Source organism: Apodemus sylvaticus, chromosome 5 (genome assembly GCF_947179515.1).
Source record: "Apodemus sylvaticus chromosome 5, mApoSyl1.1, whole genome shotgun sequence".
Lineage (NCBI taxonomy): Eukaryota > Metazoa > Chordata > Mammalia > Rodentia > Muridae > Apodemus > Apodemus sylvaticus.
Genome location: NC_067476.1, coordinates 83,368,162 through 83,505,276, shown reverse-complemented (window position 1 = coordinate 83,505,276; position 137,115 = coordinate 83,368,162). Strand labels below are relative to the sequence as shown.

The 137,115-nt window shown below is 40.8% G+C and overlaps 3 protein-coding genes across 3 annotated transcripts; 2 read left to right on the top strand and 1 right to left on the bottom strand.

Moving 5' to 3' along the window:
* The first annotated feature begins 15,785 nt into the window (after nucleotides 1-15,785).
* On the top strand, nucleotides 15,786-26,011 carry Rag1 (recombination activating 1). Its single transcript, XM_052183073.1, has 2 exons — nucleotides 15,786-15,880; nucleotides 20,466-26,011. Exon 2 carries the CDS (start codon nucleotides 20,480-20,482, stop codon nucleotides 23,600-23,602), a length of 3,123 nt encoding a protein of 1,040 aa, XP_052039033.1. The 5' UTR covers nucleotides 15,786-15,880; nucleotides 20,466-20,479; the 3' UTR covers nucleotides 23,603-26,011.
* Nucleotides 26,012-32,774: 6,763 nt separating this feature from the next.
* On the bottom strand, nucleotides 32,775-35,609 carry Rag2 (recombination activating 2). The gene is made up of 2 exons (XM_052183071.1): nucleotides 35,551-35,609; nucleotides 32,775-34,401 (listed from the first exon to the last, which is right to left on the bottom strand). The coding sequence occupies exon 2, from the start codon at nucleotides 34,375-34,377 to the stop codon at nucleotides 32,794-32,796; it is 1,584 nt and encodes a 527-aa protein (XP_052039031.1). The 5' UTR covers nucleotides 34,378-34,401; nucleotides 35,551-35,609; the 3' UTR covers nucleotides 32,775-32,793.
* Nucleotides 34,726-113,458, top strand: Iftap (intraflagellar transport associated protein). The gene is made up of 7 exons (XM_052183072.1): nucleotides 34,726-34,844; nucleotides 53,039-53,190; nucleotides 84,968-85,125; nucleotides 86,097-86,168; nucleotides 87,833-87,899; nucleotides 98,842-98,981; nucleotides 113,200-113,458. Exons 2-7 carry the CDS (start codon nucleotides 53,058-53,060, stop codon nucleotides 113,362-113,364), a joined length of 735 nt encoding a protein of 244 aa, XP_052039032.1. The 5' UTR covers nucleotides 34,726-34,844; nucleotides 53,039-53,057; the 3' UTR covers nucleotides 113,365-113,458.
* The last annotated feature ends 23,657 nt before the right edge of the window (nucleotides 113,459-137,115 follow it).

Below are 137,115 nucleotides of genomic sequence, written 5' to 3'. Positions count from 1 at the left end.
ATTAACGCGGCTTCTATTTATATCACTTAACTTGTGCACAAAGGGTTGGTTTCCTTTTGTAGTTAGAATGTCGCCAATGAGGTGGAGGAGGATGCATTTGCCTCCATGTTCAACAACCTAGGGTAGAGTCATTATTTCTCTAAGGCCAAAGTCAGGTCATTACTACTATATTTGCTTTTATAGTGGACTTTTGTGTATGGATCATTGTTCTACTGTACTTAAATGCCAACTCCTTCAAGGGAAATCAGTAGTTCAAGGGTTATTAATATTCCAGACATCTATTACCAGTAACTTCTCAGACCAGTCCTACCATTCTGGGCTCCATGTGGATTTTGTCGTGCAGGGTCCTTCCCAGGATTCGAAGATTAAGTTTTGCCTTCGAAACCAATAGACAGCGTTGTCCCAGCAGCCAGGAAGGATACTGCTTTATCCATCTTGCCCTCCCCACCATAACAGACTAAAACTTGGGAAACCCACCTAAATGATGAAGGCTCCAGATTCAAGTTAAACAATGTGTTCTAAAGAGGGAAGAACAGAAGTCATAGTGGTAAAAATATCTACACTGGCAGACTTGGCTTCACAGAGAAATTTTATTTTAAACTCAACTGAAGCAAAGGACTTCTGTTTGGACATTGGTTGTTAAAGATCAAGACTCCAGGAGCTTGAGAGATAGCTCAGTGCTTAGTAACCCTTGCTGTTCTTTCAAAGGATCAAAGTTTGGCAACTAAAACATCTGTAATGAGAGGAGGGGTCTGACCCCCTCTCCTGGTATCTGGACACTGCATACTCAGACATACACAGACACATGAAATAAATAAAGAAATCTTTTAAATTTTTACTAAGGCATAGAAATATAGGAACTTTTAAAGAATGAAAGTGACCCACAAATAGATATTTATTGTAAAAAAAAAAAAACCCAAATAGTATGTACTTCTCTAAGAAAACTTAATTGGTATTTTCAAAACGAAAAGGTCCTAAAGTGTTTCTACAAAAACAAATGATAGAAAGAGAAAATATAGGAAGACACAATAATAAAAATAGCACACTACAACCAAGTATTGTGTAGCCCAGTAATCTTAAAGTTTTAAAAGGATTGCTGCATTGGAGGATGGCTTGGTAAAGGGCTTGCTGTGTAAGCATGAGCACCTGGGTTCAGTCCCCAGCACTCACACGGACAGCCAGGCATGGTGGCACTGACCCATAATTCCCACACCGAGAAGGCAGAGACAAGAGAATATCTGCTGCTCTCTAGCTCCGCAGTCTAGCTGAGTGACTGACATTTAGTCTCAGTGAGAGAGCCTGCCTCAAAAAAATAAGGTGGTGGGTAATTGAGGAAGATACCTGATGTTGACCTCTGGACTACACTCTGCCCCCCCCCCCCCCACATAAATAGCATACTTCAATTCGAGGTTACAGAAGGAGAGATTGATGGTAGCTATTCAGCAACATAAAGCCATACAGATTTTATAGTGCAGCGAGAATAAGAAGTCAACTAAAAAACTAGAAGTAAATTTCTTTAAAATCTTTTTTAAATAATAGATATTATTCTCAAGCTTGATATGTAGTTCTGCTAAGGGCAATGCTTTGTGTGTGTATTCTTGTACGTGTGTGTGTGTGTGTGTGACAACTTGACAGTGATGGGAGCCAGTTCTTCCTTTCACTACCTGAATTCTGGGGATATAAGCTTGGTGGAAAGTCCCTTTCACCACTAAGCATTTAAGCAGCCCTCAGTTGGTTTTAATTTACCCTTCTCTGATGGCCAATGAGGTTGAACTTTTTTAAAACCACGTGTTTATTGGCCATTTGTAGTTCATCTTTTGATAATTGTGTATTTGTTAGTCCATTTCCGGATTGTATTGTTAGAGTAAGTTTTGTTTAGTATTTTTGAATTCTTTGTGCATTCTAGATATCAGTCCTCTGCCAGATACACAGTTAACAAAGATTTCCTCCTATCCTGTAGGCTGTTTCTTTCACTGATGCCCGTTTGTTTGTTCTGGCAGTATGTGATGATGCTCCACTAGCCAGTTGTTGATGTTACTTCGTGTGTAATTTGGGTCCTGCGCAGAAAGTCCTTGTCTAAAGCCTAGGGCCTGTACTCCTCCCTTCCATTTTCCTCTAGCAGTTTTAGAGCTTCGTGGCTTAGATGAGAGTCTTTCCTTGACTTGGAGTAAATTTTTGTACAAGGTAAGAGGTAGGGATCTAGTTTGTCTTTTATGTATGGCTATTCTGTTTTCTCAACAGAACTGTTTGAGGAAGCTGTCTTTTCCACAGTGTGTTTTGACTGCTGAGGTCTGGGCTTTACCTGGAATCTCTATCATATTCAGTTGGCCTGTGTGTGTGTGTTCCCACGCCAGCATCATGCTGTCCTGTTACCATGGTTCTGTAGTATGACCTGAATTACCTCAACACCTCCAGGTACCTCAACACCTCCAGGTACCTCAACACCTCCAGGTGCCTCAACACCTCCAGGTGCCTCAACACCTCCAGGTACCTCAACACCTCCAGGTACCTCAACACCTCCAGGTACCTCAACACCTCCAGGTACCTCAACACCTCCAGGTACCTCAACACCTCCAGGATTATTCTTTCTTTGTTTAGGATTGCTTTGGCTAGCCAGGGTGTCTTGTGATTTCATTTCAATTTAAGATTTTTGTCTCCTATTTATAGGATGGTATTTTGACATTAATGTAGATTGTATTTAACCTATAGATTACTTTCAGCAGTTCAGCTACTTTTTACTACATTAATTCTTCTAATCCATGAGTACAGGGAATCTTTACATCTTCTAATGTGCTTTTTTGCTTATTTCTTTTAATGTTTTAATGTTCTCGTTGAGATATTTTACTTAATTGGTTATATCTATTCCAAAGAATATTTATAGAATGTTGTGGGTGGGGTTGCTTTCCTGATTTTTTCCTCAGAATGCTTGTTGCATGAATATAGGGAGAGTACTCATTTTTGTGTGTTGATTTTGCATCTTGATATTTTCCTGAAGCTGTTTATCAGATATAAATATACCTGATATTTTTGGAATCTCTAGTATTTTTCATTTTATGAAATCATATCTATTGCAAATAAAGATGGTTATTTCTTTATTTCCTGTATGTCCCTTTTATTTCCTTCTCTTGTCCAATTGCTCTAGTGACAATTACAAGCACAAGAGTGAAGAAAGTCACAGACCACATGAAGCTCAAGAAGAATGAAGACCAAAGTGTGGATGCTTCGGTCCTATTTAGAAGGGGAACAAAATAATCATGGGAGGTAGAGGGTGGGAGGGGCTCAAAAGGAAGAGAGGAGGGGGAGAGGGGAAAGGGGGAGAGGAGATGAGGTTGGGGGGAGAAGTACAGAGGCTCAGGAAATTGAACAGAGGTGTGTAACAATGGGGGATGGGGAACTGAGGGTAACCATCAGAAAGTCCCAAAAGCCAGGAAAGCAAGAGCCTCCCAGGCCCCCCAGGGGTGACATTAGCTGAAATGCCTAACAAAAGGGAGAGAGAACCTGTAGAGACCATATCCTGAGGTTAGGCATGGCCCTTGATTGAGGGATGAGGCCATCCACCCATCTCCAAAGTTTTAACCCAAAATTGCTCCTGTCTAAAGGAAATACAGGGACAAAGAATGGAGCAGAGGCTGAAGGAAAGGCCATCCAGAGACTACCCCACCTGGGACCCATCCCATATGTAGCCACCAAACCCAGATGGTATTGCTAATGTCAACAAATGCTTGATGACAGGAGCCTGGTATAACTGTCCCCTGAGAGGCTCTGCCAGAGCCTGACATACACAGAGGCGGGTGCTCACAGCCAACCATTGGACTGAGCACAGGGTCCCTAATGGAGGAGTTAGAGAAAGGACTGAAGGAGCTGAAGAACATCAATATGAACCAACCAGTACCCCCAGAGCTCCCAGGGACTAAACCACCAACCAAAGAGTACACATGGACGGACCCATGGTTCCAGCTGCCTATGTAGTAGAGTATTGCCTTGTCTAGCATCGATGGGAGGAGAGGCCTTTGGCCCGGTGGAAACTCGATGCCCCAACGTAGGTGAATGCTAAGGTGGTGAGGCAGAAATGGGTGTGTGGGTGGGGGAGCTCCCTCATAGAAGCAAGGGGAGGAGGGATGGGATAGGGGGGGGTGTGGAGAGGAAACCGGGAAGGGGGATAACATTTGAAATGTAATAAAACAACAGCAACAAAAGAAGAGTGGAGAACGTGAGAGCACCCGCGCCTTGTTGTTGACGTGTCATAGTAGAAACTGAGTGCACTTTGAGTATACTTGGTGTAAGGTTGGTTATAGGTTTGTCATAAGTAGGCTGTGTTGTTTTGAAGGATGTGCCTCCTATTACTAATCTCTTCAGAAGTTTACATCACAAAAGATTTTGTCAACGCCTCTGCACCTCCACTCCCTGAGATGGCCACGGGAGTCCGTGTCCTTGACTGCACTCGCTCGGCTCCGTTCTGCTTTTACTTCTCATCAGGGTCACCTCTGTCTCCACCTTCAAGGTGACCGCTGTTCTCGGGACCGCACTACGGCTTAGAGCTGGCCTTAGGTCTGTCATCAGGACCCTTTGATCTTTCTCTTTTTACTTTCCGTTCATTCTTTTCCTTTCCTGCTTTCCTTCTTAGCTGTCTTCTCTGAAAAAGCAAACAATCAAAACAAAACAAAATAAAACAAACGAAAGAAAGCCAAATGAACAAACAAAAAACAAAAAACAACAAAAAAACCAAAATACTGCAGAGCAGATGTGAGCTGCGTTGCGGATGAACTAAGCTGTGTGCTCCAGGGTGACTGTCTCAGAGATGGGGCCTTGGGTAAGAAACTGAGGAGACTGAGAAGGTGAAGCCCTCATCAAAGTGGCCTGCATCTTTATGAGATGCAAGATGGAGAGAAGCCAGAGGTGAAAACGGACGCGACAATGAGACTAGATACGTGACAATACCTTTGGAGCCAAGAAGAGGTGCTGTGGAGTTGGAGAGATGGCTCAGCGGTTAAGAGCACTGACTGTTCTTCCGAAGGTCCTGAGTTCAAATCCCAGCTACCACAGGGTGGCTCACAACCATCTATAATGAGATCTGATGCCTTCTTCTGGCACATCCGAAGACAGCTACAGTGTACTTATATATAACAATAAAAAAAATCTTAAACAAACAAACAAACACACCAGGTGCCCCATAAGGCAGACCTGCCAACTCCGTCCTCTGGGACTTTGGCTTTCTATTTTGTCAGCAAGAAATGCTTAATATTTAGTCCACAGCCATGACTTAGCGACCTAGGAGGGCAAAAGGATACTGTGTCCACCCGTCATCATTTTGCTAACATATAGCACTCCTGGAGGTCCTACCATATGCCTGGTCCTTGTTCCTAACTTCTGATAAAATAAAAAGTCTCTCTACTGTTGGATGGTTTTGTAGGCTCTGTAATGGGATATTTGGAAAGAGGATCCTTGTGCTCATTTACAAATCTTCCCTGGAAGTTTGCATTTCTTAAGGCTCCTCTCACGCCTTTAGCATGTGTCTCTTTAATGATAACAACAGGTTTCACGCCATCTGTTCAGTTACGCTGTAGTTCATTATCATGTTCTGTAATGTCTGTCTAACATAGTGCTGAAGCTTTACAATTCTAGGTGGTTGGTTGTCTGAATTCTTGGATTGAGTCCCACACAGGGACCTTGATTCTTTTAGTTGCCTAGTTTTAGATGTAAGTTCACACTTCATGAGGAGTGGCTGGAGAGGACCTTTTCCCAACAAACACAAATAGGCTTCCTTAGTTCTGGCGCCCACGTGACATGGTGTACTGTTCTCTTGTTCTCCTTGGGGACATAGAGGCAGATGCAGACAAATAGCAGGTGAGGAGGAAACAGCGGCCAGGCCAAGCGTGCTGCAGAGTTCTAAACAGCAGCTGCCGAGCGGTAAACAACGGGGCTATTCATAGACCAGGAAAAGGCTGCATCTGCCCGCACACGCGCTTCAATCCTGCCACCTACTGGTCGCTCTCCTGAACTGTCAGCGGGACAGCCACAGACTCAAAGTGATTGGTAGTGTGAGTCAGACTGAAAGGAGTCTAGATGTTCTTCTGTGCTGGTGTAGAACATAGAATGGCTTTTAAGTGCTCGCAGGGTGACAGCAGCGTGTGCTCATTACTATTGAGCAAATGCTAACAGTGATTTGCGTTGACAATGTTCATTCAATCCTTTTGATTGGGATGGGAGAGGGTATGTGTAATGCCTGCAGACTTTGGGACCTTTTTGTCTGTACTCACTCCCTTTCTAACAGAGAGCCTCTTCTCTTCTCCTGGTTTGGTCTGTTGTTTTCTATCCTATTCTGTGTTTCTGCTACTACCGTTTGCTATCGCTAATAATCAAGCAAGTAAATTCTACTTAAAAGCACAAATCGCTTTAAGCACAGATATTAAATAACACTGAAGGTGGTATTTGAAGAAGAAGAACTGGGAAATGATTGATGTGGATGATCTGGTTCACAGCTCCCCGTTGTTTCTGTGCTGTAAAGTGGCTGTCTAGAGACTTGGGATAGTTGACTCCATGACATCTGTTCAGGTCAGGATGCCCAGGAGGAGGGAGGAGGCTGCCCAGAAAAGTTTCCTTTACCAGGAGACGCTTCTTCCTGCCTCTGGGAGCTTGATGACAGCTGGCACACTGACTTCGATGCGTCCACCCACTGATGGTCCCCAGGAGTTCATGGGAAAAGGAGTGTGAGGGGAATTGGGCGTGTGGCCTCTGTGACCTTGGAAGGTTCAGGGAACCTAGAACTCTTGTCACATCAAAGGGCGTATGAGCTGGCGAGGCCGTGGGAGGAAAGGGATGCTTGATTGCATCATCACTGAGCTTGGCCATCTTGCCTGCTGTATTTTGATTTTTTCCTTTAATCAATTATTGTGACATATGTTTATACTTCTATCGTAGAAAAATAGAGAAATTTCATGCTTTAATATTATGGCTTGTACCAATACCATTGTCGGAACACTCAAATCTCTTACATAAAATAGTGCATTACTTGAATACAACCCATGCATGTCCTCTCTATATGGTAAATAATCTCATTTATGTATAATACGGAATACAATGTGTTCATCTGAATCGCTGTTATATGGTATGACTTAGGGAATCACGACAAGAAACAACTATCTGTGCACATCACCCAGACATAATCTTTTGTTCCGTGGTTGCTTGACCACTCCGGTGGAGAACCCACCAGACTGAAGCTGACTGTATGTAAAAGCAAAGCAGTTATAGGACTCAGTTTTGTGGACAGAAGAGCGTGTTCACTTTGTAAGCCAATAGACTGCGTATTAGACATTCCCTCTGAGGCTGGCCAGACGACCCAGTGAGTAAAGGTACCAGCTACACAAGCTTGGTGACTTTAGTTTGGTGCCCCAAACCTTCATGAAACTGAAGGAGATCATCAGCTCTGTAAAGTTGTCTTCTGAACTTCACACGTGTGTACTATGGCATGGGTTTACTCTACCAAACACTTTACATCTCTCTCTCTCTCTCTCTCTCTCTCTCTCTCTCTCTCTCTCTCTCTCTCATACACACACACACACACACACACTCACTCACACACACGCACACATACACACACGAACTTTTTTTTTTAACATGAAGGTAAAAAATGTCTCTAATGTGTAATGCTCAGTTTTAGCTGTAATTTCTGATGAATTCTTTCTTTCTAACTTCTCCATCTTGTCCCTTATCCTTGGTAGCTCCTGCCCTTCTATGTCATGGCTCTGGGATGGCAGGTAGGAGTCTAGCATATATGCTTTCAGAGTCCTGAGCATTGTTCCAGTCACACCTGAGCCTCTGGAGCCTTTGTGTCACTGTCACCAGTATGGACTTTTGCCTCCTCTTCCTTGTGTGTGTGAGGTCCTTTCTCCCCCATGCCTGTGATAGTTTTATATTCCAGCTCCAGAAAGCCCATGGTGGGAATGTCTCAGACCTCTGATGGCCTGATTCACTAAGTGTGTGACATTAGTGACTCTCCTGTCACCAGGCCTCATGAGCAATGCTCCAGAGGACTGGGAGGGTTTTTCCTTCCAGGAGCTGTGGAGGAAGTCAGATTCTTTCTGCTCTTGAATCCCAAAACTTAATAGGAAGTTCTGTTGTGACTTCTCGAGTTGGACTATTATAGATTTCTTAGTCCAGTTTATGCTGTGATTGGAGAATAATATAGATTGTAAAGAACAGAAAACTATTTATTACAAGTGTGGAGCCTGAGAAATCCTAGGTTAAGGTGTCTTCTTCCTGTAACATAAAGCATGGTGGAAGGTGTTGCTTTGTCCTTCTGGGGAGAGAATACAGAGAGGACTAAATCTGCTTTGTGATAACAAAGCCACTTCCAAGATAACATTCGATGACTTATTTACAAGGCAGAGTCCTTGCGATCTCACGACTTCTTAAAGGTCTCATGTCCCAACGATGTTGTGTTGGACATTTGGTTCCCAGCACACTAACTTGGAGATGCACACAGAAACTCAGAACTGGAACTTGGGCAAATGGTCTTTTCTTCCCAGCATTTGTCTTGCTCGGTCTCTTCATTTCTTCCAACCTTTTCCTCAATATCCGTCTCCATACACTGGAGTATTTAATTCCCACACTTGGGAATGGATGGCCTGATCTCATCCAAGTTAATTGTTTGTGGGATATGAACTTCTGAAACCCCAGGCTAAGGCAAACCGAAACATTTCTTTTGGATTTATTTTCTGAGTAATAAATTTCAACAAATGACTTAGAAGTTCCTGTAATCATTACTGGAAAAGATTTTGCAGGAACACAATTTTACAGTTCTAGGATCAATGCCCAGGTGGCCAATTCTTGGGTCTTATGGGAGCTGCATGTTAATATTATCAAATTTAATAGACTTTTAAAGATAAGAGCTCAGGTTTACAAAGAAATTGAGAATATTGTATGGGGAATTCTCATATATCCTACTATTATTTTTCTCTATTAATAATATCTTATATTTGTGTAAGACATTCACTGCAGTTCATAAATAGTAAAGATCTTTTAGCTATTCTCTTAGGATAGCTACAGTAAGCTGAATAATGGCTCACAGAGATGGCTGGTAATAATCCCTGGGACCTGAAAGTGTTACCAACACGGCAGAAAGGTCGTAGATGGTGAATAAACTACGGATTCTGAGATGGGAGAATTGTTCTGAATTGTAATCGTGGATTTTCTTATAAGAAAGGAGAAGAATTAACATGGCTAGAAAAGACAATATGAGCACTGAGGTCCAGACTGAGACTTGTGCTCTCTCTGATGGAATGAAGAGTGACCTAATTATAATCTAAGACTGCAAATTTAAAAGACACCAGGCACTGCCCGTAAGCCTTCCTCCTTCCACTTCTCCTTCAAGAAGGTAACCATAGTGACAGTTCCCACCCATCTTTCCTGGGATGTTTTCTGTATGCACAAGAAACCCACAGTCATCTATTTCTCTCTTTTCATCTGATTGATGTGTACATTTTGAACACATTGTATTAAGTTTGTCTTTTGACAAGTCCAAACATGTATCCAATGCATCCTCACGACTCTCAGCTCTACTCTCTCTGCCCCCATAAGCAGTCACGAACCTACATTACTCACCTTTTCTGCAGAGATGCTTCTGTGACTAAGGCTGAGAGTAACCTTTGTCTATTGGTTTAAGCACAAATGTGTAAGGCATTTGGGTCCTTTGTCCACTTTGCTAACCAGCAGCAGTAAGTTTCCCACTATGGCCTAAGACCTTCTCAGCCATGGGTTTGGATTGGGTTTGTAGTCACAGATATAAGCTTCTCCCTATAGAGCAGACCTCAGATCCAACCAGGGAGTGGTTGATTACTCCTGTGACACTGGTAGCACTGTTTCACCAGTGGGGCACACCTTCCCTGGCAGATATTGTAGTTCACAGGATTCACAGCTGGGTAGACTACCAACACCTCTTCTTTCCTAGAATCCTGCACAGCAGTTTCTAACACGATAAACGTTAGCCAATAGGAAGGAAGCTTCTAGCCCAGTTCTCATTTGATTTCTCTGTATCTCGTAATTAAAGTATACGCTGTCTTCAGCCGCAGTCTCATTATCTCCTTCCTGTGGGTAAACAATAACAATGGCAAGAGCCTGTAAGTTTTGGGGGGGGGGGGCATTGTGGTGTCCTTGATAAGGAGGTGCCATACCTGGCACTGGAGATTTTTAAAATAGTCTATCAGTTTGCAAACCAGTTAAAAATATAAATTAAAAAAAAAGATCTGGATATTCTTGCATAGCTGGATAATGGTGCTTCTAAAAGTCACAGGTTTACAAATAACCTCTGCGCCATGGCTTTCCCCAGCAACAGGAAACCCTTAGAGATTGTTTCCTTAGATAGCTTCTTTTGGCTGTTTTGTGGTTGCTGTATAGATGGTTTAAAATATGGAGTAGAGTTGATTTAACAAATAACAACCTAGGTTGTTCTCGGTATTTTGTTCTCAATATTTTGTTATTGCAAATGTGATTCAATGAATGACATATATATATATATATATATATATATATACAGACACACACACACATATATAAATTTCGTTTACATTTTGGGCGAACACACATTCTTGAAACAGGATTTTGCTTGGTACATAGGACTGACATTGCACTACCTATGGAGCCCAGTTTGCCTTAAATTCAGTTTCTTCTTTTGTCAGCCTAGGTGCTGGGATTGCAGGTGTGTGTTTCTGCATCTAGATAGTTTTTATATAGATGAGTAGGCATGGGATAGGTCTTCTCAGAAGTTCCTTGTTAAAGTTCTAGCCTGTGTCTGTCTGTACTTAAACATAGAGTCTTTACAAACACCACAGCTTTCTTCATATATGGAATGTATATGTAAAATCAATAGATAGAGAGGACATGGTTATAAAAAGTAGAACTGTGAGGAAAGAGGAAGGAAAGGGAGGAGGAACAGGAGAGGCCCATAGGGAGGAACAAAATATCACAAGCTTTCGCTCATACGCAGAATCCAGAATTCACTACCTGCAAAGGTACATCTTTCTATCTTTCTGTCTATCTATCTATCTATCTATCTATCTATCTATCTATCTTCTATCTATCTATTATCTCATATCATATGAAAGCAGAGTGGAGGCTATTTGTAAGGAAGAGCAGTGAGGTGGGGAGGAAGGATGGAGCAGGGCAGTGGGTAGGTTACTATAAGCACAATGCGATGATGTATAAATATGAAAATATTATAATTTTGAAATAGGTGATATAGATAGAGACAGGAAGATGATAGATATAGATATAGATAGAAATAGGTAGATAGGTAGGTAGATAGATAGATACATCGATAGTGAGCAAAATCCACACTAGCCAAGTTATTGGGGCAGCATAGAAACGAATGGGTAAGAAAGTGCGATACAAACACACAATGGATTTCCTTTCAGCCTCACAGGGAGACAAAACTATGTTATTTCTTGCAAAATAGATACAACTGGAGGTTACTATATTAAGTGAAATAAGCCAGACTCATTGTTGCACATTTTCTCTCATTTTGATGGAATCTTGGATTGTATGCACATAGATACACAAAGTCAAATATGTGTGCACACAGAAAGAGACAGACTGTACACATATGTACCCACACAGGCATGGAATACTTGAACAAGTCATTTTTAGGGAATACAGTACTATGTGAAATAAATTCATGTCAATTAAAAAAGGGGGACAAGTGAGAAACCCAAATTTGATCTTCTTTAAAAGGAAAGAACAAAAGCAGGAGCTCGTCAAGCTTCCAAACACAGCGGGGCCTGAGGGAAAGCCCTTCTTCTGTTGTTACTGAAATTTCCAGGAAGTTAGAGCTTCTTAGGAAAACTCACAAGGATAGAAGGAAAGATCTTTGTTCCTTAAGATTTAGGATGGGTTTGAGGGGCAGGGGTGGTGGGGTGGTGGGTGGAAGGCGGTCACCAGTACTCAGACAACGATGCTAGATTTCTATGTTGAACCTTTGACTTCAGTGGAACACTGACATTAACTAGGGTGTGAACTTTTGGGCAGATACTTTTGACCTTGTAAGATTTTATTGCTATTTCCCATTCCTGGAGTGGCAAGCCATGGTGGAGACAAAGGAAGGGAAGAGAATAGAACACACAATTTCTTCATGGAAGTGAAGTTCAGTTATTGTTTTGTTTCCGCCCCCCCCCCCCCCCCCGAATGTTTGTTCTGATTCTTCCAGGATCGGCCCGTTTTTTTTATTCGATATAATTTATTTACATTTCAAATGATTTCCCCTTTTCTAGCCCCCCCCCCCACTCCCCGAAAGTCCCGTAAGCCCCCTTCTCTTCCCCTGTCCTCCCTCCCGCCCCTTCCCAGTTCCCCGTTCTGGTTTTGCCAAATACTGTTTTTGCCACATGGTGGCGCTAGTTGTTTAGAAAACAGGCTGGCCGCTCTCAGGAGAACCTGCTGCGGCATTCCTGAATGTACCGAAAATGAGCTGTAGTTGACGTTTAGAGTAATTAATAACGCATTAGAAAATTTACTAACAGGGATAATCCACACTGAGTTAATTAGAAAGCAATTTTAAGGCCGGGGAAGTGGGGGGAGAAATGAATGAGTGGAGACACTGTCTCTCCATGGCTCGCGAAGCATGCAAATTAGCACAATCACCCAAGGCTCTAATCTAGCAATAACCTGTTTAGGTTCCGACCCATCACCCGATTCAACTCTTGGCCCAATCTAGTCAAGATGGTGTCGGGTTGGGAGGGGTAGGACCGCTTCTCACTGTTGCAGAAAGAATCTTGTCCCGGGACCCTGGAGACCATATTTGAAGTGCTCTCTCTGTAGCTCTTTCTGTCCTGTGACATTGCACGGAGATGCCTTGTCCTTCAGGAACCGTTTCGTACGTTCAGCATGCACCCTCAGGACCTGATAACCTCTAAGTCTCCCTTCAGTTTTGGCTTTCGATGATGTTAGAAGACAAGACTTTCTTGAGTTGGAGATGTATAGATACATGCTTATGTATGTAATCACAATGCCCAGCAAACAGCATCTGCTGGGTTATGATAAGAGCGGAAAATGTGCCATTTACCTGCTCAGACCCTGGCTGCAGGAGGAGATTCTGATTGGTATCTGCAACAAGAGCTCATTGCTGTCTGGGAAGAAATTGAATTTGAAAAGGTCTTTTTAAAGGGCCTTTGGGAAGTCACAGGAAATAAGCACAGACAAGCTGTTAGGGAGGTTTGGGGACTTGGATGGACAGGTAGGAGGAAGGACAGCAGAAGGGGAGGCTTGGGGAAGCCCAGAGAGCACCGGACCTTTCCAGCTTCTCCATGGTTAATCACTCAGCTAAACGGCTGTGATGTGCACTGGGCTCGGGCATTATGTTGTCCAGACTCTACCTGGACCTTTCTCTCTCTCTCTCTCTCTCTCTCTCTCTCTCTCTCTCTCTCTCTCTCCTCCTGAAAAAGTTGGCCAACACCTGTCAGCATGTTCCATTTTTAATTTGCTTGGAACAACACAGAATCTTAGGTAGCTCTGACCTTGCAATTTTTATGATGAAAGTCAGGGATTGCTGCAGGTGGGGCTTGCTTCATTGAAAATATTTGAAAGGATCATGACTAGAAGTTTTGTCTCTAGGCGAAAGGACCAGGGTCCTTCGCTTAGCTTGTTTTATTATGTGACACTAAAGTGGTCTCAGCTCACAGTGGGAGACAAAGAACAGCAAAATGATTGCAGTGTGGGTAGCAAGAAGAGATTGCTGGGTAAAATTGGGGAGAATATAAAAATATTAGTACTCTTGGCTTGGAAGAATTTGGTATAAGCACATCCAAACTTTTTTGAATTAAACAATTTTAAGCCTTATTTTTGTATGTACCCAATACTTTCATTAATTCATTAGGATTAACTTTTGAAGTACTTGTGAATTTACTTGTTTATAAGAGGACTGATAAAAGTGACACAGAAATTGTGTGTGTGTGTGTCTGTCTGTGTGTGTGTGTGTTAGAGAGAGAGAGAGAGACAGACAGACAGACAGGGACAGAGAACACTGTTTGGGTTTCTTCCTTATGACCTCATCCTTAACTGTTTGATACATCTATTCTTGTTGAATCTAAGTTTTCCAAAATGGAAAGGATTGTACTTATGAATATTTGAGTCCAGAAACAAATATTCCAACTCTGGTTTGAAGCCAAATGGTAACTCATAAGCTTTACTTGCCTTGAACTTAGGATACAAACCCCAGGGGAACCTAGGGCAAGCGATGGTGGCTCAGTCACCTTGCTGTCATTTGGTTTCTAATGTGTGTATAGAACTGGAGTCAGGTTTTGGGATACCTGGGCTTGCTGCTTTGCTCCAGCAATGGGACAGAATGTATTTTTTTCTCTTTTCTTTAAGGTGAAGCATGAGCAGCAGACTTCCCCTTTCCTTTCTGTGACCTTGCAGGATGAGTAGGAAGGGTGTCTGCTTCCACGTGTGGTATTCCGTGGTTCTTCTTTCTTGTTCCACGTGCATGGGTTGAGGATCTGAGTTCAGGTCCCAGAACGCACGTATAAACGCTAGGTTCAGTGGCACACTGTCCGGAATTCCTGGGACTTGCAGGGCAGCCTGTCTATTGGGATTGTCGGGCATCATGTTCAACAAGAAACTGTGTCTCAAACAATAAGGCGGGGAGCAGCAGAGCAAGACGCCCACTGTGTGTTGTGACATCTGGCCTCTCCGTGCACACTGTATACAGGTGCACATGCACCTGCATGCGTGGTCATAAACAAGAATGTGCACAAATCTCTCTCTGTCTGTCTCTGTCTTTCTCTGTCTCTCTCTCTCAAACACACACACAAACAGAGAGATAGAGACAGAGACACACAGACATAGGGAGAGAAACAGACAGAGACAGACACAGAGAGATAAAAAAAACATACACAGAAAGACAGGTAGATAGACAAACAGACACAGGTAGAGTCAGAGAGAGAGAGAGACAGAGACACAGAGCGAAGACTTCACAGTTCCAACCTATCTTCAACATCTACCAGCTGGGTAACCATGGGCTAATCTTTCTATAACATGAAGCCTTTCTCTAGAGATAATACTATGGAGCACATACGCTTTTTGTAAGAATTAAGTATGCAGAAAGCATCCTAAAAACTAGCCCATTGCTCTAATAATGCCAACCCTAAGTTGTAGGTGACCAGACTTAAACTTACAATGGTTAAGGATCTAAAGTCTGAGTCATTGACATACAGGTCTCTCATTTTCAAGACTGTAGTCATGTTTAAACTTAGTTTTCTTTCAAAGATGTATTACCTGATAAAGACTTGCCCAGGTGGAGGTGTTCTGGGGATGTTTATAATATACAATAAATAAGGATGTATACTATTATTATTTACAAGTCATTTACTAAGAACGGGGACCATTCCAAGAATGTGTTTCTCTAAGCATTCTCACTGCTAGCTCCCATGGCTAGTCTCCATCGCTAGCCCCCATCGCTAGCCTCCATCGCTAGCTCTTTCATGCAGAAATTGAGACATGGAGCTTCTGAGTCCAGGTAGAATCCAGAGATTAGCGTGGCGATATCATTTCCATCCTAGGCATTCTCAGGCGATGGAATGGCAGCTAGCTTTTCAGAATAAACACCCTCAATGTTTCTACACTCAGGTCCTCAGCTAAGCTTCCTGAAGAGCCAGGTGCCAGCTGGAGCTGGGGGGCTGCTGTCCTGTGATTGGCTACCATCATTTGTGGTTAGCCCTCTGTGGTGGGGGAGGGAGGGAAGGGCAGTGAGGACTGATAAATAATGCAGCATCACGAACTATGGGGCAGGAGAGCAAGGAGAGAGTAGACAGCAGATGTTGCTATCTCTGTGGCATCGAATATTAGCAACCAAACTGCAGACATTCTAACACTCTGGCCGGGAGGCCTGTGGAGCAAGGTAACGCTTGTGCTTTTCGTGCCTTGAGTCAAACTATTCATTATGTTTTTGTGTTTCTAAATCAGAACGATGAGAGGTGGTTTCCTTGCAGGCATCGAAGGGAGGCATGAGGAAAGCTGGAACTGATTTTGCGTTTGTTTGGAATGAAGGAAAACTAGGAAAGGAATAAAAGGCCAAGTTCAGAGGCATGGCCGGCTTCTAGCACAGATGGAACACATCGAAGTTGATATAAATGAATGCTATTGGCAGAGGAGGGCTTAAGAAAAGCCGCAGAAGGAGAGATGAACTGACACACTGTTAGCTCAGGCAAGTAAAAACAATCAGGAACAAAGAATTCCAGGCTGGGAAGAAATGAGCAGTTTTCCAGGTTTTGACATTTCCTGAGCTGAGAGGTTCAGTGTTTCTGAAAATGTGACCTGTATAGCACTTCCTCAGGACCACTGCAATATTTAAAAATGAGATTTCTGGACTCCATCCTAAGCAAATAGGCAGATTCTCTGGGAGCTAATGATCAGCATGTTTCGGAAAATAATCTCCGTAGTGATTCTGACTCATTAACTTTGAGACCTGCCGTGGAGGGGCACCCACTCCAAGGTTATGTTCTTGGGATGTGTAGCAAAGGGTCATAACTGTGTGTTTCTTTCTAAAGTGGTTCGGGGAGGGGCCCCTTGGAAGAAAGGCAAGAATTTTCTGGTTATTTTGTAGATGCTAGAAATGTTTTTGTGCATGTTGTGAGGGCAGATAATCAGGAATAGTTCCTGTGGAGACAACAAAGGAGCAGGGTAGATGTGTCAGAGAGGGGATCACACTTGGGTGCACAGAAGTTGTGTGATTGGGGTGGGGAGAGAGCTTAGTTAACGGAGTGCTCGCAAGCGTGAAGACCCAAGTGTGATTCCCCAAACCTTTGTAAAACAGCTGGGTGTGATATCCCATTCTTGTAATCTCAGCACCAGGGAGGAAGAGACATAGGTCTCTGGGGCTTCCTGGCCAGTCCGTGATGATATCTATCATTGTCAGCAGGAGAGGGTGAATCGAACAGTGGGGTACATGGGCTGCAGTAGGGCTGAGAGGAAATGAGGTGCTGCTGCGCTTTCTAGGCAGCCAAGGTTACTGGTGGTTTCTCACTACAAGCCACAGCATTGCTTCATCCATGCCACCCCAGGCTGGTTTCACACAGAGTCCATGGCCTGTGGAGGGAGGACATTGCAACCGTGGTGGTAGATGCTAACAGTTCTGAGGTGATATTGCTGACTGGGGTAGAGTTGAGCCAGTGTCAGACCCTCAGCCTTCAGACTCTGAGGTGTTTACTCTCAGACCTCTTGCTACAAGAGAAGATAGTGAGCATTTGAAGGATTTCAAATCACTCTTCCACGGTCCTAGCTTCATGTCATCTACAGGTTGGATTTTAGTCTCCCTGAGACATATTTAATACCAACCAACCAACCAAACAGAATAAAGATGCTCAGATTTAAGACTTAGGCAGGTCTTAAACCTTTTTTGGCGAACAATTAAAAAGAAAGAATGCAAAAAAGATCATGAGTACTTACGTATCTAGTCTTGAAAACATTTTATTTGAGCTGAATTGATCATAAAACTAACAAAAATACATGTGTCGTGTGGAAACTTAAAATGAAAAAAACTAATAAAATTAACAGACATTTTTTCTTAGTTCTAATTCTGATTTCTAGTGATTAAGCATTGTTAGGATTTTAGTGCACAGATTTCTAGAATTCCTGTATTTCCATGTGTATAAAATATAAATGTGTATGCATAAGCAGGATCCTGTTGCACTTGCTAATGTCCTTTCTGTCTTATCTTTTTGATGTGGACTTCTTTTGTTTACTTACATCTATAGAGATCACATATATGTGCAATATATACATAATGTAGGTTCTATTCTCTGTCTGAATCATTTATTTAATAATGCCCCTTTGGCGATAATCGGCATTATTTTCTGTTTTTCAAAGTAGCTTAAACCTTTCAAATAACTATCCTCAGGCTTTATATAAGTATCAACATATACTTGTGGAGGTATTTCTATAGGATAACTACAGAGAATCTTTCCCAAAGGAAATTTATTGCACCAAAGGCGACACATCTGAACTTTAAAAAGGCTTCACTGAAGTGTCACTGTGCTCACTTACATTTATGCTCCTCTTAAGGGTGTAGGAAGGAGGTCTTAATTTCTTCACACCTTCATTAAAACCAAGTGATACCAATGGTTTTAATCTTTGATAATTGGAGCGATTACAAGGACTCACTGAATCAGATTTGTAAAAGTTCTATCTTTTCCCAAACTCATAAAGCTCCCCATTAATACCCTTGCACATAGATCTCCCTTAAAACATATTGCATGCTTCCCACCTCTTTTTGTTTCAAAGTTTGGATACCTTTTTATGATTTGAGTTGTAAAACAACCTAATAAATACATTTGGTTTGATCCGCCCTAGCTAGTAACTACCTTATTCCTTGGGGACATTTAAACAGATGTGATTGGTGGGTGGGCTTGGTCACGATGTTGCAAGTTTGGGGAAGTCAGGGAAAGTTGACTTACTGAATGTGAAAGGTCAATATTTAAAGTGGTGAAAGTGGCATTTGGTTCAAGCCAAAGGCAGGGACACAGAGATTGGCTTTGCATTTGTTACAAGACAGAATGAAGAAACAATTGATCAGAAAAGAACTTTGTTTCATTACACTTGAACTACCTTTGGGGTTCTCAAGACCTTTGGATTGTTTACTCTCATAGTTCTGCATGAGGAACAGCCAGAATGTTTCCCTATCAATCAAGTCTTAGAAATTTGCCCTTAATTTTAATGAAAAACACCCCCAAAACTCTGACGTGTGATACAGATGTACATGGAATGAAGTGTGCTGGTTTAAAGAGAAGAATTCAAAAGCAGTGTTGCTAGCAGAATCCAGGCCTAGTCTTTATCTCCTTCACTCCTTCCCTGATCCCCACAGTCCCACACCTGTTCAAAATGTGCTCATTTGAGGCATCGTCTTCCTGACTACATGCCTATAAAGCTCACTGCGTTGGTTCATCTGTTGAGGAGAAAATGAGTTTCTAGACATAAGTTGTAGGCCAAAAGAGTGAACCCAGACACAGTTGGAAAGCATGGATGAACAGAGAATTGTGGGACGTTTGGCCTAATTCTAGAGAACTCAGATGACACTGTTTACTCTTCTTCTACATTGTGTTTGATATTTATATTACAGTTGGCATATCATTTTATTTATTGTTGCTTTTACTACTAATTTGTTTTTTAGATTTATTTATTTTCTGTGTATGAGTCCACTATAGCTATGTTCAGGCACACTAGAAGAGGGAGAAGATCCTATTACAGATGGTTGTGAGCCACCATGTGGTTGCTGGGGATTGAACTCAGGACCTCTGGAAGAATAGTCAGTGCTCTTACCACTAAGCCATCTCTCCAGTCCCTTGTTTGTCCTCTTATTAATAATTGAGGCAGAGTCTCATTATGTAGTCCAGGGTGGCCTAGACCTCTCTAGAGTCAACCAGGCTGGCCTCAAACTTGTGGCTTCTGCTCCTCCTCTTTAGAGCTGGATTTACAGACAAGCATCATCATTCCCTTCTGTAATTAAAAAAAAGATTTCTTTACTTTTTGAGATTATAATGCAACTGCATTAGTCCCCTCACCTGTAATATTTTTAACCAGAAGAAAATTGTTTCTCGTATCTCTTCTCGGTACTAACTGTAGTGCTAATGACCTTTGGGTTGCAGTGACTTTCAAGATGACCTGTGTGAGTTTTGTCTGAAACTACTTGAAGTTTTTGTCTTAGAAGTCCTTCAGCCTCTTAGTATGCTTGTGCTATGGTTTGTTGCAGGTTTAAAGAGCTCTGTGGTTCTGTTTCCAACGTAGACTCAGCCTTCTAATTTACAGCAGCATTCGCTAATTAAAATTGTAAGCATAATTACTATCCATGATACTTATTATTAGCTTGCATTCATAAAGCTCAAAATTCACTTCATCCTTTCAAGTAGTGAGTAATTAGTTTCTTTGGGTTTGTAGCTTTATCATCTCTTTATGACCTGCTTGGAAGAAATAAACAACCAATCTCCCGGAAGAATGCTTTAAAACCCTAGAAATATATTGTCCAGTTAGTGTAATGAGGCTAATGCAATGTGGAAAATATTACTTTTCTCTGGTTTAGTATCCAGTTTGTCATTGCATTTACTCACAAACAACTATGAGCACCTAATAGGTACCAGGGATGTGGGGAGATGAAGTCAATTAAAGACTCTGTCCTCAAAGATGTTAAGGATTTTATGGAAAGGGAATTCAATTTCACATAAACATGTATTTAAAATCATGCATATATGTAGTATAAGTGACCTCAAATATTGTCAGGAAAAGGACTGACCATTCTTGGGTCTATGATCAGCACTCAATGGAGAATATTAAGATAGGAGATTTAATAAATATCTTTGGAAAGAATTAAATGAATGAAAAATTGAGTGTGTCAATCTCAGTTATTTCCAAAATAATTGCAATATTGACACTTATTTTGTTTTTGTTTGTTTGATACTTTTCTTAACTTGACTTTTCCCCTCCATTGCTCCCAGGCAGCTTAGCCAATATGGCTGTCTCCTTGCCATCTACCCTGAGACTCAGTTCTGCACCCGATGAAATTCAGCACCCACACATCAAATTTTCTGAGTGGAAATTTAAGCTGTTTAGGGTGAGATCCTTTGAAAAGGCACCTGAAGAAGCACAAAAGGAAAAGGAGTCGTCAGAGGGGAAACCTTATCTCGAGCAGTCTCCGGTAGTTCCAGAGAAGCCTGGTGGTCAGAACTCAGTTCTGACCCAACGAGCACTGAAACTCCATCCTAAGTTTTCAAAGAAATTTCATGCTGATGGGAAGTCAAGTGACAAAGCAATTCACCAAGCCAGGCTTAGACACTTCTGCCGCATCTGTGGGAATCGTTTCAAGAATGACGGGCACAACCGGAGATACCCAGTCCACGGGCCTGTGGACGCTAAAACCCAAAGCCTTTTCCGAAAGAAGGAAAAAAGAGTCACTTCCTGGCCAGACCTCATCACCAGGATTTTCCGGATTGATGTGAAGGCAGATGTTGACTCCATCCACCCCACCGAATTCTGCCACAACTGTTGGAACATTATGCACAGAAAGTTCAGCAGTGCCCACGGTCAGGTCTACTTCCCGAGGAATGTGACCGTGGAGTGGCACCCCCACACACCGTCCTGTGACATCTGCTTCACTGCCCATCGGGGACTGAAGAGGAAGAGACATCAGCCCAATGTGCAGCTCAGCAAGAAACTAAAAACTGTGCTCAACCACGCGAGACGGGACCGCCGCAAGAGAACTCAGGCTAGGGTCAGCAGCAAGGAAGTCATGAAGAAGATCTCCAACTGCAGTAAGATTCATCTCAGTACCAAGCTTCTTGCAGTGGACTTCCCAGCACACTTTGTGAAATCCATCTCCTGCCAGATATGTGAACACATTCTGGCCGATCCCGTGGAGACCAGCTGTAAGCACCTGTTTTGTAGGATCTGCCTTCTCAGATGCCTTAAAGTTATGGGCAGCTATTGTCCCTCTTGCCAGTATCCGTGTTTTCCTACTGACCTGGAGAGTCCAGTGAAGTCCTTTCTGAGCATCTTGAATTCTCTGATGGTGAAGTGTCCTGCACAAGAGTGCAATGAGGAAGTGAGTCTGGAAAAATATAACCACCATGTCTCAAGCCACAAAGAATCTAAAGAGACTTTGGTGCATATTAATAAAGGGGGACGGCCTCGCCAGCATCTCCTGTCACTGACGCGAAGGGCACAGAAACATCGGCTGAGGGAGCTCAAGATTCAAGTCAAAGAATTTGCTGACAAAGAAGAAGGTGGAGATGTGAAGTCTGTGTGCTTGACGTTGTTCCTGCTGGCACTGAGGGCGAGGAACGAGCACAGGCAAGCCGATGAGCTAGAGGCCATCATGCAAGGCCGGGGCTCCGGGCTTCAACCTGCTGTTTGCTTGGCCATCCGTGTCAATACCTTCCTCAGCTGTAGCCAGTACCATAAGATGTACAGGACTGTGAAAGCTATCACCGGGAGGCAGATTTTTCAACCTTTGCATGCTCTTCGGAATGCCGAGAAAGTCCTTCTGCCAGGGTACCACCCCTTTGAGTGGCAGCCCCCTCTGAAGAACGTGTCCTCCAGAACTGATGTTGGAATTATTGATGGGCTGTCTGGCCTTGCCTCCTCTGTCGATGAATACCCAGTAGATACCATTGCAAAGAGGTTCCGCTATGACTCTGCTTTGGTGTCTGCTTTGATGGACATGGAAGAAGACATCTTGGAAGGCATGAGATCCCAAGATCTTGATGACTACCTGAATGGTCCCTTCACAGTAGTGGTGAAGGAGTCTTGCGATGGAATGGGGGATGTGAGTGAAAAGCATGGGAGTGGGCCCGCAGTCCCTGAAAAGGCCGTTCGTTTCTCTTTCACAGTCATGAGAATTACAATAGAGCATGGCTCACAGAATGTTAAGGTGTTTGAGGAACCCAAGCCCAATTCTGAACTGTGTTGCAAGCCATTGTGTCTTATGCTGGCAGATGAGTCTGACCACGAGACCCTGACTGCTATTCTAAGCCCCCTCATTGCTGAGCGGGAGGCCATGAAGAGCAGTGAATTAACACTGGAGATGGGAGGCATCCCTAGGACTTTTAAATTCATCTTCAGGGGCACTGGATATGATGAAAAACTTGTCCGGGAAGTAGAAGGCTTGGAAGCTTCTGGCTCAGTCTACATCTGTACACTTTGTGATGCCACCCGTCTGGAAGCCTCTCAGAATCTCGTCTTCCACTCCATAACCAGAAGCCACGCAGAGAACCTGCAGCGCTATGAGGTCTGGCGGTCCAATCCCTATCACGAGTCGGTGGAAGAACTCCGAGACCGGGTGAAAGGGGTCTCTGCCAAGCCGTTCATCGAGACAGTCCCTTCCATAGATGCGCTTCACTGTGACATTGGCAATGCAGCTGAATTCTATAAGATTTTCCAACTAGAGATAGGAGAAGTGTATAAAAACCCCAATGCCTCTAAAGAGGAAAGGAAGAGATGGCAGGCTACCCTCGACAAACATCTCCGGAAAAGGATGAACTTAAAGCCAATCATGAGGATGAACGGCAACTTTGCCCGGAAGCTTATGACCCAGGAGACTGTAGACGCAGTTTGTGAGTTAATTCCTTCTGAGGAGAGGCATGAAGCTCTCAGGGAGCTGATGGACCTTTACCTGAAGATGAAACCAGTGTGGCGCTCATCGTGCCCTGCTAAAGAGTGCCCAGAGTCCCTCTGTCAGTACAGTTTCAACTCACAGCGTTTTGCTGAGCTCTTGTCCACCAAGTTCAAATATAGATATGAGGGCAAAATCACCAATTACTTTCACAAAACCTTGGCACATGTCCCTGAAATTATTGAAAGGGATGGATCTATTGGGGCATGGGCAAGTGAGGGAAATGAATCTGGTAACAAACTGTTTCGACGCTTCCGGAAAATGAATGCCAGGCAGTCCAAGTGCTATGAGATGGAAGATGTCCTGAAACATCACTGGCTGTATACCTCAAAATACCTCCAGAAGTTTATGAATGCTCATAATGCATTAAAAAGCTCTGGGTTTACCATGAACTCAAAGGAGACCTTAGGGGACACTTTGGGCATTGAGGACTCTCTGGAAAGCCAAGAGTCAATGGAGTTTTAAATAGAATCTCCACATATGAGCTGGTATTTGCCCATGTGTTTTCCTTTGGGTTGCAGTGAGGTCTTCTTCTAGCACCCAGCACATTGTCGTGTGGGTGTGTCTCATCACCCAAGGGGTGACAGGTTGGAGGGAGAGGCCAGAGGTGCTGTCACCTGGTCAGGGATCGATAGTTGACAAGATGAGCTTGCCTGAGCCGGTTAGTGAGGCCAGAAGAGCAACAGGAAAAATCAGTTATTTGGAAGCTCAGTACCTTGGAGCCACGGTAGCTGCAGGGGACCAGGGATGCACAGAGATAGTGTGTGTGTGTGTGCCACTGTGTGTGTGTGTCGCGAAAATTAAAGCCAGGGCAGTCAAAGGACAGCCAAGCATGCTAGGAAAGAAATTGGTCTTGGGCATGTCTTTCTTTAATCCACCTCAATTTATTATATTTTGTATTGAGAGAAATGCAGGTTTTTTTTGCCATGTCATATTTTGTAGGGCTATTTTGTTAATCTCACATATGTTGATTTATTCTACAAGATTCAAAGGAGCCTTTGAGGTCTCCCTAAGAATACTGTACATTTGTAGGACATGGTAGCCTTTACCAAGGTCTCTCAGTGCATTTTCTCGTGTGATACATTTATGCAGAAATAAATTAAACCAAGGTTTCAGAAAATCAGTCTTTTCCAGGTTTAAATGGCCTCAGTATTGTCACCTTCAGTTTCTAGGAGGTCATCTGGTATCATAAATTTTTCAATAATGAAGCTAGAGAATGCACCTGTTAGCTACAGCTACCTATTAAGAATGATAAACTCATGTTCGCTTAGGTAGAGCCAGCCCCAGTTGTTTACTTTTACTTTTTAATTAAGAGTAATTTATGGTCTTAATGATTTTCCATGTAATCTCAAGGTTACAGATTTTTAAAATCTTTATTTTCGTATTGCTTAAAACCAGATTTGATACCTTGCTGAAAATGACAGTCAGATTTTCTCTATACGAAACATGGTTTGAATAAGTCCAGGCTTCCTAAAGGCCTTTCTTTCTGTAATATGTTATTATTTTGATTATAATCAGTTGAGTTTCAGTGTGTGCAGATTTTAGTAGCAGGACAGTGTTGTGTTTTTTCTATTTGTTAAGTTTATATGGAGTCTACTCATAATAGAGTAGAGGAATGAACATGCATACATTGTTTATTTATATTTTATAGCTTTTGGAATTTTTTGGATTAGCCCCAAAGTTCCAGGGATAATTAATACCTGATTTTGAATTTGAACCCATGCCTTTGTCTCTTAATTCTTGGTTCTTTATACTGTGTTTATGTTGTTTATACAGTTGTGTCAGAATTTAATTAGGAGCTACAACTTACCACTACAGTTTATAATCCTGAGAGTTATGTCTTTGGGGATGGAAAGTCATCTGTTTGTCTTGGGCTTTTGGATAGAATAAAATTGGGCCAAACCTCTAAGGAATCCATAAACCCTCTAGTGGCTGCAGTTATTTGGAAACTATTCATGTCCGTAGGAATTCAGCATTTTGCCAGGCACCAGCAATTTAAGAGTAGGCATGGGATTTTATTTGCTACTGAGTCATAATGATATGTTAGTGTTAATTAGTTTTTTCTTCCTTTGATTTTATTGGTCATAATTGTCAGTCTTCATACACAGTATATCAAAGAGCTTTGTAATTTAGTTGTCAAGTGTGCAAGAGTGACATTATCCTAAATGGCACACATTTGGTGCATAGGCAGGGATTGAATTTAGTGCTTTCTATTGAAAGATGCAGCCGTTTTCTTTGCTTTCTGTACAGAGCATGTCGAAGACATTCATAATTTAGTTGTCAAAAACATACACACACTTAAGCATTATCCTAAAAACCCTCTTTGTTTTGTCATTTGCAAACTAATAGGCTTCTAAACCACCAGTCCTTTCATCCCATTTAATCCTTACAGATGTCTGTGCACTAATAAACAGCTAAGTTGCCACCATCCTCCTACTCCCTGGAGCGTGCTGGCTGTTTGGTAGACACTTTCCCCATTCACTCTGTTAGTCAATTGGCCGCACTGTAAATACTGCCCGATATTAAATTCCCCTTGCTAGGACTGTAGGACAATTTCAGAAGCATTTGACTTAGGGCATGATTTATAGCACAGCCTTCCCCAGACTCTCCTAATCAGATCACATTCTGATAAACCTCTAGAACACCTGGCCACAGGATTTCCATATGTAGAGTGTCGCCTGTGGCTATTTGTTTCCCTCCGTGTGGAGACTGCACGCTCCGCCCTGGTCTAAGATACTCTATTTTTATTTTTAAGAATGCCCGTTGCAAAATGGAGGCAGATATTTCAGGGAAATTCAGGGCAATGAATGGAGGAGCCCACCCCACCCCCACCCCCAGCAGGGCTGGAGAAGTGCAATGCAGTTTTTTTTTTTTCTGCTCTGAAACCTGAAACGTGTTTCTACAGGTCGTCCTGCCAGCTTTCTGCAGTGCACTGCAGGGACCAGTGACTGTAGCTGATGAAAATGGATGAATGGTTGGTGAGAGGTTAAGAAGTGTCTTAGGATTAATAAACATGCACGCAGATGCCAGAGCAGCGGGGAAAGATGTCTTTCTCTCTCACGTGGACAGGAATTTAATTTTGTCTCAATTTGTTTTCTCAAAGTATGCATGAAAATAAAGATTTTTTTTAGGGGGTGGAGTGGGGTTGAAAGTATGGGTTTCATATGATTTCATACAGATTTCAAATTCTACACAGCTAGGAGGCAGGATTGGAGGAATAAGTCAGAGGGTCTTGTACATGCTAGGCAAATGCATACCTCTGAGGAATAGTTCCAGCTTTCTTTAATTGTTTTTTGAGATAAGGGCCCAGGCTGACCTTGAATTTGAGACCCTCCACTACCAGTCTTTGGGTAACTGGGGACATATGTGTGTGCACTGGGTTAGTTTTGCAAACAGTTGTTTGATACACGCGTATATCTTTAAATACTGTAGGACAGTTTTTCTAGTTTTCCTATAATAAGATATTTTAAGTCAAAGTTGATACTTTGTAGCCATTTTAAAATTTTTCTTTCTTTAAGTATATATGTAAGCCAAACCCTGAATTAATTAGTTTTGGGAGATATTTTGTGGGATTGTATTTCACTTTATTTTTTTTACCTATAATGATACGTTTTGTTTAGTGACTTCCACCAGTCTACTTTTCCCCTCTGAGGGGAGGTTTAGACACCAGGATGCTATGTACTATTTGATTTGAGGACCTGTATTTTCATGTTAAATGTTTTCATTCAAATTCATGGAAGAACCTGAATTTGAAAACTTATTTTCATGTTTTACTCTTTAGCATTGTTTTCACAATTTTGTGTTTAAGTATTTGGAATAAAAGTTTAAGATCTGAAAATAACAGGTGTTGTGATTTATATTGGTGCCATATCATCTCATATCAATTGTGTTGACTGCCCATACTTAAAATTATCACCCTCTTTTTTAAAGGACACAAAAATGAATTTGGTGGTTGTGATACTTAGTCTCAGTCACCAATTGGAGAAATAGAATCATCTGAGAGTCAGGCCTCTGGCCACACCCATGGGAGCATCCGTTCAGTGGGCTAACCAATGGGAAGAACTTCTCTCTGTGGGATCCTGGACTGGGTGAACTGGGGAAAGTGAGCTGAGTCCAAGCACTCATTGCTCTCCACTTCCTGACCATCTGCTTCAAGTTCTCGGGGGCTCCTGTCCTGCTGTGATGGATGCTTTTGAGTTGTGAGGTGAAATAAATCTTTTTGCACTTGAGTCAGTGGGGACAGTTTATCACAGCATTAGGAAAAGGAAGTAAGACAGTGATATTTGAAACAAAGGGTACTAGATTAATGATAAGGAATATAATTTATCATAATGTAGGGTGAACAATTTTGGTTCTAGATACTTAATGTAAACAGCAAAACCTTTTAAAAAATCTTTTAAGAATCTTCTAGAAATTCTTATAAACCCAAACCCTGTGATTAAAATTATGAATTTTTTCAGTTGCCCATGGCCACCTACATTATGGCAAAAAAGACCCCAGGTTCATTGCCTAGTGCTTAATAATAATAATAATAATAATAATAATAAAGCAGGCATTGTAGAACGTGCTTGCAGCCTCAACTCTTTGGGAGGCTGAGGCAGAAGAACTGTGAATTCAAGGCCGACTTACTGGGCACAAAAGACCAAATCAAACCAACTAAATATATACAGACACAAAACCAAATCAAAGTCAGATAGCTATCATTTACCAAACTTCTTTTTTCGTGGTATAAAGTGGCATAAAACAGCTTTACATAGGCTGCCACATTCTATCCTTTTGAACTAGGTACTTCCGTGATCTCCATTTTACATGCGATCATAGCCAGAATCATATCCTTACAACCTACTCTGTCTAGCTCATCTTTGTGTGACTCTTCCCTTTACTTAACTTGACACATCACGATCCTTTTCACTTTGGACTGGAATTCAGTCTGCCTCTATAACTGCACCAGTTCTTAAAATACTGTACTTACAGTCAAGTAGCTTGTCCCCAAGACATAATTGCCCTTATACTAATTTATCCCCTCCTTCTCATCCTCCAAGAAGCCAGGACTATTCCAGAACATGGTCTGTAGCAAGTTAGCCCCTAGTGATACTTCCGGATCCGACCTTTTGAATATTAATCCTGCTTTTGAAAATGTATGTCCTTACTTAAAGTAAGGCCCAATGGAGTGTACTTCCTTGATGATATCATTTCTAACTACCCCAGCTTCTATTTTATTTGAAGATTCATACATGACTACACTGTATTCCATAATTTTTCAACTCCACTCTTTCCTTTAACTTCTCCTGTATCTTCTTCCAATTGCCTCTCTCAAGTGTATAATTTCATGTATATTTATTTTTGTTTTCTTGATGCCTTCCAGTTTATTCAGTTTACTTTGAATAGGCTTCATAGATGTTAAAAGATGAGCAATAGCATTAGAAGACAGTTCTCAGGGTTAGGAGAGCACAGGGAAAACACAAAATGCAGCCTTGACATGAGAGACAAGTGCCCAGAGGAAGCCATTTCCTTTCACCCACTTTTTTCTTTATTCTTTTCTCATACATTGCTTCTCGACTGTATTTTTGTTTTACACACACACACACACACACACACACACACACACACACACACACACGTACATATATGCATACATATACACATATACATATACACATACATATACCCCATATCTATACACAAACTACTGAGTAAAGATTGTGTTTCCCTTATTTGCATGTGTTTAGGGTTAATCGTATAGCATTGGTGTCTCATCTCTGAAGAAATACCACCAGCGCCACCATGTCACCACCACCAGCACTTTGATACAAAACCACATAGAAGTTATTCCCTTTCTTCAGCAGCCATTGACTTCCTGTAGCTCATCTCGGAGGAAGGGGGGGTCTTGAAATTTTCTCCCATCCATGTTAGCACATTGATTGATGTGGTCTTTGCAGGACCTCTTTGGGTAGTCATATATATTAGTCAGGGTCTCTAGAGTCACAGAACTTATGGGCAGTCTGTATATAGTAAGGGGATTTGTTGAGGACTTACAGTCTGTAGTCCAACTCCTAACAATGGTCAACAGCAGCTGTGAATTGAAGTCCAAGGATCTAGCAATTGTTCAGTCCCACAAGGCAAGCAGGCGAAGAAGAGAGAGGTAAATCTTACTTCTTCCAATGCCCAGATGACTGTGTCTTAATCTTCTGGGATTCATAGCCACTATGACTCAAGATCTCCTCAAGATCCAGGTCAGAAACTTGTATCTCCCAGCCTTTAGATTAGGATCACAGGAGAGCCTCCCATTTCTGGATTGTAGCTCATTCAAGGATAGACAAGATGACAACCAGGAATGGCCACTATACCATATTCCTGAGAGTTCACGGGAGCAGCATCCCTGCCCTGTTCAGAGGAAACTACCATGTAGCAGTTGTTCTGGTCCACGGGCTCTCATAATCTTTTCATCTCTTTTTCAGAGATTTTTTCCCTGAGATTTAGGTTTTAAGGTTGTTTTATAGATGTCCCATTTGAGGTGCTGGGTGCCCCATGGTCACTCATTTTCTGCATTCATTTTGATCAGTTGTGAGATATCACAAATAGTTTCTGTCTGCTGCAAAAAGAAGCTATTTGATAAAGCATGAGAGTTGCATTGATTTATGGGTAGAAGGATGGACATTTAGAAGGCAATTGAAAATTATATTACCTCAATAATATGGCAATAGTAGGCTCAATGACATCTCTAAACATGGCCTGTTGGCCAGGTTTACAGTATTAGGCATGAATTTCTACCAATTGAGTGAACTTTAGTTCCAATTAGATAACTGTTAATTTCCTCCAGTTCCATTCTTGCACAGCTCAGGTATCTTGCTGGTGCCATCATCGCTGTGGTTCTGAAGCTTTACAGCTATATAAGACTATTGATTCTCAACATTTCCTACAGAGACTGATGTAGGTCATCAGTCTCTAGTGTATTCATGGGCTGCTTCTTCTAAGCAGGCAAAACATTCTTGGTACTAAGATGCAGTGGCAGGCAGCATAGTACTGTTTCACAAGGAGCTAGACATTAAGTCATCAAGAGTAAGACCAATGAGAGTTCATGCTTTAATGTGGAGGAGAAAAAGCACTAGATGAAATTACAGTAGACAAGTGTAAAAATGTACAGCGTGACAGTAGGATTTAACCAGGGGAGTCAGAAAAGCACCTGGGATGAAAGACCATTTAAGTGGAGGCCGATTGCGTGAGTGGGCTGAAGTTAGGCCAGCTACCTAGATCAGACAGCCTCTGTGGAGACACTGAGTTAGAAAAGCATTCAGAGTGTTTGGGAATTTATGGAGGACAAGTTGACATTAACAGGCTGGTAGCTGGGGCTGGACTACTGGAGAATCAGGGAGAAGCTTTGTTCTGTAAGACACAGTGAAAACCCCTTGCGTGCAAAAGGAGACCATGGAGGAATTTGAGGACACAGTGCAGTCTGAACCACAATGGAGTGAGACACCAGAGGATGCTCTTAGAAAATGTTAGGCTCAAGGGACTCTGTCCAGGTATGAGAAAGGTTCCATGTGTACATGTAAAGGAACTAGAGGCAAGCTTAACCACCCTTACTTCAGTGGTACATTGTATACAAATTGATGACTCACTTGCTCAGACAACAGTGCCTAAGCCTAGGTGGGAAGAAGTGGAAGGGGGTTATTAGTGCTTAAAAGTCCCATCTTCATATGACGTTTATTTCCCTGTTCTCTCCCCTTTGGTCTCATGGAAATTTCCTTTCTCCTTTTGTGGGTCCAATAATGTTTAATGTGAATCTTGGAATTAAAAAAGTGTGTGTGTGTGTCTTGATATGTGTGCATGGCTATGTGATTGTGGAGGCCAGAGACCAACTTCAAATGTTGTTTCTCCTCAGCTGTCATTCACATCTTTTGTTTTTATTTTTTGATAAAGGTTGTTGAACAATGATGGGGACTCAAGTACAGACTGCATTCAGGGAAGGAGGTAGTGGAGCTAAAGAGTCAGGTCAAGCCACAATGAGAGATGTGGTGTTTTTCCTACAAGAAATTAAGAGTTTTCATTCATGGAATATGAAAGTCTTCTTTTTATCAATTGCATATTTCTTGATATCATTTCTATACTCATTTGAAAGCAGTTCAGGACTGTTTTCATTAGAGCCCTCGACCCCTGAGAGAGATAGCCCCAAACCTGAGCTCATGTTCATATTTCATTTTCCACTTAAAGTGGTAATGCAATTCTTCAGGGCTGCACACTATTGGACCTTAAATGACATCTGACTATTTTCAGAGGTGACAACCATCTTTGAGGAAGAAGAGGAGCAGCAGTTGGGCGTTTTCAAAGGGCTGAGCATTGATTTTTGAAAGTATTGAATGTGAGGGCTCAAAGTGAGTGAGTGATTCAAACAAAGGCGTATTATTGGAATACGTCTTCACTCTGAAAGTGCATGTAGATACTTCAAGAAAATGTCCACAGTATTGGATCCAGGACCATGGACATGGCATGTGACAATGCCACCAGTGCTCTATATTTTTTCAGCCTTTGGATCTGAGATAAAATATAGCCCAGGCCAGCATCTGTTGTAGAAAATTTTATTCCCAACCCAGAGTTTCTACCCTGTCTTTGACCATTTAGATCCTAGATAAAAGACACATTTGAATGTTATATTTACAACAAGCCTTAATCAGCTCTAGGGCTGGGCAGATATCTACCCTCTGTGCTACTAACATGTATTTTCTATCAATAACTCTGAGTTCTTATTTCCTCTTGGCTGCTTTTAACTCCTATTGGCCAGCACTCGTGGCCATGCTTTCTTGACTTCTACCTTGTGGCATCTTTCTTCTCCTCCTTCACCTTTTCCTCCCCTTTCCTCATGATCTCCTCCTACCTCAAGCCAGGGTACCTTCAACCTCCACCTATGTCTCTTCTGCCCAGCTATTGGCTGTTGGCATCTTTATTCACACAATCACAGGTAACTTGAGGGCAAGGTCACATAGCATCTCTTGGATGTATGGACTCTCTTGTCTCTGGGTCAAGCAGGTCTTGGAGCTCACACTTAGCATTACAATACATAGCAAAAAAATCATACCTCAACAAGCATCAAACTCACAAATTTCTTTCTTCCACTTCCCAAGTGCCAAGATTACAGACATGTATCACCATCACCATGCCTGGCTTGAGAGAGATTAGTTTTTTTTCTTCATGGTATTGTCCAATATATATGATTCTGTCCATGCGTATAGTGCAAGAGGCCACCTTAACATTTATAAACATCAGTAGTGTGGAATATAGCTGTTGGTTTTAACTGTTTAAACCAACTTTAGGCTACTCATCACACAAAACAACTTAATTTTTTTGTGCATTAGTTTATTTGTTGGTATTTTAGTTACATTCAACGTGTAGATTGTTACAAAATAATGCAAGAGTTCTATATTTTATTACTGCTATCCTTATGAAAAACTGTATATTTCTCATTTAAAAATTCCTGAATAAAATGTTAAAAACACACATGTAAGAATAATTATACTTAACATTATATCAAAACATTAGAACTTAATTCATACAACTAAAACATAACAGAGATTTCAGTAAACAAAAATTAAAATACTATTTATGATTTAAAAAGTAGATTTAGAAATTAATGCACCTGAATCTGAGAGGCTTTTGCTAAACTAATCAAACAACCTTCTAAGAAAGGATTTCTTGGCAGGAGTCAAGACTTTCCCAGAGCCTTTTTTGTGGAGGGATTTCATTGGAGGTTTTTGTAAGGGGAGGCTTCTTTTTGGAGTTTGTAATGCTCTTGCTATCTGTACATGCTCATTGCAATAATACTTGTTGCTTCCTTCTGACAAGTGGATGAGTGTGCGTTCTTCCAGATCCATGCACTGGGCATGTACCCAGTGCCCATCCCCATGAGAGCAATAGATCATGGCAGGTTTATTGAGCTCCGTTGAATAGAATGGAACCCAAGTATTTATGTCCACATCACAAGTAGGGCAACATGTTATCCAGTAGCCGGTTACAGACTCATCATCCTCATCATCTTCATTGTACGTGTCAAATTCATCATCACCATCAAAACTGGTTGCTTCAGCACTGAAACAAAATTCCTCTGAGTCTTCAAAGGGAGTGGAGTCCCCAGGATCTTCTGTTGATGTCTGACTGTTTGAGACGGTTTTCTGCTCTTCACCCACATCATCTTCAGAACATCTCAACATATAGAAATAAAATGCTTCTGACATAGCCTGCTTATTGTCTCCTGGAATGCCAAGGAAAACTGTCCCATTTCCCATGTTGCTTCCAAACCATATTTTGCTATGCTTAATATCTGGGGTCCAGTCAGGGGTCTCCATCTCACTAATTTCAATTGTGTTGTCCCCTAGAGAGACAATGCTGCAGACCATCCTTTTTTGATTTTCCAGCTGATAACCACCAACAATAACAAATTCATCATTATTTGTTTGAGTGAGGATTGCACTGGAGACAGAGATTCCTCCTGGCAAGACTGTGCAATTCACTGCTGGGGTACCCAGGGGAAGATCTACTCTTATTCTATACAAGTTGGCAGGGCGTCTGTTACTGGCAAGTGAGTGTCCTCCCAAAATATAAATGGTATCATTTCTGGCAATAGAAACATGAAATGACAGCCCATCCTGAAGTTCTGGAAGAATATATGATGTAGCACACCCAAATTCAAAATCTACCAAGAAAACATGGGGTAGACAGTCAGCTACACTATTCCATTTTTCTGTGGTTCTCTGGGTAGAAGGCATATATGATCGTCCTCCAAAGAGAACACCCATGCTTTTTCCTCGACTATATACTACATCAATGGAATGGCCGTATCTGGCTTCAGGGACATCTCCTACTAAGTCTTTCTCTGTGCAACGGAAAGTAACTTTTTTGTTATTCTTGCAAGCGACAGACATGATATAAATCTTATCAGAAAGCTCATTGTTTGGTGTTTTCCCTCCGTGAATGATATATTGATGCTTGTCAGAGTCTATGTTGCCTTTGTATGAGCAAGTAGCTGGGTAACGAAGAGGTGGGAGGTAGCAGGAATCTTTAGAGAAAATTGCAGGCTTCAGTTTGAGATGATTTTGTTTTATATCAAAATGAAAGACTCCAGTAGGACAGGATCTCTTAGGCCAGCCTTTTTGGCCAAAGAAGAAAACCTGGCCATCAAAGTTCATCAGTGAGAAACCTGGTTGAATTAAGGCTATGTTATGTCCCACTGTTACCATCTGCAGGGACATTTTGATTGTGAATAGGTCTTTTATCTGAAAGAATTATAAAAAGCAATAACTTAGAATATATTTTCATATTGGTAATTATGTTTAGATTTTTTCCGCACACAGAAGGCTTTTAAAAGAAAAGTCATTTGATGTGCTTGTCTTAGAATCATAAGACACCTCTTGCCCGCATTAGGAAACTAAGAGCCGCACACACTACTTTATCCTAGCAGCTGGGACGTATTTTAGTGGAGGACTGGCTTTGCTTTGCTTTCTGGGAATTGTAGTCCTGCATTCCCCTAGAGCCCTTACTATGAGAGCCCAAAGAACTACATTTCCCAGAAATCCGTGTTCTATGGGTTGTGTTGTTGGATAAATTGTCTTTGTTGCTTCAGGACAGAAACCTCGTAGGCTGTTTGACTGGATAAGGACTCCAAAAGTGTGAAGGGACTAGATGGGCGCCATGGTGACGGACAGCTAGGGAACGGGAGGTGAGATTTGGCCCTCTGTCGACATCGGGGCGCTGGAAGGCAAGAGTATCAGGAGCAGCGCTGGCAAACCCGTGCCCAGAAGTCGCTGCAGCTTCTCCTGAGACTCTTAATAGGGTGACCCGGTAGGAGGCACACATGCTTCTGGCCCGAGTGTGGTTGCCTGGAAGCCGTGTAGCTTGAAGGGAAACTATGGATGAGGTGTCTTCACTGGATGTATAGAAACGAGACTCAGAATTGCATTATGAGGACTCTTCGCTTGTTGGGACAAGAAGTTAGTAAAGTTGACTGTCTTTCAAAACAAAAGGACGAGGCTCAGAATACCTAGCATGCAGTGGAGAAACATCTTGAAATTGACTCCCCCCCCCCCCCCCCCCCCCGGGCTCGTGCATATACTAACGGAAGTGTAATAGTAATTAGGCGGTTGCAGGGGATACTTTAAAGCCCACGCCCTTCCAGCTCGGCAGCTTTCCTTCCTTTTTGTTTTGAGGATTCTTTCAGGGAAACAGAGAAAGTTCCTGAACTAGCCTCCCCTCAACCCCCTAGGAAAATAGAATTATCCCGTTTTAGTTCACTTTTCAGCTCATGAACTATGAGATGACGCTTGAGTAATTTTATGTCGAATACAAAGAGGGCCCCCTTTCATATTGTACTACTGTTATGAAATATTTATCAGATAAAGTAAGCTTGGTAAGTTATTATTACTTACCTTAGAGAGGTATGAAGTGTACTTCCTGCTTGTGGATATGAAATGCTCTTTCTTATTTTGGCACTAAATGTCGAAACAAAATAAAATTTACATTTTTTAAAGTAAGTCGTTTAAAAAGCATCATAAAACAATGGTCAAGATTAGGACGCAACGCTATCAGACTAGATTCAAATTCTGGCTGTCACTTAGTAACTACATGACTTTGAGCAAACTGTTTAACCAACTCTCTGTAACTTGGTTTTCTCATCTGTAAAATGAGGTAATTTTACCCACATGGATTGATGTCAATTATGATTAGTAATTTACCACTTGTAATGAACTGAGAACAGACCTTGTACACAGTAAATAGCAGATACCATTGTCCTTGAACTAATAGATAGTAAGGCTGTCAGGGTTCATTTATCTGCTGATACTGACAGCATACATGAGAGATGCTGGAGCTGGCTAGAAGGGACTATAGGATGTTGGGATTTGGTCAGTGGATGTAGACAGGTAAACCTTTTATTCTTAGTTTTTTTTCTTTGACAGTTTCATACACGGATATAGTTCATTCTTATGATTCAACCCCCTCTTTTATCTTCCTCCTGTCCCTGCCAACCTTCCCTCCTTCCTAAAAAAATGTTCTCACACTTCCTACATTAATATATTTTTGGGGTTTGACCCCTGAGTTTAACCAGAAACATCTGTGTGGCCATGAGTTTGGAACTGTCCATAGAAGCTTGGTGCATTCATGAATGGCTGTACACTTGAAGGCGGTGTCTCTGTTTCTGTTTCTGTCTCTGTCTCTGTCTGTCTCTGCCTCTCCCTAAATCTATCAGTAGTCAGTTGTGCAGCCGAGTGGGGTAGGGCCTCCTGTGCTCCCCTCCAAGCCTGAGGGCCAGTTATAGGGCCAGTTTTGTGCAGGCACAGTCTAGGTATCCATAGTAACTGTGAATTCATGATTGCAGTGGTTGTGCCATCTTAAAGATAGCATTTCAAAGCCTCTCTATCTTCCAACTCTTAACATTCTTCCAGCTCCCTCCATTCTTTCAAGATACTCTATGAAGAGCAGAGGGGGTGGTATAAGTGATAAACTTGTGAACTAATAATAGTTGGATAAATGTATAAGCCAAAGGTATTGGTGACTCAGTGTAGATAACAAATCAGGACATTTCTTTTTTGACACTGTGCATATCCATCACTATGTATGCAAGATCCAAAGTTGGGTTTTTACAAGTCTAAATCTGGAATGCTGCTGCTTTGTGTCTGTGGTCATCCTTGGCAACTTATTTTCTCTTTTTTACCTGTAAATTGGGATAATATTAATACCTATTCATTGGATTGCTTTGTGACATAAGCTAGCACATGCAGATTATAAGGCACAATGACTGATGCACAGAAATTAGTCAGCAAATGATATTGGTCACTGTATTTCTGTTCCCTCTGCAAATATTCCTTGGGCCATGTAATATCTATAACCACTCTATCATATATGTTTTCTGGCCTCAAGAACTTTTAGAATCATTAATTGCTTAGCAATCTCTTGCAGCCAGAGAGTCCTCAAGATGTGATCTTGACTGGGTTAAGTCAGGCGAGGAAAGGGTGCCTGAGAAAGAGTATTTCTGCAGCTCTGAAGGCAGCAAGCCTTCCACTTCCTCAGAGTGGTTGTCTGTAGATCTAGCAGCTTGCTCTGAAATAACTTAGGAAAATGTTTAATTTATTCCTGGGCTGGTCACATACGCATAAGAGAAGATCTTCTGTCAACTGAGAACCTTCTGCCCATAGGTACTAAAAGAAAGAGTTAACTCCTAATCCAGAAGTGAAAGCATGGGTGCCCTAGGTGGTTACACTGTCCATGCAGAATGATCATTTTCAGACATTTGCCCCATTTTGGATAGAGGCAGCACTGAATTTGAAGCTCCTTTATTTCAAATACTTATGAAAACCAATACAGAATTATAGAACTGTTTGTTCTATACAAGGGGCAATGAATTTCAGATCCCAAGGAGTTAACACCGCCCCCCCCCCCCAAAAAAAACCCAGCCTAAATTGTAGCCTGCTATGTCATGTTAAGGTTGTTTTAGGGATTTTTGGGTTATTATAGATTAAATAGAGGCATATTCTCAGACAATGCACAGGGAAGATTGTCTATTTTTGTAATAAACTTGGAGCCCTAAAAACAGCAAAGGGAGCTACATTGTCTCCTCTTGGAACAGAGACAAGTTTTTGCCCATTTAAGTCTTAGGTGACCCATTTTAGTCAGATGATTTGGGTATTTAAATAATAGAAACATTGGAGGTATTTTAGCGTTTTTGACACTGAGTTGTTGAAAGTTGGCTTTTGGGCTGGAATATATCTTCACTGGAGTTGAAGAGTGTATCTTTTCCATGGTTTTAATATAACTATATTAGTTATATCTAGGGTTTTAAAAATTGTTTAAAATTGTGTTAGATCTAGAATAGCCCATTGAACGTTTTTTTCTTTAAATAGACCAAAAAATATACATTGCTTCAACTGAGGGAAATTTCAAAGTCAATACATTAAAGATGCTTTTTGAAAGGAAGAAATCCAGGGCTGACACCCTTAGTGCCGCACCCTCAGCCCGGTGCTAGCATTCCTCAGCAGGACAGTTTCCACTTAACTTTGAAGCAAGGGCATAGTTGAGTATCAGAAGGGAACTAATGGTGTGAGGTCTGGGTTTGTAGTTTCCTGTGTCTGAACTGACTTTCTCTCCAAAGACAGACAGTGTACTCTGAAGCATTCAGTTTTACCAGTCAGTATTGCTTATGTTTCCTGACTCCAAAATAGCAAGCACCCCCTGTACTGTAGCTACGTAGTGTGAGTTAACACTGGTTTGCATGGTTAATCAGATTTGAGGCACACACTATTTGATTTCTGCTGGCAATGAAACCAGGATTAGGTCTTTGTTCCCACATCGATGCCAGAGGGTCATTTATATAGCAAGATTAATAATAGCACCCTGATGGAATTAGTCACTGCAGTAGCTGGATACCAGAACCATACCTCCAAAATCTATGGCACATCTTCTCTACCCAGATGCCCTTCCCTCCTGTAGCCAATTGCTTTAGTGTGGCATCAGCAGCCCTTTAAAGTTTATCAACATAGGTAAATGTTTATCTTTTCTAGAAATGAAGGTATTGGACCTACCTGAAGGCCAGAGGGGCTGCTTATCCCTCTCTGAATCCTTTCAGCCAAGCCAGGAATTAAACTCAGCACTTGGGGAGGAGTCACTGTTTGAGTTTAACTGTGGCAGGCTGAAGGCTGAAGGGCAGAGTGTTTGTGCCTACAGATGTTTCAGTGAATGCTGGTGTAACGGGAGTAACTGACTGTGACCTCCTTCCCATCCCCACGCCCCTTTGATGGTTGGGGGAGACAGATATCCACCAGGGTGTTGCTCTCAAGTTTAACCTTTTCTTTACTGACAGACTGAAAATGTTAAGTCCTAAGATACCAGTCATTTGTAAAGACAAAATCTAGTTGAAACTAGTTTAATTTATTAAAATTAAAAACATTTTAGAAAAACACAAAATTGACTTATCTTAAGCTTGGTTTAAATGAATACTTTTGTGAATTAAATGAGAAATTATCTCTTCTGAAGCAGAGATCAGAAGATCTCTTTTATGCTTTTCCTTAGTGCAGACTAAGATGCGAGGGTTCTACATACTGGATGACCTCTGTCTACTTTGTGGCTGTGTGTAACATTCATTGACAGGACTGTTGGAGAAAGATGAAACCTGACAATTTATGAACAGTCCTCAGTCAGAGGCAGCATTGTTGTAATTTTACTTGGACTTGTAATTTTCTATGGACTTGTTATCAGAACCTCCTTTATAATTCTAATAGCTGCGTGGAATTTCATTGAGCATGAACATTGAGTATAAAAGTACCCTTTCTGCTCTGACATTCAGTCAGCTTCCACAAAGCTTAGATGTCCACAGATAGTGATGAGAGGTAGACAGATTCTGGTAGGGTTTTTGCTTCCATCACTCATAATAGAGTTACCTTTGTGAGCTTTAATTTTCATATCTCCAAAATAAGATCTGAATGTTTCTGAACAGACCATGTGTGGAAAAGAGGGTGCGCATAATAAATCTTGATTATGAGGCTGAGTGGTGTTATGGGTATATTTGTATAAACAGCGAATTAATTTTATTTGAAAATTCGAGATCTGGTTTCGGGATTGGCTTTCTTTGTTTCTTCTTCTTTTCTTTAATATCTGTGCAGCTCAGTCACTTTGTTGATTCTTCTCATGTGAAGATGTTGGCCCATCTTTCAGCTACCATTGTCTAGTTATTTCCATGATGAGTTTTGTTTGTCTGGAAAAGGACATTTGGCTGTTTTCCTGTCAGTACCATTGTGTGACAGAATATCTGAAATCACAGCAATGATGGCAACACTCATAAAACTGGTGTTCTAATTCTTACAAAACAGATTTCATTTAATATTATGATCTGAAATAAGTAGCTTAGGTTGAGTGATTTAGCCTTTAGATTGAAATAATATCATTAACGTTGCAGTTTTTACTTAGTCTTTGACTAGGTTATCTTTCTCTGGAGGTGACTGGAGACTAGTATAGTAATCCTCCCTGAGCACGCTCTCACTTTCCTAGTTATTTGGGTCTGTTCTGTTGAGGCAGAAGTATGGTCATCTGGGGTCTAAAGGTATTAAATGGAAAATCCCAGACATAAGCCAATTATGAGTTTTAAACTGTAGGGTGCTCTGAATAGCACAATGAAATCTTGTAGCTTTCTACTGCATCCTGCGTGGGACATAAATCATCCCACTCACAGTGCGTTCACACAGTATAAGGTACCCTCCTGCTTTCACTCAGTAGCTCCTTTTGTTAACTAATCAAATGAAATGTAATTATAGTGATCCTGTTCAAGGGACCCTTGCTTTGTTTAATAGTGGCCCAAAGCAGAGGGGTGGTGAAACTGGAAATTTGGATATGACAAAGGTAAACTGTAAAGTGCTTCCTTTGAACACAGTATGAGGAAGTGTTATGAAAAAGAGATAGAATGATCATGTTTTTATAGATTTTAAAATAGCGAAGAGCTAGTTCTATTTTAATGTGTGGGTTTTGTTTTTGTTTTTTTCACTCTTACTTATAAGTAAGAGAGCCTAATTATACATTAAACTGTATTGTAAATATAAATAGAAAAAGAGTCAGTGTAGGGTCTAATATACCTGCGGTTTCAGGCATCCATTGAAGGTTTTGGAACAGATCCTTTGCACTAAGGGGAACTAGGAAATTGAATTCATGTTCATCCACGTGGGGGATTAGGGGAAAATACCAGATATACCTTGCAAACACAGGCCTTGCACTTAAGCAGCATATATTATAGTAGCGTGGTGTGTGTGTGTGTGTGTGTGTGTGTGTGTGTGTGTGTGTGTATGCCCCAGGGATTGAACTCAGGTTGTCAGGCTTGTCAGCAAATGCCTTTCCGTACTAAGCTATCTTGCCAATGAACACACCTTGTGTTCTCTTCACATTCAACTTTCCTTCAAAGTTCTTAGATGTCCATCAGGAAATCACAATTATCGGCTACTTAGCCCATTTTAAAACCTTGAGGCAGAATCAGATTCCAACTCTTACTGGAATATATTGATTTATCCCTTTTTAAATAAAAAAAAGAGAGGCGAACTAAAGAATACAAGTCAATTTAATTACAGAATTAAAAATAGCTTTATTTCATGGAAGATATAAAAGACTTGATAATAGGATAGACTGACATTGTAATTGAACAATAAAGAAAGCATAATTGGAAAAAAAAAAGCTGAAAGACAGCGTTAAACCCAGTGCCTTTGTTTTTCCATTTAAACTACATAAGGACTGGCAGTTAACTCACCGTCCAACGGTAGCACTGGTGGGAGCTGGGGGAGTGTGCTGGTGGGCTGGGGAGGGCAGAGGGGGAGCACTGCCTGTCTGGATTCTCAGCCTCGCTCCCTTAAGCTGGTCCACCTTTGTTCTCTAAGTGGAGGAACAACTTCATGATGGCACGGGAACAAGGCACGCCAGCAGCGTCTTCTCATGGCGCAGGGATAGGCATGGTCCTTATGACCCAGGCAGTGAGGAGCTAATGATTAGGGAAGCAATAGAAATAGGAGGAGGAAGGGAGGGTCGCTTGTCAGGTGGATTGAGAATTGGAGCCACGGCTGAAACTGACAAAAGAGAAAAAGAGGAAGGAAACAGAAGTAGAAAAGTCTGCGATCTACAGTTAGGGTGACAGGCTGTCAGAGCAGGGCATGTCAGATGATTTGTCACCTTTTATTTAAAGCAATTAAGTAAAGTCCCCTGAGCAGGGGGCTTGGTATTTTACGCTAAGCATTCCCTCCTCACTGATTCAATATGACGTCGTTGCTTTAAAATAAAGTGGCAAAAAGATGTCAGAGTTTTGTAATGTGCTAGAAAAAAAAAATCATCAAAAAACCTTTCCTTTTCAGAGAAAGAGGTGTTTGTGATCCTATCTAGATAGAGACTGTGTCAGCAAAGAAGTTTGTATGTATGCACCGTGTGCTCAGTTGTGTGCATGGAGGCAAAACTGCAAGTGGGAGCGATGCATTCTGTCTCGAAGCCCTTTATTATTCTACAGTCATAGGAGCCTAGAATTAAAAATAGCTGAGATGCGTGTCTCAAAAATCTCATTTCTTTTAAGAGAATGCCAAGTGAAAAGGTCATTTTTATTTGCAAGATCTGGCATTTTGAAACACTTAGAAATGTGTTCCTGCAGGCCGTGTTGACTTTGTTCCTTGGTCTACACCTGCTCCTGACCAGCTGCGCGGGTTTTGCTTAAAGCTGATGTTCTGGTATTGTAAAAGTGCTGTTCCTTGTGCAGGTGGCTGGCGGCCGAGAGGGGACAGACAGCTTAAACTAAGCAGGGTGCCTCTGTCAGTTGTCATGCAATGCTGTTGCAGTAAGAGTCAACAGAGCATTGCATACCATGTGAAGTGGGATTGTGTTCAAACTGATACCCCTCTTAAGATTGAAACACTGTACAGTTTTGGAGCTCAAAAGTTGTCTCAGATACCTCTGGATTAGAAGCTTTATCAGGGATGGTGAGAAAAAGGTTTCACAGAAGCACCCTGTTATCTTCTGTTAAGTCACTAATACAGTTGATGACATTTCTGGGACTGGGATGTCGGCTCTGAACATAATTAATTGCTAAGCATACAAACTTTTCTTGGTAAATGGAATGTCTAGAGGTCACGAGTGTGCTTACTGGAGGTTAGCCAAAAGTAAGGGTAGGGTGTTTATCAATGATTCCACATAGCTGTACCTTAAATACAAATTGAAAAAGGCATGGTAGTAAGAAGGCGACCCTCCCGATTTCAAGAACAGTTTCTGCAGGTAGAGTTAATCAGCTTTGTAAAACTAGGGGCGGCTGGGGAGAGGAAATGTAAAGGCTTAGTCACGTGCATTTTCTTTGTTTTACGCTATTAGTAAATGTAATTAAAATACTTTTTATTTAGTTGGACTGCTTCAGTTTCTTAACATTGAGGTTTCTGGGCTGACTTCATTTGCTGGGAGGAAAAACATATTTTGGGGAGATAAAATTGATTTCATGAAATCTGCTGATGAGTAGAAAGGCTTAATGAACGGTTGCCTCAAGAAATGTTATTATAGTGGCTTGGGCGGATGAGCAGGAGAAGAAAGCAAACTTTCCAAGCAGAGTGTTTCTGCTTAAGCATGTAGTTTATTAATAACAGTGTTATTCCTGCCATCAAGTGTCCCTGCAGGGAGCAGGCTGTCGGCACGCCAGAGCCCCCATCCTTAGTAGAAGTCCTAGAGCTACTTTTCCATCCCTAACTCTCTTTGGCTTTAAATTGCCTTCCCCTTCTTTTGCACTTCTAAATTTTTAATTTTGAAATAACCATAGGATAGATTCATAGGTGGCTGCAGAGAACTGAACAGGGAAGTCCCATGCACCCTTGGTCTAGCCTCCTGCAGAGTTAACATCTTGCATAACTAATACAAAATTTGAGAAATTGATCTTGATGTGAACCAAAAAATATATTTGGATTTCATCAGTTATGTGTACATCCATTTGCATCATTTGTGCTTCAATTATATCTTATGTAATTTTGCATGGTCTTCTCTATGTAGAGATAATCAGCTCTACACTACAAGACTTATGACAGTATTCGTCCTCGTTCCCTCCCACACCCCTACCCTAGTAACCACTAACGTGCTCTCCATTTCTAAAATTATATATTTTACACATGTCACAAATGGAAGCACTCATATATTCCTTTTAATCTTGGCTTTCTTCACCCAGCCTATTTCCTTTGAAATCTAAGTTGCACAAATCAACAACTTGTTTTCGTCGTATTGCTTAATAGCATTAGTTGGTGTGGATGCACCACAGTTTGGTTAACTATGCACCAGTTAAAGTATATTTGAGTAGCTTTCAATATTTTGTTATGAACAAAGCTGTAGTGAACATTAGTGTACAAGTGTGTGCATGAAAATACTTTTGTATTTTCTGATAGCTGTAATACCAACCATTTTCATGGTTTTCATTGCCATTGTGTCTTTTCTTTGTTGAACTGTCTATGTATGTCTCTTTTCTTTTGAAGTTGATGTAATGCTGAATTTCATGAGGGATTTGCGCATTCTAGATGCTGCTCTTTTGTGATTTGTTAATATTTTCTTCCAGTTTTTATTCTTATCTTGATAGGTCTTTGCAGAAGAATACTTTTGTTTTTAGTAAAGTTAGTCAGATTTTTCTTTTGTGAATCATGCTTTTGGATTCAAGCTTAAGAATTACTCTTAAACTTCAGTCGTATGACCTGAAGCTTTTCTATTTTTCCTGTTTTCTTTACAGCATATACTATTTTACGTTGATCTGTTATTCTTCCTTCTATTTCTTCCATAATTTTTAGCATTCTTTTGCTCAGTTTCATGTTACTGTAATTTAAAAGCCATCATGGAATGTTTCTTCATAGCCATTCTTGTTAGCAAAGTGGGCTCTTGTGTAGAATAAGGAACTTTTAAACATCTTTAGGAAGGCCCCAGTTGTTTATTGAAGCTGCCATTGTGATATCTACAGTCACGTGAAGCACTTAGTCAGCCTACACCTTTTAACCAGTATACAGAATAGAGCCCTTGTGCTGCTTTCTTACTCTTTTCCGTAAAATGCTTTGTTTGTCAAGGAAAGTGGGTAGTGGTTAGGATATACCTACTTCTTTATATATATATATATATATATATATATATATATATATATATATATATATATATATATATATATATATTTGTGACAGCTTTATTATTACTTAAGATATTTATTTATTTATTGGATATATTCTTTATTTACATTTCAAATGATTTCCCCTTTTCTGGCCCCCCACTCTCCGAAAGTTCAATAAGCCCCCTTCCTTCCCCCTGTTCTCCCACCCACCCCTTCCCACTTCCCTATTCTGGTTTTGCCCTATACTGCTACACTGAGTCTTTCCAGAACAAGGGGCCTCCATTCTTCTTGTACCTCATTTGATGTGTGGATTATGTTTTGGGTATTCCAGTTTTCTAGGTTAATATCCACTTCTTAGTGAGTGCATGCCATGATTGATCTTTTGAGAGTGGGTTACCTCACTTAGTATGATGTTCTCCAGCTCCATCCATTTGCCTAAGAATTTCATAAATTCATTGTTTCCAATGGCTGAATAGTACTCCATTGTGTATATATACCGCATTTCTTGCATCCATTCTTCTGTTGAGGGACACCTGGGTTCTTTCCAGCTTCTGGCTATTATAAATAGGGCTGCTATGAACATAGTGGAGCATGTGTCCTTATTACATGCTGGGGAATCCTCTGGGTATATGCCCAGGAGTGGTATAGCAGGATCCTCTGGAAGTGAGGTGCCCAGTTTTCTGAGGAACCACCAGACTGATTTCCAGAGTGGTTGTACCAATTTGTAAGCCCACCAGCAGTGGAAGAGTTTTTCTCCACCTTCTCGCCAACACCTGCTGTCTCCTGAATTTTTAATCTTAGCCATTCTGACTGAGAATATATCTACTTCTAAACAGGGTTCTGGAAGACAGTGCATCTCTCATCAGATACTGTGGTCAACAGTAATCCTAAAGCCTTTTCTACCTCCCCCAAATGCTTCCTTCAATATTCAACACAGAGGGCTGCGCTTAGGGGATATGGGTCCAGATGCTTACACTCTCAGCTCTGGGTGTTAATGAAGCCTTCTCCGGCTTTCATGTGTGCAAAGGTGTGTCGTTAGAAGTTTGCAACTTGAAGTGTGGTGCATATTTTGATGCTGGAGTTGTCTACTTTTATTTCATTCTGATGAAAGAACAAGAAAGGACCACAGGTTCTTTTCTAGTCTATAAACTATGCTTTGTTTTATATTTCTGCTCTTCTTTGTTCTCCTTTTATTTTCCTGGGTGTATTTACAGGTCTATAGATGTATAGGTCTATAGATTTATAAGTCTCTAGAGTGTACATATATACTCATTCCCTATGTGTATTGAATTTAAATGGGTTGGGTTGTAGCTGGAGGCATGATTGCACTCATCCAACATTAGTTCTGTTGCTTTTTTTGTTTCGTTTTATTCCTCCTGAGAGACAATCATGCATCAGAGTCAAGAAGAATTCCAAGTGGGAGGAGGCTTTCAGCTGTACTCTATAGTTAGAAGGCAGCCAATCCTTTTCACTCTTGTTTACCTTTCTGATCTGAACGCATCTTCACATTTCATTTTCCCTCTCATACAGAAGTTGATGACCTCTCTCTCCCTCTTACTCTCTTAGACTATAATTATACCACTTCTCCCTTCCCTTTCCTCCCTCTAAACCTGCTCACCTAGTCTCTCTCAAATTCATGGAAAGTGCAGAGTTGCTGCAGGTCAGCCAAGGAGGCCACCTTTTCACCTGGTCTTTCCTCCCGTAGGAACCAGTCATCATAACATGAGTCCAGTCCAGTCTCTTGGAGACTAGACTGCTTGTGCAAATATGAAAGGCCAGCCACCCTTTAAAGAACCAAGGTTGATGGCTCTGTTTCCTTAGGCAAAGTAAATTACATTGCTGGTGTGTTCTCTCTTTCAGTGGTCCTAGACCTGTAACAGGTAGGTGGCTCTGAGAACTCTGATGCAGCTCCTCACACATTTATTATTCTTTTCAAGTTGCAGTGCGACACTGTGGGTTCAAAAAAACCAGTTTGCAGACATATGACTCTCTGTGTAGTTAAGACATCAGGCAGTGCACTGAGAAGAAAAAATAGTGCATAGAGGCCTGTAACTTAATGCTTACAACTCTGTCTTGTACAGTTGGTTTTGTTTGGGTGAGTTCATTACCCAAGGTTATGAAGATAGACAATGTAAGGAGTGCTAAGTAGATGATGATGATATTTTATTGCAGTATACATTTAGTGCACGTGACACTGCTTATATGATTGTTGGCTTTATTACTTGATAATACAAGTAATTGTGTTAATAACACAATAACACAAAATAACACAAGAGGATTGACTTCTGGGAGGTGATGGGATTTTTCTCCCATCTCTTGGACAGAGGGTAGGAGAGAAGCCAGTTCCTAACCAGTTGGTTTCCAAGTGACATTGGTAGCCAGGGCAGAGAGGTCGGAATTTTGTTTTCCTTTCCAAGGCTCAGATGGTGCAAGTCCTGGCTATGATTTACTCATAGCAATTTATATGCCTTTATTTACTGTTATGTTCTATGCTTTTCATGTTGTGCTCAAAGCGTAAAACAAAACCAAAAAAGAATCTTGTTCTAGGCAAGCCTCTCTTTCTCTTTTTTCTTTTAGAAAAATATTTCATGATAAAAGCACACTGGCGAGTGGGTGGTAAATGAAAAGCATGCTTCCATCTAGAAAACCACTGGCATTTGCATAAACCACCAGACTGTCTGGTAAAGGGTGATCTGCTTTGTCAGCCTCTGGAGAACTTTAACATAGGTTCCTGATGCTTTTCTAGGTAAAGAAAGGTCTAAATTGGATGATGGGTGCTCCTTAGATTTTTCAAGTTTGATTATTTATCAAAGTCTTAAAAAAATCCAAGAAATGCCTGGATTGTCTCACACACACAGAAATAAAATGAGAAGCCTCAAAGGATTTTTGCCTCTGAGCTGTGTGTAGCCTGTTAATTATTTGTCTTTGGTATTACTGAGCTGTATTGAGGGTGAATATTCAAAGTATACCAGTTAGTGCTTTGGAAAGGAGTCCTAAGGGAATGTCTATGATTTTTTTTTTTTAACCATAACTGTGAGAGGACATTTGCAGCAGGAGGAATAACCTGGCCATTCTGATGCACGGAGTAGGCCGGCTGAATGCTTAGAGGAAGAGATTGTTGCTATTATGTTGTGCTCCATTTCTGGAGCAGTAGACAGCAACTTTTTGGGAACATTTTGGGAAAGCTTGTAGAGATTCTTGTGTTTTCACACATGTCCTACTGATAGTAAAACAGTCGTCATTGCCGAGGTTCTTTCCGGGTACCCATTTCCGTCAGCTGCAAGCCTACTCGAGTAAGCTTTACATCACGGAAGCCTGGGCATCAGCACAGATAGGGATTCAGTTTTGAGGTACATGTAGCTTAAAACAGTGCCTTTGAAGTTGAAACCTAAGCTACTGTTTTCATGTGGTCCTCTAGCATCGTGCTTCATGTAGGATGTACAAGGTAGTGTCTTGAGGGTAGCATCAGTGCATTCAAAGCCAGAGTGGTCTCAGTTAAGGGGAGTCTCTGTCTTCTTCCTCATAATCACCAGGAAGGCTGTGTTTATCAAGGTGGACACACATTTCATCTTCAGGGCTGTCTTGTGAGCTTCTTAGAGCTTCATGGCTCCATAAAGCCCAGGGAGTCACCTGTGTTTCAGAGTATTTTGGATTTTAGTAAGGTAAGCAGTACAAATGATTGTCCAGATTGTCCAGACCTCTAGTTGGCTGGGAAGGCACCTCACAAACACACCCATTAAGGGACATGTGGATAGTCACACTGGGTAGAAGAAATAACAACTGCAAATGCTCTTGTGTCAGCCCAGGTCAGGTTTGTTAGTAAATGAGTTTGAATAGCATAAGAAAACACTCCACCCCAGCCCCACTTAGCATTTGATATTTAGAATTGAGGTTGAGGAACAAGGCTGAACCCTTATAGTGCCCTTTCTAGATATGAGGAAACTGAGGTTCAGAGATGTCAACTAGCTTTCCTAAAATGTAGTATACAAGGAGCAGAGCTGGGCTGTGACTGTGTAGTTGTTTGAAACAGGCTAGATTTCTACTTCTTGATTTATAGAATGTCATGGATTATGTTATGTTAAAAAATTTAAATGTTGTTATGTTAAAAAATTTAAATCTATTTATAAGGAATAGCATATATTTTCCTGTTTTTATAAAAATGTTCAACATCATAAACATTATAGGGAAAGATTTAGAAATACATTTACTAGACTTCTGAAAGAACTTACAGGTGGAACTCGTAGTGTCAGGGGATAGTTAAGAACATCTTTAATGCTTTTTCCCTTACACATCCTGTGTGGTTTGTATTTTAAAAGGATGACTACTTCTATAGTAGAAATATATTTAAAAAGGAAAGTAGGTGAAAAAATCTAATAGGTAACAGATTTAAAATGAAACATAATAACGCTTAAAAGATTGATTTTTATTATTTTTAAGTGTATTGTGTGTGTGTGTGTGTGTGTGTGTGTGTAGAGGTTAGAAACATCAGATGCTCCTGGAGCTGGATGTATAGGCAGCTGTGCACATTCTGTTATGGAACTGAAAATGAAGCTCTGGTCCTCTGTAAGAATAGCATGTGAGCTACGGAGCTTCCTCCTTAGCTACAGTTCTGATTCTTGTTTCACAAAAACCTGAAGAAGCTTGGTGCTGTCTTTTCTTGCCATACAGTATGGTGACCCCATATCCCCTCTTTATTATGCTGCATGTATTACTGTGGTGGTGTTTATTCTTCCTCTTAATGTAGATAGTAAGTTTCCCAAAGCTTTATCAAATAATATTTCATACAGAATAAATGGAATTCTGTCAGGAGCAATCATTGGAGAAGTTAATAACTACCAGGCAATCTTCCTGAGATGTGTCTACCTTGAATTAAAATCCACAACGGATTTGCTCTGATAGGCAAGGCCCAGGAGAAATTTGTTTTGGGAAGATTCCTGCTATTAATATACTTTTCCTGTTATTATTAAATATATAAAAATCACTAGGTATTAGCCCACCCTTTTGAGCAGATCTCTGCAGAACTATGAAGATATGCTATCTTGTAGAGATGCTATATGGACAAATTGATAATAATTCTATATAATTCCTGATTTGTTTCAAATAATTTTAGGAAGAAAGTTTTTAGAGATGGTTTTAGTTGCTAGAAAAATGTAATAAAGTTAGAATCAAGAATAGAATGTGCCTACTCCTTATAGTAGTAGGTAAAGCCTGCATAATAGGAAATGCAGCGAGCTTTCATAATCATACTAAAAAGAGAAATAGACTTAGGGCAATTTTGTGTTCAAGGAAAAACATTTAGGTTCAACAATAAAGTCATAGGTATGTACTATGATAAGGCAAGGCCATGCATAAACTGTTGCTTTGAACTTTTAGTGGGTATCTTGTAATGAAACACTGCTTTGAACTTAATGTCAAAATCCTTCCGTAACTCTTTTATGTAACATTTCATCTCTGAGGTATTTTTTAAGAACTTTTTGTCTAAGAAGGTATCAAAAGGCCAGAGAAAAGAAATAAAGTTGTTGGTTGAATGGTTTGGCTTGGAGAGCTCTGCTCCATCTGCCCACCCATCCATTCAAATGTATATGTCTGTTTGTCTGTCTGTATGTATGTAGGTATATGTATGTATGTAAGCATGCATGAATACTTGTGGAGTTGATTGTAACGGAGGTCAGGCCCAGCCAGAGTGTAGGTATATAAATGTTTGAATGCACATGTACCTGTGCATATTTGCCTGTACAGAGCATCTCAATTCTTTTCCTTTCCTTCATCTCTAGTTCATAAAGAGTTAATCAGCCAGGCCAGCAAAGGGCTTCTGGCTGCCTGGCCAGAAAAATGAGCACTAGCAATAAATCTTTTCACTTAATTCCCTGCTGCTAAAAAGTGTGTTTAATTACCAGATATTAGTGCTTATGTTTTTAATGAAGCACAGAACAGTAAGAAAGAGTTAAGTTTCCTTAGCACTTATTTAAGCATAAAGAGTTAAATAAAGCACAGAGTTACAATGTTTAATAAAGCACAGAGTTACAGAGAAAAGAAGCCAGTGTTTTAAAACCATAGAATAAGCAAGAAAGTTTTTTGAACCTTTTACAAGTTATCAGCAAACATTCAGTATAGTCAGAGAGCCAGAAGGCCAGAGACTATCAGTCTTTAAAGCAATGTCTGAAGCTGTATCCTACTTCAAGCTCATTCCAGGCTGGGCAGGCTCCCAGCAGAATTCAATCAGATATGATATCTGGAGTGAAGACCAAGTTCAAATTGTGAAGAATGAGACAGTTATCAATGAAGTGTGTGCTAAGAGGCCAGTGGTGTTGTGAACATGATGTTCAATTGAATAGGATGAGTATATTTAGAATGTGAGAATTAGTTCACACCCAGACCATGTCTGAGTCTTAGCTTGAGTTCTGGATGCCACTGTAAACACATATAGGTGACATGGTATTAAATCTTTCCCAGATTGGGGGCTTGACAGGGTTCTTGTGACTCCTTATCCAATGTCAGGTGAAGTCATTGGCCAAGTTCAGTTGACTTTGTTAAGTACAGTGGCATTTGACCATCGTTCCTGTTCAGATGAGCATCCTTAGTGCACACCACACCCTGAAGTCTTAAGTGTGTGGGATGCAAGGATGAGAAGATGTGCTCAGTCTTTCATGACTGTGGGTGTAGAAGCAGGTGAAGAATCATGTCTTCCTAGTGAGTGTGCTAATATAGCACATGGTGGCATGAGAAGTCACAGCTATCTTTCCATGATGGTGAGAGGTATGTGCGGGGTGACTTAGAAAACTGCATCTCTGAACTGTGTTTTGGAAAAGAAGTATGTCCCAGGAAATAGAATGAGAAGACTGAGATGGTTCAGTTTGACTTTGTTCAAGTACCTGAAAGGATGTCATGTGCAAGAGGGATTAAAATTATTCATCCATTCTCACTGTCTCAGGGAACATTTGGGGTATGTTAGCGAGGCAGATTCAGGCTCACTTTTAGATGTTTTTAGTAGAGCCGCCAATGGCTTCACAGGAGTGTTAGAATTTGCAGACTTGGGTGTACTAAGATACAGGCAGAGCCACTTCTTGCTAACCAAGTACTGGTGTGGTTACATTAGATGGAGGGACTTCCTGGATGCTGTTTTAAGGTCTTGAATCCAGGGATTGGACAAGTTCATTTGGATCTGTGAAATTGCCCACAGTTGTGGAAGCTAACACTGAAGCACTCATCATTGGCCCTGTCTCCAGACCAACTCCCATCGCTTTTGCCACTGCGTGGGGTGATGGTGGTTAGTGAGTGTCCTTTGAGATTCTCCCCATATTGGAAGAATTTTAGTTTTGAGTCAAATTACATGACATTATTCTTTTTTTTATGTTTATACATAGAGATATGATCTCTTTTTTTATTCGATATAATTTATTTACATTTCAAATGATTTCCCCTTTTCTAGCCCCCCCACTCCCCGAAAGTCCCGCAAACCCCCTTCTCTTCCCCTGTCCTCCCACCCACCCCTTCACACTTCCCCGTTCTGGTTTTGCTGAATACTGTTTCACTGAGTCTTTCCAGAACCAGGGGCCACTCCTCCTTTCTTCTTGTACCTCATTTGATGTGTGGATTATGTTTTGGGTATTCCAGTTTTCTAGGTTAATATCCACTTATTAGTGAGTGCATACCATGATTCACCTTTTGAGTCTGGGTTACCTCACTTAGTATGATATTCTCTAGCTCCATCCATTTGCCTAAGAATTTCATGAATTCATTGTTTCTAATGGCTGAATAGTACTCCATTGTGTAGATATACCACATTTTTTGCATCCATTCTTCTGTTGAGGGATACCTGGGTTCTTTCCAGCATCTGGCAATTATAAATAGGGCTGCTATGAACATAGTAGAACATGTATCCTTATTACATGGTGGGGAGTCTTCTGGGTATATGCCCAGGAGTGGTATAGCAGGATCTTCTGGAAGTGAGGTGCCCAGTTTTCGGAGGAACCGCCAGACTGATTTCCAGAGTGGTTGTACCAATTTGCAACCCCACCAGCAGTGGAGGAGTGTTCCTCTTTCTCCACACCCTCTCCAACACCTGCTGACATGACATTATTCTTATGTCTTAGTCATATGATGAGAAAGCTGAAATCCAAACCAAATTAGGTACTGTTATTGGTTTGACAGCACAAACTGCTGAAGCTTCTACCTCTTATGCTGGGCTCCACTGCAGCTAGCTTCACCTGTCTTCTGGGTCCTGAATTTCTCCACAACCCCTCTATAGCTGTTGAGGCTGCCTTACTTTCTAGTTTCTGCTTTTCTTTGTCTTGTAGAGGGGCCTCGTGAATTGGAATGCCTGTTCAAATACCCAAACCAGAGATAATGGATGAAGATCAACTAATGAAAGAAGTCTTGGATAAGTTTGTCAACTGTCATGAGCAAACCTATGAAGAATTTCTGAGCACTTTTACTCATCTTTCAAAAGGTAAAATATTGAAGTAAAATTTTTACAACAACAGATGAATACCTTTTTAAGTCTATGCCCTTTGTATCTTTTCAGAAGGCTCATGAACATTCATTGAACTCTTCAGAGTACATAATTCTTACTAGAGAATTTGTGACTTATAGGTATAAACACATGCCTTTATCTATTCAAGAGTTGTGTTGCAGAGTCAGAGACATTTGATAATTACAGATGAGTGGAGGAATTATTCACCTCATTTTATTTTTTAAGAAATTTGAATGCAGAACAGAGGTTGTTTAAAAGCATATTTTAAACTAAGACACTCTAAACATCTGGATTTTGGTGTGATCACTATCAGCTATTTGACGCTGGTAGGCAGTCACCAGAAAGTGGGACTAATCATGGCACCTCACTCAAAGGGTGTTTAAGACTCAGGATATACTGGGTATAACTGAGCACAGTGGTTACACATTGTGAGTGGTTACTATTGCTCTGATGATGGGGATACTGATGATGATAATGGTGCTGAGGTTGCTGTAGACAGGAAACATCCCTTTTATCTTGGGTTGATATAATCTAAAGCCTAAAGTCAAAGTGTGTGTTTCATTATGTGCTTGCTCACTCTATGCAGATTAGATTCCTTTGAGGGTCGTTTGGACACTTGTTTCAGAGCCGACTCTGAAGCTCAGCTGGGGCCAGGGAGCCAGCATTTTGTGGGAGCTCCTCTGGTGATCTCAGTGCATATCCAAAGTTGAGAAGAGGGAGTTTCTATTTGGTCTTTCTAGTAATTCTTATCTGATTTGAGGTCATGGCTTGTGCTCTAAATAAGTGAAAGGTTAAGGTAACTGTAATAAAGAGAAGGAAAATGGACTTTCACATGTTTGTTTGATTATTCAAAGTACAGGTTGAACAATTTAAAAATATGAAGCCCGAGATTCTTCAAAATTCATGATTCTACAGGTAGAAAAGTCCACATCTGACCTCATGTGTTATTATACTAAAATATTCATGCATTGAAAATACTGTATGAAGTTACCTTCACACTAAAGTATATAAATCATTAATGAATTTCAAATTTTAACTTGGTTCCTTTTCCCCTTGCAATCTTAATATATCTATTACTATATATCTATATATCTCTATCTATCTATCTATCTATATGTAAGAATATTTCAAATCTGAGAATGTCCAAAACTTGAAACCATTTCAGTGGAGAAAGGCTGAACCATATGTCCACGGCCTGAGCTACTGCTGAAAGCCATGTTCACGTGCAAGGCCTGACCTGCTGCTGCCTGAGGCCATGTTGCTGTCTGTGATCTGTGCTGCAGCCAGGGGACCATGTCTGAGCCTGTGATCCTGCTGCAGCTGGGGCCTTGTTGGTATTTAGAGACCAGGCTGAAGTCCATGGCATGTGCTGACACCAGCCAGGTGGATGACTGCGGTCTGTGCTGTCAATCATGTGGAAGTCCATGAACTATGCTCCTGCTGATTATAAAGGACACAGAAACCTTTTCTGCAGTGGTATTGATGACTGCAGACCCATAGTAGAGAAAGAGAGACGTAGACTCCCCGAAACCCCCAACACACACAAAGTAACAACCTAGACAGGTAGCCATTGAAGAGAAGTCTTAACAGTTGTAATAAGGATGCTGGAGTAGCTCATCACAACAGGCAGCCTCTGGCTGGAGTGGGGAGGGGGGAGGGAGAGGCTGCCACCTGGAGTTTAATATGGTCCAGTGCCTAGAAGGACAGCATAAACTCACCTTTTTTTAAATCTTTTTTTTTTTTTTTTTTTTTTTTTTGGTGGGGAGGCCATAGGGGTATGTGGGATGGACATGGAAGAATTGGCAAGTAAAGGTAATCTGGGAGCATTATGTGAAATTCCCAAATAACCAGTACAAATATGTCAAAAACACTGCCAATTCTCACAGTATTGGAATCTTAATGTAATATTGAGTTGTGTTTCTCTGATAGCCAAAGAATAGTATCCTTGTATATTTTGTTTACATTTAAACAAAAAGTGGTCTGTGATTTTTATTTTATTTATTCTTAAATGCAGTGGAGAATTAGAAATATTGATTAATTTGGAAGCTGTGAATTAATTGCACTGATATGCAGATCATGTCAGATCGACCTTTAGTCTGTGAACCCGGCATATATCATCTGTTTGTTAATAACTTGGGTTTAGGAAGTTGCTTGCTTTCTTTGAGCCTAGTGATTTAGTTCTTGCTTTCTGGACCCAAACATGGCGGTGTGAGTGGCCGGCAAGCTGAAGTAAGTTTGGGTGTGAGCACGTGAAATGCTGCCCCCAGCCCACTGGCTGCTTTTCTCTCTGAAAGTATCCTTAGGCGCCTGTTCACATTATAAAGCATTGACCACAAAAAATTCCTCTTAAAGCACAAAGAGTTGTATGTATAAAAATATGCCCTAAGTCAGTAATCGTCCTCCTCTCCTCCTTGAAACATTTGAATACTTTCTGAAAGAACAAACAGTATTTAGGGGAGTGGCTCAGGATTGAGTGATAGTCTGCATAGTTGACCCAGGCTAACATGCTAAGAAATTAGGTTGTTTTCTCAAAGTTTACATTTCCCCACATTGTCTCCAGGCCCTTTATTCGCCTCGATGTGTTTGGTTTTTCAGCAGGACTCTTTGAGCAAACACGGCCACCATCAGGCAAATTTAGGAACACTGAGGGTTCAAGTTCTCAAGTCCGTTACCATGTCTACTGATGGATGGTTCTGTTTATGTTGGTAATAGTTATATACCACAATGCTTATGGGATTTCTTTTCTTTAGAGGAATATTAAGAGGGTCAGTAATCCCATTAAACTTATTTTCCTGAAAAAATTAAACTATAGGCTTTTTGAGAGAAATCCATATTACTGCTTCAGACCTCTGGAAAGCAGCTGGGAACTATTACTATCACACATAATTCTCAATATATTACACTGAAGTTGATTATATTTTGGAGGGTTTTTTTTTCAACTCTGAATTTTTTTTAAGACTTATTTATTTATTTTCTGTAAGTACATTGTACCTGTCTTCAGATAAACCAAAAGAGGGCATCGGATCTCATTACAGATGGTTGTAAGCCACCATACAGTTGCTGGGAATTGAACTCAGGACCTCTGGAAGAGCAGTCAGTGTTTTTAACCTCTGAACCATCTCTCCAGCCCCTCAACTCTGGATTTTTAGACTGTGGTACATATTTGATTATAAATACAATGTTTTATCAAAATGCATAGAGATATTAATTTGTCTTCAGTTCAAGAGGATAGATTAAGTTGGGATATATGTGTTTGAAAATCATTGTGAGGAGTTTTACTTTTATTGGTAGAGATAGTATTATGTTGTTGACACTGTAGATAAAAATATGTATTAAGCTTCAGTCTTCTGTATCTCTTTGTGTACATAATTTAAGAACCTTCTAGAATATCTAGGTGGAAAAGGCTTTCTTTTTCTATTTGTCAATTTGTATCATTTTAAAAAGTTTTGAAAGATGATTTTTTTGTTTTTTAATAAATATTCATTCATTGATTCATTCAATTATTCTTCCAATATTTCCTTTTAATCTAGTTATTGATTGAGGTACTGAGAACTCAAAATAACTAGGATATACTGTGTGTTCTCAAGTGCTCATAGTTCGGCAAGAGATATGAAAACAAGCATGAACAATGCTGCTATGTCCATACCATCTGTGCAGAGATACTCCTTGTGTGGAGAGTTCATGTAATCCCGGGAGAGTGCATAGGAGGCATCTGTGCTATCCATCAGAGAGGGTGAGATGAGTTTGCTGCAGATGGAGTTAACACTTGCCTTCTGCCCTAACACATCACACAAAACACAGAAAGGTCTGAGACATCAAAGGAGAAGTTGAGAGAAGTTGAAATGCATCTGTTGACATTAGTCCATTGGGGTCATGGCTTTGTTGGTTTTAGTATATATATACACACACTCTCTGTCTCTGTCTGTCTGTCTCTGTCTCTCTCTCACTTTCTCTCTCTCTCTGTATGTATGTATGTATGTATGTATGTATGTATGTATATCTATATCTATATCTATATACACACACACACACACTTTTATACAATGTTTTATACAATGTCAATGTTTTATATAGTCAATGCTTCTAAGCAACAGACTTTCTACACGAAGCTGTACCCCTGCTTTAGTATGGTTTAGAATAATTTCTGGACTGCTGAAAGTAAAAAGTAATTTCTTTTAATTTGCTTCCATACTAAAGATAGCACATGCTCTTATTTTATAGAGCTGTTACATTGCTGCTATCATACAGATTGTGTAGTTAAGAATTCAGTGACTTAGAAATTGTCACTGAATCTTTCCATTTTGTTAGGTATGGTAACTCTGAGGGAGTGCTGGAGCAGTATGGTTGGGGTGTGCCTTATTTTTCATGAGTTTGTATGATGAAGGCTTGGTCCCCAGTTTAGTGGTATTGAGGTTGGTAGAAATTTTAAGGGATGGGTCATAGTAGAAGGTAATTACACTGATGGGAATGCTGTTCTAAAGAAAGAATCGTTTATGGAGAGAATAATTTCAATAAACATGGCTATAAAGAATAGCACTGTTCTCTCACTGGTTCTTGGCTTTTATCTTGACTTAGGTTCTTGCCTCTGTCATGTTTTTACAATATGGTGACATCTGTCATGGGGCCTATTAGGTCACTGACATCACCCTACACAGATGCTGGTACTGTTCTCTTGAATTTTCAAAATGATGAGCTACTGATTTTTATAAAATACCCAGTCCCAGGCATTTTAATATAGCAACAGAAATTGGACTGTCATAGAGCATTACAGTAATTACTAATTCTCAGTTTCTGGTTTTTACACATACCTATACATGTACACATGCACAACATAGTCATTGTTCTGATTTTGTGCTTTAGATAAGTTATTAACTTCCAGGAAAGTTTTCTATATTTCCTACCATTCACCTTAAAAGTAGTTTGGAAACTAAAATGGAGAATTTTTTTTTTGAATCAGTGTTTTGTATAGCTAGGGCTAGCTTTAAACTCAGGGTAGCCAGCCAACTGTGACTTTGAACTTCTAATCTACTTGCTTCTTCCTCCTGGGTGCTGGAATTTGAGGTGTGTGCCACCAGGATATTGAAGTGAATCTACTGTGATTATGTGAATAACAACTTTTAAGTTAGTCTGTTTTTATTTTCTTACTTATTTCTTAAAATACCTAGAGGTCAGCTTCTCAAGGGATTCTTTTTTGCTCTACCTCCTTTAACCTGCTTTATTTTTATTAAGTGGAAATCAAAGATTTTTTATAGATCTCTATGGAAACTCTTACTTGTCATTTCTCTCACTGAGTTTTTTCATTTTATTTTCTGTTTTTTTGTTGTTTTTGTTTTTAGCATTTTATTTTTCTTATAGTGTATCTTCAGGAGCAATTATTTCTGCCAGCTCAACCTCCTTTTCTCTTTTCATTCTTGTTATTGGAAAGAAATTCCACAGTTGGTGGAACATTCTGTTTGATTGTTCAAACAAATGGTGGTGTTCTGACCTTAGAGAAACCTAAATAGGTTTCCACTTTGCCTAGAGTTTAATATCTTGTATCATCACAGAAGACTCAATCTGTATTCTTCATTCACATGTGGTTACTTGAGAATCCCTGCCTGATCAAACACTTCAGGGGTGTGTGGTGGTCATGTGGTTCGTGCTTACACAGCCCTGCCCTGTCCAGTACAATGGCTACTGGTCATAGGTGACCATTGTTACTTAAACTGTGGTTGGTGTGACTGAGAATCTGGGTCTCAATAGTTACTTACTTTTAAATAATTTAATTAATATAAATGTGATAATGCATACTTAGTGATTTATTAGGATAAAAGTTTAAATGTGTTTGGGGCAAATTGGTTAGGTGAATCATTTTTTAAGGCAAATTTTTTGGAAATCAAAGTAAAATAAAGTATTTTCAATGAAATTTGACTTTTGATTTGTAGTATGCTACAAATGTCAAGTAGATGTTGGATTTTGAAGATATAAAAGTAGGACACATCAGTGATGTTTTTTATATCACCTATATTATATGGCAGTAATATTAAAATATTATGTTGAAATAGAATTAAATAAAATATGAATGTCATCTTCACTTTTTATTTTTTAATCTTTTTTCAAAAATGACTGTTTGAAATTTAAAATCATATGCCACATTGCATTTCTGCTGAATAATAGTTTTTAGACTTGGTTGGCTCTCAGAACTATCCTTTATGAAAGTGTTATGGCAATGCTTTATGAAAGTATAGGTTTCAAGGTTTATTCTAGACTTATGAAGTGAGTCCACTAAATCTAAGCCTATTTTATGTAGGGTTCTTGAACACTTCAACTTCCCTTCTTGCCTACCAACCAGAAATAGGGGAAAAAGAAGGCTTATATGAAATGGGGTTATGTTTAGAAGTAGTTCTTTGGAGGCAATTCAACTCTTCCTTGTTGGGATACAAGCAGCCCAGTCCAATAGCAAATACCACACACTAATCAGTAGCAGCAGTCTAGTCCAATAGTAAACACTAAACAGGAATCAGTAGCAATGGCCCCATCCAGCAGAAACTGCAAGGCTCTTCTGAATCTTCATGAGTCAGCAGAAGTAGCATGAATTAGCCAGAATAGCATGATAAGTTCTTTGATGCACTCTCTACAAGGTCAAGATGAGTAAAAACCAGGAAAGACCAGTAATATGTTGTAAACTGTAGTAATGCAAGAGCATCCTTTCACTGTCTGTTCTGCTTATACTCTTTCTAAACAGCACGTGCCTCTCAAGCATTTGCTTCGGTAATACATTCCCTCACACAGCTATTTCAGCAAAACACCCTTTCACAAGACAGCTTCCAGAAAAACATTGTGTGATACAACTGAGTTTCCAAAGAAACTAGAAAGTCCCTAAAAGTGAGTGGTTGAGGGATTTTTCTCTTTATAGGATTCTGTAAATGTTTCTGAAACAACATTGAGCTGCACTGACTGAGGACCACTGGTCTATATTACATTATATTACAGTCACAGGGCTGTGCATACTAAACTACCCAAGCTCACATTTGTTTCTGTTTAAAGTATGGAGTTGGAAGAGACAGCCCAGAGCTCTCTAGTTCTGATTCATTTATTGACATGTTCACCTATTTATTATTTGTTTCAAGAATTTTATTCTCACAATAATATGACCATTTCTTCTTCTGGCTCAGGGACCAGAAAGTCATTGTACATTGGAAATATGCTTGGTGGCAGATTCCAGACAGTTAGTTGACCATCACATTTCTCCCACAGAGACACCCAACAGTGTAAGTCTGTGAGAAAACCGGGCTCACATTACTGGTATCCTCTGGCATTCAGTGGTTACTAGGTGTTGTACGCTGCAAGTTACATCATCTTCATTAATCTTACATTAGCATAGTGTAAGATGTTTTTAAAGACTACTTTAATTTTTATTATTACTGGTTTACAGATGAACAAATTGTAAGGCCTGTTAAGTAACTGGCCATTATGTACTGGGCTATGTAATCCATAAAATTGTTATGTTGAAAAGCCTTAGCCATACTGTGGAGTAGATGTGAGAGGAGGGCCTTTAACAAAATAATTAAGTTTAATGAGTCTAGAATATGTCTTCAATCTACTATGATTTTGGGGAATGGGGGAGAAGAGATGTGTATACTGGAATGACAAAGTAAAGAGGTAGCCTTGTGACAGTTGAGGAGATAGTCTTTATAAGAAACCAAATCACGACCTAGAACATCTGACCTCCAAGACTGTAAGCATTTCCGCTATTTACACTATCAGCCTGTGGTTATTTTGTTGTAGCTGCCCAGGCCAGCTTGCCATAGGTCATGTGACAAGTTGGTGGTAGAGTTGTACTGTCTGCCTATTCAGAATGACATCAAAGCCCACACTCTGAAGGTGTTTCCTCCCTTTCTGATAGTGCTAGATGGTTTTTATCTAGGTCTTGGAGGCACTGATATGGTGCCTCCAACCATCGGAACATAATCATCGGAACATAAGTCAGAAAGTATGTATTTTACCTTTTCTTGAGAGAAGCCCGCTGAGATCTGGCCTCTGGTGGGTTTTGCATACTGCTGTATACTATTGCTCCTCCTCACTATAGCACCAGCAGTGATGCCTTGAGTGTGAAATGAGGGTATCCTGAATGACTATTTGTTGAATGGATGGAATAAACAAAAAACAAGAGGCAACTGATAGCAGATAGGTGGTGCCTCAAACCCCACCCTGAGGAATAGCCACATTCAGGTCATGGTGTCCTAGGTTTGCACTGACAGACACAGTGACTAGGAGCCCCAGTACTGCTTACAGGGAAGCAAGCAGGCATAGAGATTTGTAAAAAGTAGTTAAGAGATGCTGATGATTCAGAAAGGAGAGCAAAGCAGGAGGAAGTCCCTAGAGTCAGGGAGACTGGCCTGCAGGCTGAGCAGAGGTGTTAGCTTGGCTGGCCTGTAGGAGGGGAAAGGGCACTTGAGGTGTTGCTCCGAATGACAGACAGCACCAAGGAGCAGTTGACTGACAGGGGTAGGGAGGTAGGGAGATGAAAAGAGTTAAAGGCAGGCCAGGAGCTCTTTGCCTAGGACATGCTAGGCCCACAGAGGCCAAGTTACTTGTTCAAAGCTTCTCATCTGAGGAGTCTTTCATTATTTGTTTCCATATTGAGCGTCTGTTCTTTCAGAAGCTTAGAATCTTGTGCTGGGATTTGGTTTACACGTCTGGACTGATAAATTTTGACTGTCAGTTCAGCCAAAGGAATATTACTACTCATACTTGACAACTTCTAAAAAATGTAATTAAAAATGAAACTGGAGACAGCACATAAAACAACATGTTTCTAAAGCTGACATATTTTGGTCCCCAAAGCTATTTTGAATTTGAGTGTTAGAAATGAATCTTTAAACTTTCACGAGTAGGGTTGGGTACAAAGAGAGGCTTTTCCCAGTCTGAAGAATGAATTTTAAAATCTGCTGTAGAAAAATACCACAGAGCAAAATATAGCAAGCAGCTGGCCCTCTTACCCATTTCCAAGCAGGAGAGGAATTTCAGTAGAGCAGAAAAACAGCTTTCTTTCATAAAAGAAAACACAGCAAGAGAAATAATCCTCACTGCGTAGCCCTTCGCAGTTATTTTCTGTCGAGTATTAGACAGAAACCCGAGGGCTTAGCATTGTTTTGATACTCTTGCAACTGGCAGATTGCCTGCTGGAGGAAGTTGGAAACGGCCTGGCCGGCTCCAGGCTTCCAGGTGGCTGTGGTGCCACAGCTCTGTGCAGTTGTTGTCAGTCATTTAATTCCCTCCTGAATAGTGAATGGTGTTTTTAGTTTACGGCCTATTTAGAGTGTCTTTCTGTTTCCTTTTTCTTTTTCTTTTTTCTTTCTTTTATCCGTTAGCCACACTAAGAAGAAAAAGTTAAAAGTCAGGCCACCCAGGAAGTTCTTTTACAAGTGTGAATTTAACAGCAAAGAGCTCAATCAAAAAATAACACAGCAAATAGTGAGTAACTGACTTAATCTTATGGGAAAGTTGACAAGGTATCCATCACATGAGGGCTTTTAATCAGACTTGCCAGACAATTAAGGAGAAAGCCTCATTAATATGCCATGCTAAGAAAGAGGATAGGGAGGCAGTGCTATTTTAAAGCTTTTCTTTAAAATTTTTTAAAAGGATTATATTATGTGTATGAATACTTAGTTTGCATGTCTGATGACTTTGAAGGTCAGAAGAGGGTATTAGGTCCTTTGGAGCTAGAGTTATAGCCAGTTGTGAGTAGCCATGTGGGTGCAAGAAACTGAACCCAGGTCTTCTGCAAGAGCATCAAGTGTTCTTACATGCTGAACCATCTCCATAGCTCCATAAGGCCTTTCTTGGTGTGCCTTTTAGAATCCTTGAAGAAAAGGACAGAATAAACTGTACATTTTCTAGTGGTCATGTGAGTAACCTTCTATATATGACTTCTTCATAGTAACATCAAATACTGCATCCAACATCAAAGGAGGAAAAAAAGACCGGAGGACAGGGACCCAGTGTACAGGAAGGTTGTGGAAGAATCCTCCCGCGCTTGCAGCACTAGCTAGTCTCTCTCTTTGGGGGGAACATCTGCAAACTGTAATTAAGCAGTTTTCATTTGTTTCTCAGCTTCTTTCATCGTCACTAAATCACTACACTTAGGGAACAAATTGACAAATTATGAAACACAGAAACTGCTGGTTCAGTTGCAGAAGGAAATTTCCCTTCTCAAATTATGACAGATTTCAAGCTGATGGAGCCATTTTGTTTTAGGTATATTAGCATAAATCTTCAGCGGAGGTCTTTACAATTTATATTCACTTCAAATGGGAATATTTGGTCCATAGATAATCATTAGAGATTTTTTTTTTATGTGTGTGTGTCTTCTTCAATTTAGATGTAATTGGGTACAGAAAGAAAATATTTAAGTGTGTACAACAATTTGAATTATAATCATTAAATTTATTTTCAGCAGCATTCTTAATGCACACTCTTTTGTTACAATGATGTTGTTTCTTGGTATGTGCCTTAGAGAAAGAAGAGGAATTTTTTTTTAAAAAAAAAGAACATTGGTTTGGTTATAATTAAAAGAATGTTTTCTTCTAGTGTATGTATTTTCAGTTTTATAATTGTATGTAACATATTTCATGTACAGGTATAAATAATTGAATAAGCATATGGGATTTTAAACATTTACAAAACATAGAAAATTACTAATAGTGAGCTAAATTAATTCGCCCTTTAGCTGATTCACATAATACTACTTAGGGGCATGGTTGTTTGGTTTATTCCTTTGAAGGTGAAGTGCTATTTTTACTCATTGTTGGCAAATGTGTTGTTATGTGAAGGGAAAAGGTAAATTGCCCCACATGAAGCTGAGGCTTCATAAGACTGTGTATGTGGATTCAGTTGAATAAGCATGTATTCAAATCAGAATGTTCGTTCAGCCATGAAACAATAATATTTTCTTTGAAATGGTTGGCTAAGCCCAAAGGGATACAGACAGGAAACTTTGCTTTAACCATCCGTGTGTCTTCCTTGTATGAAAACCACAGCTTTCTAGTATGTGATTTTTTTTTTTGTCTCTCTCTCTTTTTTTCTAGTTTGATTTGTTCCAATGAGGCAGATTTAAGTGGTGGCAGCCAGCTTGCTTGTTTGCAGCCCATAGCTCCCTTGGCGTAGGGAGGAATCCTCATCCTGTTTTGTTTTTTTGTTTGTTTGTTTGTTTGTTTTGTTTTTTTGTTTTTTGTTTTTTCATGTGCTTCTCTGGTCTTAGTCTGACTTTTGAATTAGGCTTTGGGGTCTTAGGAGCCACTGATAGACAAGAAGGATTGCAAGCTGTCATCTAAGACTGGTCACTGGGTTTAGTCTCCAATTATAGTGCCAGTTCAGTTCTTGGTAATGTTAGTGGCATTCCAGACTCATGGGCTATATTCTACTTGGTAGGATGGCATGTGAAAGCATATTTTTGGTAGGTGTGCTGTATGCATTAATCCAGGGATGCAGAAATGAGACTGTGTACTAGAAGAGCTCATCAATTGCCTTGTTGCTATTTATTGCTGTCTGCTTATGAAAGATGGTATGAATCTCAGATGCTTTTGATGAATGAGGATAGCTGTTCATGTTTGTTACTTATAGACTGTGCAGTTAGTGCTCATTGGTGAGACCATATTAACTGCTCTTTGCACAGAGCTGACAGAGTTATATTCAGAATATTGGTTTTGATTCTGAGGCCTTAGATTTTGATTGAGTGAATGCTTTATGGGTTATGAAAAAAAAGCAAGCTGGGTGTAGCATGCATCCCTTTAATCTCAGCACTCGAGGGAAAGACAGGTAGATCTCTGTGAGTTTGAGGCCAGCCTAGTCTGTAGAGTGAGTTCCAGGATAGCCAGGACTATATAGTGAGATGATGTCTTGAACCTTGCCCCCCAAAAAAAAGAAAGAAAAAAAAGTAAGAATGATTAGAATAGTGTAGACTTTTCCCCTTTACTGTAAAGTGAAGTATATTCTAAAGTATCCTGTAACAATGAGAGAATTTGCAACACTCAAATAATTTAAAAGCAAAGATGCCATTTAAATGTTAGATTATTAAAATACATGCAGAAGATGGTATACGAAAGACTTACTTGTGAAGATGGAGAGAAAGCTAATCACTGGAGTACTCTCTAACTTAAGTGAGTTGAACAAAATGTACTTTGGTGCAAGTTGGTAGACAGGCGTAGTCTCAGGGTGCGAAGATGTTTCATGTAGAACAGATAGTGGTGGCTTTCTGTTTCTTTTGGTTGTAGGCAGGGCCAGTAGAATGGGAAGGGCACCATCTCCGCATTAGAAGACCTAGGAACTAGTCCAAGTGTGTCATTTTTTAAGATCACAACCCTGGCATTTACTCTTTAAACTCACACACTGGAATAATTCTGATTGTTTAGTGTGGCTCATCCACATGAGGTTAAAAGAACAACATCAAAGTTAAATGTTAAACCTTGGATGTGCTGTATCAGTCAGTTTCAACTCCACTTTTTGAGGTAGTTAAAACCAACTATGTGCAGTAGATATTGTTTATGGTATATGGTATAGTGTACAGCTATAAAAGTCAGCCAATGGTCCTGTGCTGGCCTCTGGTGGAAGGACTAAATACTAGTGTTTACATAACCATAAAATTCTACCTCAGAAAACCTTGACTTGGGAATTCTATCTTATATTTCCACAAAAATCTCACGGGAGGTACTTATTAAAATGCATATTTCAGGATTTTTTCTTTAAATTCTGATTGACTAGTCTTATTGTGCAGCCTAGGAACCTTGACTTTCAGAATAGCTTTAAAAATATGCCCTAAATGAAATGGAGGTATGTATATATGTGTGTATGTGTTTATGATTGTGTGTATATTCATGTGAGTATTTATGTGTGTAAGGGAATGGATAAAGGGAAATCAATGAATTTTAAAAAAAATTGTGCAAATTGGTACAAATTGAATTTTGTAAGAGTAAATCTATAGCTTTCATAAAGTTTTGGCATACTAAAACAAAACAGTAATTTGGTATGCTTTATATATTTATATACATCTTTGTTACCATTTCATATTATTTTAAAAACAGAAAGAGTGTAGTGAATTATGGGGATAGTTTTACTGTGACCCTGATGATCTCTGATAAAGAGACTAAGATAGAACAGCCTACAGACCTTAGAGTGGCCTTTGGTTTGGTTACACATACATTCTGTCTCAAGTCTCAGGGCTGTCAGTGCCACTGTCCATGGCCCAAGCTACTACAGCTAAGGAAAATGTCCTTGCCACACAATCTGATATTGCCAGGAGGACTGTGTTCTTTTTGGGCATTTTACCATTATAGGCTTTTAAGGGATAATAATAAAATAAAGAGAAATATAATAAGATAAGACAAAAACTAACACATCAGAATTGGATAAAACCCATAAACAAGCAAAAAGAGGGCTAGAAAAGAGACCAAGAGAAGACACAAGAATCAGAGGCCCATGTTCACACACTCTGAGCTTCTCTTTTATTAACACTAAAATATATACAGTAATTTCTATTGGATAGCTATATCAGTATTAAATATTACACACATATACTATATATATCTATTTATTCTTATGATGCCTAAATTATGAAGGCACAACTTACTATTTTCCTTCATTTATATATTTGAAAATTGTAATAATTTTATAAGACCGATTTCATATTATCCATAATCTCTTTGAAACTTGCTTTTTAAAAATAAAATGTTGTAACTATCTTTTCTTGGTAATTAATATTATTACTGAATGACTGTACAGTATTTAGTTATATAACTATACAGTAATTTGCATTACTATTGTCATTTTACTAAGTGTTGTTCAGTAAGTGAACAAAAATGATAAAAATCAATGCCTTCAGAGAATTTGCATTCTAGAATGGAGAAATAGATCCTAAACAATGAATATAATACCATCTGTTCAAAGATGGGAACTTTTGAACAGTGGGAACAGAGAGGGAGTAGTGGCTCATGAGGGTGCATGTTGAAATTCTTTATTAATGAGGCTGGCAGCCTTGGAAGATAAGACTGGACAGAGATTAGAAAGAGCAGGAGTTAAGCTGGACATTACAAAAATGTCCAGGGGCGCCCTGCAGAGGCCTCAGAAGGTTTTACTGGCCTGCCTTAGGCACCGTGAAAAGGCCAGGGTGGCTTGTGTGACACGAACAAAAGTCAGAGGAGTAGCGTTGAGGTCAGGAGGCAAGTAAGGAGGGCAGCTCAGCATAGACAGTCAGCCTTGTAGGACCTCAGCAAGACGGCCTTGTCTGCCCTGCCCTGTCTCCTCTTCTCCCCTCCCCTCTCCTCCCCTCCCCTCTTCTCTTTTCTCCCCTCTTCCCCCTCTCCTCTCCTTTCCTCCCCTCTCATCTCCTCCCCTCCTCTCTCCTCATCTCCCCTCCTCTCTCCTCATCTCCCCTCCCCTCTCCTCATCTCCCCTCCCCTCTCCTCATCTCTCCTCCCCTCTCCTCATCTTTCCTCCCCTCTCCTCATTTCCCCTCCCCTCTCCTCTCCTTCTCTTCTCTCCTCTCCTCCCCTCCTCCCCTCTCCTCTCCTCATCTTTCCTCCCCTCTCCTCTCCTTTCCTCTCCTCCCCTCCCCTCTCCTCCCCTCTCTTGACCTTAACTTTCTTCTTCTCTTCCTTCCCCCTTCCTTCCCCTCCTCTTTTTCTCTGTTTACCTCTATGTAGCCTTCTTATTGTGGCCTTTGGACACATTTTATACATTGAAATGTAGTTCAAAAATAAGCAAAATTTATAGCATCCATCAAGTGAAAGTTTCAAGGGAATAAATGCTATTGGCTTTTTAGAGAAGTCCTTGCTCACATATTTAATCTTTTTTTTTTTTTGAAAAAATTCTAGATGATATGCTAGCTGAGAGCTATGTAAAATGCTCTGCCCTGGAAAAGGCTGTGTCTTATAACTTTCCTAACCTTCCATACCCTTCTAGCCCAGCAAAGTATTAAACATGTGGAGGGCAGCCAGCAGAACTTGCTGGTTTAAGAGTTGGTTATCAGTCTGTTTCCTAGATTTGTGTTATACCTTGCTTTCCTGGAGCCATGAATGAGCTCCTGAAAGGGAGCTCCCTGCTCTGTTTAGGCTTATGTATGAGTTGGAAGACAGAAGAATAGGGCCAGGTGATGGAGTGTCCAGTTGTACAGCTGTGGTGAAGCATGGCTGGAGAGTCACAGCCTTGGGGAAAATGCATGTCTGCTCTTACCTGGTGTGGGAAGCAGTGGCTGAGACTGTAGCTTTCTGTTGGTGTGATGCACTATGTTTCACATCCCATGGAATTTGGTCAGTGATACTGGTCCCTGTCACAAATGCAGTATTGTCATCCAGGTAGTACAAGATGGGACACAATCCAAATGTCCATCATCAGGTGAAAGGAGAAACAGACACAGTCAAAGGTTATTTGACAACAAAAGGAGAGAAATACTAGTATATACCACGACATGGCTGCATCTCATTGTTATACTAGATAAAATAAATCATGTGTACATGGCTTTACTATAATGGAATGTTAGGTAAGGCAGAACCGGTAGCAATAAAAATTAGATCAACTTCTTGTTGTTGTTGTGTTTGGGAATGGGGAGGAGTCTGCAGATTTACATTAAATACCTTTTTGGGGTGATAGGAACCAGAAGTTCAATGTCATTGATCATTACATAACTACGCATTCACTAGAAGTCATTGGATACTGTGCTAAAGTGAATGGATTTGGTGGTATATCAGTTACCCCTGGATAAACCTGTGGAGAGGTACAGGTGTCTCTCACGGACACTTTCTCTGAGTTCTTTATCACACCATGGGTTTAGCTCAAGAACGAGAAGAGTCTAGCTTATGTGCGAACATTCTGTGCCAAGGGGATGAACTCCACCTTAACTTCGTAGTTCCATGAAGCTAGGGCAGTGTCTAAATGGACCTAAATACTTTGTATACTAATCTGAAGAATTAATATGAGTGGATTTCTGTGTACAACAAATGAACTAAGATGCCATGGAGTCTACCCTGTGTTGACATTGTCACCAGCAGCTTTCACCCTAATGGAGGCCAAAGCTACAGGAGGAAACAGTCAAATAGTGTTGTATCTGCTTGCATGGTGGGCCACTTCATTCTGTTTCTGACTCAGTCAGTGGGAAGATCAGCTCCGCACAGCTTGTTGGGTGGGTATGTGTGGCCTCTGCACCAAATTCTAGTTCCCTTGACAGGTTACAAGCACACTGTGTTATCTACATCCTCCATCACAGAAAGTAAGAGAAAGTTGCCCAGGAATGCCAATTTGAAAGTAAAAGACTGTGATGGCAGTGGGAAGATAAGGAGTGTATTCTATGATATCTAGGGGGAGGGAATGTAACCTGTGGGAGATAGTGGCTTCTCTCTGTTGTAGAAACACAAGAACTCATTTCTCAGGCTGTTTTTTCTTTCTTGAATCTCTGTTGTTCTTTTTTCCACCTCTGTAGCTGTGTCTTCCATTACTCATCACCTGGATTACACATTAGACACTACAGTGTGTGCCTCATTTGTCCAGTGGTTTTCCTAGGCCCTAGCCTGTCTGCTCTAGTCTGTATCTCGGCTGTACTGGGGTCAACTCCCTTGGTCAAGCACATAGTTCTATTCAAGCTCTCCAAATCCACCCTGTTCCCATGCCACAGGATGTGTATGCCAGTCTTCCTGGAAGATTCACTATCGTGCCACAGGCCCTGGCCTTCTGGCCCTGGAAGGTTCACTCATGAGCTTACCCCGCCCTCCATCCCTCATGGAATAAATAAACTCTTCGAAGTGTAGCTAGTCTGCTGCACTTGTCAACTTCTTTAAAGCCTACCTCACATGACTCATTTCTACTGAAGCTTTTCATGATTCCAAAAACCAGTTACTGTTTTGCCACTTTCTGACTTTGGGCCTCTCATGTGTGCTTTGTCCTGGATGTCTTCTTTTGGGGTGTTTGCACACATGGCTTTACTCCTAGCTCAGATACTCTGTAATGGGAGGGACTGTGCCTCAGTTGTCCTTCTCATCTTGAGGACACATAGTCGATGCCCAGAATATCACTTTTGAACTCTCTAAGTACCAGGACCCTACTAATCACAGGTTTCCTTCTTGAACATAACTGATAAAATGTAGCAACTTTACACTCTCCCATCTTCATCTCTCTAAGTGCTTTACATTTCAAAATTTTCATCTTCTTGCCTCTGTGCCCCTCATCTAGGGGTTTTGACATGTACTTTTTCCAGGCCAGGCTCGTGCATTTGTGCCTTGGCAGGTTGATAGCTACGACTGTGAATAATGAGTCAATTATCATCCAGCCTTGGGGAAAGCACAATTATTCCTGACTGGCCAGGCTGAGGTAATCCTCCCCTCCCTGTGCCCTTTCAGATGGAGAACATAAAACAGTTGGAATTCAGAGCACTGCAAAGGGAATTTAGACAAAACACTGGTGTGCTGAATTTAGCTTCCTTGGATTTATTCTGATTTATGATTGATTGGTTTTTAAATTGCTTATTTAATCCTAACGACTGTAGCTCCAGGGGAGGCCAGATATGGAGAGAAGCATTTGAACAAGAAGCATTGGCGTGGAGTAGTTTGGATGGACAGATCAAGGGAAGATATTATTGTTCCCAGGACCATTGCTGTGGACGCGAAGTGTAATGTGAAAATCGCCCCAGACTTTCAGAGGACCCAGCCTTGTTACAAGCATGATTGCTTATCCCCTATTCTCTTTGCAGAAGGCTGTTTGTGGCTGCCTAGTGTGGCACAGAGCATCCCCCACTGCGGTGTTGTCTTCCCTTCCAGCGATGTATTCAGTATCTCATTGTGACTGCGAACATGCGCTTGATTTATATTGCTGTTGATCACACTGCAGAAGAATGGATACTTGGAGGTGGCTGGCAGGACTTGCTCTTAGATTCTGACACTGGCTGTGCTGATGTGTGGAGTGTTTCTCAGTACACAGACATGGCTCTGGCTTTTGTATAGAATTTGAATTTTTTTATAAGAGTTTCCCTCAAAATTGAGCTCTCCCCAAATAATCACTTTTACTTCAAAGGTGTATAATCAACATGTACTTTACTTTGTAAAGTGTAATTTACCTTGTCATCCAAACTTTCTGCTTTTCCAAGGAGTGTGACCTTTTTCTTTTGTCTGAAATTAGACATTGACTGTGTAGAGATGGCCCTATAAGCCTGACCTATTGGAAGCTTGTCTGTTTGGTATCAAAAGGAAATTGAAATTTCATCACTTCAGAATAATGAAACCTCTGAAAACCTTTAGAAAAAAACTTTCTCATCTTTATTGAAGTTTGACTCAGAAATGCCCAAAGAAATGCTCTTTCTGGTCTCTGTAATCCGTGTGTTCTCAGAAACACTGCTGTTAGATTTTCTCGCTGTATTACGCCTGATGTGCATTTCAAAGCAAGGAGCATTAGGGATAAGATAAAAGGGTAGAAAAGGACTCTGATGAAAAACAGAAGCTTAGAGATGAACAGTTGGGTAGCACGTGTGCGTTGCCACCAGCTCACTCTGGGAAGCAGCATCTGGTCTCTAATCAGGCTGCTGGCCACTTCCAAGTCAGGGCTGTGCCAGCATCTGCCATTTTGACATTATCATATTGAAAAGGAACTTTGTTCTCATCTCATTCTGCCAAGAGATTTATTACTTACTAGGTTAGAAAACCCATAACAGGCCCGTATACAAAAGCACTTTTTTGGGTCTCTGCAGGGACATGGTACATAGTCTTATAAAACTAATTTCCAGGTTTAGGAAGCATTTTCAACTTTCAGTTTAATGAAGGAGAGAACAAGTTCTTTCCTAAGTCTTTTGGTAGTTTAAAGGTGACAAACTTGATGTTTACGAGAGGGTGGATATTAAGAATAGAGTTTTTGTTGGGTATGGGGCTAAGTAGATCAGTAATTCAGAAACAGCACAGGAACTTGGACTTCCCTTTTCTTCAAAGGAGTTTCATGTGGTGACTGTCAGGTTCCCTGGGCATTTTATTGGGAATTGGGCAAGGAGTGCATGGAGTGACCTGACCACACATATGACCTGTGATTGCAGATTGTCTCCTCTCAGATACCACTGTGCTTTTCAAGTAGTAAAGTCAGTTGACTAGTACAGGAATGTTGGGTTGGGTATGTACCAAATTTAGTTTTGTTTAACTTAAAAGATACCCAGGAGGACTGAAACTGCTCCTTCTTTTATTGCAATAATTTGTGCAACAATAACAACAACAAAAATCTGTGCTGAGGAATGGTGGGAGCCACAGGAGGAGAGCCGTCCCCTTCTGCCTTTGATGAAGCTTGAGGCTTCTGTTCATCCCCCAGTGGCTTGTCCTGTTTCTAAGCATCTCCACGTCACTCGACTACCATTACTTACTCTTATCTCTGGAACCATGAGAAACCTGACTGTAACACGGAAGAGGTCTGGGAGACTAAGTCTTAGATGCTTCCATCCTCACTTGGCTGACTCTTCATATTGTTTGTTATCCCAGCAGTGGTTTTGGCACCTCTCCTAGCACATTACCCACTTCTTGAGCTCTTCTACCTCTGGCATCCAGGTCTTCTCAACAGAGATTTCATTCAGAATTTGTTGGCACAAAAGGCAGAGGTCATCTTTCCAGTGGTGGCTGGTTAGAGGAGTTGCTAGTCCTGGTGCAGCAGACAGTAATGGAGAGCTGGTTTCAGAGTGTATGGATATGCACTTTTTTTTCCTCTTTTAAAGAGAAAATGATTCATTAAATGCAAATTATTTTCACAGGCAATGTTACTTTAACTTGGTTCTATAACAGTATTTCATTGTTTGAAAAAAAGGGGGGGGGGGCGCAGAGAGATGGCTTAGAATACCCATGCTCAATTATCAGCACCCACATGGTGGCTCTAAATCATCAGTAACTCAAATCTCGTGGCATCTGATGCCTTTTTCTGACCCTTTCAGGCACTGGGCATGTAGGCAAAGATGTACAAACATGTACCAAGTCAAAGCATCCTATGTATAACACCCCTACGCATAAACAAAATTTTAGTGTTAATTCTTGACAACACACCGACAAATCTTAATTTTACTTTTAATAATGTATTCAGAGTCAAACATGGGTAGAAAAGGAATATACTGAAGAAATACAGGGCCAATCAAGATTGTACACCAGCAGAACAAACTCCAAATTTATACAATTCCCTGTCTGATGTTTAAGGGTTTCCTAGAGGGCACTTTGCTCCAGCTTTGCTGACTGCAACACACTTCTCTCTCTGGGGCTGGTTCTGTCTCCTTTTACCAGGTTTCTTTGGCATGGCTCTAGCAGTAACAACCTCTTAGGGTCTCCAAGCAATCCAGGTTTCACCTTCACAGCTTCATGCAGTGTTCTTTCTGGGTCTGTATGCAAGGATTGCCCCGCCACATACCTGCTTCAGTGACTTTCCTTAACAATGCAGGAAGATTCCACCAGCCTTTTCCTATATCCTTGATTCTAAATCCAGATCCACGTGGCAGAAGCTGCAGGTTCTGTTGGGCTTGGAACCTGGGCCCCTCCATGAACTACATTTGCATAAATTTCCTGGTGCTCTTTTTCTCCTCAAACTAGTTTCCTGCTCTTCTTTGCTCTACTTGTTCCTTCTCATTGTAGATCTGCCCAAGAATAATCACTAATAACCACTCAACACAGGACACTAGGCTGTCTTGAAATCTCCTCTGCGAAAGCCATTAATCCCAAAATCTTCAGTTTATCCTCAGGCAGGTTTTTAGGAAAAGGAAAAAAGCCACCACATTTTTTTTTAAACCAAAATATTATGAAAATAGTTTCTAGGCCAGCTGATAATGCTCTTTCCCCCTGGGTCCCCACAGTTTATCTTACCATCAACATCACTATCTTCCATGCTACTAATTGGGGGCTTGCTTACAGTTTCAGAGAGTTAGACTGTTACCATAGTAGGAAGCAGACAGGCATGGTGTGGAAATAGTAGCTGAGAGATTTAAATTCTGATCCACAGGCAGCAGTCAGAGAGAGGGAAACTGAGTCTAGTGTGGGCTTTTGAAACTTCAAAACCCACCCCTAGTGCCATATAATCTCCAACAAGACCACACCTATGTTAACAGGGCCATCTTCTCTAATCCTTCTGAAATAGTTCCAAACCATAGTGATTAAGTATTCAAATATTAGAGCCTATGGAGGTCATTCTCATTGAACCTTATGGTGGCTTTGCTGTGCTAGGCTTTTAGAGACCTATCTCAGGGTCACAGATAAAATAATCCCTGGGACATTTTCATCATAGTCTAGTTAGGGCATGGCATAGGATTCCCCAACTGGGGATGGCTTGATATCTACCACATGACTGTTTTATAATCCTTTATCACTTTTTTTTGTATATATATATTTTTATTTTCTATATTCTTTGTTTACATTCCAAATGCTTTCCCCTTCCTAGTTCCTCCCCTCCCCATATGTCCCATAAGTCTTCTTCTCTTCATCCATTCTCCAATCATCTCCCCTCCTTTTTCTCTGTCCTGGTAATCCCCTACAATGCTGGATCAAGCCTTTCAGGATCAGGGCCCTCTTCTTCCTTCTTCATGGGAATCATTTGATATGCTAATTGTGTCTTCAGTCTTCAGAGCTTCTGGGCTAATTAATATCCACTTATCAATGATTGCATTCCATGTGTATTCTTTTGTGATTGGGTTACCTCGCTTAGGATGATATTTTTCAGTTCCAACCATTTGCCTAAAAAAATTCATGAATTCATTGTTTTTAATTGCTGAGTAGTATTCCATTGTGTAAATATACCACATTTTCTGTATCCATTCCTCCACTGAGGGACATCTGGGTTCTTTCCAGCTTCTGGCTATTATAAATAAGGCTGCTATGAACATAGTGGAAGTTGTGTCCTTATTGCATGCTGAGGAATCCTCTGGGTATATGCCCAGGAGAGGTATAGCAGGGTCCTCTGGAAGTGTCATGTCCAATTTTCTGAGGAACCACCAGACTGATTTCCATAGTGGTTGCACCATCTTACAATCCCACCAGCAGTGAAGGAGTGTTCTTCTTTCTCCACATCCTCACCAATACCTGCTGTCTCCTGAGTTTTTAACGTTAGCCATTCTGACTGGTGTAAGGTGAAATCTCAGGGTTGCTTTGGTTTGCATTTCCCTAATGCAAATGATGTTGAACATTTCTTAAGGTGCTTCTCAGCCATCCGAATTTCTTCAGGTGAAAATTCTTTGTTTAGATCTGTACCCCATTTTTTAATAGGGTTATTTGGTTCCCTGCTTGAGTTCTTTGTATATATTGGATATTAGCCCTCTATCTGATGTAGGGTTGGTGAAGATCTTTTCCCAATTTGTTGGTTGCCGTTTTGTCCTTTTGACAGTGTCCTTTGCCTTACAGAAACTTTGTAATTTTATGAGATCCCATTTGTCAATTCTTGATCTTAGAGCATAAGCTATTGGTGTTCTGTTCAGGAACTTTTCCCCTGTGCCCATGTCCTCAAGGGTTTTCCCCAGTTTCTTTTCTATTAGTTTCCATGTGTCTGGTTTAACGTGGAGGTCCTTGATCCACTTGGACTTGAGCTTAGTACAAGGAGATAAGAATGGATCAATTCACATTCTTCTGCATGCTGACTTCCAGTTGAACCAGCACCATTTGTTGAAAAGGCTATCTTTTTACCACTGGATCTTTTCTGCTCCTTGGTTGAAGATCAAGTGACCATAGGTTTCTGGATTATTTCTGGGTCTTCAATTCTATTCCATTGGTCCACTTGCCTGTCACTGTGCCAATACTATGCAGTTTTTAACACTATTGCTCTGTAGTATTGCTTTAGGTCTGGGATACTGATTCCCCCAGAAGTTCTTTTACTGTTGAGAATAGTTTTAGCTATCCCGGGTTTTTTGTTATTCCAGATGAATTTGTTAATTGCTCTTTCTAACTCTGTGAAGAACTGAGTTGGGATTTTGATGGGGATTGCAGTGAATCTGTATACTGCTTTTGGCAAGATGGCAATTTTAACTATATTAATCCTGCCAATCCACGAGCATGGCAGATTTTTCCATTTTCTGAGGTCTTCTTCGATTTCCTTCTTCAGAGACCTGAAGTTCTTGTCATATAGATCTTTCACTTGTTTGGTTAGAGTCACACCAAGATACTTTATATAGTTTGTGACTATAGTGAAGGGTGTCATTTCCCTAACTTCTTTCTCAGCCTGCTTATCCTTTGAGTATAGGAAGGCAACTGATTTGCTTGAGTTGATTTTATAACCTGCCACTTTGCTGAAGTTGTTTATCAGCTTTAGGAGTTCTCTGGTGGAGTTTTGTGGGGTCATTTAAGTATACTGTCATGTCATCGGCAAATAGTGATAATTTGACGTCTTCCTTTCCAATTTGTATCCCTTTGACCTCCATATGTTGTCTAATTGCTCTAGATAGAACTTCAAGTACTATATTGAAAAGATATGGTGAGAGAGGGCAGCCTTTTCTGGTCCTTGATTTTAGTGGGATTGCTTCAAGTTTCTCTCCATTTAGTTTGATGTTGGCTACTGGTTTGCTGTATATTGCTTTAACTATGTTTAGGTATGGGCCTTGAATTCCTGTTCTTTCCAAGACTTTTAGCATGAAAGGATGCTGAATTTTGTCAAATGCTTTTTCAGCATCTAATGAAATGATCATGTGTTTTTTTTCCTTTGAGTTTGTTTATGTAGTGGATTGTATTGATGGATTTCCTTATATTGAACCATCCCTGCATCCCTAGGATGAAGCCCACTTGATCGAGGTGGATGATCGTTTTGATGTGTTCTTGGATTTGGTTGGCAAGGATTTTATTTAGTATTTTTGCATCAATATTCATAAGGGAAATTGGCCTGAAGTTCTCTTTCTTTGTTGGATCTTTGTGTGGTTTTGGAATCAGCATAATTGTGGCTTCGTAGAATGACTTGGGTAGTGTTCCTTCTGTTTCTATTTTGTGGAATAGTTTGAAGAGTATTGGTGTTATGTCTTCTTTGAAGGTCTGGTAGGATTCTGCACTGAAACCATCTGGTCCTGTGTTTTTTTGGTTGGGAGACTTTCTATGACCCCTTTTATTTCTTTAGGGGTTATGGGACTGTTTAGCTGATCTATTTGATCCTGATGTAATTTTCGTGTTTGATATCTGTCTAGGAAATTGTCATTTCCTCCAGATTCTCCAGTTGTGTTGAGTAAAAGGCCTTTGTAGTAGGATCTGATGATTTTTTGAATTTTCTCAGTTCCTGTTGTTATATTTCCCTTTTCATTTCTTATTTTGTTAATCTGGATACTGTCTCTGTTCCCTTTGGTTAGTCTGGCTAAGAATTTATCTATCTTGTTGATTTTCTCAAAGAGCCAGCTCCTGGTTTTGTTGATTCTTTGTATGGTTCTCTTTGTTTCTACTTGATTGATTTCAGCCCTGAGTTAGATGATTTCCTGCCTTCTACTCCTTTTTGATCCGGGGCTTTCAGGTGTGTCATTAAACTGCTAATGGATGTTCTCTCCATTTTCTTTTTGGAGGCACTCAGGGCTATGAGTTTTCCTCTTAGCACTGCTTTCATTGTGTCCTATAGATTTGGGTATGTTGTCCTTTGCCTTACAGAAACTTTGTAATTTTATGAGGTCCCATTTGTCAATTCTTGCTCTTAGAGCATACGCTATTGGTGTTCTGTTCAGAAACTTTCTCCCTGTACCGATGTCCTCAAGGGTCTTCCCCAGTTTCTTTTCTATTAGCTTCAGAGTGTCTGGCTTTATGTGGAGGTCCTTGATCCATTTGGATTTGAGCTTAGTACAAGGAGACAAGGATGGATCAATTCGCATTCTTCTGCATGCTGACCTCCAGTTGAACCAGCACCATTTGTTGAAAAGGCTATCTTTTTTCTATTGGATGTTTTCAGCCTCTTTGTCGAGGATCAGGTGGCCATAGGTGTGTGGGTTCATTTCTGGATCTTCAATCCTGTTCCATTGATCCTCCTGCCTGTCACTGTACCAATACCATGCAGTTTTTAACACTATTGCTCTGTAGTATTGCTTGAGGTCAGGGATACTGATTCCCCCAGATTTTCTTTTGTTGCTGAGAATAGTTTTAGCTATCCTTGGTTTTTTGTTGTTCCAGATGAATTTGATAATTGCTCTTTCTAACTCTGTGAAGAATTGAGTTGGGATTTTGATGGGTATTGCATTGAATCTGTATAGTGCTTTAGGCAAAATGGCCATTTTAACTATATTGATTCTACCGATCCATGAGCATGGGAGGTTTTCCCATTTTTTGAGGTCTTCTTCCATTTCCTTCTTCAGAGTCTTGAAGTTCTTGTCATACAGATCTTTCACATGTTTGGTAAGAGTCACCCCAAGATACTTTATACTGTTTGTGGCTATTGTGAAGGGGGTCATTTCCCTAATTTCTTTCTCAGCCTGCTTATCCTTTGAGTATAGGAAGGCCAAGAGGACAAATCGGCAACCAACAAATTGGGAAAAGATCTTCGCCAATCCTACATCAGATAGAGGGCTAATATCCAATATATATAAAGAACTCAAGAAGTTAGACTCCAGAAAACCAAACAACCCTATTAAAAAATGGGGTACAGAGTTAAACAAAGAATTCTCACCTGAAGAACTTCGGATGGCGGAGAAGCATCTTAAAAAATGCTCAACTTCATTAGTCATTAGGGAAATGCAAATCAAAACAACCCTAAGATTTCATCTTACACCAGTCAGAATGGCTAAGATTAAAAATTCAGGAGACAGCAGGTGTTGGAGAGGGTGTGGAGAAAGAGGAACACTCCTCCACTGCTGGTGGGGTTGCAAATTGGTACAACCACTCTGGAAATCAGTCTGGCGGTTCCTCCGAAAACTGGGCACCTCACTTCCAGAAGATCCTGCTATACCACTCCTGGGCATATACCCAGAAGACTCCCCACCATGTAATAAGGATACATGTTCTACTATGTTCATAGCAGCCCTATTTATAATTGCCAGATGCTGGAAAGAACCCAGGTATCCCTCAACAGAAGAGTGGATGCAAAAAATGTGGTATATCTACACAATGGAGTACTATTCAGCCATTAGAAACAATGAATTCATGAAATTCTTAGGCAAATGGATGGAGCTAGAGAATATCATACTAAGTGAGGTAACCCAGACTCAAAAGGTGAATCATGGTATGCACTCACTAATAAGTGGATATTAACCTAGAAAACTGGAATACCCAAAACATAATCCATACATCAAATGAGGTACAAGAAGAAAGGAGGAGTGGCCCCTGGTTCTGGAAAGACTCAGTGAAACAGTATTCAGCAAAACCAGAACGGGGAAGTGTGAAGGGGTGGGTGGGAGGACAGGGGAAGAGAAGGGGGCTTACGGGACTTTCGGGGAGTGGGGGGGCTAGAAAAGGGGAAATCATTTGAAATGTAAATAAATTATATCGAATAAAAAAAATTGTACCCCCCCCCCAAAAAAAAAAAAAAAAAAAAAAGAAGAACCGGTTTCCAGCAGAGGGGCTTGGCCTGCCTTTGTATCTTGGGAGAGAGGGATTAAAGATGGAGACTTGAACCAGAAAAAAAAAAAAAAAAGATTTGGGTATGTTGTGTCTTCATTTTCATTAAATTCTAAAAAGTCTTTGATTTCTTTCTTTATTTCTTCCTTGACCAAGGTATCATTGAGTAGAGCATTGTTCAGTTTTCATGTGTATGTGGGCTTTCTGTTGTTTTTGTTGCTATTGAAGACCACTTTTACTCCATAGTGATCTGATAGGAGGCATGGGATTATTTCGATCTTCTTATATTTGTTGAGGTCTGTCTTGTAACCAATTATATGGTCGATTTTGGAGAAGGTACCATGAGGTGCTGAAAAAAATGTATATTCTTTTGCTTTAGGGTGAAATGTTCTATATATATCTGTTAAATCCAATTGGTCCAAAACTTCAATTAGTTTCACTGTGTCCCTGTTTAGTTTCTGTTTTCCTGATCGGTCCATTGAGGAAAGTGCAGTGTTGAAGTCACCCACAATTATTGTTTTAGGTGCAATGTGTGTTTTGAGCTTTAGTAAAGTTTCTTTTATGAATGAGGGTGCCTTTGCATTTAGAGCATAGATGTTCAGGATTGAGAGTTCTTCTTGGTGTGTTTTTCCTTTGACCAGCAAGAAGTGTCCCTTAGTGTCTCTTTTGATGACTTTAGGTTGAAAGTCAATTTTATCTGATATTAGAATGGCTACTCCAGCTCGTTTCCTGAGACCATGTGCTTGTAAAATTGTCTTCCAGCCTTTTACTCTAAGGTAGTTTTTTGTCATTGACACTGAGGTGTGTTTCCTGTATGCAGCAAAATGTAGGGTCCTGTTTTCTTATCCAGTCTGTTAGTCTGTGTCTTTTTATTTGGGAATTGAGTCCATTGATGTTAAGAGATATTAAGAAATAATGATTATTACTTCCTGTCATTTTTGATGTTATTTTTATATTTGAGTGGTTATCTTCTTTTGGGTTTGATGAAAGAAGGTTACTATATTGCTTTTTCCAGGGTGTAGTTTCCCTCCTTGTATTGGAGTTTTCCTCCTATTATTCTTTGTAGAGCTGGGTTTGTGGAAAGATATTGTGTAAATTTAGTTTTGTCATGGAATATCTTGCTTTCTCCATCTATGGTGATTGAAAGTTTTGCTGGGTATAGTAGTCTTGGCTGACATTTGTGTTCTCTTAGAGTCTGCATGAGATCTGCCCAGGATCTTCTAGGTTTCATGGTCTCTGGTGAGAAGTCAGATGTGATTCTGATAGGTCTTCCTTTATATGTTACTTTACCTTTTTCTCTTACAGCCTTTAATATTATTTTGGGGATTTTTACATTTGGGGTTTTGATTATTGTGTGATGGGAGGTATTTCTGCTCAGGTCCAGTCTGTTTGGAGTTCTATAAGCTTCTTGTATATTCATGGGCATCTCTCTCTTTAAGGTAGGGAAGTTTTCTTCCATAATTTTATTGAAGATATTTGCTGGCCCTTTCAGTTGTAAATCTTTACTCTCATCTATACCTATAATCCTTAGGTTTGGTCTTCTCATTGTGTCCTGGATTTCCTGGATGTTCTGGGTTACAAGCTTTTTGCATTTTGCATTTTCTTTGACTGTTGAGTCAATGGTTTCTATGGTATCTTCAGCATCAGAGATTCTTTCTTCCATCTCTTGTATTCTGTTGTTGATATTTGCATCTATGGCCCCTGATTTCTTCCCAAGGTTTTCTATCTCCAAAGTTGTCTCCCTTTGTGATTTTTTTAGTTGTTTCTACTTCTGTTTTTAGATCCAGGATGGTTTTGTTCAGTTCCTTCATTTGTTTGTTTGTGTTTTCCTTTAATTCTTTAAGAGATTTTTGTGTTTCCTCTTTTATGACCTCTGCCATTTGACTCACTTTCTCCTGCATTTCTTTAAGTTTTTTTTTTTTTTTTTTTGTTGTTTTTTCGTTTCTTCTTTATTGGCTTCTATCTTTTGATCCTTATTCTCCTGAGTTTCTTTAAGTGATTTTTGTGTTTTCATTATATGGGTTTCTAGCTTATTCATGTTCCCCTGTATGTCTTTAAGAGATTCATTTATGTCCTTTTTGTGTTCTTCTCGCAGCATCATGACCAGTGATTTTTAAATCCAAATCTTGTTTTTCTGGAGTGTTGGCACATCCAGGACTTGCTGATGCTGGAGAGTTTGGTTCAGACTCTGCCATATTGCCTAGATTTCTGTTAGTAGTGTTCCTATGTTTGCCCTTTGCCATCTTGTTATCTCTGAAGTTAGTTGGTCTTGTCTCTGGCTAATGTTTGAGCCTCCTGTGAGGCTGTAGGGCTATTTCAGCAATACTGGATGGCTGGGTTTCCCCCGTCACAGATTGCTGATGTGCTGCCCTCTTCTTGGGTGCCCTTGGAGCCCTAGTGTGCCTTGCCCCAGATTGTGTCTGTGAACCAGGTGGTGCCTGTTTGCTCCTTCAGGGAGTGCTGATGGTGTATGCTGCGGGGACCTTTTCTGCAGGTATTAGCAGAGTGTTGATCTTTCTGCCGGGCAGCCACTCCCCCAACTGGGTTGATGCACACAAGGCTAGCCTAGCTGCTCAGGCCCTGAGTCTAGGCAAAAGCCTGGCAGGCTTAGGCCCAAGCAATGTTCGTCCCGGGCTATGACTGTTAACTGGTTCTATTAGGTAGCCAAGATGGCGGCATGTGCATGCTCCCTGAAAGTGCCGGGACAGTCTGCCCGGCTAACAACCTCCTGGCTGGGTTGGCACATGGATGGCCCACCGGACAGCCCAGGGCTTAGGTGCAGTCCAACACCTGTGGGGCTTAGACACCCCCCCCCCCCATGTTAGCTCGGGCTATGACTGCTAGCTGGCTTTGCCTGCTAGAACTCTCTGGTGTCCTGTAGCCAAAATGTCGGAGGTGAGAGCGCTGGGACCGACTGCTGGGCAAAGAACCTCCTGGCCGGGTTGGCACACAATGGACCCCAAACAGCCTAGGGCCTTGGTGCAGGCCAATGCCTGTCGGGCTTAGACCCTCATGATGTTGGCCTCAGGCTAAGTTTGTGTACCTCGGGCTGTTCTCTCTGGCGTCTGAGAGCCAAGATGGTGGAGAGTCTCTCGTAACTGACTGGTGGGAGGCAGATTTCTGATGTGGCTTCAGAGCAGTGAAAGGCGCTGTAAATCTGCCGTAGCTTGGAGCCAGGCTGGCCAGCGATGGTCAGTGGTAGTGGGCACAGTGCCTGCCAGGACCCTGTCCTTGGTTCCACTGCTGATGGCCCTTCCGCTGGACTAGCTGCTGCTGCCACCACTGCCACCGCCCCCTTTATCACTTCTTAAATATATGTGATTGACACAGTGAATTAGTTTATTTATTTATTTATTTTTTTAAATATAGGTATCCTGAAGCCTTGGCTCTTTGACTGTAGAAAGCTTTTATTTATTTTTTAAATTTTCTTTTCATTTTCCTTATTGTGTTTCTTTCCTATCCTCCCCCCTCCCCCCCCCCTCCCCAAGGACTTTTCCTCTTGTTTTACTCAAGGTAGCAAAGGAGTAGTTAGGCTGGGTTTTAGTCTCAGAAGGGCTTGGGATCAAACCCCAGTGGTTGCCTACCAGCTACATTTACTTGGAACACATGATTTAATCTTGAGTAGTAATCCTCTGGGAAGATTCATGAGATGCTCAGAAAACAACACTCAACATTCTGACTTTTAACTGTTATTAATTTCAATATTGCTAATTGTATTAATTGTCTCATTACGCTGTGTGGCAAAATTTCTTGACAAAGCAACTTAAGGAAAGAAGAAAGGATTTATTTAGTCTCAGTCTGAGGGTAAAGCCCATCATGGCAGGGAAGGTGTGGTGGTCAGAGTCTGAAGTAGCTTGGCTGGTCATGTTGTACCCATTCAAGAAGCGGAGAGCCATGAGTACTTGTCCTCAGTGTGCTTTCTCCTTTCTCTTTGGTCAAGACCCAGCCCATTGGATTTGGCTTCCTGAGTTCAGGGTGAGTTTATTTAACCTCATTTAACCTCACCTTGAAAATTCCTCACAGGTGTGCATAGAAGCTTGTCTCTTAGCAATCCTGTCAAGATGACAGTTGATATTAACCATCAAATGCTAATCTTAATGTTTTTTTGATTTAAGCCATTACCTCAATGTAGATGACAGTCAGATAGTCACCTCTGACTGTGATGTTCCTTCCACATTTTAGCCTACATTTGGAGCTGTGTTTGGGCCATTTCCTCCATAATACTTCAAATGCAACATGTAAGATCTAGGTTTATTATTTCTTACTCAACTGATTCAATTTTGTTCCCCCAATTTCTGTTCATGGTATCACAGAGATTTTTAATCTCTTAATTTGAATTAATTTTAGGTTCTTTTCTTATCTTATGGAAAAACAATAGCTGTGCATGGATTTAACACAGAGACATTACATATATCAATATATATACATATATGTGCTAATTAGTTATAATTATATATATATAAAATTATTAGCTAATTTTATATATATATATATATTGAGTTAGGCTTTATCTGTGTAGCCCTGGTTGTTCTGGAATTCACTATGTAGACCAGGCTTGCCTCAAACTCACAGGGATCTACCTGCCTCTGCCTCCTGAGTGCTGGAATTAAAGGCATGCACCGCCCCCCCCCAGCAAAAGGTATTGCTTATAATTGTAAATAGTTTAGACTGAATATTGACTAAGTAGACTATCTTACATTTACATAACAGTTTTCTCTAACTAATAAAACTTATGTAGAATAATATTCAATAACATAAAAATATTGACAAATTAAATTTATTATTTATGTATTCTATTTTGAATTTTATAATGGATATGTAAAAGGTACACAGATAAGCAATCAGAACATTTTATTGTGGTTATTCTGTTGTATAGGATTAAAGGGCCAATTTTCATATTTGTTCTTTTCCTTATACTGTTTTAAAAAGCAGCCATGCATTGCTTCCATATGAGGAAAAAAGCTTCAAACTTAAGAGAAAATGAGATAAATAATGTCTGAAATTTTTGAGAGAACTGTACTTTTCTTGAACTTTTAAATTAAACAATGATAAAAATAGTACTGGGTATATAGTAGACAATATTCATTGAGTGTTGAAGTTGTGTTATATTTCTATGCAATTTTAGAATAATTTTAATATATTTGAGAGGACTAAAGGCTTCAAAAACCTTTACTTACAGAGTTCTTGGAAAAGTCTTCTTTTTGGGAGGGTTAAGGAGAAAAATTTTTGGCAATCACAAAAGAAAAGACCTGACCACATAGGGTGTTTTTAACAATTCATAATTATCATTTCAGAGGATAATCTGGCCAAAGGGGCAGCACATGGAACCAATTCATCAGAAAATATGTTTACTACCGAAAAATGGAATCAAAAAATTGAATCAAATGGTCGTCATTTTAGACCGTCAAGCATCTTTCTTCATGCTTCATCTGAATACTCGGAAGAGGACCAGGTACTTCCATCTTACATTTATAGAAACGGCTTGAAGAAGAGGAAAGCATTCTTCTTGGAATTGGAGCAGCAATCTGTTGAGAATTAAGTCACTACATTTCAGTGTTTGGTTATCTTAATTTTTGGTAAAAACTTCTTAGGGATCTGCTCTGTGTAAATGCTTCATGAAATTACATATTTTACTTTTAACGAGTTCCCTTTTCTACTTCTTTGTATAAAATGGTTTTATTTTTACCTGTCCTAAGTTTATCATGTTTAGATTTAAAGTAGAAGCCATTATTTGCTTTTTCTAAGATTTGGTTCCTAGATGCTATCCTCTAAATGGCAAGACTTTATTGACACTGTTCATCTGTTCATCTTTGGCAATCATGTTTAATTGTCAAGGAGTGATAATTCATTGTGTTCTCCTTTTAAGCCATTTGAGTTTTGATTAGTTTTCTAAAGTCATTTTAGTTTCTGTTTCTATTTTGGAATGTTTTCCATGTGATATTATATACAGAGTTACAAGAGCTTTTGATTTTTACAAGGAGTCAGATGTCTCTGTGATAGAAATGTGTTTATATAGAACACCTTTGTATATAACCCCCTTGCTACTGCTGATGACTGTGAGCTCTGAGTTGTTTTCCATAAAGGATTCATACCCTACTGGTAATGACTGAGATATATTAAATATGGAGAGTTCTAGAATTGTTAAATTGCCCTGTCCTCTTGTACCTTGAAAACACTGTAGCAGCAGTCTCTGATTTGTGCTTCAGAGGCTTATTGGGAGATGGCCTAGGAGGTGGAGCAGCTATCTGTTTTATACACAGGCATGATTGGATTAAGTAATCTGCTATATGGTAGATGAGACTGGATTACCAGAAGAGCAGTTAGATTTGCTGAAACCTTTCCTTCACCACTGCTATCTGGTCTTTCATATATAGCTAGGAATATAACCATTAATTCTTGTCTGTGTGTTTTTATTGTTTTCAGATTGTGATCGATGAAGGCCGCATAGTTGGCAGTTCCTTTCAAGGTGATATGACCCGGGCTGGAAAGGTGAAGGTAAGACCTGGCTCAGTTATCTACCTTGGGAAGAATACACAGCAAACAAATGAACTTTATTATCAACTTTTCTGTTTCTGTGATGAGTCACCATGACCACAGCAACTTTGAAGAGAAGAGTGTATTTGGGCCTATGGTTCTAGAAGGATAAAAGCCTCACATGGTGGGGAGGCATAGTAACCAGCAGCAGGCAGCGGAAGCCGGGAACGCAATTCCCCACCCACAAACAGGAAGCAAAGAGTGAACGAGAGAAAGGCAAGGCCTTTACTTATAAAGCCTTCTTCCTGTGACAAACTTCTTCCAGCAAGGCCTTGCCTCCTAAACCTCTCCAAGCAGCTTTACTGACGGGGCACCAAATAGTCAATTCCTAGAGCTGCAGGAGACAGCGCTTGTCAAGCTGCCATGGAAGCAGTAGACACCCACTAGATTCTTGCTTTCCTTTGTACGAAACTGGATGAGTGACCACATTTTATCTTTGAAAGTTTTTTTTTTTTTAAGTTGGTGTTGGAATATCTAAATTGTGCTTGGCTGGATGCTAGATCTCTTTTGCCTAAGGTTTAACAAATGGAAAGGACTTTCTAGCACAGTCATTAAGAAAAAAGATGCTATAATGTAACTACTGATTCTCAAATTTTAATATTGAAACTGTCATATGAATTTTGCTTTTGAGTATGTATGTAAAATAATAGTTGCAGTTACTTGCTTAGAAGCATGGAAGCTACCATTTGAGCTTTCTGTGGGTCAGCATGGTCTGCTTACTATACGTTCAGCTCAGAACAGAAAGACACAGCCTGGCTTGAATTGCAGTTAAGGAATCTCAGTTTATAATTTTAAGGTATGTGCTAAGACTATATTCAGGTTGTGAGCATAAAACGGATGGTGACCTTGTGCCTTTACTATGTTCCATATGCCAGCATTTTCCTATTTATATTCTTTGATAGTCCCCTGAGATGCATTTGTTTATAAATCTGAAATGGTTCATTGTCAGTGTGCAGTGGTATTCTTTGTGGAATAGATCTTCATTGAAATGCTGCTATTGGGAATGGGAAGGTCATTTGCTGTTCTGTTTACCATTGAAGTAATTCTCAGGTGCACTTGCCTGAAAGAGAGAGCACTTGATGTTTTGCCCTACTCACCTCTCCGGTGATTTACCTGGGCAGGATGATTTTGTTCTGAATGAACTTTTCTTCCCTGCTGTCTTTAGTTCTCTCTCTGGTTGTCTAGAGCGCTGTAAGGAAGCATGCTCTGAGGAAGGATGGTGACCCAGCACCACCACCATCACTGAACCAGGGACCTGCTGTCTCTGACAGTGGTGTTAAAAATCCTGGCAAGAAAATTTGTTAATCTGAAATGCCTCATATGACACATCAGTGTGCAATGGAAAGTAGTGTTATATGTGGAATAGTGCCTTACAAGAAACCTCTCAGCCTGCGTGTGTGTCTCCCTTCACTGTAGAAAGCAGACTTCAGTGTTGTAAAGCCCTGGACTTGCAAATGTCTGGCTTTCTTCAGTGGAACAGCTTGCATATGGCAGCTTTAACAGGGCCTTGAGAGTTCACAGGCAAACATACATGCAGCCTTCAACAGAGTGCTGTGTGTGAGTCCATGACTGCAGTGTTTTTCTTCATGTCTAATATATGCAAGATAATTTCAATCTTCTTGTAGGTAGACAACTTCCTAGACTTAGACGATGTGGACATGGGGGAAGAGAGGAAGCCCCAGATGAACCAGGGTATGTGCTCTTCTTCTTTTCCATATGGTGTGGCCTCTCTTTAGAAACAACAAGTGATTTATGTTGGTTTGTATTTTTAGAAATCCTTACCTTACCTTTCTTGATGTGAGAAAAACTGAGGTCATGAAATTCATTTTGAAAAGCAAAAACTTTTATTCAATTGGTCAAAGCCTTTTGAAAACTTTGGTTTAAGTGAAATAGAGTTGTCCTTTTGCTTACCCCCTAATTCAGATAAATTAATTAAATAATTGTGTCACATGCAGCTATTATAAAGTTATTGCTTTGTTTTTTCAGAAGAACTGTCTTACAAAGTGATATTATTTTAAAGGAAAATGTAAAATATCAGTTGACCATAAAATCATAGAAATATAACTATTTCTCACAAAATTAAATAATAATATTCAGAATTTTGCCTTTACAATTTATGAAATATATAAATGAACACATAGATTTTTTCTGAGTTCTTTTCTCATAATCTACTGAAAGAGGCTGTAAACTGATCCATTGATGTTCATGGAAAGGATTGCTTTCTTTCCTGGTTAGTATTTTTGTATAAGCACAGGTATATTTCTTCATGGAACCTTTGGAGTTTGAGCTGGGGAGGAGCTCAACTGATAGAGTGTTTGCTCAGAATGCACAATGCCCTCAGCCCAACATTCAAACCATGTGTGGTGGTAGCCCATGGGGTAACATTAGCATATGAGGACCAGAAGTGCAGGTCATCCTCGAGTACATAGCCAGTTTACGTCTAGCTTGGGCCTCATGAGAACCTGTCTCCAAAAGAAGCAAGCAAACTATAACACTAGGGACAACAGAAAACCCTGGCTCTCCATTGCATGTGAGAGGACATCTTGAAGTTGACTTTCTCCTGCTGTTACACTGTTTAGTCATAACCTAAATTATTGCTGTTATTGCTGTTGTTGGGAGGAGATGTTTCTTCGGATGGACATTAAAGTGGCTTAGGAGAGTTGGTCTTGGGTAGCAACCTCTTCTCACTTGATGGAGTAGACCCATGCCCTAGCTTTTTTGGGCCCCTTGAATTCATAAGGCTTTGGAAATTTAAAGCAATGAAAACTTTTCTTCTGCTCCCCAATGTCATACTACTCCATTGGAGCTGTTTCTCAAGTACCCATTAGCCAGAAGACTGGAAGACTCTGCAATTACTCATTTCAGCAAGATCAGAGATGGAAGGAAATTGTGTCCTTCAGGGAGCACTGGCTGACTTCATACCCTAGTCACCCTTGAGTTTATATAAGACCTGCTTAAGAGAGACTCAAGGCTGGTAAAGCATTCACCCATTTTGGTTGATTTTGAGACTAAAACTTGCTTTAAAAGCTTTATGCAGATTCCTATATCCTGCACCTATAAGAAAATTGAATTCATTAGTTCTTTGGTGAAATCCTGTGAACTGAATTTTAGCTATTCTGATTCTGCTATTGTTTGAGGTTGATACATTGAGAATGTTGGTTCTCTTCTGTGTATAAAACATTGACAAATAAAATCAGCTTTATAGGCAAGCAGGAGAGTGCTGTGTTGGGCAGTTTTGTGACGAAGTTTCTCACTTCATCACAAACAGTAGGTCTGTACTTGTCATATGGCCTGCTGTTCTGCTCTTCCCACTGGAAATTGTGGCTAGCTGAGAGGGTCTCTCTGAGGGGTAGTATTTGGCAGTTTTTATGTCCCTTAGCATTTGATAGCAGTGAGCTGTAGCCACAGACAGGAGGGCACCTGCATGTAGGGCCCTCCCGAGTTGTGACTCTTGCTGGCTCTGATGATGGGACCCTTTGCTTTACTTGTTGGCTCAGCGATTCTTGAACAGGTCTAGGGGACCAGAATCCTTGGCTTTATAAGTGTAGGCCCAGGGAGCTGGCGTTCTTCCACCCCTGGCAGGGCCAGTGTTGTACCTGCAGGGCCAAGGGTATCTGAGAGCCTTGGCTCCAGGCTTGAAATCTTTCTCAAGCTCTTCCCATGAAACTGACAGCATTTTGCTGGAGCATGAATGTACTTCAGGAGCTGCAGTGATCACCTGGGCTCATTGTGTGGTTACTGTGTTTTTTTTCTCAAGGTGTCTGTGGTGTTCAGAACAGCTAGTGTAAGCATCAGAGACATCCAGGTGGCTGTTTACAAGTCAAATGCTGAAGGCTGCCAGTGCAACATGGGATAACAGCTGCTAATTAGGGAGCCGCATCGTCCTATCCCCAACATCTTTGCTTATTTGCAGGGAAATGATCAGCATTGCATACAACAAGAACCTAAAGAGCTATCACTAATGCTAATAGTCATTTATGAGCCTCTAACACCATTAAAAGTGTTGAACACAAGACAAGGGTATCAGAAAGAAGTGGATCCCCTTCATCTGTCTCACACTCACATAAACCAATGTGGCCAGCAAATTTCATTTTTTTAAAAACATCAACATTTTCTATTGTTTGTGACATTGCTTTCCTTAAATACTTTTTAAAGTATACTTTTCAGTTACCAGCTTTATTTCCTCCTTTAAAAAGTTCAATTCAAGACCTCACTAGTATCATGTTTCCAGAAACTAGATAGCAGAAGGTGTTTCATTTGGGGATAAACCATTACCACGGTCGAACCAAGTCTCAGTGGACTTGAATGAAGTAGTTAAGACAGTCTCCTGTGTGAAATGATGTGTGAATTGATGGCTGACAGTGGATTCAGTCTGCTGTGATCTGTTCTAATCACCAAAAAGACCACCAGGGTTTCCCAATTTTCATAATGCACAATCTGGGTCACTTGAAAAGAAGAAAGAAATTAAATACTTTGTGCCAAGGTGAATTTCAGTATGTGGCCTAATTTGTATTGCACTTCAGGAATGTGAGCAGAAGGCAAATATTTATATCAGATGGGAAATGTGACATTTTTAAATAGGCAAGTTGCTCATATAAATTTTGGCAGCTGGGAAGTTTACTGATTAGATTCTGTTGTTATTGTTTAAGCAACAGATTTGCCTGGGGCAACAAGGAAGCATGTTTTGTATTATTTTTTTCTACCATTGATTTTATTTGTTCACTGTATTCATGGTCATAAATATTCTCCAAGATTCAAGAGCACATTTCCTTTCCAGTATTTGCCGTATCATTTTGACAGCTGAGGAGTAGTGCTTTGGAGTTAGGGTTTTGGCAGAACTCACACAATGCAGTCATATGAGTTGCCTTAGAGTAATGTTCCCTACAGGGGTTGGTACCCTGCATTCATTTGACATCAAGTTAGCACCTTTTCCTCTTTTGAATTCAAGATAGGGTAGTTAACCTGGTGATTTCCCTGCCTCAGACAAGATAGCTCAACAACTATACAACAACACTATGATTTGGGATAGCTGCAGTCATTATATGGAGGTCATTAGGGTAGGAAGACTGTTATTTATTTTTGGTCTCTCAGTTTCAGTGGGGCTAGCTGGAGAGACTGGTTGTTTTGGAGGTCCAGTTCTCATAATAATACCCAGACAGGTAGGTCTCTTACAGTTGGTGTATCTACACTGTAGCTTGTCGTGTTGGATGAGAATGAGCACCAATTCCTGCTCAACAGTTGCAGCCATATTTGATTTTTAAATTTAAAAAAATGTTTCTTTTATTAAGATTATAATATAATTACATTATTTCTCCTTCCTATTTCCTCCTTCCACACCCTCCCATAAACCCCTCCTTGCTTTCTTTAAAATACATGGCCTTCTTTTTCATTAATTGTTGTTATATAAATATATGTATATGTACATGTATATATATTTCTCAACACATAAGTACAACCTGCTCAGTCTGTTATACTACTTGCATGTGTATTTTCAGGGCTGACCCTTTGGTTCTTCGCGCTCTCTGCCCTCTTGAGTTACCTAAGGTTATTTGTGTATGTAGGGTCAAGGCCTTGCGGTCTCTCTCCCATCCACTTTGGAATGCCTATTGTTGTCCTTGTTCTGTTTACTCTTAGGGAGTATAATGGCTATTCCTGATTATCAATTAACTATGTCTGGAATGAACTATAATCCAGCATTAAAGGGGCACCAGGAAGTGAAATGGAGGTGAATCCTGTGTTCTAGGATATTACTTTGAAATGAGGGAGTAATGACCTTTGGGCAAGATACCACCCAGCTAAATTTAGATCCAGGTGTGGTAGTACAAGCCTTTAATCCTAGGAGGCAGACAAGCAGATCTCTGAGTTCAAGGCCAGCCTGGGATTGAACAAGTTTTAAGTGAAGAAAAGCTTAAATCCAGGTGTGGTGGTACACACCTTTACCCAGGAGACTTGTAGAGGCATATAGATCTCTTAGTTCAAGGTCAATCTACCAAGTAAGATCCAGTTCAGCCAAGTTTAGGGCAGGAAAGAGTTGGAAAACAGAAAGCTAGTGATAATGTAATAGAACAAGGGGGCCATATTCCAGCTCCTGCAAGCAGCAACTTTGGCCTTGTGATTCTAGCTTTAGCGTCTAGAAAAGAAGGGACTACTGGAACAGTTGATGCTGGTTGGCTGGAGCTAAGAAATTAGTGGTGATTAAGAAGAGACCAGCATCACTGAGGTGGAATCTTCTGGGAAGTGTTTTTTGAAAGCACAAAGAAGCTGTATTCCAGAGATAGCCAAGGTTGTACCTCAACCTACAGCTGGACTTGGTAATGTATAAGAATCATCCAGGTGGTACTGGTTTTGAAGGCATGAAGGGGCCATGAAGAGCAGCTGAGGCTTGGCACTGCGAGAGGCTATGGAAGGCCATTGGTGAAGGTGCAGCCTCAGTTGTACCCAGGATTGAAGGGCTCATGAAAAGGAGTTGTGTCTTGGCACCATGAAGAGTACCTATGAGAGGCTATTGGTGAAGCCTGTTGCAGTGGAAGACCCCAGTGTATTGGAGATGTCAGCACCATGGGACGATCATCAAGAACATCAGCAGCATTGGAGTGGATCAACCTGAGCTTAGAGTGCTATAGAGGGCAGAGCTGGAGAAGTGATGTCAGCCCTTTGGAGGAGCCCAGAAGATCATGTGTGGATACCAGACATTGAAACAAGAAGTTGTAACATTGAAGTTTCCTTAGAGATCCCAAGATGTTTGAGATGCCAGAGTTGTGGTCTATGTGCTGAGGAAAGCTACTAACAGGAAATGAAACTAGACCAGGAGAAAGAAGTTTATTATAGTCAACAAAGATGAAACAGGAGTTGGAGATCTGAAGACTGCTTTGACATCAGACAGGGAGATGCAGAGTTTGGAGTTTGCCCAGATGTCTTGCTTTGGGGATTACAGTTAAGTAATTGGATGAATCTCAGAAGAGACTTTGAACTTTGGACTTTAAACATTGTTAGGACTGCTATAGACTATAGGGACTTTGGAAATTGGACTAAATGTATTTTTGCATTATGCAGTGTTTAGATATGGCTCCCATAAGCTTGTTCAAACACGTAGAATGTGATGGTTGTATATGCTCAACCCAGTGAGTGGCAATATTAGAAGGGGTGGCCCTGTTGGAGTAGGTGTGTCACTTTAAAACCCTCATCCTAGCTGCCTGGTCAGTATTCTGCTAGCAGCCTTCAGATGAAAGATGTAGAACTCTCAGCTCCTCCTGCACTGTGCCTGCCTGGATACTGCCATGTTCCTGTCTTGATGATAATGGACTGAACTTCTGAACCTGTGAGCCAACCCCAATTAAATGCTGTTCTTATAAGAGTTGCCTTGGTTATGGTGTCTGTTCACAGCAGTAAAACCTTAACTAAGATAGGAAGTTATGTTGTTGAGATTTTATTGGTGTAGCTTCTGACATTACTAGGAGACCCACCCTCCCAGCAAAGTCTCTGGTCCTCTGCTCCTATAATCTTTCTGTATTCTCCACTGAGGTGTGTCCTGAACTTTTAGGTGTGTGGATGTTTTGTAGATCTGTCTTAGTTAGGATTTCTATTGCTGTGAAGAGACACCATGACCATGGCAATTCTTATAAAGGCAAACATTTAATTGGGACTGGCTTACAGTTTCAGAGATTTAGTCCATTATCACCATGGCTGGAGGCATGGTGGTGTGTAGGCAGACATGGTGCTAGAAAAGGAGCTGAGAGGTCTACATCTTGATCTTCAGACAAAAGAAGTGAAAGTGACCCTGGCCATGCTTGAGACCTCATGTCTGAGACCTCAAAGCCCACTCGCTAGTGGCAAGCCTCCTCCAACAAGGACACACTTCCTCACAGTGCCACTCCCTGTGGGAAGGCCCGTTTTCCTTAAAACCACCACAGTATCCAATGGGGCTGGACTCCACAACTCTGCAGTTTCCACTGGCTGTGGTTTTCTGTTATGTTCTCCATCTGACAGTTTCCTTGACGAGGGGTGAGGCCTTCACTTACCAGGCTGGACACTGAAGAACCGTGTAGGCTCTGGCTAGGTGGAGAGGCTGGATCCCTAGTTGATTTTCAATTTCTTCAGCACTTGGAATTATTTCTGATTATTTTGATTGTGTGTATCCAAATGAGAACATCAGTCATTTTTTTAAAAGTTCTTGTTTTATCTGCAACATTAAGTAAATTTAGAGAGCCTATAAATTACCAGTGATTCTTACTCAACAAATATTTTACAACTGTAGCTTGTTCCTAGAACACAACTGAAGACTAAAACACCAGACTTTTGTTCTCATGTGATTGATAATTTATTGGAGGAATTAGGTATTGACCATAGAATCCCACATATATCATTTTACATTGTTCTAGATTTCATGAGAACATAGGGTGGAGGGATTGAAATTTGTGCAGTAAGAGAATGTTTTCTAAGTGCACATGACCTACAAGTTAAAAAAAAAATGTTACCTAAACGAAGACTCCGAGTTGAGGGTGAAGGGAAAGGAGAGTACAGGAACGGTGTAAAGCAGAGCTTTTCAAAACCACTTCTGCCCAGGATTTCTTTTCACAGAAGGAAATTCTATGCAGCCTTAAGTAAGTATGGGCACATAAGAAGGTATATAGAGACTGGAGAGACGGCTCAGAAGTTAAGAGCACTGGCTGCACTTCCAGAGATCCTCAGTTCAATTCCCAGCAACCACATGGTAGCTCACAACCATCTGTAATGGGATCTGATGCCCTCTTCTGGTGTGTCTGAAGACAGCTACAATATATCATATACAGAAAATAAATAAATAAATAAATCTTTAAAAAAAAGGTATACAAATCACAAAGAAATTTATCTCAAAACATTTTTTTTGCTATACAAATAAGTTTACCATTTATTAAAGATAAAATTATAATTAATGAGATGGATATACTTGGATGGATACATTAAAAACTTGAATCTTGGGTGAATATTTAATGCTGTAGCATGTAGAACATCATCACTGATTTTTCAGGGTGGATGGATATTTGATTTTATAGTTGCCAGTGATGCAAATTCCTCTTCTCATAGTTATATAGTACAAGGTTCCAGAATTATACTTAGGGCTATTTCAGAAATTGTTGAAATTTCTGTTCTAATAACAAGCCAAAATGTATTTAATGAATTTTTAAAAAATGAAATGCAAGTCAGCAACTCAAATAGCTGTTTTTAAAGTCATCTATTCTAGTGTGATGCAGTCAACTTGAAGATAAACTAATTTGCTGCTTAAATGTCGAGGAATATGTTTTTTATAGTTAAACTGTTGTGGTTTCATAAGAGCTGGGAACTTTGTATATGTAGGGAAAACAGTGACCTTCATAATATCTAGTAGTGTGCAGTCTCAGCTGAGGTATTTTGGAAACGGAGGGGTTGATGGGCCACATGGTATTTAGTGTACACACATGCAGTGTGTTCAGACCACAGCTGCAGTGACATTGCACGATGCAACACAGGTGAATGCCAGGAATACCTTGGAATTTGGCTTAATTTTTGCTTATTGTTTCATAAAGCCCTTTTTCTGTTGCCAAACTTTTTATAACGCTCACATTCGGTTACATGCCTCCATATAGGGTTGCAGCCCACAATTTTCACTGCTGCAGCATAAAGAACATGATAGCCCTAAACTTGCAGAAGACAGCACATTCCAACCAAGTTGAAGTATCTCTTTTTGATGACTTCACTATTTACTAAACACATTAAGGAAGGAGACAGTCTTTGTTCTACAATTCCTCTATTCCCACTATCCTAGTTTTTATATTTGCTTACTTATCCATTTATGAAGGTGTCATTGGAAAGCCATGTTAACCAGAGAAAAAAAACCTACTCTCCAGTACTTATTATTACATAAAGAAATTTTTATATTCTTCCTGAGAAGGGAAGCTAGTTAACTAGTTCTTCCCTCCCTCCCTCCCTCCCTCCCTCCCTCCCTCCCTCCCTCCCTCCCTCCCTCCCTCTCTTTCTTTCTTTCTTTCTTTCTTTCTTTCTTTCTTTCTTTCTTTCTTTCTTTCTTTCTTTCTTTCTTTCTTTCTTTCCTTTCTTTCCTCCCTTCTTTCCTTTCTTTCCTTCCTTCCTTCCTTCCTTCCTTTTTTCCGTCCTTCCTTCCTTCTTCTTTCTTTCTTTCTTTCTTTCTTTCTTTCTTTCTTTCTTTCTTTCTTTCTTTCTTTCTTTCTTTCCTTTCTTTCCTTTCTTTCTTTCCTTTCTTTCCTTTCCTTCCTTCCTTCCTTTCTCTTCCTTCCTTCCTTTCTTCCTTTCTCTCTCTCTCTCTCTCTCTCTCTTTCTTTCTTTCTTTCTTTCTTTCTTTCTTTCTTTCTTTCATTCATTCATTCATTCATTCATAATTTATCCAAGGAAAGAAAGAGCTTTCCTAATGAGATCGAGGAGAGAAACTAGCTATATGTGGACAAGCTCCCTGGTTTCTGCTGTGTGGTTCATGCTGTCGGGAATTTTATGTCTTGTTTTCTCTTTTTGTTCAACTCTCTCAGAGTAGACAAACTTTGAGGCTGGAGATTCCTGTTGAGGGATTTTCACTGTAAGTACACATCACAATCATTTCCTGCTTCCAAGTATTGGTTTAGAATTCATCATGCATAAGGTATTGTGTTGACCTCCGACAGTATGCATTCTTGAATTCTTTCTTTACCCCAGAGAAAAGATGACAGCAATGTAAGGGGCTGAGGATGTGGAATCATTTTGCTTTGAAACAGTTGTTTCCCTGATGGTAAAATTATTATAAAAGAAGTCATTTTTGTTGTTGTTGAAAGTCCTGCTTTCGATGAAAACAGATTAGGGCTGTGAAGCCTCAGTAAAGGACCCACACACTTGTCCTGCTTGCCACATCTTTTGTTGGACAGAACCATAGTAGAAGTCTGGAGAGCAGAATTGATTCTCATTTTGTTTCAGCACTAGTGTTTGCCCCAGCAGCCAATTGGCCAGATAGATGTTGTTCCTCACATTGAGAGGCAAACGCCTTTCCTTTATTGCTTGTTGGCAGGTCCTCGGCAGCCTTGGACCTATCCTATTCTCCTACACGAGGGAGTGCAGTGTAGGAGTTTGGCTTTGAACTTATAAGAAGGTACATTAGGAGGCCAGTTTCTCTCCTACTGTTAATGAGTGTAATAAACATGTTGCGTTCTGGGCATCACATGTTTGGAAAATGTACTTAGTGCCTCCTGCTACACTCAGGAGCTACAGGTGACACTCCTTGGCCCTGAGCATAGTCATTCCATATAGTGAAGCAAAATTAAGTACGTAATAAAAATGTTTGTTTAACACTGTTTGGCTGAGGTCTGGGCGGACTGCCGACTCTGCCTTTCTAACTGTGGAATCCTGAGTGAGATCTCTCTCAGTGTGTAGAGCTCATTGCCTAGGACACAGAGACCAGAGAGAACTGTTGAGAGGGTTAGCCATGCTGGCACTTGTAAAATACTGGACACATCAGGGTCAGTTGTTATTATTTCCTTTATTTATACTACTTAATGAGATGATGTTCTAAAATTCCAATAACTGAGCTCTGTAGGGCTCCCTTCCTCTCTGCCTCCCCCACAGCTCCCAGTTTCTAGAAGATCTGATTCTGTGTTCTGTTTCTCCACAGTCAAAATCCAGCAGTGCTTTATTTCTGTGGGTGTGATGACTATGGGGGTGAAGGATGGATTTCAGAATAGTGTCAGGTTTGCATATCAGACCTGCAGTTATCTTCCTACAGATGCTGCCATTGCCTTAGCGCAGACACCCGTGCTGCTAATGAATCACTCCACTGAGACCCCAGTGAGGGTCACCCTCCAGAGGCAGGCAGTGGCAGCTCCTTGTTTCAAGTCACTGGCTAGTGAGGGGCTCTCACTAGCTTATCAGAGATTCTGAAGTTTAGACCGAGGTGGGAAGGTTGTGTTCTTCTGTGTGTCTGCTTGCTCACCTGAAAGGTCACAAAAGTTAGCTGGCATCTGTGATACTTTCATGAAGTGTCACAGGCGTGAAAACAAGCGAGCACAACTACTTCCAGGAAATCCATGGGAAAACTAAGATTGGTTGCTGAATTCCTGTGATTGTGGTAAACAAGCAGAAAACATGCTGTTTGCAAGTGTGGAAAATGAGCCTGTGCATTTTTCATATGACAGAGTATTTCATTTTTCTGCTGAAAGTTAAAGTACTTTCCTTCTGGCATCCTCATTTTGTAATATATATATATATATTTGAAATATTGCTGCATTGTTACAGAATGAAGTCTGCACTCCATTTTCTTTCTCTTCAACCCCTCAGGAAACCATGGGAAAATAAGGCAAAAGTAGCATCCTCCTGCCTTGTTTTCCTGAGCAGTAGAAATGGAGTCAGGCATGGGAGGCCTATTATGTCGTTCCCTCAGTCCAGCCAACCTCCCGGGTGGACTATACCTTACCCTTACGGCATGATAAAAGGTCAAAACACAGGTGCCTTCTGTTTTATAGAAAGGGACTCCCTTGAGTCAGGTTCAGAGATGAAGACAGGCTTTGTGCTAGGGGTGAGCTTTCCCTGAGCATATCTGCCTGTTTTGATTGTCACTGGCTTTTAGATTACTTGGGGGTATGATGAACTTCACAAGAGATCAACTGAAATACGTTGTATTCAACAGATTGGCTGCTGCTTCCCGGTGAGGTGGAACAGGGTATAAGTACCAGTGTCCCAGCTTACGTTCCTTCTGTGGACCGGCCTCTGACTTCTGAGGTGAAGCCCAAGCCTGCTGTGGGAAAAACTCAGAAGCAAACCGAAGAGGTACTCTCTGGGGCGGTTCAACTATGACAATACTAGGATTTTGTTAGCATGGAACCCCTATACTGCATACTTTTGCAATTTTCCTTGGTTTGGGATAATTTAGAGTCCATGTTACGTAGTTGGTCTTCCATTTATATCTGATTTATATGGAGCAATGGTATTTGTACATAGAAGTACGTTTTACTTCATAGTAGCACATGGACTGCTCAGCAGATGAAAAGGCAGTTTCCTTCTCTCTTCTGGTCTGACCTGGCCATGGTTATCATTTCTGAGGTCATATAAACCTTTGTATTACATAAGGTAAGGCCAGGCTGGAAACAGAATTCCAGTCTGAAGTCTGTGCCTGAAAAGAAGTAGAAGTCTATTTTTTGTATTCAAAAATCTGTAGAGGCTGCCTGCAGTGAACAGGTCTGTTCATCATAGATCAAAGGCTCTGACTTGAATGTATTGACAATTGCTTAGTAATTGTACCTATCTAGGCACATGGAAGGCTAGGAAATGTCACCTGCCCATAGTTTTCGAAAGAGGGGGGAGCAGAATCTCTACTATAACTTATTCTCCATAGAGTATTACTGAGAGCCATTTTGCTGTCTCTTTATAGCTGTTCTATAAACATTTAACAACTACACTGCAGGTGGTGCTGGGAAGTCACCTCTTACCCTGTTCAATATAGCAGGGTGAATAAAGGAGGTTGTTAAGTTTCTTTATTAGTGCTTTCTAATAAACACTCTTAGGGTCTCTCTTTGATTTATTTAATCATTCAGTTGCTGTTGTAACTGCATATTCAGTCATGGAATCAGTCATTCAATCAGAGATAACATATGCATTTGAGTCTTAAATGCTCCTTTTCCTTAGAGTACTTTGGTTTACTACATTGAAAAGTATACCCAGGGTGCTTGCAGGCTTGCACTGAACTTCCGAATTGGTTACTAGACAAATCAGCCAGGACAGCCAATTTCCAATATGCTCTCTGAATTATAGATTATATGCTCTGAGCTGTAAGAAGCTAAGATTACAGGACTTATCCAAGCAGAAGTCTGTTTCATTTTAAGGCTTGTTTATATTCTTGGCTAGTTGTGAACATGTAAGTTACTGGGTCAGACACTTGGCATGGCACCTAGTACTTTAAGAAATGCAATTATTTTTAAGTCAGTTATAGAATATATATATATATATATGAATAGTAATAGAAATTATTATGAATTCATTTCAGTTAGTGGTTAAAGAAGCTTATTCTGGAATCTATATGATAGCCAATGAAATTAAAATTACAATGGCAAGTTTGATACCCAAGGCCTTGTACAAAATAGGCATGCATGCATTTCCTCCATTTTAAATATATATGTGTGTGTGTGTATATATATATATATATATATATATATATATATTAGATTCTCATGAAATGTGTTTTTATTATATTCACCCCCAATTCCTGACTTCTCCTAATTCACCCCTACCTCCTTAACTTCTCCCCCAAGGTTTGCTTAAATTCTTTCACTAAATGAATCCTACTGGGTACCTGTTGCACTTGAACTGGTTACATAGCTCAGGCTGCCAGTTGTCTTGCCTCAATCTCCCAAGTACTAGGATGTTAGGTTAGTACCATGATAGCCAACTTATGGCTGAACTTATTTTTAAAGGACTCTAAGTGTCCTAACAAAATGTGAACATTTTGAAATGTTGGAGTCAGGGATTGGAGAGATGGCTCAGCGGTTAAGAGTGCTGACTGTTCCTCCAGAGGTTCAATTTCCAGCAAACCCTTGGTGGCTCACAACTCTCTGTAATGGGGTCCAATGCCCTCTTCTGGTGTGTTTGAAGACAGCTGCAGTATACGGATATAGATAATAAATAAATATTAACAAAAGGGTTGGAGTCAAATTAATATGAGCAACTTTGGTATTGTCAAACTCAAGAGCTGTCTGTGACTCACGTTTGCTGCTGTTGGGCTCCCTAAGCTCACACTTTGCACTAAGCTTCCTTGTCTTATGTTTGCTTTGTTTGCAATCGGGGTGCAGGAGGCAGCACAGGTCTGCCTTGAACTTGTTCGTTTTCTTGCCCATTAGCACTGAGATGACAGGTATATGCCACCACACCCAGTTGGGAATTGTAAATCATTATTTATTTGAGAATCATTTTAGCACTGTCTGGCATAGCACTGAGCCAACTCTGCTTTGGTTTAATAGCACAAATCTTATTTTTAACCACATAAATCATTAAAAGATTCTAATCATCTTTTCCAGCAAGTGTCTTCTGAGGGACTGTCGGAGCATTTGAGGGCTGGAGCTGGTGGTTGTGTTCAGTGGCTTCAGGCTGAAAGCTGGATGCCGTCCGCTGCCAGTCCTCCTTCCTCATAAGCGCCTTCTTAGATCCCACAACTCTCTGATATGGATTGAGCCTGTTTGATCCCCTGCCTCCGCCAATTTTATTACTGGTTTATATATGTGTATTTTCCCCTTTGAGAGAGGGGCATTTTTTCAGATCTCTAACTGATATTTGTCAATAAATTCTTGCCTTGCTTCCTCTGTTTTGATGAATTTTGGAGGTTTTGAACTTGCTTTCTAGAGCAAGAAGAGTTTATACTATTGAGAGGGAAATTCTGGTTCCCTGGAGAGACAGCAGTGGCAGCAGTCAGAGGGAAACTTGAGGTCTTGTGTTCTCCATTTCACGATGGGATTAGGAATACTTCCCCACTAAGCTAGTTTATTTACCACACCACTCTGTTCTAGCCTGTGGCTAAATGCTACCATTATTGATTTGAGCATTAGTTTGTGTTCCTTAATTTGCCCATGTGGTATTGTGAATGAAAATGACTCCTCCTTTAGCAGTGTCTCTGTAAGAATCAGTCACATGAGCAATTTTAAGAAAACCCAAAATTTCCTAATAGTACACAAATTCTATTCCCTTAGTGGTCACAAAAACTTTTCAATTAGACTTGAAATTAGACATCTGAAATCCACACATTTCTCTCAGCTCCTTAGGCAAAAATAACAAGTTAGTAACTTAATTCACACTTGTTTTTTGTTTAGCAGCAGGGGATATGGCATTGTATAGCAATGATTCTTCTCTGAAATACACTAGAATTTCAATTTGTAGTTGAGACTTTGGAGCCATATAACTTAAGATCCTAAAATAAACCCACCTAGAAAGAAGGCTTCCAGGCTGATAGAGCGGTCAGCAGCTAGAATGTGGAATAGGCATGCGGACTTACTGTATTTGAAGGGGCATCACATGGATGGTCACGGAGATGCTTTCTGAATGGTGTGACATACATCATTTCACTTGGAATGACATATCCATGCCTTGTCACTCATCCCTCCATGTCTCTATAATTCTATTTTACTGTAGCATTTGTCAGAATGAGCTCAGAACTGAGCACAGACATGTAACAGATATTTACTAAATAAACCTGTTGCTATGTTTGGCTACTCTGCTTTAAGCTCCCTGGAAGTAGCACACATGTTCCTTGCCACCTGCCCCAATCTCTGGATTGGGGCATAACACACACACACACACACACACACACACACACACACTCACAGCCTTCTATTTTCATATGCCTTAAACAGCACAATGTCTGGGCCACTCTCAACTGTCTACATTACTAGCACCTCCTCTCTGATACTCCTGAGTTATTACTTACTAAAATCTACATTCCATCTTTGCTACCCAAATTGGAGTCTGGGGGTGGCCTGGGGGCTGTTCTTCCCTGGTTCTTACCTGGCTGATATTCTGTCTTCTGTACCTCTCAAGCATGCATCTTATGGCTTCCCTGGCAATGGTGATTCTCCTCTCTCTCCTGCATTCCTGGCCCAGGAACCTAAAAGTCCTGCCGTCGTCTCCCTTCCCAGCCTCTGGCCACCAGCAACTCTATTTACCAATCAAAGCCAACTGGGGACAGGGACCCTCAGTGTCTTATATGCAGATATATGGGTTTCCGTGTAATTTTGGGAGCTGAATTAACATAAGTAGCATTAGAACCAATCCACAACATAAACCAATTCTTACTACTAATTGGGATCCACTTTGTGACAGTCATGGTCTGGACATAATCTGTCCGCCATAGGCTCATGCCTTCATATATAGTCCCCAAGTGGTAGTGCTATTTTGGGGGACTTGTGGAGCTTTTGGAGGCTAGGTTCTTGCTGGATGTAGTGAGGTGTTGGAGGTTGTATAGCATGGCCTCCCAGCCTGTCCTCCCCTTCCTGCTTTGTGTCAATGGGAGCACGCAGTTGCAATATGTCCCCACATGATGCCACCAAGAGCTGGAGCTGATCTTTTCTTGCTATGTTTCCTTTCTCTCCTTTGGAATTGGCATATTCACTTTGGAGATGTGTGATATCTTGTATTTACAGGGACTCATGGTTTAAAGGTTGTCTGAGTCTCAGAAGAGACTGCACTTGAATGCTTGAGTAATTATAGAACTGCTAAAGACTATGGGACTTTTGAAGTTGGGCTGCATTCATTTTACAGTATAAACACAGTCATGAACCTATGGGGACAGGAGAGAAATGTCCTGGTATGAATGTAAAATGTACCACATAGATTTATGTTTGAACCCTTGGTCTCCAGCTAGTGACACTGTTTTGGGAAGTTGTGGAACCTTTAGAAGGTGAAAGGAAGTATGGTCACTGGAGGTAGACCTAGAGGTTTTATAGCCTGTCCCACTTCCTGTCCTCATTATGCTTCCTGGTCATCATAGATTTGAGGAAGTGGCTGTCACATGATCCCCCACAATGGAGCTATACCCTTCAACATTTGAGCCCAAATCCAGGTCTCCTCCTTTGGTTGGTTTTGCCAGGTCTTTGCTCCCAGTGATCCAAAATGTAACTGATACAGTGGTTTTTGTCTCCTTCTCCTCTTTTGGCTCCTTTCCCACAATGTTTCACATGTTCACATCTCTCTTCCCACTGTTGACAAGAAGGGAACCAGATAAAGAAACAACATTCTGTCCCTTGGACCTCTCTTTGGCTAAGGTCTGTTTCTCTCCCTCTTTTCCAACTCCAATTGGATTCCTTTCTCCTCTAGTTTCTATGCACTTTCATCAGGGCCTCTGGTTCCTCTCTTATTCCTCTTTCAGTGAGCTGCTGCCTTGTGTTTAGTTGAGTTCCTGAAAGCATTCAGAATGAAGGTACCAGTTGGTCTAGGGCCCAACTCAGTGGTTCCTTCTGCATTTCTGGGACATGGAGATCCTTGCCTATACTACTTGTCAGCTTTACCCTCTACTCTTGCCTTCCTGACTCTCACAGTTCTCTATTCTTTGTTTCTGAAGCTGTTCTCCTCCTTTAGAAGTTTTATTTGGTCTGCCCTCTCCTAAGAAGCCAGTGTTCCCCAGGGTTTCTTCTGTATACCCTGTAACTCTTCTCTCTATGAATGCTTGGATCAATTTTCATTTAAATTCCACCCATTGCACTTATGTCTCTAAGTGGACGGGTCAGCTTCAGGTCTTTTCCCTTTGGGTTTCAGGTTTGCCTTTTGTCTTCTGCATCTTCCAGAGAGCCTCAAGAATAGTGTGTTCCCTGTTGCTTTCCTTCCTGTACCTTCCCCTCTGCTGTTGCTGTCAAGTCAGCCACCAAGCCCTGCTTATTTCCCTTCCTACATGGTTTTTATACCATGGACAGCGCCACTCTCTTGTCTCTTGCTTAGATCACTCTAGCAGGGTCTGGAAAGCCTTCGGACTCCAGACTCATCCCTCCGAATCAACCCTCAATTTTAACTTTCAGTGTGAGTCACTTAATTCTAATCTCCAAGATGGCAGACCATCTTTCTTTTTGGTGCTGTTAATACTTCTTCCATTAGAGGTGTTCATTAAAAAGTTTATGAAGTTAAGGGTGCATACAAGACCAAGCATCTGCCCTGCTTTCTAAAGATTCTTTAGGGGCCTTTTATCATTTCTAAGATGATATTGCTACCTTGCCATCCCTTATCACTGTCCCCCTTACAGTTATGCGCAGATAATGCTGAACTTTCAGACTTGAAATGCTGCACCTTATGTTTACCGTCTGCTCATGAAAAACTCTCCTACCTTGGAAAGATCAGGAGTGAGCAATATACAGCAAACCAGAAGCCAACATCAAACTAAATCTGGTTCTTTAACAATTATGCATCTGTCAATAGCTTCTCCTGTGACTATCATTCAGAGTAGAGAAATTCTTGTAATTGAATTATCACATTTGAGACTTACTGTTTGTCCCTTACTTTGAAGTCTTAAAAGCTACCCTAAAAAAGGTGTGTTGTATGTGTGTGTGTATGTGGGTGTGTGTGTAATTGAAAGAGACTCTTCTCCTATTTCACCTAAATTGTAGCTTTACTATTCTTCTGTGCTCCTACTAACTACTTTGACAGTCCATACAATGTAGACTGTCACCCTAAAATAGACGACAGCTTTTAAAGTAACTATTATGTAATAAGTGCTGTGAACAAACCTACTGTGCTTAAGATCAATGGGGGACAGTAATGTTGATCTTGACATAGGCAAAACATCTGGGGAAGTTTTCCTTCAAAGCCATATGCACTTAAAAGTGGAAAGCATTCTTGGTTTCCTCTCTGTTTATATTTTCTATTGGAAAGCAAAGCAGTGCTGGTGTATGATGTGTTTCAAAGATGCAATCCAATGCAGAGAGTTGCAGGGATTATAGTATCTGCTATCATCTCTATTAAGCCAATCAATGAATTATAGTCATTGCACTGAAAACTACACCAGATATGGGACAAGTCATGCACAGGGGTGTAAATGTATTGGAAGCCCATCCTTGCCTGCTCTTCATCCTTATGAAGTAGAATGCCAGGCTGAACTGTGGACAAATGTCCTGAGTAGTCTCTCTTCCCTTAAGGAAGAGATGCTAGTGGTTCCCAGGAAGCATTTATCAACAGAATGCACAGTGTTGATGCCATCAGTTTAGATAAAGAGGTCCTGCGCATAATTTACTGACAAGAAGCACATTTTATATCATATTGATTTTTGATGAAGTTAATATACTAATAAGAAGATAATGTTGTTCTATTAACTCACATATATTAGAAATGTAAACTTATGGTTCAATAACTTCTTAGAGTTGTCACGGTGATACAAGTCTTTAGAAAAGTTTTTACTGTATTATCATCTGAATTCTTCATCACAAAGTCTATGATTATGCAGTGTACCTAATACATATGTCTCTTACAATATAAAAAAAAAAACTCTCTTGTTTGCAAAGCCTGTTAACCAATAAACCTTTTAAGATTTCACTTAGGTATCTAACCATCTCTGATTCGTTTCCAACCCACTCCGGATGTTCCTGTCATCCCCAACTTCTACCATCTCATAGTTCACTATCATAGGTGTGTGCTGATCTGATGTGTTGGTGACTTTATGCAGGTCTTTCTTTGTGTCCTAGAACCTCATACAATGGCTAGGATATGTAGGGCCATGCACACTTTGGGAAGAATGAAAACTGCCTGAATGACTTCAGCCAGCTATTCTCATACCTTGGTGCTGAGCCACTCTCAAGCACATCCCCCAAATGGCTTAACATATTTGGAGGAGTATATTTTGGCATTATAAATATGAAATTATGACTATTTTTAGTTTCTTCTGTTTTTCTGTTCTGGCATTTAAGCCATTTTCTAAGAAAAGGATCTAGCAATAGCTGCTATTAATAACTATTCATTTCTAAGTGACAAATATCTGAGTATATTTTTATATTAAAAGTTATTATAAATAAAGCTTATATTAGCAAGTTTGTTTAGCCTTCAGAAATCTATTCTTTGTCATTGATTTTAATTCAAAATGTCTGTAAAATTTCTCAGCACAATGAGAATTCAACTATATGGAAAGACACCTTTTTTTCCCAGTTAAGAGAGAATTTCTTTACCTGCAGACCCATAATGTTGGTACTTTCCACAACAATATGGATTGGATTATAGTCAATCCAATGAGGATTGGAACAATATTCCAGCCACAATATGGGTTGGATCTCAGGGAAATGGGGGTATAAGGTAGCACTGGATATGGGTATCTCTGAAGAACTAACCTGGCCATAGGAGTTAGCCCTGATCAGGAGCTCTTAGAAGGCTAAACCATGAGCCTACTTCACTCAGACCACCTGACAAGCTAGCAGGAAGTGAGGTGAGGTGACAGGGGGGATGGTGTACATTCTGAAGAGGAATAATTCTTGTTTGGGGAAAATGAATCTTCTGAGGTTCATGCTCTGCTTTTTGTAGTTATCCTAGTGAAGTGCTTGCCACAGGTTAGTGAGATCATTTCTTTGTTTTGTCTTTTCCTTGGTCATGAAACCCTATAGACACAGATTTTGCTGCACTCATGTTGTATTCCCAGGATCTAATTCTTTTTTTTTTTTCAGCTGAAGCAATCTTTATTTTATACTGGCCAGGAAGATGAACTGGTCTGATACCTACCTAGGATTCCCAGAGAATGGTCCTGAATTAGAGCAGTCAGGTGTCTGCGAAGGCCAAAGCATAGGGTTTGGTACTTCCCACTGCATCCAGCTTGGGCCAAGCATATATCCTAACATCCTTACTGCCTATGTACCTCATACCTTCTTGTGATCAAGCACATTTTGTACATTTGGGGCAACCAATCTTGCTTTCTGAAGTGAAAACATGTGACTTATTAATTTAAATAAACAGTAGCCCTTGGCATTCTAGGGAGTAATCTGTCCTTGGGCAAATGGGACTTACAAATTAACTTTAGTCCTTATAGACTGTGTTAATTAAATTAATTAATGTGTGAAAACCCAGCTCACAGTGGGTAGCACCATTCCCTAGGTAGAGCCTCCTTTGAGTGGAGGAATTGTGTTGATCACAGATAAGCAAGCAAACAAGGAGACATGTATGCATTTATTTCTTTCTCTTTACTTTCGACTCTGAATATAATGTGGCTAAGATGTTTCAAGTTTCTTCCTTGACTTCCTCAAAATAAAGGACTATAACCTGAAATTGGTAAACTAAAATAATCTTTACCTCTCAAGCTTATCCCAATTTCTTTCACCATCTGCCACTATAAACTCACACCATTTCTTCCTCACTTTCACTTCATAAGTCTTTAGAAAATACTGGCTTTTGAGTTCTGACCTCTGCAGCCTACCCAAAACATTTAATAAACTGGGCTTAATTTTTTTTTACATTTATTTTTTTATTCGATATATTTTTTATTTACATTTCAAATAATTTCCCCTTTTCTGCCCCCCACTCCCCGAAAGTCACATAAGCCCTCTTCCTTCTCCCTGTTCTCCCATCCACCCCTTCCCACTTCCCTGTTCTGGTATTCCCCTATACTGCTGCACTGAGTCTTTCCAGAACCAGGGGCCACTCCTCCATTCTTCTTGTACCTCATTTGATGTGTGGATTATGTTTTGGGTATTCCAGTTTTCTAGGCTAATATCCACTTATTAGTGAGTGCATACCATGATTCACCTTTTGAGTCTGGGTTACCTCACTTAGTATGATGTTCTCTAGCTCCATCCATTTGCCTAAGAATTTCATGAATTCATTGCTTCTAATGGCTGAATAGTACTCCATTGTGTAGATATACCACATTTTTTTGCATCCATTCTTCTGTTGAGGGATACCTGGGTTCTTTCCAGCTTCTGGCTATTATAAATAGGGCTGCTATGAACATAGTGGAGCATGTATCCTTATTACATGCTGGGGAATCCTCTGGGTATATGCCCAGGAGTGGTATAGCAGGATCTTCCGGAAGTGAGGTGTCCAGTTTTCTGAGGAACTGCCAGACTGATTTCCAGAGTGGTTGTACCAATTTGCAACCCCACCAGCAGTAGAGGACTGTTCCTCTTTCTCCACATCCTCACTAACACCTGCTGTCTCCTGAATTTTTAATCTTAGCCATTCTGACTGGTGTAAGGTGAAATCTCAGGGTTGTTCTGATTTGCATTTCCCTAATGACTAATGAAGTTGAGCATTTTTTAAGATGTTTCTCCACCATCCGAAGTTCTTCAGGTGAAAATTCTTTAACACTGTACTCCATTTTTTAGTAGGGTTAGTTGGTTTTCTGGGATCTAACTTCTTGAGTTCATTGTATATATTGGATATTAGCACTCTGTCTGATGTAGGGTTGGTGAAGATCTTTTCCCAATTTGTTGGTTGTCAATTTGTCCTTTTGGTGGTGTCCTTTGCCTTACAGAAACTTTGTAATTTTATGAGGTCCCATTTGTCAATTCTTGATCCTAGAGAATATACTATTAGTGATCTGTTCAGAAACTTTCCCCCTGTACCGATGTCCTCAAGGGTCTTCTCCGGTTTCTTTTCTATTAGCTTCAGAGTGTCTGGCTTTATGTGGAGGTCCTTGATCCATTTTGAGTTGAGCTTTGTACAAGGAGACAAGGATGGATCAATTCGCATTCTTCTGCAAGCTGACCTCCAGTTGAACCAGCACCATTTGTTGAAAAGGCTATCTTTTTTCCATTGGATGTTTTCAGCCCCTTTGTTGAGGATCAAGTGGCCATAGGTGTGTGGGTTCATTTCCGGATCTTCAATCCTGTTCCATTGATCCTCCTGCCTGTCACTGTACCAATACCATGCAGTTTTCATCACTATTGCTCTGTAGTATTGCTTGAGGTCAGGGATACTGATTCCCCCAGAATTTCTTTTGTTCTTGAGAATAGTTTAAGTTATCCTGGGTTTTTTGTTATTCCAGATGAATTTGAGAATTACTCTTTCTAACTCTATGAAGAATTGAGTTGGGATTTTGATGGGTATTGCGTTGAATCTGTATATTGCTTTTGGCAAAATGGTCATTTTAACTATATTAATCCTGCCGATCCACGAGCATGGCAGATTTTTCCATTTCCCGAGGTCTTCTTCAATTTCCTTCTTTAGAGTCTTGAAGTTCTTGTCATACAGATCTTTCACATGTTTGATAAGAGTCACCCCAAGGTACTTTATACTGTTTGTGGCTATTGTGAAGGGTGTCATTTCCCTAATTTCTTTCTCAGCCTGCTTATCCTTTGAGTATAGGAAGGCTACTGATTTTCTTGAGTTGATTTTATAACCTGCCACTTTGCTGAAGTTGTTTATCAGGTGTAGGAGTTTTCTAGTGGAGTTTTTTGGGTCACTTAGGTAGACTGTAATATCATCTGCAAATAATGATAGTTTGACTTTTTCCTTTCCAATTTGTATCCCTTCGACCTCCTTATGTTGCTTAATTTGTTTTTAAGTAAATGAAAAATATTCAAGTAACTTTACCAACTAGTGATTTTTTAAACAAAGACAAAAATAATAATTATTATTTGTCTCACCTGTAGTCTCCTTTCCCTCCTCTCCTCCAATACCTTCCCTCCCAACTCTCCTCTGCCACCAATATACACTCTTCCTCTGTTTTGCTTCAGAAAAGGGAAGGCCTCCCTTGGATAACAACTAAACATGGCATATCAAGTTGCAATAACACTAGATACCTCCCCTCATGTTAAGGCTAGATGAGGCAACTCAGTATGAGGAAACGGGTCTCAAAAGCAGGTAATAGGGTCAGAGACAGCTCCGTTCCACTGTTAGGAGTTCCATAAGAAGACCAAGCCACAAACTCTCACATATGTATGCGCAGAGCAGCTGGGTCAGTCCTGTGCAGGCTCTTTGTCTCTGTGAACCCCTATGAGCCCAGGTTAGTTGATTCTGTGGGTTTTCTTGTTGTGTCCTTTGGCCTTTCTGGCTCCTACTGTTCTTCCTCCGCATCTTGCACATGGCTCTCCAAGCTCTGCCTAATGTTTGGCTCTGGGTATCTGTATCTGTTTTCGTTAGGTGCCAGGATGAAGCTTCTCTCATGTCAGACATGGCTAGACACCAGTCTATGAATGTATCTACTCCTCTTCCTCCTCCTCTTCCTCCTCTTCTTCCTTTTCCTCCTTCCCCTTCTCTTTTGCCAGTTGTATTTGGTTTTGTCCTACTCTGGCCTATCTAGTATCTAGTCTCAGGGTCCTGCCCCTCCCTAGGCAATGTCAGGGGTGGGCTCCCTCTTGTGGTATACAGTACTTAATTCTTAATAAGTGTTTATTGAGTGCACAGGTAAAGGGGAGGGGTATGGAAATGTTTATGTAGGAATTATAGAGAGCATGATATGGTATTGAAGGGATTTTCATTGCCAGAGGACTTGTTTAATTTGAAGTAATAGGCCAACCTCCCTGGGAGGTAGATGAAGGCCAGTGTCCATGTGTGATGAGAGTGGATGGGCTCAAAGGCTCAGGGTGAGAGACATATACGAGATGCCTGCAGCCCAGTAGGTATGTAGTCACTGTTTTCTGATGAGGACATAAAGAGCTTCAAAGATCCCCTGACACAGAATACATTCATAGAGGCGGAGTTTCCTGCATGTTGGCCAGGGTCAGTGAGAATCAGGTGCCTACACAGTTAGTTAATGTAGACTATGGCCTGGTCTGCAGTCCTCAGTAACTCTTCACAGAGTTGGAGGTGGCTTGGACACTTGCATTCTGGACATGAACATCAAGCGCCACTGTGTGTGCATGTCTCTTTGTTGGAGCCAGTCTTAGCAACACTGTTCCCTGTTACTGTGTAGTGAAGATAAATTTAATTACAGAAAGTGATCATGGCACATCAGTAGCTTTCTTGTGCAGGCTAATTTGCTTCCTGCATGCAGCTGCTCTTCTGAATACAGGCACGACCTTGCATGGCCCTGAGTGCATTCTCAGTGGTGGCTGTGGGAACTGTACAGCTTATTCAGAAAAGGCCGCTTCCCCCAAAGGACTAAGCATTGGTTCATTTTCCGTGTGTCTTTTGAACAAACGTGACTTTATTTGAAGCAGATTGTTGTGTGTTCAAATGTGGCTATTCTTCTTTACTAGCCTTGGGCACGTTCTGAAGTCTTTCAGAGCTTCATGACTGGGAGGCCATAGTAGGTACTGGCAGGGCTGACAGAAGGTTGCTGTTGATACACATGTGAATCCTAATGCTGGGGCAGGCCCAGGATGGGCCATCGTTCAGTGACTGCTCTTACTTTTCCCCATCAGGAGCACGGAGGGAGGAGAGGAACCTGTTGGGTGGATCGTAGCTGATTTTAAGGCCACAGGACAATGAGGGGCTGGCAGCCTGCTCTAAGCGTGTCATACCTTACTCCCTAATAGGGTTCTCTGAACAGCTCTGCTTTTCTGAATTTCTTCTCACTGTAGTAGCAGCATCTACCATTTTCACACATGCTGTAGAAAAGCTCCTCGGGAGATCATCTTCCATGCAGGAATGTTTAAAGCTGACACTAGGTAAAGCTTCTATGCATCTTTTCATTAATTTATAAGCTATAGTGTTCAATTATGTCTGCACCAGATGCAGACGGCAGTGCTGTGTGTTTGCACTGTTTCAAATACCATTTGGCTTTGGGATGTATTTTTCAGGGGGTGAATTAATGAGATTTAAGGCATTCTTTTATGTTTGCTGGAACATATACTCTTTTGAAACAAACACACATAAACAACAACAACAACAACAAAAAAAAAAAACCAAACTTTCCCCCCATGCTGGGGACCAAACATAGCATCTTTCCTGTGCCAGACAAGTATTCTGTCGACTGAACCATACCCTCAGCCCTGGGAAGTGGGCTTCAAACGGCTCATCCTTTAGAAGGGCTAAAACTTACAAAGTGTGTAAACCATACAAAACTCTCACCTTGCTTTGCAGCTACTCTGGCTTACAGATAAGCTGTAATATATAAAAAGGGAGAAAAAGAAGGATGTTGGACCTTTAAATTTGATCATACATGTCTCAATTCCTCCTGTTATTGGACAGGGGTTATGGGTATTATCTCAAGTATAGTAAAAGTAGAGTGTTTTTAATTTAAGTTTTAAAGATTACTTCCTTATAGATATTATTTAGCTAATGGTGAAAAGGTTGATCAAGACCTTAACATGTATTTTTTATAGTTTAATGTAGCACCTAGCTTTTCCATATGCCTCTATTGCTGATACTACAGTGTGGCAAAGAAGAAATGAATATATGCAAAGCAGACCTGATTCTTGTCTTGGGGGCAGAATTAGTTAATGATACTCATTCAAATACAGCATGATACAAATGGGGCATATTAAGAGGCTTAAATTAGGTCAAATTGAATAATTGAATTTATTTCTTTACTTAAAAACAGCTTAATCAGCTGAGAGTGCTGAAAGTCTAAGAAAAGCTTCATTAACTATTAATAAGCTGTTTGTGTTTTCAACTTCATCTTCACTTCAGTGATCGTGTTTCTCTTTGCCTTTGGTACCTTTTATAGATACTTGGAGATGAAGTTCAGCCCTTCTTTCTTGATGAAGAATTTGATTATGACAATGTGACACTCACTCCCAAGTTTACTGCTGGAGAGTTAGCAACCATCCAAGAGCTGTCCAAGCAAAAGAGAGTGGATTCCAATACAGACGCCTGCGAACTCCATGCCTGATGCCCCTGTGTTTAGTTTGATGTTGTTCATACTCAAGCAATGTTAGAATAAAGCATATGCCAACTGATTCCCTCTGTGGAAATTTACGTGGCTACATTCATTTGTCACTGTTGTTTGTCACCAGGACACAGATTAACAAAGACTGAAGAGATCACTTCCATTTCTGAATTCTCTTCTGTCCCATGGCCCTGTCCAGTGACTGGTTGGAAAGATGGAAGAGGGAAATGGGGCCGGAACTAAGAGCTGCTGAGTCTGCATGTGATGAGGGCACCATACAAGGCGTGAGTGCGTTCTGCTGAAGACTCGGAGTGTGAGTGCATCTTATTAGAGGTGAAGGGCAACCACATGGTCCAAACATTTTTAGGACTAATAGAATCACTTATGTCCGTAGTCCTTTGGTCTTATGTGTCCAGAGATGTGGGTTTAGTGTGGTTGTGGAGAGATTGAGCTTCATTGAAAAGGAAGGCACTGCAGAGTTGATTTGGATGTCACACATGGAATTCTGGGATTAAAAAGTTTATCATTAAGTCGTGTCTGATAGAAAGTACAGTGTGTATTCATTGTCTACAGAAGTTTAAGAACAGCTAGAGAATGTAAAGTGATCTTATACGGGCTGGTGGGAGGGCTCCAAAAGGGTGCTTGTGGGCAAGGCTGATGACCTTAGTGTAGTCCCTGCAACCACATGAAGAAGGACAGAGAGAAATGACTTAAAAAAGCTGCCCTTTGACCTCCACATGGTACAAGAGCAAGGACCCACCCACCCACACACACTTCTACTAAAAAAGGAAAAAAATAAAAAGTGTACCATGGAGTAGTGACTGCAGACAGCTCCTAAGGTCACTGAGGGAATGAGAGAGATGAAAGCACTGAAGAAGGAAGGATACAGTGGGTAACCTGTATGAAATGATGTTTATTACTGAAGTAATCAGCAAGTATACTTGGTATTCTTTCCTCTTTTGAGTATACTTGACATTTTATCACAGTCTTAGGAAGCATCATGACCATCCACTCCCTTTCTCTGATCCCCTACAGTTAATACCATATACCACGGAGTATGCTAGTTGCTGCTCTGATTGGATTCTGTCCTATTGCTGTTCCTTTTAGTCTCTTGTAGTAAGAACACTTGACATGAGAGTCATCGTCTTCAATGCTTGGACACACAGTTCAATATTGCAAACTATGTGCACAATATTGTGTCATATCTCTAGGACTTCCCCACCTGCTACTGAAACCACACTCCGTTCTCCATGGCTTCTGTTTCTGAGTTTGACTGCAGGAGACACCCATTGGAATGGACATGCACTGTCTGCCCTTTAGAGACTCGCTCATTTCACTTACTACAATATTCTCTGGGTTCATCCACATAGTCACGTGTGGCAGGATTTGTTCCTTCTGAAGGCTGAATAGTACGGATCACATGATGTACATACACTTCTCTTTATTCATCAGTCTGAACATTTAAATTGTTTCTGTATCCTGGTTCTTGTGAGTCAAGCTGCAGTTTGTGCTTGTGTACTTATGAGGAGTTGTGTGCATTTATATTCATACAATGCTGCTTATAGTTTGTACAAAAGAATTCTCTCAATTTTATTCTGAGATGCAGAAGACCAGGATGATTTGCATATTTATTTTTATAGATTCAACTTTCACCATTTATGGCTGAAGCCCTATTTACACTAAGAAATGGGGGAGATCTAAGGAACAGACACAGGGTCTTTTAGTGAGGAAGTGAAGTAAATGCACTAACAGTTACGGCAGAGCAGCAGTGCCCAGTTTAACAGCCAGTAACTGCATCCTTGGATGCAGGGACTTGGGATGCAGCCACTGTGACCAAGGAACTGAGCTCTGTTACTTGATTTATATTTCAATATAAAATCAAGAACATACTTAGCTCAGTTATCAGAAAGCTTTCAAGTAGATTTAGAACTTTGGAATGCGAATCTACTTTTTCAAATGTACATTTTGTAAATTGAAATGTCGGATTAGTGGCTATGTAGCTACATGTATATACTAGTAATTATTTTTGATGACAGCATAGTGTCTTAATTTAAAATATGCTGTGCATGTAAAATACACCAGAGTTTGATGAATTAATGTGAAAAATATTATATCCTTTTTGCATTATGGGCTTAAGTGACTTGAATTACCTGGCTAAATGAAATATGTTATTAAGATTTATCATATTCTTTTTACCTTTTTAATGAGGCTATTGGGAAACACAATTCTATAAATCAGAGGCATATTTCTTTCAGTGGTAACTTGGCATATGGTGACCTGTGTCATAGCATCTTCTACCAAGGGGTTCTGGGGCAAAATAAGTTGAAAGGATTTCTGTCTGGGAAGCACTTTATTATTTTATTTTATTTGCTCTGAGCAGTAATAACTTAAGGCTTATCTTGCTTCACAGTTCAGAGAAATGCAAGCTGTCATGGTTGGGAGGCAGGACAGCAGGGCCATCTTATTCCATGCTGTCAACCAGGAAGCAGAGAAGGGGATGGCAATGCTGAGCTGTCTGTCCTCTTCATTCAGCCTGGGACTCCAGACACTGGGATGTCCTGCTCACATTTAGGATCTGCACCTTAATATCAAGCTGGCAATTGAAATTAACTACCATTGGAAGCTAGGGAGACAACATTTGACTTTGGTTATGAATCAGGAGGTTTTAGCCAGTCAAGGACATCAGAGTTGGAATAGTATGTTTTCTCCATATAGACTAGAGAATGGCCCATGAAGTCATATCTTCAGTTTTGAATGAGTGAGTTTATTAAGTATATATCAAGCCAAAGTAAAAGAATAAACTGCTAACAGTATAGAAACATCAGAACACATCTATCAGGCACTCATTACCTCTAGCAGAGACTAGGAAAGTTAAAGCAGTTGAAGATCCCAACCAAGCATCTCGTAGAGGATCTCAAGTTTCTCTTTTCCACTCTAGGAACTTTGAAATTCCAGAATGGGCAGTAATAACCTCTGTTGCAAAGGATCACCCTTCGGCTGTTTTCAAGGACACAGTGTTTTCACTCCTGCTGTTTTGCCCTCTTCTGATCTCTGCTGGAGGTTATGAGATCCCAATCTGATGTTTCTCTTGTTATTTGTTGTCTTACTTGGAAGCCTTACACTTGGTTCTGGCCAGGTGACAGGAAGGTGACACTTGCTCTGGCTAGGACCATCTCTGTTGGGAACTCCAGGTGACTGCCTTTAAGGGACTCCCACAGTCAATCTCTGCTGGAGATCATGAGTGCCTGATTTGGTGTGTTTTACTCTCTAGAAATGATTAGATATTTATTCTTTTACTTTGGCTTGCTATATTCTCACTATAAGCTGAAGATATGACCTCATAGGTCATTCTCTGGACCATAAGGAGAAAGCTTGCTATTTCAATTCTGATGTCCTTTCTGACTGACTCAAAATCTACTGATTCATGACCAGACTCAAATGTTGTCTCCTCTATGACAATTCCCTAGCTTCCTGTGGTGGTTAATTTCAATTGCCATCTTGATTGGATTAAGAAGAATGTAGTGCAAATCTTAAATGTGAGCAGGACATCCCAGTGTCTGGAGTCCCAGGCTGAATAAAAAGAGGACAGTCAGCTGAGCATTGCCATCCCCTTCTCTGCTTCCTGGTTGGCATCATGGAGTAAGATGGCCCTGCTGTCATGCACAGTTAGGGACAGCCCTTCCTCCAACAAGGTTCCTTGGAAGATGCTTGGGTTTGAAATCAGAAGGGCGAGCAACGCTCCTGTTCCTGAGCCAGCTTTGCAGTTCCAGCAGTGCATGGCAGTTTAGGAACATCAATGACATTGCATATAGCAAAGATAGTGATTTATGACAAACTCCCTTGTTAAAGAACAGCTTGTTTTGGGGTGTTTAATTTTTACTGTTCTTTATATATTCTAAATATTAACCCCTTGTCTGAAGTATAACTGGGGAAGATTTTCTCCCATCTTGTGGGCTATCTGTTAATTCTACTGATAGTTTCTTTTACTGTTTGGAAGCTTTCTAATTTCACATAATTATATTTGTCTAATGTCTAATTTGGGGGCTTCCCGTTGTGGTATTTTGGTTTTATTCGGAAAGTTCTTGCTTATTTGTTTGTCTTGAAGTATTTACTTCGGTGTTTTCCTCTAACACTTTCAGGTGCTTCAGGTTTTAAATTAAGGTCCTCCATCCACTTACCATTGTGCAAAAACAGAGACATGGATTTGATTTTGTTCTGCTACAGTAAGCATCCTAATTTTGCTGACACCATCTTAATAAGACTTCATAAGAATGTCTCTTATTCTAGAGTTTTTGAAACAATTGTCCCAAGTTTGTTGTGCACGCTGTGTGGGTTTATTTCAGTGTCTTCCGTTGTAGGGGAAATAGACCAATAGGCCCATTGGTCTATTTCTTTTTATATCAATACAATACCAATTATCACTAGGGCTATGTCTGAGGTCAGGTATTATGTTATATTATCTCTGGGCCATCTTCTTTTGTCCTTGGGTTTTCTTTATCATGTTCTCATACAAATTTTAGGAAATTTTGGGTTTCTGTTGTTATTTCATGAAGAATGTTAGTAGAGTTTTGTTATTAACCTAAAATTTGTAGTCCATAAAATGGTCTAATGAACTAAACGGACAGATTTTTTAAAGGAAAAATATCAGTGTCTATTTACATATTTTAATACTTTTTCATATTCTTAGGCATCACTGGAATGGAAATTAAGACTACTGTGAGATTCTATCTCATTCTAGGCAGAATAGCTGCCATTGGAAACTGAATACAACAAGGACTGGTGTATATGTAGGGAAAGAAATTTTTATTCACTGCTGATGAATCTAAACTAGTGTAGTCACTATGGAAATCAATGAGGAGGTCTTTCAGAAAACTGAAAATGTATCTGCCTATGATCTAGAGGTACTATTCTTGGTCAAAATATGCATAGGACTGTATATCCTACCATGAAATATTTGTACAACCGTGTTTACTGGTTTTGAGTCAGTAAAGGGGCAGGATCTTAAGGTTTGAAAGTGTGCAAAGGATAGTGCTACATGGCCAACAGTTGTTGAGAAAGAGGAAAAAGAAGGCTGCTGTTCAGCTACCGTTCTCCTTCTGCCCTTTTGATTCAGTCTGGGACTCTAGCCTTTGAGATGTTTACTATAGAAAAGATATAGAATCAGCCAAAATGACCATCAGCAGATGATGAGACTATGGCACACAGACACAATGAAATTTTATTCAGCAATAAAAAGGAAAATGAAGTTAAGGAATTTGCAGGAAAAGAGACCGAACTGGAAGATACAGTGTGGAGTGTGGTGACCCAGATTTAGACAAAGAGCATGTTTCCTTTCATGTGTGGATCTTTGCTTTTACTTTTGATATATGTGCATTTACATGGGAGCAACTGTGGTCTGAGACTAGGAAACCAGAAATGGACCCATTAAAGTTGAAAAATGAAGCTCTAAGGGCGGAGTGTGGGGAGGAGAGTGGGGAGGAGAGTGGGGAGGAGTGTGGGGAGGAGTGTGGGGAGGAGAGTGGGGAGGAGTGTGGGGAGGAGTGTGGGGAGGAGAGTGGGGAGGAGTGTGGGGAGGAGTGTGGGAAGGAGTGTGGGGAGGAGTGTGGGGAGGAGAGTGGGGAGGAGTGTGGGGAGGAGTGTGGGAAGGAGGTTAATACGCATACGTAACAAGTATAAGGAGGGTACTTGGGAGAGAAGAGTACAAATGACAGTGGGCAACAGGGAGATGGGAGAGAAGAGGATATGGGGGACAGGATCATTCACAACTGTGTATGAAGCTGAAAAAGGACAACTTGCAGGAGTCAGTTCTTTTCTACCACATGGGGCCTGGAGATCAATCTCAGGCTGCCAGCCTTGGTGGCAGCTGTCTTACCATTGAGCCATCTTGGGGTCCTATAAAATAGTCCGAGAGTATTTAGAAAATGTATTTCTGCATTGTAGGTGAGATATCCTACTCCTGGCAGTGGCTGAACCAGCTTTTATAAACTAGCCTTCCATTGCCTCTCCTACCTTGTACCATCTTTTTATTGTGACTGTGTTCTGGTGGTTTGTAACCCACCCCCAAACACTCAGCTTTACTTCTATTTTAGCATTATTTCTCCAGACTCCCTTCTGCCTGGACTTCTCTAGTCGTTACGGGGCTGGATCCTTTACTAGTTAGGCCCCAGGTGGCAGGTGCCTTGCCAATTCCCTGTCAACCCCATTTAAAGTTCTCCGCCTATCTTTATCACTGTGCATTCTGTGACCTGTCATTTCTCTTTTGCTATCTGACTCCTGTTGGAATGTAAGCTACACATTGGCTGTGGGCTCAGACTGGACTATTAGATGTGTGAACTTGGTCCATCTTTTTCATGGTTAATCCATCTGTTCGTAAAAAGGATCCAGAGTTTTATGGGTGCTCAATAAATATCTGTACTATAAGTATCTATTGTGTGAATAGTTGTTCTACAACCTAAAAGTATAAACTTTTTAGCATAAAAATTTGGCGTGTATGCTACAGACTTTGGATAGATATTTACTGAGCACCCTTTACATTCAAGGCTCAGGCAGTGTGCGTCTTCCTGGAGTGGTAATGGTCTGACTGTGTCATGCCCAGCATGTCGGTTCTTTTCGTCATTGTGACCTTTTGGGGAGCTTTAATCATTTCCCAATTTCTGTCGTGACTCCTTCTTATGAGTTCTTGTATTAAAGTCACCACTTGGAGCTGGAGAGATGGCTCAGGTGTTAAGAGCACTGGCTGCCCTTGCTTTTGATTCCTAGCCCCACGTAGCTGCTTACAATTGCCTGTAACTCCAGTTCCAGGATACCCAGTGCCACCTTATGGCTTCCACCGCCACTGTGTGCACACACCCTGGCCCATGCATATAACATAAATAAGAGGTAAAAATAAGATCCCACTTCTGGACCATTTATAAGTTACAAAGAAGAGGTCGCCAGTATTCTGCACCCCAGGAGTGTAAGCTGCTGCCTGAAGGAAGGAATAGGAAAGCATGCTTAAAGACCGAGTAAGAGGAAGCCGATTGCAAGGGGCTGTCTGAAGCGGGGTGCTTTGAGTAGTAGTTCACAAATATTAGTGCTCATAAGAGTTTTTAACTTGAGAAGCAGGTGCAAAGTCTAATATCTTTATTATTAATTATTATTACTATTATAATAAAAGTATATGCTTGGTGTGTGTGTATGTGTGTGTATGTGTGTGCATGCATGTGTGCACGCATGCATGTGTGCACGCACGCATGTGCACGTGCATTTGTGTACACACGTGTACCTAAAGAACAGAGGACAATTTGTGTGAATTGATTGTCTTTCTACCGTGTCAGGGTAGGTCATCAGTTTGTGTATTTAGGCTTCTGACGCAAATGTCTTTACTCACTGAGACATCTTGGTAATCTCTTCTATTTTCCTCATGAAGTGTAAATCATTTGAGGTCTTTATATCTATATCTATCTATCTATCTATCTCTATCTATCTATCTTTTGAGATTGTTAACATCACATCATTTATACCTCCCCTTTCATCCCCCCAAACCCTCTAATACATCCCAGCTTTCTCTCCATCACATTCATAGTTTCCTTTTTCTTTAATTGTTGTTAAATGCATATATGTGGGTATATAATGAGAGGTGGTCTGGCTTCTCGTTCAGGGGCAATACTACATTAGGACACGGTGAGATGGGGTGAAGTCTCCAGGAATCTGAAAGCATCATGGGCCACTTTGTCCTCGGTGTCTTTCTATGCTCTGTACTGGATGCTCTGTAGATTTGTTTCTTTCAGTTTGGGGAGTTTCTTCCATCACTTTGTACGTGTGTGCTTTCGGATGTTGACTTCCTAGGTTGATGCTCTAATGCTGTGTAGTTGCCCTTTCTTCTTTGCATTTCTGTTTGCTTTGCTTCCTGGGAGATTCTTTTAACTTTCTATTCTACATTTTTAATTGCAGTTTGTCTGTTGTTTTAGGATTTGAATTTTGCATAAACTTTTCAACTCTCTCTCTCTCTCTCTCTCTCTCTCTCTCTCTCTCTCTCTCTCTCTCTCTCTCTCTTTCCGAAAAAAGCACTGAACTGGACTACTAGAAGAATGAAGGTCAACTCGGTCTGAACTTCATAATGTGGAGCTCATGTCTCTTGAAGGTTGGCGCTTGTGTTTACCATGCTAACAATGTGCAGTAGGAAGTGGATGTGATTAGGAGAGGGCCTTGGATAGTCCTGCCCTGTTGCAGGACAGTTCCAGGGTGACGTGGCAATAGATAGGTGGGCTTTACAGTGTGTGGTAGTGGGGGAAGAGGGAGACGCTCTGTGTTGGTGATTGTGTATGGGCAGGCTTGACTTTGCTATACACAAGTCTCTCTGTTTCTGTCGTCATCTGTCTCTGTCTCTCTGTTTCTCTCTGTCTCTGTCTCTCTCTCTCTGTGTGCATGTGTTTGTGTGTGTTTATTTCCATTGCCTAACATAGTTGCTCTTTCTTTTCCTGTTATTTCTCTTGTTTATGTGCCATGTTGGCTTGCCAAAATTGTGTGTGTGTGTGTGTGTGTGTGTATGTGTGTGTGTATTATACAGGCATACAAGCCCATGAGTATATGATTTGAGGCCAGGGCATCTCTCCTCATGGCTCTCCACATTACTGCCTTGAAGACAGGGTCTTTCACTGAACCAAAAGCTAGCTGTTTACTAGGCAGGCTGGCCATGGAGTTCTCAGGGCCTGTGTGCTTCCCCTTTCTTCCAGCTCTCAGCTTCTGGGAGTACTTAGCCATGCCTGGCATTTTTCACATGGGTGCTGGGGATTTGAACTTGGGTCTCATATGTGCAGAGCATTCCTCTGATTTGCTGAGCCATCTTCCCAGCCCCTCCCTTGTTTTATGGTTTCTCTGCATTCTCTCTGCTATTATTCATGTCTTCACCTTCAGTTATTTTCCATCGAAGGTGTATTTTCTAATCCTTTGCCTTTATTTTCTCAATTCCAACTTGTATGCATTAATATTGTATTAATTTTCATGTTATAATCAATTTAAAACTCCTACCTGCTACCCATTGACTATTGGCTTACTAAGGTTGTCTCAGAGCTTTTCAGAATGTTTTCTCATGTACCCAGGATAGAGGCAAAACTGAGGTACACTCTGTGCATTTTCTTCTGCCTGTGGGTATTTGTTCTTATTGTTTCTGTCTGGATGGTTACCACACATTTCTACCCAGCAAATTTCTATTACCCTTTTAAATGCATTCTAAGGGTCATGTGCTGTCTTTCTGATTCCCTCAGCCAGGTTTTTATCATTGAGGGACTGTTGGTATGATTTTGTAACACTTGCTACTTGCATTTTATTTTATAGTTATTGTTAGATACACTTTGTCCCACTCCCCAAAGCAGGGGTCAACCAAATCTCATTCTTTTCTATTCAGAGTGAATGTTTTCTCTCAGGCATTATGTTTCTAATTGTTGACTTCATTAGCCTTTAACAGCCAGGAAGAGGGCAGTAAAACTGAAGCACACAAACTAACTATTCATTCAGCCAGTGTGTGTCTCCTGTCTGGTTCCTTTGTTAAATTTTATGTTAGAAACAAATAATGCCATGATTTATTAATCTATTGAATTTATGACAAAGAAACTAATGAAAAATGTGCTCACAGGCCTCACCAACATGTTGATTTATTGAGATAACAATCAGAAAAAGCTATTCTCTTCAGCACAAAAGAGGGGAAAATAAAAGTCCAGCACTATAATTCTAATGTAAGTAAATTTTGCATGAAGGAATACGGGATGGCATTTTAGTACCAAAATAATGGTAAGCCAGTAATAAAAGTTATGGTACACGATATATAATTATAGCACTTTTTATGTCTACAAAAGTGTGTAGTCACTGTAAAGAGTTTCTGGTTGGCTCCACTTTGGGTGTGGTAGATTATCTCCATTGTGTGCTGTCAGGATACCGACATCCCTGTTAAGATTTAAAAAAGTAAATCCAATGGCTCTCCAAATTGTGTTAATACTGGCTATATTCTTGGAAAGAAATTAGCATCAATTTTCGTTTAGATTGAAAAGTGTTTTCAAAGGATAGCTTATGTGAAAGCGGTGGTAATGGTGCTTGAAGTAATTAGGGTGTTTAACAACCAGACAGAAAAAAAATCCACTAATTATTCTCATCTTCCCCATCTTTTCTCCAAGGATGGGAAGCCCTGCAAAAGGCTTGAATCACTCACAGATTGGGACTTTATAGAAAAATCACGGTATCAGATGTCTTTGCAAACATGTTTTACTAAGTGCTTTAAGGAGAGTGGGAAATGACCAGCAACTGGTGGCTGAAGAGGCTTTTGTTCAACAGCAATGTTCTTTGTCTTTTGTTAAATATTTTGATTTTGTTATCATCTGTGTTGATGCACTATCTGGTGCGCTCTGATTCTTCAATATTTCTGTACACGCACATATACAAACTGTGCACATATGCAGTATGTCGATATCTAGATTCTTGTAGCGATTCCAACTTGTTCTCAAATGTCGGTAAGCTGTGTTGTTTTTTGTTTTTCTGAAATTGCATTTGTTGACCTTTCTCGGGGAAAAACATGTAGCATTTGTTTTCATTCAACTTTATTTCCTTTCTCTTGTTCTGGCTGGGGGCCTTTGCCTGTAGAACCAGCTTCTGCTTCCCCCAATCTATCAAGTGTGTCCCACATAGAAATGTGTGTTGGTTTTTGTTTTGCATTTAAACAGCTGAACACCTGGTGGCTCTTATGCAGGTGTACAGAACTCAGGAGAAGGGTTTTAATTGAGGACAAAACAACGAACACATGCAAGTTGCAGATGAGGGTTTGATGGACTTAAAATGCTCCTGAGTTCATAAACAAGAAGGGCAGGTGGGGGCCTTAGATGTCAGGGACAGCATAACATGCTGTTCATAGCATTTGCTTTTCAAAAGTATTTTCACTAACATAATGGCTTCTGAATTTGTCAGCCTAAATGAGTCTACTATATCTTATTTAGTTGTCCTCAATTTGTGAGAATCACAAGGAGTTTACACAGATGGCGCCCAAAGTGATCACTTTGCATTGTTCTGTAATTAAGCTCTAATATGCTGTATATCAAATAACAAACTGCTCAGTGGCATCATGAGGGAAGAAGAGATGCAGTAAAGGTTTCAGAAATTCTGCTCACATGCTCATCTTCTCTAAATAGGTGGCAAAATCACAGCATTAAAAAAAAACAGTAATTGAAGGTAGGAAGTATAAATAGTATGACTGAGTATTTGCCACATCTCCAAAATCAGCTTAAAATGAGATGTGGGAGGAAAAATAAATGAACAAATGATTGCATCACAGAGAGTCACATTTTAGCCCAGATCCAAGTGCTCAGAGCAATACCTTGGAGACCCAGTGGTGACTTGGGACCATATTAGCTTGGTTCATTGGCTCACAATATGTACTTTTTATAGCCGAGAGAACAGGTAAATAAATAAGCATTCATTGTATTTTCTAGAACTTGCACTCAATATTCCTTTGGAGCAAGCTGGGTGGTTTTGAGCACACGCCTCACTGAGGATGTCTGCGCACGGACTCGCTGCCTGGTCCAGCTCTCCCGTCAGGTGTGTTTCTGCTCCACAGATGGCAAACATTCATCGTGATGGTAAAATGGCATCAAAAGCAAAGGCACCCTAGAAACCCATCCTTTGCAGGCCACCAAAACCGCATCTCTGTACCACAGAGATGCAAGCTGTAGATAACAGGGGCATTCCCAGCACTCACTCTCTTGTGGGCAGCTGACAGTTAACACAGGTGGGTGTAGAGCACTACCTATCCTTTGAAGGTTGGCTGTTGGAGGGGATGCTGCCTCTCTGGGATTGGTCTTGTGCCATGGGCCTCAGAGCTGCTTCTGAGAAGTGACCAGGTGGCGAATACCTGCCTTGCTTTTCAGAAATTCACACATGGCTGTCAAACTCCCACTAAGGTTCAAAGGCAGCCAGGCAAGGTGGCTGGCCTTTGTGATACGTTTGAGGGGCCACCTTGATTCTTGTTCTGCTCAGAGGCCAAATTAGATTGCTGAGCAGCTGGCTTGTCTACCTCCTCCCTGGATCTGGGAGGGAGGGAGGGAGGCTGGAGAGAGCAGAGCTAAAGTGCATAAGAGGGAAGCAAGTATTAAATGAGTCTGCCATTCACCAAGCAAACATCATTTTGTTTAAATTACACTGTGCTATTTTATCTTGACCTGCAACCAAATGGAACTCATTGTAATACATTATCCAATACGAGATAGTTGGCTCATTAATAAAACCCTAGGAAGGAGACGGGGTAAACAATAAAAACTCACACATTAACACCATTATGCACCATAATATTTTTCCTTCTTTTCATCAAAATTCTTCACATAATTAGATCTCAAGTAAGTCAGCAAAGAAATCCTCAGCACTTTTTATTTGAACTCTTTTCTTTTGAGAAAATTAGTTATTTTTCATATTATTAAGAAGCAACCAAGTACAGACTCCTGGATTGCTGGAAGTTTTCCTTACGGAGGATAAATGTTTGTTGGATGCTAATGGCATGACAGGTTTTGTCACTCAGGCAGTTAGCCCAGCAATGACAGAAATCTCAGTGAAGAGAAATTAACTTTTTGGGTAGAAAGTGAAAGCCCCTGGGTTGGAGAGATGGTTCAGCAGTTAAGGGCACTGAGTCTCTCCAGAGCACTCCAGAGGTCCTGAGTTCAGCATGGTGGCTCACAACCATCTGTAATGGGATCTGATGCCCTCTACTGGTGTGTCTGAAGACAGCTACAGTGTACTCATAAATAACATAAATAAATAAATCTTAAAAGAAAAAAAAGAAAAGAAAGAGAATGCTCCATTAAGGATGCTACAGTTAGGCTCAGACCTACAATGTTCCTGGCTAAGACAATAGATTAGACACCCTAAAATGGGAACAAACTTGATGGGAACACCAGGAAGATCTGTGTAGCTATGGGAAGTTTGAAATGAGATTGGCCATGGCAAGGTATTGATTGTGTTTACCAAGGTGTTGTATTCATTGTGGTTAAACACTTTCTGTTTGAAGAGATCAAGCAGAGTTGATGGGGTTGAGATGGAGCGGGGGAGGAAGCTGGGAGACACGTAGAGCATCGCAGTCATCCTGGTGTGAGGTGATGGAGGAGTGACTTGAGTGTTATAGTGCAGGTCAAGAGAAATGGATGATTCAGGACTTGTTCTAGGGAAACAGCTGATGAAGAAATAGAGTTTGGCTATGAGGAGAGAAAGTAGACAAGAGAAGTTGAGGCTGAGTCAGGCTTAGGGTTTATGTGTAGTAGGCTTCTGTCCTAACCTCCAAGGTGAAACTTGAGATAATGAAAAAAATTTTTTTTCTTTTTGAGCCAGGGTTTCTCTGTGTAGCTCCGGCTGTCCTGGAACTCACTCTGAGAACCAGGCTGGTCTTGGACTCAGAAATCTGCCTGCCTCTGCCTCCCAAGTGCTGGGACTAAAGTTGTGCACCACCACTGCCTGGCAATGAAAAACATTTAAGCCAGTTGTCTGCACAGCATCGGTGCCTGGTACAAACACAGAAGCTGGCCATTCAGTGTCTGGAATCCATAGAATAATGACTTGCATAATAGTTCTCAGTGGGATCCACAGTCCTGTGTGGTTGGCTCTGTGAACTATGTATAATGAACAATTCATTACTGACATCCACAAGAGAAGTTCAAAAATGTTGAATAAGCATTTGGAAATCTGTGTAACAATTTGAAGTTGCTGTAATATGCAAATAGCATTTGATTTTCCTGATCATTTTCTTTTTACTCAATAAAATGTCAATCTGAGGTAGATGGTATGCTGTCTGGTTTTTTTTTTTTTTTTTTTTTTTTTTTTTTTATTGACTTGATAGAAGCTCAAGGAAATGAAGGAATCTTACTCGGAAAGAAATGCTTCCATAGGATTAGCCTGGAGGCAAGTCATTGGAATGATTTCTTGACTGCGAATGATGTGGGAAGGCCCAGCTCACTTTGGGTGGTGTCACCACGGGCAGGTGGTCATGGATGGCCTAAGAAAGCAGTCGTGACCAACAAGGCAGTGAGCAGCACTCCTCCATGGCCTCTGCTTCAGCGCCTGCCTCCAGGTTCCTGCCCTGACTACGCTCAGTGATGGCACGTGACCTGAGAGTTGTAAACGGACACAGACTCTTTCCTTCCCAAGTTGTTATTGTTCATGGTATTTTATCACAGTCATAAAAACTCCAAGTCAGACAGACTATAGATTAGAAACAAGACAAACACCTCAGGTTTTTTTTTTTTTTTTTTTTTTTTTTTTTTTTTTTGCCCTAGACAGTTTAAAGGGCACAGTGGAGGCAAACATACCTTGCCACACCTTTCTAAGTGGAAAGGTCACCATGGTGGCATCCTATCGACAGGATGAGGGCATCTGGGGAGGCAGCATTGCATTCTGCTCTTCTCTTCTTTGGCTTGGTCCAGCACGTGTGGGTGAGAGTCTAGGCGCTTCTATTTATTTATTTATATTTACATTGCAAATGATTTCCCCTTTTCTGGGTCCCCACTCCCCGCAAGTCCCATAAGCCCTCTTCCTTCCCCCTGTTCCCCCATCTACCCCTTCCCACTTCTCTGTTCTGGAATTCTCCTATACTCTTGCACTGAGTCTTTCCAGAACCAGGGGCCACTCCTCCATTCTTTTTTTTTTATAAATTAAATTAAATTTTTATTGGATATTTTATGTATATACATTTCTTTTTTTTCTTTTTCTTTTTTTTAATTTTATTTTAAGGATACTTCCTTTTTTTTCTTTTTTTTCTTTTTTTTCTTATTTTTTTTATTTTTTTTTATTTGATATAATTTATTTACATTTCAAATGATTTCCCCTTTTCTAGCCCCCCACTCCCCGAAAATCCCGTAAGCCCTCTTCTCTTCCCCTGTCCTCCCACCCACCCCTTCCCACTTCCCCGTTCTGGTTTTGCCATGCTGCTTCACTGAGTCTTTCCAGAACAAGGGGCCACTCCTCCTTTCTTCTTGTACCTCATTTGATGTGTGGATTATGTTTTGGGTATTCCAGTTATTCTTTTTGGACATCATTTAATTTGTGGATTATGTCCTGGGTATTCAAAGTTTCTAGGCTAATATCCACTTATCAGTGAGTGCATACCATGATTGATCTTTTGAGTCTAGGCTCTTCTAATGTGCTTAGCAACTGTGGAGTTCAGGAACGAGGAAAGCACAGCCTCAGGAGCTGGCTCAGCAATACATAATCTGCTTTGCCAGCAAAAGGACAGAGTTTGATCTGCAGCACCCACATTAATACTGAGTGCCGTGGCATGCCTCTAATCCCATCTCCAGGGAGGCCGAGACAAGCAGATTCCTGATGCTTATTCATTCATTCATTTATATATATATATATATATATATATGCCTCACTGGCAGGCCAGGCCTAATTGGTATGCTCTTGGCCCAGTGAGAGAGAGAGAGAGAGAGAGAGAGAGAGAGACAGAGAGACAGAGAGAGACAGAGACAGAGAGAGACAGAGACAGAAAGAGACCCCTATGTCTAAAAGCAAGGTAGACAACTGAGGAATGGTGGGTGCCCAGGGTTCATTTCTGGCCTCTACACACAGCATCAACAGCATGTACAAATTAAATGCACATGTTCAGAATACTTGTGTATACACACACACAGACACACAGACACACACACACACTCTTGAGAGAAAGAAAGAGAAGAGGAAGGGAAGAGGAGAGGTGAAGAAATCCTATAGTTTCATTGTGAGTACCGGTGATCTTAATAAACAATGGAACTTTGCATGTAAACAGGTCTGATTCGATCCACATCTTTTCCTGAGGAACATTTTTTTTGGGGGGGGGGGGAGTTGAGACAGGGTTTCTCTGTTAATTCCTGGCTGTCCTGGAACTCACTCTGTAGACCAGGCTGGCCTTGAACTCAGAAATCCCCCTGCCTCTGCCTCTGCCTCCCCTGTGCTGGGATTAAAGGCATGCACCACCACCGCCCGACTCTTTTAGTCGCTTCTAGTGTATGATTTGAGATTGCATTATTCAAAAAGCTATGCGATTTGGTTTTTGAAACTATTTAGCTCCCTGGTTTCATTTTAGAGACGAAGTAACTGGTATCCTAAAGGTATGCTTAGTGACCCGAAGCTGTGCAGTCCAGAAGCCCAGGCTAATGTACTGGCTGATGGATGACTTCTCCATTGCAAATCAGCCGGGCAGTGGTCGCTCGCTGCTCCTAATGTTCGTTTACAAGTGCTGTCGTGGGATCGGCTGTCTTCACAAACCCACCTCGCTTCAAAACTGGAGCTGGTGAAGCTTGTTTTCAGCATTGTGCTTTTACATAAACCAAAATCCGAAATCTTGTTTGGTTGAAAATTTGAGCTGGAAATACCATTGCGTACTACGACAGTTTGCTTCAGTTTGAACATCTGCCGTTGGTCTGGCATAGTCACCAAGAAAGCTTCACGTGGTGCTTTCCATGAGGAAAGCGAGAAGCAGGCATCACCAACCCCCCCTGCTCAGTAAGGCTTTGTGAGAGTTTGTTTTGTTGACGGTTACTGAAGCTATCCACTGGAAGGATGAGTTTGCAGGTCAGGGAAGGTTAGTTGGAATTCAGAACAGATTAATTGAATGATTGGGTAGGAAATGTAACCTCTGCAAACTTTGTTACTCACAGCAGGGTGGAGGGTTGCCCCACAGTTTTGTGAGAGTTGCAGGATAAGAGCTATAAAGGCCGCACATGCATGACATAACACGAATTCGTAATAGTGGACTCCTGTAGGCAGAGGACCTCCATAATGGTGGGTATTGGGAACACATGCTAGGATCATGAGAAGGGAGACTACCTGAAGGGAGCGAGGCCACAGTTAAATTGGTACTGACTCTGGTGAGAGTGGCTGCTGGGTGGGTCTCATTCTACACAGGGAATTAAAATGGTGGTGTGGCCATGGAAGCAATGACTCCGAAGCCCAAGCCACAAGTGGGGCGTGGGATAGGATGGGGGGCAGAGTGGACGGGTGTGGGGGTGGGGTTGGGGTTGGGATTGGCATCTCTGTGGCTTCAAGAGGCTGTAGAGAGAGGAGCGATGGGAAGCGAGAAGGCTGTCAGCTCATGGCTCAGTAGCTGCTGTTAGTTCAAACTTTGGGAGTCTGACCCTGGTTTGTTATAGGCATATTTAAGCACTATTAATACTGAGGTAAAAACTATTATGGTGATAGCTAACTCAGTCCTACAAACACTGCAAAACATACATAAGTCTTGAGGAACAAAATAAGCTAGATGCAGAGCAGATGTGACTATACTGAACTCTTTGTAAAGTTCAAAAACATAGGTTCTTAGATTTTTTTTTTTATTGAGTATCTTCTTCATTTATATTGCTAATGGTAAAACCTTTCCCAATTTCCCCCCTCCCAAAAGCCCCCCTCCCCAGTGATTCCGTATGCCTCCTCCCACCCCCTGCCTCCATGTATATGCCCCTCTACCCGACACAGTCCCACCTCCCCCCCCAACTTCCCCCCACCCATCTGTTTCCCTTTGTTGGGGTCTCTATTGAGCCTTTACCTGACCAAAGACCACTCCTCTCACTGATGCCCAACAAAGCATTCCTCTGCCACATTTTTGGCTGGAACTATGTGTACCCCTTGGTTGATGGTGCAGTCCCTGGGAGTCTTGGGGTATCTGGGTGTCCGAAGTCATTGTTCTTCCCATGGGGCTATAAACCCCTTCAGCTCCTCTGGACCACCCTCCAGATCCTCCGTTGGGGACCCCAAGCTCAGTCTAATAGTTGGTTGCTAGTTTCTGCCTCTGCATTTGTAAGGCTCTGGCAGGGCCCTCTGGAGACAGCCATGGCATGCTCCTTTTGGTACACGCTTCACGTCGTAGTGTCGGAATTTGCTGACTATTTATAGGGTGAATCCCTAGGTAGGGCACTTGCTGGGTGGCCTTTACTTCAGACCCTGCTCCACACATTGCCTCCCTTGTTGCTCCTGTGAGCATTTTGTTCCCTTTCTCAGAGGGTTCTGTAGATTGACGGAGAAAAAAAAAGCTAATGGTAAGGGTTTGGGGGAGGGTTCAGTGCCAGACAACTCCTTGGCCACACAGAGCAAAGGCCACCAGGCTAGAAAGCGCATCTGTTCCAGCTGTCTGGATGGGTAACGGGTTCTGCATTCCTTTTCCTAGAAGGAACAAGCCTGTGTGCTTAACATTCTGGGCTCCCCCAATGTGAACACACAGACCTCCATGCCTCCTCCATGCCAGAGACAGACAATGCTCTGTCCTGGGAGTTCATTTGTGGAAAAGAAGGAGAATTCTGTCCTCACGAAAGTGGACTGCAGCAAAGGGCATGGTGAACAGAAGAAGACAGAGGAGTAAGTTAGCAGCTGAGACACAGAGAGGCCAGACAGATAGATACTTCTGCAAAGAAGTGTTGTTTCCGGAAGAGCAGCCACACATGGTCAGAATTTGGCTCTGGTCTCTGGTTCTTATCTGTAAGGCGCAGAAGGCTCCGGGCAAGGCCTTAGGTCTGTGGCTTGCAGCCAGATTCTCCTTGCAGCCTCAGTTTTCTAAGATGTGAACTGGGCTGACTCCTACCTTGTAGGACTGTTCTAAGAATGAGAGAACATGGACAGTAAATGTCCTCATGTGTTCTCATAATGTTAATTGATTTTTTATTTATTAATGTCTCTTCTGGTTTCCAAGGGACATGGAGTCAGTGAGGGGACAGTTCTGGGAGATGCCATTGGACAGTGTCCTCACAGCTCCAGTGAGTACAATGGCAAGACAGAGCTGCATTATTAAGTGGGAATCCCTCAGAGTGTTAGGCCCTCAGATGTACCACAGGCTTCTGTAGTCAAATATTGAAAATACCTCCTTTTGGAATTTCAAAATACATATTAAAAGGTTAAAAGTGTCTGAGAAGTTCTGTGGTGAAGCTTTTTATGATTAATCTAGCTTAAAACATTCCCCAATTTCCCTCCCTCCAGCTCTTCTTTCTCCTCCCCCTCCTCCTCTCCTTCCCCCATTGTCTCTTTTCAGTCCTCCCTTCTCCATCTCTTCTCCTATTTCCACCCCTTTTTCCATGTCTCAGAATATGCTGAGATTTTGCTGGTTTTGGCTAAATAATATTAAGACATACTTCGGATATAAGAATAATTCAGCCCAGAGATGCAGCTGCCCAGTGCCTCCAGGTCCCTAGCATCTTTAAATGCGAAAGGACACTGCTTGGAGAAGAATAGCCAGTCTTAACCTTTGTCTAATTTTATTGTGAAACCCAGATTTCTCTTGTGTGGATTAACTAAGCCTTGTTGGCTTTTCTGGGGAGAGCAGCAGCAGTGAGGTGTTCGTGTGATACAGACTCTGACTCAGCGGTTCTCAGGAAGGGCATGGGCTTGTTCTAACCAGCTCCCCAATGATGTAGGTTAGAAAATCCAACTTTTAGGCCTCACCCTAGGTCGATGGAGTCCAGGTACGCACTTTGACAAACCCTCCCAGGTGAGTCCTATGCACATGGAGGTGTGAAGTGCTGGTTTGTCTTATCAGAGTTTCTCAACATCAGCTCTAAGGATGTTTGGAACCAGGCAGTTCTATCAGGAGGCTTTCCTGTGCCATGTGAGACATCGATCATCCACGTCAGTTTATACTACCAGGTCCGTGTAGCACCCCTTCCATACTGTGACAACCAGAATGCTCCAGAAATGACAGCATGCTTGGGGAACAAAGCTGACTTGGATTAAGACTCACTGGGCTCAACTCATCAAGCTCCTCTTTCTTTTCCTGGGGTCATTTGGATGTGTTTTAACTGAAGTGGTGAAATGAGTTCTGACTATCATAGTTTCATAAGCTGCTGAGTGCTGAATCATCTGTGGTGACTCGTGGGTTCTGATTCACTATGTTTTGGGAGAAGCTGAGATGACAGAATTTTTTTGGGTTAGGGGTGGGTCAATGACTTTTTTCTTTTACTATGATGTGGAGTAAGTGACATACTATTGAGTTACAGTCCCAGTCTAAACCCATCTTTTATTTTTTATTTTTTGTAGTTGTAAATAAAGGTAATAAAGTCTTAATCGTGTTGGGTCCTATTCTAGGGGAAGCACATATTTAATTCTCATAAACCATAAAAGATTAGCATTATCTGCTTTAAAAATCAAGAAATACATTTTGAAGATTCTAAGCCAGTATTGAAACCTGGCAGGAAAGTGGGTGTGTGTCCTCAGAGTCAGCCTGAGAATCAGTGTCACAGTGCCTGGGAGCTGGTAAGAGGCCCACAGAGTGGAGCTCTGCCATCTTCTCTAGAGTTATGTCTGTGTGTATCATGAGTAGGAAAGATAAGGATTCTGCCATTTTCAGATTTTTGCCCTTATGGCTAGATCACGAATTATTTGGTAACTTTTCTCATCACGCTGACTAAAATTCCTGATAGGAACAACTTCATCGAGAGAAGTTCAGTGTAGACTAAGGCTCAGAGGCTTCGGTCTGTCACAGTGGTACAGGGACGGCTGGTATGGTTCCATTGGTAGTGCCAAGAGTTTGAGGTGGCAGCTTCCCATGGGGTGGAGAAGGAAGCAAAGAGCTAGAAGAATTGGAGGTGGAGACAACTTTCTCCTTTCCTCCAGGTAGGCCCATGCCCTAAAGCGTCCCCTATTCCCAAACAGTGCCACCAGCTGCGGAGGAGATGCTCCAACACCCAGAAACCTAAAGGAATCAGTGCACTTCTCTTGCCGGGTAAGACTCACCCTCTTCTCCAAAGTGCCTGGCTTCTACCGAATCAGCTCTCTTATTTTGGGTTTCCAAATGAAATGAAGCACTGGAACCATTATATACCCACTTGTGATAACTGATGTCTGAGGAGGCACGTAAAGATGGAGGGCTTAAATAACCAGCACAGTTGCTACTGGCCCAATACAAATAATGGTCATTTCTTTTCAACCTACCTAGTACAGAAAGATTGCACTTCTCACAGTGGTGAGGAATGAAGTGTGGGGAACATAGTGAACAAGGAAACTTCTCTCTGAGACAGATGGAGATCACTACCAAACAAACAAACAAATGACAAGCAAAAAAAAAAAAAAAAAAAAAAAACCCACAACCAATCAAAAGGCCAAGTTGTGGAAGCCAGTCCCCATGGATACATCTCCAAAACACCTCTGAGCCTAAGTTTCATGAAACATTGCTGAAGAGGGAAAGTGAAAAAGACTGAAAGAGCCAGAGGACCAGGGTGTTAGCTGAGAACCTGTAGCTCCTAGTAAGGTGTCACCAATGTGACATGCCAAACTGGATGAAGAAAAAGTCACATGGCCTCAGTCTTACACAAGAACTATAGGTAATGATGGAAAGTTGAGAGCAGGAAAGGGGATCCTCCTCAGGGAAGAGAACACCACTCGATTGTCCAGTGCCCTGAAATCTTACACACAAGTAACATTATACGGACTGAGCAGGTTATATTTAGGAATATATATGTATACGTATATATGCATGCAATAACAATTAGAGAAAAGAGAGGCCATTAATTTGAAGGAGAGTGAGGGGACTATATGGGAGGATTTGAAGGGAGAAAAGGGAATGAAGAAATGTATATTAAATTATAATCTTAAGATAAAAAAGTACTTAAAAAATAAGGTGAATTAAAAGGTGTCAAAGTAAAGTCCTTTGCTTTGACCTATATATCCAGAGACACTATTTCCTCAGAACATTGCCTGGAATTATTTCCAGAATGACAGATGTTGAAAATCAGAGCTAGCATAAGTTAACATTACTATGGCTGTTATAAATTCTTCCAGTAGATCCATGCATTCAGTTCACCCACCTCCATAGGGCACATTCTATCATCATTTCTATCTGACAGATGAGAAGAAGGAATGCATGACTTGCTTGAATTGATACATCTGGAAAATGGCAGAGCTGTGAAGCCAACTCCGGTATCCTCATCCCAAAGTGTGTTTTACTGGTATTTGGTTGGGATTGTACAAGTTCACTGTAGTAGTGTGGGTGGTCTTGCTCTGATTAGGGCTTAATTAAACATTTTACATTAATTTTATAGAGAAAAATTATTATTAAACACCAGTTGATTGGTAAGTTTGGAAACTGCAGTGGTATGGGGTAAAGAATTTTCAACCATGCAATTGGATAAAGGTGGGTGGCCACTGCTCATGGGACCCTAAGTTGCTTTCAATGTTTCCTTTTAAGAATGGGCTTTCCTGAAACGATTCAGGAAGAAATCATTGGCGCATGGATGTGCTAGAGTAGAGATCTAGGCTCACAGAAACCTTTGCAGTATTTCTTGTTTTCCTGGTCTACACGCCGCTCTCTGCCTTCCAGCAGAGGGCACCAATTCTCTATAAGGTGACTTTTGCAAACAAGCATTTTCTTTTCTGTAATGCAGCTGGAGGTGAACAAACATGGCCAGATGCTTTTCTTTCTACTCTTCCATGTTCAGAACAGCTTATAATCTTATTTTCCCTTGGACTGTTAAAATACACAGCCCTAAGCCCTTACAGAAAGAAAGAATATGTCAAAGAATATATCATCATAACGCACCCCTATGATTTCTAGCCTTTAGGAGCTCTGGCTAAAGGTTTTTGGGAAATCTGAACTGGTTTTGGCATCCTAACAACAAATTCCCTACCTAAGCAACCCAGAACCCCAGAGCCTTGGAGCTCTTAGGGTGGAAATCATGATCTCCTTTAAGGAAGTACTTCTGAAATGCTGCTGAGTTGAGGTTGTTTTGGAAAATTCAGTCTTTTAGAATCTGCATTTAAACCTGAAAGAAAAAAAAAAGATAAGAAAATCAATTAACTTCACTCAGGAATATTTTTTTCAGATGGTTAATCTTCCTTTACATAATTTCTTGATTATGTTTGTAAGTAAATTGCCTTGATTATACTTTGGATGGAAAGGAATGTCTTTTAATTAATTTGGAACATGCTGTAGTGATGTTGATTTGAACCATGGAATGATAAATTGAGTTGAAAGCAATACATTTCCTTGATATCAATGGGCTGCGGCTGGGCTTTTTTTTTTTTTTTTTTTTTTTTTTTTGTAGTTATGGCTGACTGGTGGACTCAGAGCTTGGAGTTTTAAAGAAGACAAATGGCTGAATCTGTGTCTTGCCAGGCTGGCTTTTGTTGGCTCTTGGTTGCCTGAGAATTTGTGAAATCATTTCTCTTTGGTTTCCTCCTCTCTCTTCGTTTCTTCCTACTGATAAACATGGCGTGCTGCTCGGAAAGCACAAAGCTAAGTGAGCAGAGCCGTCCTAGAAAGACCCCCAGTAGGTACTTTTTATGGAAGAATTAGCTTGTTTACTTTTAGCTCAGTTTTCAGCCTTTTGGGAAAGTCGCCTTCAAAAAACTTCAGGTGTAGTGAGTATCCAGACTGAGGGCCCATTTTCACTTCACGATTGCACCTGGGTTCAAAGGCAGATCTGCTGAATAAAAAAAAAAAATCAACGTTCTCAGTTGTTCCTGTCTGGGGCTCTCTCCTTCCACAGCACTGAGGAATTTGGAGGTTTCTGTGGCGTTAGTGGCAGACTTGGTAGTGAGGTTTAGTCCCGGTGTTCTACCTGTGAGACCCCCCCCAATATATGTGTGTGTGTGTGTGTGTGTGTGTGTGTGTGTGAGTGTGTGTGTGTGTGTGTATACATATGTGTGTGTGTGCATGTATGTATGTTTCCATGTGTATGTTTATGTGTGTTCATGCATGTGCCCAGTAGGGAAAGCTCGTGGTTGAAGCTCTTTAATAGATGGTAGGTGTCTCAACAAACCTAGAGTTCCTTAAAGGAGATGTGGCTAGTCACCTTAGCT

Bases quoted from the DNA above. Each gene is read 5' to 3' on its own strand.
- Rag1 (XM_052183073.1), top strand. From the start codon at position 20,480: ATGGCTGTCTCCTTGCCATCTACCCTGAGACTCAGTTCTGCACCCGAT.
- Rag2 (XM_052183071.1), bottom strand. From the start codon at position 34,377: ATGTCCCTGCAGATGGTAACAGTGGGACATAACATAGCCTTAATTCAA.
- Iftap (XM_052183072.1), top strand. From the start codon at position 53,058: ATGCCTGTTCAAATACCCAAACCAGAGATAATGGATGAAGATCAACTA. The intron at 86,169-87,832 runs GTAAGACCTGGC...ATCTTCTTGTAG, and splicing joins CCCGGGCTGGAAAGGTGAAG to GTAGACAACTTCCTAGACTT. The intron at 98,982-113,199 runs GTACTCTCTGGG...TACCTTTTATAG, and splicing joins CTCAGAAGCAAACCGAAGAG to ATACTTGGAGATGAAGTTCA.